The sequence below is a fragment of the Staurois parvus genome, unplaced genomic scaffold, assembly GCF_062004578.1.
Source record: "Staurois parvus isolate SC_StPar_1 unplaced genomic scaffold, SC_StPar_1.0 ptg000129l, whole genome shotgun sequence".
Lineage (NCBI taxonomy): Eukaryota > Metazoa > Chordata > Amphibia > Anura > Ranidae > Staurois > Staurois parvus.
Genome location: NW_028317925.1, coordinates 5,625,398 through 5,769,576, shown reverse-complemented (window position 1 = coordinate 5,769,576; position 144,179 = coordinate 5,625,398). Strand labels below are relative to the sequence as shown.

The 144,179-nt window shown below is 38.2% G+C and overlaps 1 protein-coding gene across 3 annotated transcripts; it reads left to right on the top strand.

The window, feature by feature from the left end:
• The first annotated feature begins 67,261 nt into the window (after positions 1 to 67,261).
• Positions 67,262 to 124,458, top strand: TBX1 (T-box transcription factor 1). 3 transcript variants are annotated; one of them, XM_089672481.1, is made up of 9 exons: positions 67,262 to 67,614; positions 77,906 to 78,016; positions 82,248 to 82,611; positions 89,352 to 89,453; positions 94,084 to 94,255; positions 96,377 to 96,532; positions 108,862 to 108,929; positions 110,523 to 110,620; positions 123,357 to 124,458. In XM_089672481.1, the coding sequence occupies exons 2-9, from the start codon at positions 77,977 to 77,979 to the stop codon at positions 123,740 to 123,742; spliced, it is 1,386 nt and encodes a 461-aa protein (XP_089528607.1). In that variant the 5' UTR covers positions 67,262 to 67,614; positions 77,906 to 77,976; the 3' UTR covers positions 123,743 to 124,458. The 3 variants fall into 3 exon arrangements, with proteins under 3 accessions (XP_089528607.1, XP_089528608.1, XP_089528606.1); XM_089672482.1 differs by lacking the exon at positions 67,262 to 67,614 and having other exon boundaries at positions 77,790 to 78,016; positions 82,197 to 82,611; XM_089672480.1 differs by lacking the exon at positions 67,262 to 67,614 and having other exon boundaries at positions 77,793 to 78,016.
• The last annotated feature ends 19,721 nt before the right edge of the window (positions 124,459 to 144,179 follow it).

Genomic DNA, 144,179 nt, shown 5'->3' with positions numbered 1-144,179 from the left:
CCCACTGACACCAACGATGGGGCACTGTTCCTCCCCCCACTGACACCAACGATGGGGCACTATCCCCCCCCACTGACACCAATGATGGGGCACAATTCCCCCCCACACTAGTATCAATGATGGGGAACTATTCCCCCCCCCCACTGACACCAATGATGGGGCACTATTCCTCCCACACTGACACCAATGATGGGGCACTATTCCTCCCACTGACACCAAAAATGTGGCACTATTCCTCCCACTTATACCAATGATGGGACACTATTCCTCCCACTGATGCCAATGATGGAACACTATTCCTCCCACTGATACCAACGATGGGACACGATTCCTCTTACTGACATCAGTGATGAGGCACTACTCCTCTCACTGACACCAATGATGTGGCACTACTCCTCCCACTGCAGAATAACAGTTATGAAGTAGCAACGAAAATAATTTTATGGTTGGGGGTCACCGCAACATGAGGAACTGTATTAAAGGGTCACGGCATTAGGAAGGTTGAGAACCACTGATCTACAGGCATCATAGTGGGCATAAGGTAACATAAGGATAAGGTGCTCTGTAGCCTGTAGCCTGGTATGGTTCAGGACGGAGTAGGCTGCATGCTAATTCCACCCCCTCTCCCCTTCCCTGGCCTGTCAGGTTGCATGTTCAGATAAGGGACTGGTATGAATTTTTGGGGGGACCTCACACTTTTTGCCTACATTTTTGCAAAATCCATACCAGACCCAACTTTTTTGTTTGTTTTTTTTGTTACCCAAAACAATCTCTGGCGTCTTTGGTTACATGGCTGGGGATTCCAGGCCAAGTAAGCTATTGGGGTCTGAACCACAAAACATCTTTTTTTGCATATATAGAGTACACTTCATAGCAAATCAGTTCTTTAGTGTCTAAACAAAATTGTTGGCTCTTCTTTTTATCTTAACTACTGCTGCTCTCCTTTTTTTCCCTTGCGTAGCTTGTCATCCTAGAATATATGTATTTTTATTAGTATAACACCATCCACAGTATTGTCACACGTGTGTCTGTGGACCAGTCTTCACATCACAGGCTCTTCTCAGTAAGTAAGAATAAATATCTCACTTCCCCTTGATCGGGTTAGATATTACTTCCAGTAGTCAGCTTTTGGCTTTGGGTGATATGACACCCTGTCAGTTTAGGCAAAATAACTATTTTGACACCTTTGTCATAGAGGATAAAATATTTTCCTACCATGCCAGGCGGCCAATTCCTAATGTGCTAGGCTGCTGTGTTTCTGTGTAGTAAAGCTAATGAGCTTTAAAATGGCCACGCTTGGAAACGTTTAGCTTTTATGTCACTCACCCCCTAAGCAACTGTTTGGTAACGTCCTGCCAGTGTTAAACCCAGATTAATACACAGCAACAGGCCCTGGCAGAAATATAGATGCAACAGCTGGTATTCAGCTGCCTGGCACAGAGACAGGCATCCAAGGTCCATTTCAGAGGTGGCTGAGCATACTGTAAGACATAAGTTGTTTCTGTATATGAACCAAAGAAAGATGTCATTTATGTCCTACAAGACATACAACAGAAAACTGTTTATACTATTGACAAGTCGTTAGCCCTATTATTGGATCTCAGCATTGACGTGGTTATACATAAAGGTTTATAATTATTTAGCTTTTTTCTAATAAACGAGCTACTTCATCGCTTTGATAATATCTGTATAGCCAAATTCCTTTTTTTCAGCTTGTATTCAGCTTGTGCAGTCAAATATATGAGCTCTTCCACAATTCTCTTTTCTAGGCCAGCCTTCTTGGATGTGTTGTTCAATCAGCACTCAGAAACACAGTGTGTGATGGCAGCAGGACTACAGGTCCCAAGATCCTCTGTTATCTCTCCAAAAATTAGCTTTCTCTCTGCAGACAAGAAGTGATGTAACTATCTGAATACTGTGCACTAGAGGAAAAAGGCTTAATCCATAGTTCCACTTTTCAGTGTCCCTTGGTTTCCACTATAACATAGCCAACACCCGGCTATACATGGTTTTAGATAGAAAAAGTAAGGGAATCTTTAAGAAAAAAAGTGACATGAGAACTGAGATGTGGTATGAGGAGTCCCTTCCTTTTCCAAAGGTGCAAAATGTTTGCATACTGGCAACTTTTTATTTCAGCCATGTGCCGAAAAAAAAAACATTTATGGGAAAATTAATCTGGAAAAACTCCAAAAGATTTATAAAGGTTGGGCTTCATCACATACTAGTGAAACATATTATCCTCAATAAAGGAAATATGGTACTTCTACCTTTTCTTAAATTGGATATCCTACTACGATCATGGCAAGAGCACAGATTGCAGTGCTGAAGGGGGTGAAAGAAAAACACAAGGATAATGCCTAACAAGAATGGTGTTCATTGGAAAATACTGATCTTAAACTAAAAATGATTATATTGCAGCTTACCAGTTCTTTAGATAAGGTGGCAATCGTTGTCAGCCAGGCTGGACTTAAAACATTTCCTCCCCTATTCATCTACATTGATGGGAAGATCAGTAGTTTAAAGAAGGCAGATAGCATTGTTTGTGCTTTCAAGTCAGATCAACTGAATTAAGAAGGACATTTATTTATAAATTTATTTAAAATGAACAAGTATTTTCCAACATCCTGAAAATGTTCTTAGCCTGAAAAATAAAAACTAATGCAGCCACTATCTCTAAGAACTGGTAAGTAGGGGAGAGCTTGGGTTTGTCCAAACCTGGAAGTTAGCTGTCCCTTCTGGGCCAATGAGCTGCGGGCGGGAGATTCCCTGCTGCACAGCTTCACATACACAAATGGACAAAATGCTCCTGAAATCATTCACCTAATATGGCCACATGGCCATATTAGATCAACAATATTTACCAAATAGGACTATTTGCCCATATTAGGCCCATATTAGGTCAATGATATCACAAACATACCTGCCCCTTTATGTATGTCAGCCCCTTTGGCCCAGCAATGACTGCCAACTTCCAGGTTTGGACAAAATAGGGTTTGGACCAAACTCAAACTCATCACTACTAGTAAGCTGCAATAGATTACATTTTTGTGTTTAGGTTTAGATATCTTTTTACTGTTGTGAATCAGCAGCCACAGAAGGTTGTGGAGTTTATTGCTGTTAAATCAGGTTGTACCATTTACTAAACACAAGGGTTCACATATTTTCCAACTGTTTACACAAAGTTATCAATAAAGGCATATAAGAGTTTATGTGTTCATAGATAAAGTCAGTTGTATTCACCAATTACTGTGTTTTGAAGATGAGATCATATCTTAGCTCCTTTCATCTTGAAATCCATGTTACTCCAAGGAGTTGACAAACTTTTTCTTAGATCTATGTAATTTTAACCTTTCTACTTTTTTTATATCTATTTTCATTTTTTCTGTGCAGGCAGTCCTTGACTCTATCAATGTTCACTATAAAATCCTTAAGTAAAAGAGTTTTAAGCTCACAATTATACCTGTAGGGAAAATTAGCTTTTCGTCATGACATATTCCTAGATTAATTAACGTATTTGCATAGGCAGAGATACACCTTTGCACTCTATCACCTTCTCCTCAAGCCTGGAGACAGGTCACTAAGGCACCGATCACAGCATTGTGGAAAGTCAGAATTTACATTAGTGGTTCTAAAGGAGCTGTAAGGAGGATGACTATGTGGAGAAACAAAAAAAAATGGTACCTGATGATGCCTACTTTAGCTTAAAGGTTAGGAATGGTGAGTCAGTACTTTTATTATTATGTTTAGCCAAGTAACTATTGCATATTATCACTTTGTTGTTGTTTTTTTAACAAGCATTAGGACCTTTAAATTCCTTTTAATATAACATCTTATCATTAGTTGAAAAATGGTTGTTTTTTACAGCTCCACAACTATCCACAACTGAAGCAGAAGTTAACACACAACCGTTAGTCTATCCCCGTCCCCTTTGTCTATGTTTCCTGTGGCTTTCTCTAAAAGAAGAGAACTTTTTCTGTAATCCATCTCCTTAGATAACCCACAGTTTTCCAAAATCCTTTGTCTTGTAATACATTTTTATTTAAAATTAAAATTGTATCTAAAATAAAAATAGGAACACTGATAGTAATAGTAACCTAAAAGAGGTTAAACACTTTCCTGTTTAGCTGAAAAATAAGATAAATAGATAGATAGATAGATAGATAGATAGATAGATAGATAGATAGATAGATAGATAGCATTTAAATCTATATTTAGTATTAAATAACATTATAATAGTCTTTGTGGGGGTTATTTACTAAAATTGGACAGTGCAAAATCTTGTGCAGCTCTGCAAAGAAATCAGTCAACTTCCAGGTTTTATTGCCAAAGCTTGATTGAACTAGCTGAAATTAGAAGCTAATTGGCTACCATGCACAGATGCACCAGATTCTGAGTGCTCACGTTTTAGTAAATCTACCCCTGTGTGACATCTGTAGACAAATGCTGTAAAGACATGGGATTGGATGACTAAAGCAAATACACCTCTACTTTTTTTGCCAAGCTTGGTGAACATTTTCTACTTGATTTAGTAAATCAGTCTCACTGAGATTTAACTACTTGTTTCCTTTAAAGAATGCCACGCTACTTTTTAGTTAGTTTGAACTATAATGGCTTAGACAGAAACACTGTGGTTGCACATTAGTAACATTTAGCTAGTGCTCTCTACTTACTTTATACAGTTTCAAAGAACTACGGAGCCACTGTGGCCTTATTTGCACTGTTTTTCCATAAAAATAATTTTTATTTCTAGCTTACTGTACTGTGGATTGGGGTACCAACACCTAATTATATAATGCAGAGACACATACATTAGACTTGTGTGATAAATAAAGTACACCACAGTAATGTCATAGAAAACAATAACTAATTTAAATGTTACATTCTAGGACAAGTTTTTTATGGTGGCATTCATTTTTGCACTCCGGAACAGAAATTACTTGGTAATATCTCCAAGCTGGGAGGACGTGTTAGTTTGTGACTGGGCAACTCCATTTATATTTATGCTCTATCAACAAAACTTATAGTTCAGATGAGCACTGTGCCCAGGTGGCAAATGTGGTTCATCATATAACTATTAATACTATGATTGCCTTCCTGAGTGAAGTCTGGACAGGATTGATGGCTGTGACTTACTATCCATGTAACTCTGCCCCTGGGAGCTCATGCTGTTCCAGTGGCCTTGCAATGCTAGACATCCCAACACTAACAATTCTTCACACCCTCTTTTGCCCAACACCGTCACTCTGTAGTTGGAAGAACTCAGCATTAACACCACCTTTCAGCAGTGTATTTCAATCTTCATTTTAAATACTGAAAGATGGGTACCATGAGCTGGGTTCAGATGTTTTCTGGTTGGCTGCCTTCCAGCTTTTCTTGCTGATAGGTTATTAATGACTGGAGATAGGACCACTATGTTCAGGGGAGGAGCGATGCAGCTGTAAAGCATCCTTGATGAAAGTTTAAGTTTTAAGACCTTTTATGGTGATTTGCACATGCTTACTAACTCAGACAAAGAATTAATGGCAATAAAAGTAGAAATGAAGCACAGTTATTTGCGCAACAATAGACCAGTTTTTAAAATATGTTGCTAAAGCCTGGCATGAAAAAGCAATATGGCAGCAGAGCTTATTCTTCATTCCTCAAATAATTGCAGAGAACAACACAGACACAGCTGCAAAATTTTATTCCTACCAACACAAAGTATTTTTCATGAGAAGATTTTCCAGATAATCAAATTTCAGATCTCTCAGAAATTGGAGGATTTTCTAGCAATACAACAGATTTTTGCCAACCAGCATTTGCGATTCAATATCACATTGGGTGAAACATTTTTCCATTTAGGGCCAGCATGAAATTTTTCAACAATTAGTCCTTTTTGCACAGATTTTTTTTGGGTGGGCTGGCATTCTGTACTATCAGCCAATCCTGAAAATCTTTAGCTCAAGAACTAACTCACAGTTGATGAAAACAAATCACATTCAGTTTGGAGGGTTATTTCTTGATAGATGTCTTGTTGGCATTTTAAAGTAGGAGGCTTTAATAAATGACCTTCAGTGCATAGCATGGTTGAAAGAAAACATCCCTTTGCTATTTGCTCTGTCCTTGTTATTTTCTTTCAGTGGTTAAAGGGAAATTCATTAGGACCAGCTGACTAGTAGAGATATCTCTGGAGTGGTCCCAGCAATCCAATTCAATAACCTTTTAAGGTAAGTATACAAAATCAGCATGTACGTGACAATGTATGAAAACACGTGTGGATTGAAGTTTATGAACTTAATGATGATGTCAACGATTGTCAAGGATTATGTAAGTTCTTTTAGAAAGATATTGATAGCAGATCCATTATTAAGATTATTCACCATGGTTCATGGTTATTGAAAGGAGATAGAAAACATATAACATAAAATTCCCAGACAGATGTAAAGGTTCATTTATTTCTTTAAAAACCAATTAGACATTTAAAGATAACAGGCATTTACCAGCAGACTATATTTTTTTTTTTTTGTTGCATTCCTCACTAACTGAAGGAATCTGAAGAGTGCAAAAATAATCACTAAGATAGTGAGGCTAATTTTCTTAAGGAGTTCAATAGCTTAACTCAAAAAATTGTGTGAATATTCACTTCAATTATCCAATCATGTGAAAAGCATCTGTACATTATTGGGCTTTCAAAGTGAACAAGAAATTGCTTTTCACATTACTGGATAATAAGTAGAGATTCTCAGTTCCTTTAGCAAATCAGCTTCAGTGAGTAAAAAATAATAGTAATGTAGAATGATTGTACAAATTATACATCAATGTTCTAGATGTTCTAGATGTTGGTTCTGATAATGATAGTTATTTTGACACCAGAATATTGACAACAGAATAACTCAGTAGTCAATAAAACATGACATTCAGTACATGGTTTTCCATTTCCCTTTTTTATTAAACAACTTCTTCAATGAACATGCCCACAGCTAAACGCTCTTTAAATGATCTACTAAAGCAGCAACTTTCCAAATCAGTTCTTCAGACCTTTTTATTCTAATACTTTGTTATATGAACATCATTAAAAATAGCATCTTTATCTAAATGGTTTTCCATGGCACTGGTTCTTCCCAGGATTGTTGGTGTCATTTATGTTTTTCATTTGATGGAGTTTTTTTATGCTTATAATTTGTCTGTATAACATGTTAAAAACAAATTTGCTGTTTGGAGCACTCTGTGTCCTGTGGAGTATTACATTTTAGGTACACATGACAACTGCAGTTCATTACCATCCAAGGTCAACTGAATATCTTATTATGGGAATAACAAAACAATCCAAACAAGACAGAAGTCTACCTGTTGAGATTTGGAAAGTGTAGGCTACAGTTTCTTCCTTTTCAATTACAATTTTGGTGGTACTGTAATATGCTATTTTCAGGTCTCGGAGGATAAGAATAACTCTACAGGAATTGCCCACCACTCTTACTATACAGAGTGAGTGAAGATCTCTCTATCTTCTCTATGTAGTATAGGTAAAATATACATTTATGTTGGCTATATGCATTTTTGGTGTCAAAACATAGAATTTTTACTTTATAAATACGATATGTTGTTTGGTTTCCTGAATGTCAATGATGCCCTAGACTCCAACCACAGAAGAATCAAATTTGTAAACAGAATCCACATAATTTATTTAACACACCAAATCCACTAACACCAAAAATCAAAACATGTCATTATGTTTTTCATCTATAGTTCAATCAAGCAGTATATCATAATATAGACACCTTTACTTGCATCTTATACAAAGGACACTTACCCTCGGTTCACATCTGTGTGGGTGGTACCACTGTGGGACCCACACACATGCCTGCAGCCACACGACCCACACAGAGGAATGCGGGACCCACGGGCAGTTGCCATTAATTCTAATGGCATGCTGCCTGCACTGGAAATCGCAACCGTACTGGGAACCTCAATTCCCGTGCGGGCTGCAATTTCCAAAGTAGTGCAGGGACTTCTTCCCTGCGTGTCCCAGGACACGGGAGTCCATTCAAATGAATGGGCTCTCATGCTCGTGAAAATTGCACCCCGCACAGCCGAACAGATATGAACCAGGGCTAAGACTGTTGGAAAGGTGGAAAGTAATCTTTTATTTTAATGGCCCCAGATCCACTTCATGCAAGCAAAATAGGTAGCAGTATCTCTCACCTCCAGCTTTTAAATCATGGCAGAACTTTCACTTTATTTTTCCATGTCTCATATACAGTATGACTGCCAGAACATCTCATGAAGCCAGCCAAGCCACCAGAATATGCAGAAAATGTGAACCAATGTCAACGCAGATCCATTCAGGTAACATTCTTTATGCTAATGCCAGACCCCAAACACTACAGGATTCATCTTCCTTTGCCCTCAGTCTTTTTACAACAAAGGATTATTGTCATGGATTACAAAACATTATTTCTGTTTGTTCTTTAATGTGAAAGCTATTTAATGCACCTCATTGACTAATCAATATACTATTCAATCCATGCACATCCTTGATATTTGTTTACCATGCTTAATGTTTTGCATACACAGAAACTGTTGAAAAATGTTTTTTTTTCTTTTTTTTTTCATTTAATCGCTTGCCACCTGCCCACAGTAGTTGTACTGCAAGCAGGTAGAAGCTGCAGGTTGGGAGACGTACTGGTACGTTGCGGACTTTCTTCCAGGTTTGGGGCACACATGCTCGCACCCTCTGCCGACCCATGCTGTGTCCAATCAGATTTTGTCTGAAGTCAGCTGATTAGCTGTGTTCAATCACACATTGAGTTTTGTGTTTATAAAACACAGAACTCTGTGTACTGGGAACAGCAATCTGTTTATTCTCCCAGCAAAGCAGGAAGAATAAACAACCATGCAGTAAAGTAAATACAGCACACATAACACACATTACACATAGTTAGGCACACAGTTAACCCTTTGATTGCCCCTAGATGTTCATCCCTTCCCAGAAAGTGTCATTAGTACAGTGTACAGTATTAGCACTGATCACTGTAGTAGTCTCACTATTGATGTCAGTGTCAGTTAGTGTACCTCCCAGATAACTCCAGATTGCCCGCCACACTATCACATTCCCACTATAAGTCGCTGATCACCAACATTACTAGTATAGTGTCGTAGCTGTGTAAAGTCCAGTATATATATATATTCTATAGTTTGTAGATGCTATAACTTGCAGACAAACCTATTAATATACATTTATTTGGATTTTTTTGTACTAAAAACATGTAGCAGAATACTTTGGCCTAAATTTATAAAGAAATTAGATTTTTTTTATTGGATATGTTCTACACCAGAAATGTTTATATCATAAAAAATACAAAACCCAGTGGTGATCAAATACTACCAAAATAAATCTCTATTTGTGTGGAACAATTATACAAATTTCATTTGGGTACAGTTCTGCATGACCGAACAATTGCCAGTTAAAGTTGAGCAGGGCTGAACAGCAAAAAACGTTCTGGTCATGAAGGGGGTAAAACCGTCCAGAGCTCAAGTGGTTAAGATAAATTAGGAAAAGGTTAACCCCCCCCCCCTGTTATTTTTATTTGCCATCTGTGTCTCAATGGAGACATTTTCCTTTAGTTAGTGTTTTGTAGACACAAAGCGAGGGAACTCCCCTCTTAGACAGTTGTCACCAAAAGTCTCCCCATTTAAGACATTCTGGTAGCAACACACTTGAAATTTCTATCAGCCTATGATCAACAGTACTAATAGGGAGTCTGAATCTTACCAGTGGGGACAAGGACAGCAATAACAGCCTGATATGGATTTTGATCCTTTCTCATTCTATCTAAAAACAATTTTAAAAATTGCTTTTATTTACACTTTAAAGGAAAACCTCTCTAAAAATATAAAGGCTGCCATTACTGGCTGAGTTGTTTGTTTTTTTAAAGGGAACACAGGAAAAAATGTCACCCATATCCCCCACCTATTGTGCTGTAGCTACTAGATGGACATATGACCCATTGTCAGTTACTGAAATGTTGTTAACAATATGCAACAGGGGAAAAAAAGAGTGAACATAGTTTCCCTAGCTACGAATGAGTTAACTACTTTCTCTACCTTCCTGTGTTTTCTTTTCCTCCTTCAATCATTAAATCTCTCTTTCTCCTCCAGTGTTTCTTTTTCCCTCTTCCATGTATTCCCTCTGCAGCTCAGTGTGTGTTCTGCTGGAAAGTAAAATCACACTGGATCTCTTTCCAGCCCATACCAGCTGGCTGAAAAAAAGGCCTTGCCTACCTCTCACTGTGCAAATGTATATTTTGCTTACTATATTAACTGCTTGTGCATTATTAGTAGCATTTACATGGGAAACGATGATAACCTCTGTTTATTTGTTGAAAAAACTCCAGAGGAATAACATTTGGTCTGTCTGACTGTGCTTGTCATGCTGTCCAGCTTGATTCTTGAACAAAATATATAGCCATTTGGTGCATATATAGGAAGGGAAAATGGTTATTTAGGGCAATTCTAAAAGCTCTGAAGACATAGCACAAAAATATATAAAATATATGTATATAAGTGCAAATTATATATAAGTGCAAATATTATATATATATATATATATATAGGTCACATTCATTAAAATTTGCACATCTGTTCTACTGAAATGAGAAGAAGAAATGCAGAACAGAAGTTATTCTGTCTCACTATTCATTAATTTTTTTTTTAATTGACTTTTGGTAGGTAATATTTCTTTAAAAGAAAAGAAAAGTTTACTTTTTTCTTTATTAAGGGAGTTTGCTTTTTTTTTTATAGCTGGTGTATTTAGAATAGTTCAGTTTATTACATATAATGTTCTTAGTTTTTTTTTTTCCTTTTTTAAGTGTGTGTATGTGTGTGTTTAATTGTTAATGATGTATCTTATGTATGTCACAACATGTAAAAAAAAAATGTAAAATAGTGAAGCCAATAAGAGTCTGTTTTTTGGCAGAAATGCAGATCCAGGACAGTTGAAAGGAGCTTATGTAACCCTCAAGAGCCATTTCTAACCATTAAAAGCCACCAAAACCCCTTAATTTTCCATTCACTATCTACTCCAATGCGTTTTGGCAAAATGGTGAAATTTTATCAAAATCCTTTGAGAACTTAAAACTTTCAATTTAATTTATCCATAATTTTTTTACTCATACTTATTAAGCTTGGTTTTGTTATTAGTTGTGTGGCTATTCAAAAAAGTGTTGCACCTTTAAAGACATAGATATAATATTTTTTGGTTCTGTTAATTTGAAGATTCACTGTTAACTTTAAGATTCAAGCTGAAATTTTCACAAAATTGGTAATAAAAATGTCATTTTCTAGGACTTTTATTCTCATTTTCAGAATGCTACAGCTAAGGCTGGCCATACATTATACAATTTTCTTGAGATTTTTGGTTTAGATTTACCAAAAACCATATAATAGGAGGTCAAACCTAAACAACACTTTCAGTTGTATCCAATTAGGCAGGCTCTTGCACTACATAGTTGAAGGTAAATCTAAAGGAAATTGGGCAGAAATTGGATAAAAAATTGTATAGTGTATGGCCAGCCTAAGTTGACACCCTGGACAGCTGGAGCTCTGTGTCTGGGTGTTAAAATTGTTATTCAACATGGCTGAAAGACACATGTATAATAAATAATTACATTGTGTTTCTAATATTTCTTATTTACTTTTTCATATGCTTTCACATAAAGTACATAATTTTGAAATTCATTAAATAAAGTGTACAAATTTGTTAATTTGTTCTTTTTAAAAAGTGTTTGCCTGTTAAGTGATTATCTTTTTTGTCTTTCTGTTGTGTGTCTCTGAGTATGTATCCATACATATCATAATACTGAATATATAAATAAAAAATCTTCATGGCTAAACTCCAGGAGCTTTTGAGATTCTTTCAATGGCGTCTCAGCTCCAACTCTAGATCCTTCAGAGATTGACATCTAAACAAGGTAATAAATTAATGTACATTACTAATGGATTGTTGCACTTTTTTACCAGAACTCCAGAACTGTAGAGGAAGGGGTGCTTCTGTTATCCCCCCCCCCTTCTGAAGTTGGCCTTTAACATTGGCTAGCCATAGAGGGGCATATGTCACCCCAAAACCACATCTGCCCATCTGCCAAGATGAGTTCTGTCAGTCTGGTAATGTGACTAAGCCGATGGACTGAAGCTGCCGTTAACAGTTAACACTTCAGGTTGGACTGAAATTATCTAACAAACTGCAAAGTCTCTGTGTAGTATAATTAGTGATTCTAACTCAGATTAGACTCCCATGTGTACAAGCCAATCTCACGAGTCCACGAGGTCAAGATAGAACTGGGTCATATGTAACGTATCAATATTTCATCCAGTATAATGAAAGATCTGACCATTTGTTTGAGATGACCATACATACGTTGAGCTTTTATAACATATTATTTTGTCCCCAATTTTCCTGATAGATGGACCTCAGATTTTATCTGCATTACTAGTAAATACCTTTGTGTTGAAGGTATGGCTTCAGTGAATGGGCCAGTTGCCATTACAAGCATACATTTAGTGCCACTCACTGTTAAATGAATGCAATTTCCAGGGATGCTGATAGATTTTTTAACCTGTTCAGTGAGATGTAATGTTTATATATTATGATCTGTTGTAAATTTTCACATTTACTTTTAACTTTCCGTAGTTAAATTAGCCATAACAAAGGACAACATTCACAATTAATGTGACCTATTCAATTATTTATTTATTTATCGAGTTTATATAGCGCCAAAGGGTTTGCTCAGCGCTGTACAATAGAGGGGGGGACAATACATGAAACAGTACAGTAACATCAAACAGCACACAAGGGGTAAGAGGGCCCTACTCTTTCGAGCTTACAATCTAGGAGGGAGGGGGTAGAGGTACAGGAGGAAATGGCTGTGGGGGATGGAGTGGTAGGAGGAGGGAAGGGCAGCGGCTGTTAGGTGAGGGTGGGGTAGGCTTCCCTGAAGAGGTGGGTTTTCAGGGAGCGCCTGAAGGTGAGGAGGGAAGGTGACAGTCTGATGGATTGGGGTAGTGAGTTCCAGAGGATGGGGGAGGACCTGGAGAAGTCTTGCAGTCGTGCGTGGGAGGAGGAGACCAGGGAGCAAGATAGAAGGAGGTCCTGTGAAGAGCGAAGGGTACGGGTAGGGTGGTACCTGGGAATCAGGTCGGTGAGGTAGTTAGGGGCAGTGTTGTGAATGGCCTTATAGGTCAGAGTGAGCAGTTTGAATTTAATGCGTTGGGCAATGGGGAGCCAGTGGAGGGAGAGGCAGAGGGGGGTGGCAGAGGTGGAGCGGCTGGTGAGGTGGATGAGTCTGGCAGCTGAGTTCAGGATGGTCTGAAGCGGGGAGAGTTTGCACTGGGGTAGGCCGGTGAGGAGGGAGTTGCAGTAGTCAAGGCGTGAGATAATCAGGGAGTGTACGAGTAGTTTAGTAGTGTCTGGGGTAAGGAAGGGGCGTATCTTGGCGATGTTCCGGAGGTGGAGCCTGCATGTATTTGTAAGTGATTTGACATAAGGTTGAAAGGAAAGGTTTGAGTCCAGAATGACGCCAAGGACCTTGGCTTGCTGGGCGAGATTGATGGTGGTGTTTTTGGTAGTGATGGAAAGGATGGGGGGGGGGGCACGGGAAGGGGGAAAGACGAGAAGCTCGGTTTTGGAGAGGTTGAGCTTGAGGAAATGGAGCGACATCCAGTCAGAGATGTCGTTTAGGAGGTGAGTGATGCGGGCGGAGAATGTGGGGGTGAGGTGAGGGGTGGATAGGTAGATTTGAGTATCATCAGCGTAGAGGTGGTAGTTGAAGCCATGGGAGTGTATGAGTTTGCCAAGGGAGGAGGTGTATATGGAGAAGAGAAGGGGTCCAAGGACAGAGCCCTGGGGGACCCCAACAGAGAGGGGGAGGGAAGAGGAGGTGGCGCCGTTGTAGGAAACGCTGAAGGAGCGTTGGGATAGATAGGACGAGAACCAGGAGAGAGCGGTGTCTCTGATGCCAAGGGAGAGTAGTTTATTAAGGAGGAGGGGGTGGTCGACTGTGTCAAAGGCCGCGGAGAGGTCTAGGAGAAGGAGGACAGAGTAGTCGCCTTTGGCTTTGGCGGTTAGTAGATCGTTGGTGATTTTGAGGAGGGCAGTTTCGGTGGAGTGTAGGGGACGGAAGCCGGACTGTAGTGGGTCAAGGAGGTTGTTGTCAGTTAGGTGGGCACTTAGGCGATCGTAGACCAAGCGCTCAAGGAGCTTGGACGTGAGTGGCAGCAGGGAAATTGGTCTAAGGTTGTTGAGGTCAGTGGGGTCCAGGGAGGGCTTTTTGAGTATGGGGGTGATGTGTGCATGTTTTAGGGGGGAGGGGAAGACGCCAGTAGAGAGGGAGAGATTGAAGATGTGGGTAAGGGAGCGGATGAGCGAAGAGGGGGGTGACCGGAGGAGTCGAGAGGGGATAGGGTCCAGGGGGCAGGTAGTGAGGCGGGCTTCTGAGAAGACTCTGGTGACTTCCTCAGTGGTAGTAGGGCTGAAGGAGTGCAGTGATGGGGGGGTTACGGTAGGCAGGGCCTTGGGTGTGGTGGGGGGCAGTGCCGTTGCAAGGTCAGAGGAGGGGAGAGATGAGGGGGTGATGGAAGGGGGGAGGCTAGATGGGGAGGTAGATTGCAAGTTGACTATGTCCTTGCGGATTGCGTCAATCTTGTTGTGGAGATGAGTGGCAATCTCGTGGGCGGTAAGTGAGGCACTGAGTGGAGGAGGGGGGGGAGAGAGCAGGGAGTTGAAGGTGGAGAAGAGTCGGCGAGGGCAGGTGGAGAGGGTGTTGATCAGGTCAACGAAGTAGGCCTGCTTGGCGGCGTGGAGGGAGGAGGTGTAGGTGAGGAAGGCAGATTTGTAGAGGGAGAATGCATGAGGGGACCTGGTTTTGCGCCATAGTCTCTCCAGCGCACGACTGCGACATTTGAGGCATTTAGTATGGTCGTTCTGCCATGGTTGGAGCGGTCTGGGTTTGATGTTGCGTGTGGTTAGGGGTGCCAGAAAGTGTAGGGTAGCTGATAGTGAGTCGTTGTACGCGGTGGTGGCTAGGTCAGGACATGACAGTGGAAGGGTGCTGTCGTGTAAGCGGTCGGCAGTCGAGTGGAGGGGGGCCGGGTGCAGGTTGCGGAGGTTGTGGCTGGTGATGGTTTGGCGCACTGGGGGGGGGGAGTTAGGGGAAGGGGAGATGGAGAACGTGAGGAGGTTGTGGTCGGAGAGAGGGAAGGGGGTGTTAGTGAAGTGGTTAAGGGTACAGAGGTGGGAGAAGACGAGGTCCAGGGTGTTCCCATTGATGTGGGTGGAGGATTGAGTGTATTGTGTGAGCGCGAAGGAGGTGGTTAGGTGGAGGAGTTGGGAGGTAGCTGGGGTGTTGTCGTTGATGGGGATGTTGAAGTCCCCGAGGATGATGGTCGGTAGCTCAGAGGAGAGAAAGCAGGGAAGCCAGGCGGCGAAGTCATCCAGGAAGCGGGCTATGGATCCGGGGGGCCTGTAGATCACTGCGATCCTTAGGGGGGTGGGTGAGAAGAGCCGGATGCAGTGAGCCTCGAAGGAGGAGAAGGTTAGGGAGGGGGGGTTAGGGAGGACCTGGAAGGTGCTCAGCGGTGATAGGAGCAGGCCGACACCACCACCTTTGTGACCGCCCAGTCTTGGTGAATGGAACCAGATGAGACCTCCATGGGAGAGTGCCGCAGGGGAGGTAGAGTCGGTAGCCTGTACCCAGGTTTCGGTGATGGCTAGGAGGTTGAGGGAGCGGGAGATAAAGAGGTCATGGATGGCAGTTAGTTTGTTGCAAACCGAACTGGCGTTCAGAAGTGCAACCGAGAGAGGGGGGATGGATAGTCATTAAGCAATGCATGGCTTAAATCATTGATGATGAAGTAAACACAGTGAAATTTCAGTTTTTTTTGTATCCTTGTCACAAATTTTAGTGTTGGAAATTCTGAAAGCAGTCTGTGATTGCTCTCTTACTCCACAGGAAAGGTAACAGTCACTTAAAAATAGCTAGAGCAAAACCTTTTTTTTTCATTTGAATTAGGCAGAGAATGTTTAGGGATTTTTTTTTCTGTCACCCGTGACCCATTCTGAAGATTATTTTTTTACTTTCTGTCCTGCGGATGGAACAGAAAGCAAGGGAAATCGTCTCTAATGCAGCTGGCACTAAATCAAGTATCCCCATAGGAAGATTTACCCTATATGTCTGTTCTTGTGACAGCTCAATTGGTCACCATAGGGGCCACACAGCAGGATTGAAGGGGTGCCTAACAAATAGAGGGCTAAAGGAACAAAAAATTAAAAAGGTCCCATTACCTGATAGGTGTATGGGGTCTCAGCAAGGAGGGTCCTCTGAGCTTCTGAGGAGAAGGCCACAAGCATGCCTAAGCTGACCAGCCTCTAAAGAGCTTCCAACCCACCTGCCCTTCATTTTTCTTAATGTCACTTACTTTGTTTAGACTATCATCAAAGCTGGTTTGTGGTTTTGAGGGTCTTTAAGGTTGTTTATTTGTGTAAAAAGTTGGTGAGGACCTGTGTAAAATATGGCATCCATCTTTAGTGTAGTCCAGTTGTTGTGACTCAGGATCAATGTAGAGATGGGTATTCTGTGGCAGATTTCTATTATCATCCCCAAAACAATATAGCGTGGCTGGGGACCTACAATTAACAGATTATGGGCAGCAGATCCATGCTCTGGTTGTATTTTTTCTTCCTGGTGTTGCCAAGGACCATCAACCCAATCTTTGTTTTTATTGTTAATTACTGTTTTGTATTTGACTGGAATTTTGTAAAAAAAAAAAAAAAAAAAGAAGGCTTCTATGGCCAATAAACTCCACTCCTGTGTGGTCTAAGTTTGTTTTTAGGGAATACAACTGATATGAGCATATATTGGTCTAGTGGTAATAGTGGTGGGCTCCCTCTGAAATATCCTAATAAAGATTCACAGCGGTACCTGTTTGTTGGCACTCTACACACTAAGGCAGGGGTCTCCAAACTATGGCCCTCCAGGTGTTGAGGAACTGCAAGTCCCATGAGGCCTTGCAAGACTCTGACAGCCATAGGCAAGACTCTCAGAGGCAGAGGCATGATGGGACTTGCAGTACTTCAACAGTTGGAGGGCCATAGTATGGAGACCCCTGCACTAAGGGCTCATTTACACTTCCTTCAAAATGTGCCATTGGACACTCTTTTTTAAAGCACTCTGAATGCCATTCAAAGCACCTGTCACTAAATATAACGGTTACCTTACAGTCCTGTTTGCATGTTGTACTTGCTTTGCTTTGCTTCAAAAATTATACCCCATGTTACTTTCTTGGTGCTTCAAAGCATCTCCAAAGCCTCCATAGAAGTCTATGACAAAGCTTGCTAACAGCACCTACAGTTTTTGAGGGGCTTTTATTCAGCAATAGCTTTGCTTTTTATGGTAGGTATGAGAAGTCCCAGGATGCAATGGTAAACCAATAAGTAAACTGGAAAGATGTCATAAGCAGCCACTTGTGGTTCATGTTTATATATTCTAGAAGTGTCTGGTGCAGACATCACATCTGCTGTACATCGTGGAGCAGCAGGAAGATGAGCAGGATCTGAACTGGAAAAGAGCAACTAGCAGACAGCACACGTGGTGTGCAACATGGGAATGCTATAGTGGAAGGTGAGTGGGGACCAGAGAAATAGGACTGAGCGGTAGAGGATCAGCAGAGCTGGGGGACCGCTGCAGGAGAAACTAACAATGTCACACAAAGTGCACAGCATTGGAGCAATTTAGCTGGATCAGACAGAATCAGCAAACCAAAGGATCAGCAGAACTGGGGGTTATTACTGAATGGGGAATCAGCAGAACTGGGGGTTATTACTGTATGGGGAATCAGCAGAACTGGGGGTTATTACTGAATGGGGAATCAGCAGAACTGGGGGTTATTACTGAATTGGGAATCAGCAGAACTGGGGGTTATTACTGAATGGGGAATCAGCAGAACTGGGGGTTATTACTGAATGGGGGATCAGCAGAGCTGGGGGTTACTAATGAGCAGGTAATCAGCAAAGCTGGGGGTACTACTGAGTGGGGCACCAGCAGAGCTGGGGGTACTAATAAGCAGGGGATCTGCTGATCGAGGGTACTAGTAAGCTGAGGATCTGCTGAATGAAAGTATCAATGAGCTGGGGATCTGCTGAACAGGGGTACTAATGAGCTGGGGATCTGCTGAGTGGGTGTACTACTGAGCCAGGGTTCTACTGAGCCCCTTTAAAACAAATAGAAAATTAGCACACACACACAGGGCATTTGCCAAGCTTCATTAAAGCATGCTGAAGCAGTAGGCACTTTAATGTGTGGTAAAGTTGAAGCAAGTGTAAATGAGTCCTAAGGGGCATATTTATAAAGCAATAAATATGATATTCACCAAACATGTATTGCTTGTGAATCATTCGCTGTATATATTACAATACATTCACTAGGAAGATTCCCCAAAAGTGAATGTCACATTCACTACTTTATAAATATAATGTACCCCTAAACACTTACATTTTTAATTCAAAAAGTCCCTAGAAAATATTAGAAAGGTGACTGATTGTGTGTACTATTTTTGTTAAGAGAGACAATTATAATTATTTATACAGACAGTTGCCCTAGATAAGACCCAGCGGTCATAAAAAACAGTAATTCTTTGATGTTCCAAGTTAATAAAAAATATAAAGGTCCTTATTTCAATGAAGTTCCATTTCCTAATAATATACGGTATGTGCGGTTCTGAAATGCATACCTTTTACAGCATCTATATATAAGTATGTAATGTACACGCAGCAAGCACTACATGGCGTGTTTATTTGACTTGAGCTAATAATAGAGTTTGTGTGATCTTGGTGATAAACTGGTATGAGCACACAGATATACATATCCTGTCAGGGGAGCGAACCTCTGGTGTCTCTTTTATGAATGAGAGACCTCCGCCAGTGCAAATCACGAATAATAACAGCCTGGAAAATACAAACAGAATTCGACACTGCTGAGGGAAAGTTTCAGAAAAGCGATCCCAGAGGGTCAGCGCCAGCATCCGAAGTGAAGGGAAAGCAGGAAGCAGTCGTTGAATATGCAAGCACTGGGAGCAAAGGCCTGGACTCTGGCATCCGGGCCACACCATTCAGCAAGCCTGTGCCCTGCAGCTGTGAGAGCTGGGAGGAGAGGGAGCTCACTTCTCTACACTAACACTGCAAATATGGTACGGTTTTAGGAACATTAATCAGTACAAGAAGGTGCCTTCATGCCTGGAACACAGTTTCATTTGAGAAAGAACAATAAAATTGGCTTAGTGTACTTAAAGTGTTATATAATTGATGTGTAATGAGTGCTAACTATTGTGCCTAAAGTATATGTAAACCCAATATCTAAAATCTCATACAAGTTATAACAAAATATCAAACATCATTTTCAATATCTTATATATGCAGCTTTTATTCAAATAAAACCTAGCAACTCTAATTGCTTCTCTTGTATCGTCACCTTTTCACATGCTCTCCTAATGGAAACTGCAATGCATACCTCCCAACTGTCCCTGATTTCGAGGGACTGTCCCTGATTTCGAGGGACTGTCCCTGATTTTGAACAAAGTCCCTCATTCCTCCCCATTTGTCCTTTATTTTGGCCTGATCTATATAGTTGTATATAAACTTTATTTATTACAGGTACTTATATAGTGCTGTCAATTTACGCAGCGCTTTACATGTACACAGGTGTACCTCAGTTTCGAATGCCTCGGCCAACGTAACTTTTGGTTTACGAATTAAAATCCATTGAAAAAAATGCCTCGGTTTATGAATTTTTTTCGCAATACGAATGGATTAATTGGTATTCAATGCATTTATAATTTTTTTTTAATCATGTCCCTGTACAGTACTGTGCCTTTAAAGTGCACTTTATAAAGGGTTTTGCACAGATAAGATTTTTTTTTACTTTTTTCTGACCTCCGGAACGGATTAATTGGTTTTCAATGCATCTACAAATTCATTTTTAATCATGTTCCTGTACAGTATTTATGCCTTTAAAGTACACTTTATAAAGAGTTTTGAACAAATAAAATACTTTTTTTTACTTTTTTCTGACCTCTGGAATGGATTAATTGGTTTTCAATGCATTTACAAATTATTTTTTAATCATGTCCCTGTAAAGTATTTATGCCTTTAAAGTGCACTTTATAAAGAGTTTTGAACAGATAAAATACTTTTTTTTTACTTTTTTCTGACCCCCGGAATGGATTAATTGGTTTTCAATGCATTGCTATGGGAAACTACGTTTCAGTTTACGAATTTTTTGCCATACGAAAAGTCCTGCAGAATTAATTAAGTTCATAAACCAAGGTAAGCCTGTATTGTATATTCACATCAGTTGTAATCCTCAAGGGGCGTACAATCTAAGGTCCCTAACTTACATTCATACACACACATACTAGGGCCAATTTAGACAAAATCCAATTAACATACCAGCAGGTCTTTGGAGAGTGGGAGGAAACCGGAGTACCTGGAGGAAACCCACGCAGGCCCAGGGAGAACATTCAAACTCCAGGCAGGTGGTGCCATGGTTGGGATTCTAACCAGTGACCCTAGTACTGCCAGGCAGAAGTGCTAACCATTTAGCCACTGTGCTGCCCTAAAATCCACTATTTCTCTTTCAAAAAGTGTTTCACAGAGCTAAACCTTTCATCCAATTTCCAAATTGTTGCGTTTCTAAATTTCAAAAGCCAGTATAAAAAAATAGCAGTGGTAAAAAAAAAAAAAAAAGCACTTGTGGGTTTTACTACTTTTTTTTGCATAAGTCTCTTTTAAGAGGGCGAGACAGGGGGTGTGTCCTATGCCTACATACATTTGCTATTAGGTGTCCCTCGTTCCCATCTCAAATGCTGGGAGGTATGCCAATGTACAGCTATGGTCCACTGTTGTTATAATCAGGAAGCCCGTCCTGAGGATTGTAGCAGTTGTTGGATTACATACATGCAGGCAGGAATGGGCTGTAAAAAGTCTGTAGGATATCAAAAGCATTAAGATGCAACAAAGGATGCAAACAACATGAAAAATGTTTTTTTAATTTGTTTTAAATGCTAATTGTTCATGATACACAGGATTTAACAATTTAAATAACATCCAATTGGGGTATACATGCCCTTTAAATAAGAGCACTCTGCAGCTTTTGGTTATACACATTGCATGTCTTATAGTTGTCACATTTTTAAAAAAATATATGCTTTATTGGGACATTAATTGCATTGCATCCCTATTTTGATGTCTACCACAACATGAACCAAATTTCGAAAGTTTTCTTGTTTGGTGACTTTTTACCCAAGATGCGCTTCCACCATTGTGTGCATGCAGGGTAACTTATACCTTTATTTTTTAAAAGAATCCAGTTTGGGGGCACTCTTAGGTTCATACTCTTTTATTGCATATTCCAAAGATTAAATCAAGTTGACTACCATCTTGTGTGCTGATCACATGCTTTCTCAAGGAGGAAGAGTAGAAGTAATTATCATTTAACTTTTTGTTCGTAATTTGTAAAAAAAAACAAAACAAACTAAAAGCAAATCTGTACTGAGATTTATGGAGGAATATGGGGCCTACTTCTACAATTTATACTAGTCTTCAGTACTATGAATCAATGGCCTAAAACAATCCTGCAGGTAGCTAAAGGGAAGTCTGAACTGCCTATCTACCTCTGTCAGTGTCTTGGAAGTTCTTGAAACCAAAGAATCAGAGTGACATCCAAGTAAAAAGTATTTTCACAAGAAGTCAGCAGTGACAGTCTCCTGTTATTCATGTACAGGTTTCATTTAAAGTGGTTGTAAACCCTTACCTTCAGTATACCCAGTGAAGTGACTGGCCTCAAGTGATACACAAAGATGAAACAAATCCTCCTACATAAATTGTACCTGCTTATCTGCAGTCTTCTCTTCTCTACAGCCTGCAAAGTGCAGAATTTATATGGCTTGTCTGAGATTTCAGAAACCAGGGGGCGGAGAGCTGAAATTACACTGCTGAGCTCACTGATTGGAGGGAAAGGACACACCCCCTTCACACAGCACACAGGAACAGAGCTGAGACTGTCAATCAGAGGCTGTGTACTGGAGATTCCTTGCCTGTCACCTTTTTTCTCTTGGCGTCAGGAAAACTTGTCAGACGTGACTCATGCAGATAGCAGAGGATTGGGGCAAAAGACAGAAATGATAGTTAGTGCTCTGGATAGAGAGGAGTACACACTATAGAGAGATATGCTTTGTTCACATTTCATCTCTGAGGTTTACAACCACTTTAAGCTCCATTGGGTTCCAAATATTAAAAGACTCATTTGGCCTTTTGTAAGTTTGTAAATTGTTTTGTAAATAGGTCACTTATTGTTTAAGCAACCTTTTGGTAATTTAAACATTTGAGAGGCATGCATATTATTATTGAAATATTTCTAAAGTAACACTAAACTCACATTTATGTAAATGTAAAATAAATTGAATATGTCTAAATATAAGTAGAATGTACCTTCTATCTCTCTCCTCCTTTGTTTCATCCCACAAATGCAAAATTTTTTTTTTTCTGCTATTCTTAGACTTCCTGTTCTAGGGTGGCTACGTTTGTTCTCCATGCTCACCTTTGGTAGGTGCAGGGGCGGACTGACAACTCATGGGGCCCCTGGGCAATAGGGGATCATGGGGCCCCTGTATCCTTGCCCAAACTCAAAAAAGCCTATGAAAATGGTACCAGAGGCATCTCATGGGGCCCCCTACTGACCCCGGGCCCTTGGGCAGTGCCCGAGTTTCCAAATGGTCAGTCCGCCCCTGGGTATGTGCACATACTCACTGTCTCCTGCTCGCCCCACGAGGGACTACACATCTACCTGCAGACACATTCAGCTCTATAGAAATTGTAGTACGCATGGAGTGGACCATGTGACCAGAAATAATGGCACTGCTCAGTGTAAAGTAATAGTGAAGTGCATCCGTGGAGGATAGGGAGAGCACAGGACAAAAAAAGAAGCCTGAAAACAATGACAACAGACTTTAAAAAAACTGTGATATACTTAATATTTTAGTACAAATGATTTAAAAATAATATGAGTTAGTGTCACGTTAAATACCTTATTTTGTATCTAACCTGTATTTAGAATGCCAGAAATAACTACAAGTTTATATCTTTATAACACCTTGTAAATTTATGATGGACGGGCTGGACTCTCTGGAAGATTTTACAAGTAAGGGAGAGAAATTGTAAAAGGGTTGATTTGGGAACAGTAATGTAACTATAGACATAGCAGCCCAGGTGACTGCTATGTGGTCCACCCACTAGGAAGGTTTTCAGATGTCCCCATTACAGAAGAGTTGCTGTCAGATGCAAATTATCAAGCTTTGGGATCATGCTGTTGCTAGTCACAGAGCTCTTTTGCCTCCCCCTATCTGTGATTAGATTAATTGATGTCAGAGCTCTTGGTCATCTTGGCCAGAACTTTGATATTAAACCTGTATGCCTAACACAGTATTCTCATCCTCAAATAGTTGAGGTTTGCTATTCTGCAAAAAGCTGCAGTTTAAAGAAGTTTTTATTAAAGATGAAGTTTAGGTATGAATTTTGTTCCAGTTATAGCGGTCCAACTTGGACCAATGTAAATATGAATATCTCCTACCTTGGTGTACCCCAGGGTTCAGTGTTGGGACCCTTACTTTTTAATATATTTATAAACGATATAGGGTCTGGGATTAAAAATCCCATTTCAGTCTTTGCAGATGACACCAAGCTGTGCAGTGGAATAACGCCCTTACAGGAAGTCTCCAACTTACAAGCCGACCTCAATGCACTGTTTAATTGGGCAACAATGTGGCAAATGGGGTTTAATGTTGATAAATGTAAGGTTATGCACTTGGGGGCTAAGAATATGCATCCATCATACATACTATGGGGGGTACAACTGGGGGGTCAATGGTGGAGAAGGATCTGGGGGTTCTGGTAGATCACAAGCTTAATATTGGCATGCAATGCCAAGCTGCAGCTTCTAAAGCGAGCAAAATCCTCTCTTGTATTAAAAGAGATATAGACTCCAGAGAGAGAGATATCATTTTACCCCTGTACAAATCATTAGTAATACCTCATCTGGGATATGCAGTTCAGTTTTGGGCACCAATTCACAAAAAGAACATTGGGGAACTGGAGAAAGTACAGAGAAGGGCAACTAAACTGATAAGAGGCATGGAGGAGCTCAGCTATGAGGAAAGATTAGAGGAACTGAATTTATTCTCTCCTAAGAAGAGGAGATTAAGGGGAGACATGATCAACATGTATAAATACATCAGTGGTTCATATAGTGAACTTGGTGTAGAGTTATTCACCCTGAGGTCATCACAGTGTATAAGTGGGCACTCTTTACGTCTGGAGGAAAAGAAATGTAATCTCCAAAAGAGGAAAGGTTTCTTCATAGTAAGAGCTGTGAAAATGTGGAATAGACTCTCTCAGGAGTTGGTTCTGACCAGCTCAGTGGATTGCTTTTAAAAAGTCCTGGATTCTTTCTTAGATACACAGAATATAACTGGATACTAACATTTATAGGTAAAGTTGATCCAGGGAATATCTGATTGCCTCTGGGGGGGATCAGGAAGGAATTTTTTCCCCTGCAGGAACAAATTGGATCATGCTTTGCTGGTTTTTTGTCTTCTTCCAGATCAACTGTGGGTGTAGGATCATAACTTTTTTTTTAAATGGTTGAACTGGATGGACTTTTGTTTTTTTTCAGCCAGACTAACTATGTACATACCTGACCAGTCCCTGTGTAAGCTGCAATTCACTGTAGTAGTCTCCACTACTGCAGTGATAGCAGTTGTCTTCTGAGTCCAATGCCAAATAGTTGCAATTTCACTTAGAAACCACAGGGATTTGACTGAGGTGGAGAATATGACATCCTCACCTCACCTCTCCACCTTTTGTATTCATTGAAAAAATACATTCTCTTAATGGCATCAGTGCCAAGGGAGCGAACCTCGCGAGCAAACGGTTACTGTGCAGAATTGCAGCTGTTTGACACTGGACCCAGAAGACAGTGATTTGCAGCTTACTTGGTCCAAGCTGGGATGTACATTAGAGAACTGTATTTACATTACATTTGTCAACTTTTTACATCTGGTGTTTAAATAGGAAATTATTTTTTTTAATGACAGAAAGCCCAGCATTATCAGTAAATTGGTCTTATGTGCAGAGAAAGAGTGGTTTGTTGGAAAACAACCATACCATTAAAAGGTTTTTCTCCCAACCAACACACTGACTGACTGAATTAACCAGGGCATTATGCATGTTAAACATAGTGCAGGACATCATGAATTTGCTAAGGATAGCCATATGGATGTAGATGTCTTGCTAAGAACGCCCAGTATTCAAGGCACAGAGGGCAACAGGGTCCACAACAGTCATCCACATGGTCTTAGTTATATACCTGCAGTGAAAGCTGTGTTCCATCTTTCCATAAAAAAGGAAACGATCAGCTACTAGCCACAAAGATACTTTCAGTTATTCAAAGTGGTCAAGGTCAAACCTCCTTTCTGAGTGTTTGTCATAAGTGATACTCAAGCCAGTCACATAAAATGCTTTTAGCAGGCCAGGTATTTCCCTCTTAGAAACTTCCTTACAGTGGGAAGTGTCTAAAGAGCAGAGACATATCAACCTACCAGATTCACAATGAAATGAGTGAATGCCCTATAAAATATGAAAGGAGGAACAGTCCACTGAATAATTTGAAATTTGTGTATCCTACAGAATTCTGAAACTGAAAAATACAAAGGTTGCTTCCTTGTAAGGATATCAATTGGGGAGCTCTGTATGTTACAAGGGGCAAAGTTTATACATTGCTAAACAAGTATGAATTTAAATACTGACATAAATAGAACAATACTAAAATGATTAACAGATCTTACAACTCAGAACTGTGAATTACACCATTCCACTGCAGCAAAGTGTCCATGAACTTACCATGCTCTGATGGAGGCTCAGAACCAGGGGCAGACTGACCATTTGGGAACTCGGGCACTGCCCGAGGGCCCAGGGTCAGTAGGGGGCCCCATGAGATGCCCCTGGTACCTTTCTTAGGCTTTTTTGAGTGTAGTTTGAGTGTGGGCGAGGACACAGGGCCCCATGATCCCCTATAGCCTGGGGGCCCCATGAGTTGTCAGTCCGCCCCTGCTCGGAACCATTTAATTACTTTTCTCATAACTACCTGTGTTACTGGAAACGCCCAGGGAAAAGAGCTGTTCAAAGATGCTACACCCGGAGTGAGAGGTAACTGGGCAAGTTATCTACAGCCAAATAAGAGGTCCTTCACTGTCACAACTGGCTAGCCATCCAAGGTCCAATAGCACCTAGCTTCTCTGGAAGACCCAGTTACCATGGTTATCCCCTTCCCTATTGCTATCAGAGTACTTCAGTTTTAGTGGTGTGGCACTTTGTTTTTGGGAACTGGATCCCTCCAGCTGTTCATCTGTGTTAACAGAGGTACTGTATCCTTGACTCTGTGAGGGATACTGTCTATGAAGACAATCACATGTAGCTGTGTCCTGAACTGTTTTACTGAAGTAGGGATTCCTAGCTCAACAATATTTTGTTATAGAATCTTATAGATAACCTGTCCAAGTTCTTAAGCCATAGACAATGCTTGCCACCAGAGCAAGGTTCAACAGGGGCTCCCCAATGCGCTTCCTTCATTATTTCCAATACTCCCGGTAGAAGCCATGGATCCTGATTATATTATACAGACCAATTGTCATCCAACTCAGGTCCATGCTCCCACTATACAGTCTTCTGCATGAGCATCTTCTGACATATTTGAAGACATGTCCTGGAAGATTAAACTGAGACTCAACCCCTAGGGCACTTCAAGACCTAACTTCAGGAGACCTCTTGTATGCAGGATGAATTCGAACAGTTTACAACTTACCAAGGACAGCAAGTTCAAGTTGGATGGAATGGAATGGAATGCCTATTTACTCACCAAGCTCATATGCAGGCACAGACCCTTTTAACTCTCACATCTCCCTCAGTTCCTAGACATGCCCAGGGAACATAAGTTTCTATGCCTCCTTCCTCTGCAGTTCAAAGAGGCCATGATGAAACAGAGATAGCTGGACAAGTGTTCTGCAGCCAAGTGAAAGGTACTTTACTGTCTGGTGTGCAACTAGCTGATCCAGAGCCTAATGGCATGCAGCTTCTGCAAAAGACTGAGCAGCTGTATGGAGCCCCTCCCTTATTGCTACTAAAGAAATCAAGTTCCAGTGGGGTGATGTTTCATCCTTGGGCCTGCGGTCCCTCCAGCTGTTCACCTATGTTACCCGAGCTACCCTCAACTTCACTTTAAAGGACTCTGTCAATGAGGGTTCTAGCAAGTAGCTAGGTTCTGAACTGTTCTACTGAAGCATACAAAGAGTTTTCTAGAGACTATGCTATGCAACTATATGTTACACTGATTTACAGAGACAGTGCTATAATGGTTCCATATTTGTGCAGCTTTCATATTTTGTGCAGCTTTCATTATTCTGCAGTGTATGCATGTTTTTTGCCCTCCTGAACCTTTTTGCATTACTGTTTATATCTTTGCACCTGTATAGTAAATTGCAAGTTATAGTTACTCTCTGTCTGGTCACTCGTCTGATTACCCATTTTGTTAAACTCCTATTAGACAAGCTAAAATACAAAGTTATCAAAATTAGATTAAAATGATATAAAAATAAGCCCAAGAGAGGCCTGTCAGCTATTTTTTTTAGCTGAGTATAAAGTAGAGTCATGTTTTATTATTTGGCTAAATTCAATAACTAAAGTTGTATATAATCTTTAAAATGTTTATGTAATGTCAAATGTCCTATACAATGTACCTGATAATCCTGCCTTAAAGCTCTTTTTTCAGGTACTTCCTGCTTTAGGGTAATACACTATTTCTTTGCCCATGTCTACCAACTGATATCTTGAGCTGTCAACCTATCACAGTGAAGACTATAAGTGGCAGTGCCATACTCATGAAGGCATTTTAAACTGTTGTCACCATCAGGATGCACACCCTAAGCAATGGCATGCAGCTGCTGCAAGAGAAAGTGCATACAAACTAGGAGAGGCTGCAAAGAAGTTGCAGGAGATCAGCTGCACTAAGTAAAAAAGATGAAACTCTTGGGAATCTAAAAATATGGCAATTTTGTCTTTTTTTTATTTCTAAAACTCGAGATCTGAAAATCTGGTGCAGCTCTGCATAGAAACCAATCAGCTTCCAATCTGTTTTGTCAAAGGTTAAAGTGTCACTAAACCCAGGACTTGCATTCACTATATTGGGTCTCCCACAGTACACAGAACATGGAAGTGCAATTATTTTTGTAAATATAAACTGTTAAATACCTTTTCTCATCAGCAGTTAGAGCAGTCTTGTGGCTTCTATCAGTGTCTGGCAGAGCACATGTTAATGCTCGTAGGAGAAGTTTTCATTCTGCTCTAGGTGGATGCAGAACCCCTGACCTCTGTCTGGACAGTGCTGATTGGCCCTGTGCTGATCCCATGCACTCTCCCAAGAAAAAAAAAACCTCTCTAGCAATACGCACAAAACTGTGTATGTGCAGAGTGACTCCACACAATGTGTCTTATCAGGAGATAAGATGGGGGCACTGGTAGAAGGGCAGGATCAGAGAAGTCAGGAGTCAGAAGTCAAGCTGCATTTTTTTTACACAATGCAGAGGATTAACCCCTTAGGTTCCACAGTGAGTATAACAAGCATGCTTTACTGCATATACAGACTGATTTTATTGTTGTGGGTTTAGTAACACTTTAAATGAACAAGCTAGAAGTTAGAAGCTGATTGGCTACCATGCACAGCTGTACCAGGTTTTGCACTCTCCAATTTTAGTAAATGAACACCTAAGTATCACGCTGTTTGGGTTTACATCCACTTTAACTGACTTTTACCTGGAAGATCTGGATCTCAGTTTCATTCAAGTTTGACATTCCTACTTTAGAGCAAGTTGGGAGAAGACCTAAACACAGAGATAACTGGATGAGGTAACCATTTCCTTTTCTAAAGTGCTATGAGTGCAGATTTATTCCCTGACACTGTCACCATCACGATCTCCATTCTTAATGTAAACTACATCTAGGAGCATGGGGCTGGATCACACTCCATTAATGTTCTATTATCAGGGCTCTTGATCTATTAGCATGTGCACAGCATGGTGTCATAAAAGTGCAACTTCGAAAATATGTTGACAGGATATTTTTTCTCAACACTGACATGTCAAAGGGACCTTTCAATGTGTTAGAGGATCTAAATGAAATGCAGAGCAAGATAAGCACTGGAGCAGAGGGCTTCATTCTCCCTCAGGCCCTGTTGGTGGCAGCAAGAGGAAGGTATTGACAAGTTTCCTCCTTTACAGTAGAGCAAACTCTCCAGATAAGACCTAGTAAAGATAACACTGCTGTCAGTGGAGATTTAAATCAGATTAGTGCTTTCTTTAACCCATCTCAGAAATGCATTCTCTTCTTTACCACAACATACAGTGTAAAGGAATAGAAAAACAATTCACTGAATACTAATTAGGCAGTGAAAATAACTCGCTTTCACAAAATATTTTATTGTACCTTTTATATTATGTTTTTACAAATAATGATATTAGAAAATAAACGCATTTATGCCAGAATTTATGGAAATCAATAAACTCTTTCAGGAACCTATGAATATTAGGCATCCATCACAAATTATTAAAATCCCGAAGAATGTAAAAAATGTAATCTGGTCTTTTTTTTAAAAAGAAGTAGTTTCCTCAAATGACTTCTGTGGTAAACCGCATCGAATAATCTTGTCCACTGTTGCAGGATTCTGCTGCCATGTTAAATTTGATGTTGGAAATGACATAGTGATCAGACATGTAAACATGATGCAACCACCCTAAAATTATTATTATTATTATTATAATACAGGATTTATATAGCGCCAACAGTTTGCTCAGCATTTTACAATAGAACGGGAGACAATACAGCAACAATACAGTTCAATACAAGAGGGTTAGGAGGGTCCTGCTCCTTGGAGCTTGCAATCTAAAATATAAATGAAAAGGTTAATAAACAAGTCTATCAATAAACATGTGCCCATGGGTTTTCCAATTTTGCATGTTTATATTTCAGAGATGGGGTTCAAGATAAACTATACCAGCTGACTACAATTATGCAATTTTTCTGATCATTAGTTCTCCCCTAAGAATAAAACTCTGGTGCCTATTGGACTGCACAGTGTTCATTTTTTACCCTGTGCAATTGCTGTAGCAGTAACATTCAAGTTAAGCCACCCATACAAGACCGGTCGACTTTCGATCCATGTATGGCCACTGTGGTTGAATAGAAGTCAATCTACCAATCTACTTCTGTTCAACTGCCTGGTTAGAAAAAAGCAGCTCGATCAATACTGCAGGCTATAGACTGCAGCACTGATCTGTGCATTCTACCATGGGGAAGTCTCCCTGCTGTCAGAATACAATGACACAGCAGGGAGGACTCCCCATCCACATCAAATGTTTGGATAAGGGAATCAGGTCAGTTTTTTTTCATTCAACCTGCTTGTTAAACAAAAAAAAAAACACTCATCTATGACCAACCTAAGACTACAAAATTAGAAGCTTTTAGTACAATGTTTAACCGAATATCTAACTCTGTGACTACAAATGAGCTTAACATAGAACTAATAGCAAAATTTTTTTTTTTTGATAGAGTAAGGGAGGGTTATAACCCCTGTCATTGTTTATTTGTTTTGGGGGGGGTTTTGCCTTCACATTGGGGAAATTTCCCTTAATTTATATTGTAAAGTGTTGGTGCTATATAAATCCTGAATAATAATAATAGTTTCTTGTCCCATAGCCAAAACATGAAGAGAGAGGAAATCCCTCCAAAGTGAGGGAACTCCTGGTTTTCACTTAGGTCACCAAAAATACTGTCCCCATTGGAAGATTTCCCCTCTATTACTGGTCTCAGGACTACCCAAAATTTGGGATTTTATTTCACTGTCACTAACAATGGTAAACATGACAAATAGGGGGAATCTCCCTAATGAGGACATAGACAGCAATAAAAACTGACAGGTATTCTTATCGATTTCCACTCTATCCAAAACTAAAATAAAAAGTTTTGCCTTTAGTTAGAACAACATCTCTGACTACCTTTGATGAAGTGATTATTAAACAAGGTTTACCTAGGCATTGCTACACCCGTGCCTGTAGTCTAGTAGGACCTTACAGTGAAATTAATTTGACTTATTCTGTTCTATGCAGGTAAAGCCAGGCTGAAGAACAAAAGGGAGACAATGCCACATTGTGCACCATTGGGGGCACTCTGACCATCAGTGGAAGTACATTATTCAGCAATTAGGGAGAACACTCCACCAGTGGAGGCACACTGACCACCCAATACGGGACACACTAACCACTGATAAGGGCACATTGTGCACCAAATAATGGGGACACTGATCACCAAGAAGGTAGCACACTAACCACATGCTGAACACTGAAAACCAAGACACACACTAATGTAAGAGGATGGGGGAACACTAACCACTAAACAACAACAGTTAAAGGGGAATTTACCACTGACTGACAATCTGAGGGGCACTTTTCATTGCCACTCTGCTGTGAAATTACCACTGCATTACACTGTACAATACATAGTTCTGATTACTGTCCTACATGGTGCTGACCGCTGCACTCTCTATGCTGTGTTGTACATCACATAGACCTAACTCCACCACTCTATACACTTCGTTGTACATTTCACAGTCCTGATCTATGTACACTATTTTCTGTGCTGTACATTACTTAGTCCTGTCCCCAGCATTCTATACACTATGTGGTTCATTTCATAGGTCTGACCTCTGTGCGCTATTCTCTATGTTGTATGTTACATAGTCCTGACCCCAGAATTCTATACACTATGTTGTATATTTCTGAACTTTATATGCTATGTTGTATATACAATCCTGATCAAAGTGTTCATTGTCTCAACAGACAAGACCGTTCACAATTGTATGGGAAGGTAGAAAGGTGAAGGGAGCCCATCCAGACAACCATTCACTAATTCCAAAGGAAACAATAGGGGTTGGAAAGGAAAATTCAATCCAGACAAACTTAGGTCCCTCTATACAAGAAAGAATGAGATGAGGTTGTTTTCAACTGAACCCTGTAGGCAGGGAGACCATCCAGTCATCTCATGTTTATAGGTACCTGAAGACTATGAAGAAAAATAGGAGTCTAACTGTATAACACCCATGGGGCACTACTTTGCCTGCTCTATGTAGGTTGCATCTTTTTTGAATTTTTTAATCACTTCCTGCAATTTTTAGTGTAATGATCTCAATTCCATTATTAATAAAAGTATATTTATACACAGTATATAAATGCATTATACTTAGCTCTTTGTGACCATGTTAGGATTAAAAGTCTAACAACCAACTTCTCTTATTTGGTCGCTTTTGATCTGCTAAATATACCATTAAAGTGTTTTGTTATATCTGTCATTAAGTGCAAAAAATTATTTTACTAGAAATCTAGTGAGCTGATAACTTCCAGTGCTCATGGAGGTGTTATGGAGATGAGGAAGAGATGAGCAGAGGTTTTTGTCCTTTGTAATCTAATGGTAATCTACCTATAACTGTGTACAAGTGATCATAGGAAGGGGAACCTTGAAGCGAAAATCTGAGAGACATAGAAAAATCTATCATTGCAGTGGAGCCCCTGCCCTGAATGGGTTACATGTTTGTGAAGTCTAGGGGTAGAGGAATAAGGTGTAATACTTATCTTACTCTTTGGTCCAGTAGGCTCCGGTACTCACCCTCTCTCGGATGTTTTGGGTTTTGGGTGGGCTCTCACTGTCTTCACGTACAATGCAGAACATTTGGTCCTGCATTGTAGTTGGTTATGTCAGAATGTGACTGTATTATACTTTATTTCCCCACCTCTAGACTTAGAATGCATTTATTCCTTGCAGTGTGGGGCCCACTGGAAGAGTAATTTTTGTTCTCACCTGGAGTGAAGTGGAGTCATCTATCTATAGTATTTCTGTCTATCTATCCATCTATCTATCTATCTATCTTCATATTTTCATATTTATATAACCCTTTTTTTATTCTTAAATTGTCCATTGATTATATTTAGTATAATCAATGGAAAAAAAGAATAAAAAAAAAACATACAAAGGAATGGTACAGGACATGTCATTCTGGAATACATGTAGTATATGTCAAATCTGCTTTTTTTATATTTTATTGCTTTTAAGTGGTTGTAAACCTCTGACATGAAATATAAACTATGCATAACCCTCTATAGTGTGTCTCAATTAAGAGCACTAAGTGTCATTTCTGTCTGCTGATTCGTTCTTCAGCTATCAGCATCAATCACTTCTGAGGAGTTTTCCTGACACCAAGAGAAAAATGGTGACAGGGAAGAGACTTCCAACAGAGTGACAGCTTCAGCTCTGTTCCTGTGATCTGTGTGAAGGTGGGCTTGTCTCTTCCCTCCAATCAGCTCTCAGAGGTTTCCTCACTGAGCTCTGCAGAGTGTAACTTTAGCTCTCCTCCTCCTTTTGACAGCTCAGATAAGCTTTATAAATTCAGCAGTTTGAATGCATGTAGAGAAGAGACAACAGCAGATAAATTGGGACAACATATGTAAGAGGATTTGTTTAATCTCTGTGTATCACCTGAGGCCAGTCACTTTACAGGTATATGTAAGAATTTACAACCACTTTAATTCTTTATTTAAGAATGGTTACAGGTTTGTACAATAGGACCATAAAAGATCCGCTTGAGTTAGAGTTCTGTTACAGTCAACTGAGATCAAAAAACAAAACATAAGAAAAAGAGTGTAGGCCTTCCCTAACTATAGGGAATCATGAACACATGAGCCAAGGATCATAGTACACTGAGTGCTGATTTTTATTACCCCTATTCCGTTACCATTTTTTGCTCACGAAGAACTGCATTTATATGTCAATAAGAAGAGAGTCAATAAAAAAATACTCCATCGGTATTAAAAACATTACTTCCAATCAGAATGTCTGTTGCAGTTTCTGTTTGTGTTGCAGACATCTAAAGCTTCAGCAGGAGCTTGTTTCATATTTGGATTAAGGTTTTACCCTTCCATAATCGCCTTATGCGAGTAGCACAATTGTTTGCTGTTAGATTGGGGACTGCCAATGTTCCTTGTGCTCTACTAGAGGTCATAACTTTATATGGAATCCGTGGGAGTTTAAGTGCCCATATAAATACCATGATATCTCTTTGAAGAAATCTGAGTTGGGAGAGTGGTACAGGTCTTAAGATAGTATATTACCCTTTTTATATGCTTTTTATGAAGGGTCTGTTACATTTCATATATATCATACAGCAAACTGTGTTGTCTGTAAAGTCAGATGACCTTGATTACTTTAGGCAATTTATGTCCACCAGTAGCCAATGTACGCCTCAAGGGTGGAGTATAGTTTTACCTGGGAATTTATCCAGTCTTTCTGTCTCTGTCCACCACTCCCATTTTGTCAAAGTTCAGACATAAATATGTATTATCATGTAATGCTACCTCCTACTGTAACTTTATGTGAACTTGATTGTAGAGGTCTGTGACCAGCAGAATAGCTTTTGACTTGCAGTTGTTTATATGTAATACCTTTAAAACAGCTATAGGGGTTACATTGCAGTATTTTTATTGTCACGTGCCCTTGCATCTTATCATCAATTATATTCCCGTACTTACTATTTTATGCTTAATATGCTCTTGGTTATCATGTTTTATCATGAAGAATTGTGTGCACACATAGAAATGTTGTTCATGAAGTTGTCTTTGTGTGATACAAGTAATATGTCTGTCATAGTGTGGAATGGGTGGCAGCTGGGACATGGGGCAGCTGTCTACTCATTCCTGTATTCATTATTTCAGACAAACTCACAGGAAACCCGCCCATCCATGCACTTTAATCTGTCATTGCCTTGGGAGTGTGTAGATAGTCTGAAGACATTTACGGAATCATCCAGTGTTGATGCTTTGTAGAGGTTATTATTACCCTCTACCTAGATGTCTCATTGCTGTCGATATTTCACAAGTCTGAGTAATCTGAGACTCTGGGGAAAATTTTAGACAAACTAAAGAGAGGCTAGCTAATGATACTAAAGAAGAGCAATCGTCACTGGAAGAAAAGTACTTTAGCTTATGCAATGATGGCGTAGCTTACTTTACACATCGCAAAATATATGGGGCAAAATAAAAAGCACTAGTAGGGCCATTTGTTCTTTATAAGAAACCAAATCCCTGTCTCCATCTAGTTTAACCATATGACAAAGGGCCCTGACAACATCTCAAGAGCCAGTCAACACAAATTACAAATTGATTTACATAATATAGCTGTTGCTCAACATTGATATTAATTGCCAGAGAAGTTATAGTGTGTGTTTGTGTGTGAGCTCCATGATCCATTAAGAAGAATTCAAAGACCAATATCAAGGTTGTTCCTCCATGAAGTAAGGCCAACCAAAACACAAAAACATATAGACTAATACATGTACAATGCCAATCGGAATGCTTGACATGTTTAGACATGCAAAATTAACTTTTCAACTTGTCTTTTTTAATTTACAGTAGAATGCAGAAAAATTAACCTATACTGTCAATGTTAATTAATGTGGTCAATGTTTACAAGTTTATAAATTGGTATTTTATACAATGTATTTGTTCTTTGTTTAAATTCTCTTAAAAAGAAACCTTTAATATAGGGTTCTCCCATTATACAGTGTTTGCAGAGAATCCAGGGCTTCCGAATAAGAAAGATCAGTAGTGGCTTGTCATTTCCAAACTGTCTCAGATAAATTTAAACTTCCCAGGGCCCTAGAAGCTTAAGAGGGAATGGGGTAACCTGACTCAGCTGGGTGTGTGTTCAGAATAGTAGATTAAATTGCAGCTCATGTATAGCAATGTGATAAATTGACTCAATTACACCACCTGTTGGCAGCATGTAGTATATATGATATTAATACACCGTATTTAAAATTTTGGATATATGTTTCCTATTTTAAATACAAAAGCAACATACATTCACTTTAATCTATAAACATTTGAAGTCTCCTGGGCAACGTTTACTAACCTGCCTTTTGAAGATGCTTCTGTAATTCCTTCTACAGCCCTTTATGATCAGGCAGAACTGTCTACCCTTAATGCTGTGAGAAAAGTGAATAGAATTCTAGGATGCATCACTACATGGGTCACCAGGAGAGAAAGAAGGTCCTGATTGCCTCATTTAGATCTTTAGTTAGGCCTCATTTAGAATACTGTGTCCAGTTCTGGAGACCTCACTTACAAAAGATATTGATAAGATAGAATGAGTTCAGAGATGGACAACAAAAATGGTGAAAGATCTGAGGGACAAAACATATGAGGAGAGACTTCAGGAACTTAATATGTACAGTCTGGAGGAAAGAAGGGAAAGGGGAGACATGACTGAAACTTTTAAATACATCATGGGTGTGAATAAGGTTCTGGAGGGCAATATTTTCAATATGAAGCCAAGATCAAGAACACAGGGACATGATCTCAAACTAGTAAGAGGAAAGTTCAAAAATAATCTTAGAAAGTATTATTTTACTGGAAAAGTAATTTACGCTTGGCAGTGAGTCAGACAACAGTAAGGATCTAAACACGCTTGCGACAAACATAGATCTATACTCGAACAAAAAAAAATTTACAAAAACATATAAATAAAAAATGGGACAGACTCGGTGGACCATTTGGTCATTTTTCTGCCACCACTCTTCTATGTTTCTATGTTTCCATGGGAGATATTACAAACTGCTGTGTTGTCTAATAGGCTCCTATAATATCCAGACAACATTTCTCTTGGTTTTATCCCAGGGAAATGGTGCTAAACACCACTACTTATTAATTCAAATACATTTTTAAAAAGCACACAAAGGGGCATGATTTACTGAATTAGTATATATTTCACATAGCCTAGTGAACCTGTGTTCATGCAGAGTACCCAATAATATGATAAGGGATTTTAAAATAGGAATATCTTTATACACCATTGAAGAGAATGCTTTACTCCACTAAGTAAAAACTGTACTCTTTTAGCAAATGAACCTTATGGAATCTAGAGCGAAAAGGCAATTAATTTTTTTTCATTATGATTGTCCAAATAAATTAGTCTACGGTGTCTGAAATATTGAGAAATACATGCAGGAGGTTATATGGCACAAAACATTAGAGGTCGGGCACTACTTTCATGATGTGCTTTAAAGTCAAGGTTTGCTTATGGAAATCCTGTCCTTGCCCTTCCTTGCCTCACACATAAAGATGTGACAGGGAATTCTACATATTGTCTGGAAATTAAGAAATCCAGAGGAAGATATCCGGGAATAAACAGGCTTCAAAAAATGTTTTATTTTCTAATAAGGCCTAATTAAGAGTCTTAGGCAAAATAATTAGTGAAAGCTGACTCCCCCTTCCTGTCTCCAGATAGCAATTAACCAGCAGGAGGGGTTGCTCGCGCGTTCTTTGCCTCACTAGCCTGAAAGCATTGAATCAGGTTGTAGGACAAACAGTTTACTCCGACTAGGTACATTATGTAAAAAACAAAGCTATAAGAATTCAAAGTACTGGGCACTGACTCAACAAGCTGCGGAGAGAAATTATACATTTCATTTTACATTTAGGATTACATATTTGATAGCATATATATTAGTGGCTGATAAATAGTCAGTTCCCAATGTGTTTTGATTATTCCTACATTATCTGTTTTAGAGAAGAGGGATAGTCATCTTTTGTTCTATATAACTAATCATTTTAAAATACAGTAACTGGAGCAAATGTGGGAATCATTTTAAAATATAGTAACTGGAGCAAATGTGGGAATCATTTTAAAATATAGTAACTGGAGCAAATGTGGGAATGAGAATAATGAAGTCATTTCATGAGAGTACACACAGGATGTGAATGCACAAGGGCACGTAGCTTCCATGTTGTAACAGTGGTTGCTCAAACACCCCTTATAACAGGGGCCCTGTGTGGGGAAATACACTAATGAACTGGACTACAGCGTCAAATGCAGCCAGATGAAACAGCTTGCGTTCATTTAGAGAGGACAACGTTTAAAATGAGCTTCTGCAAATGCTCATCTGGCTTGAGCTATTCAATTCAGCACAATTCTCATACTTAGTGATACAAGGGGGTTGGTTTACTAAAGGAATGGAAATTGTTACTTTACCAAAATGAATGCTCACTCAACTTGGTGAAAAAGGTGAAGCTGTGTTTACTTTAATTACCAAATACACGCAAGCAAAAATCCTGTTATTTTAATATCCCTTGCATATGGTTGGGTGTTTAAAGCAAACATAGCTTTACCCTATTTACTAAGTGAACATTCATTCGACTAAGTGAATTAGTCTCCTTTAGTAAATCAACCCCACAGAGTGCTCACTATTGACACTCGTGTGAATGAAACCAAAGGTAACCTTGTGGTATTTATGTGCATTTTCAGAAAATGCTAACAATAAATGCGTGCAATTTTAGGAATTATTTTGTTTTCATTGCAATATATATAACAAAAATGTTGAGAATTTAATTTTTTTTAGGAATTGTTGTTAGAATTATCTATTCTGAGCATTTTATCACTATATAGATTTCAGTTTACATTTTGTTCATCTTTTCTTATATTGATTTTTTTTTTTTGTGAAAGATAAAGATACAGATAATTTATAAGAATGTTTTAAAAATTCCCTATTGCTTATCTCAAAACTGTTGTTATCCTTAAAAACGTACATAAAACCTTAGGTTTAAACAGATTGTTATACCAAGTTAAAAAGATTGCTTGTTAAAGTGAATTAGTCACACATGAATTAAAATGAGAGCAGTAATCAGCAGTGAAATAATGACATCTTTTATGTAACATCAAACTTCATACCAAAAAAACTGCTTTTAGTTGGTAGTTTTCAGTGTTGCTCTGGTCAATGATATTGAAGACAATTATTTTATAAAGTTTTATTTAAATCTTTTTTTATTACATTGGAGTATTAATTTGAGCACGCGTAGACTCAGAGAACACTTTACTTATTTAATTAGTAGGAGCATTGAAGAATTTGTATTCTTGTACCTAATTACTTTGCAAATTTAAAATATTCTAACTGACTGGCTCAGCCACAGGCTAGCTTTTTGGGACAAAATGTATATCCTTTAGTAATGTATCCCTCAAGCATGCTGAGTTTATATTCTGTATAAATTGTGTAAGACATGTTTCTCCTTATCCTATTTATAAAATACGTGTGTTTTGGCTAAAAAATATGACCTGTATTATTGTTGTTGTTATTATTAATATTATTATATAACAGAGAAATGCAATTTCTTACCAACCACACTTTAGAAGCATTAACCCTAAAATACTTAAAATAATAAACATATAACATTAATATAGGTTAAAATTGTTGATTTAAAGTAGTTTATATCTGGCCCAGAAAACCTCTGTTAATTTAAACATTTTATCAATTTAAGAGAAATTTTAAAATGTTAGAAATGATCATTAAGTTTTGTTGGACTGCCTGGCCACCATAATAATTATTTAAATTGTAAAACATGTACAACGTGGAAATTAACATAACTAAATATGATGTGTGACTACTTGTGGAAAATTCCTTTTTATTAAAAAATGTAGATATTGGCAATTATTTAAAAAGTATCACGTTTGTATTTTCCTGTGATTCTACACACTATAATTTTGGATTCTCATTATTGTAATTGGAGAGTGCTTTATTGAAATTGTGAAACTTTTTTTTACTAAAGCTATAAACCAGCCAAACTATTAATGTCAAGTTATACTGCTGGGTTACCGTACTCTTATTTACTAAATTTGAATGCAATGCATGTGCATTTTCATCTTGGACAACATACAACTGAATTACCTACCCACATACCTCTTCACCTTTCAGGAGCAGGCGAGCAGGAATTTTAAAATTGAATGAAATTGGTTTTTACTGACTTGTTGTTGTATATTTACGACAGTTATAATAACTATTGTAATAAAAAAAATGTTTTAAGTAGCTTATGATTCTCAAAGTATGACACAGAATTAGAGCTATGCAACGATTGGCAACTAAAAAAGTAAAAAGAAAATGAGGAATTAATACACGCAAATAATAATATATAAATAGTTCTTAATTTTAAATATTATGTAACACAATAAAAACACTAAATATTAATTAATTTTTGATAGAACACCTATTAATATATATGTTATGTCACTCTGCCCTCATACATGCTCATATCTATATACCCAGCAGTGCTTGTACTTCGCTGACTTGTATAATTCATGTGCCTGGGTTTCCAATGTGTTGCACATAAACACATGGTCACTCCCAAAACATGTTCTTTGAACATTACTAATAGCCATTTATTTTGTCAGTCAGTAAAAATGCATTTGTGTACAAAGTGTAAAAGAGCATATATGAAACATACACATGAGCGATTTGAAAGGTCTTCTACTTTAATCATGTGTGCCCAGCTACCGCTGCAATAGTAAGCTTTCCCTGTTTTTAACAATCTACTTCGGGCACTTTACCAGCATTTTCCCATAAACTGAATCTTAGTTAGCTAGACCAAATTCCCATACTATAATAAACGTTCCCTATAGTATACTAGTGCTGCTCACCATTAAAAAGAAAACATTTATACTACAACCGAGTATATATTCCTTTTTATCAAAAGTCAGAAAACAAAACATATATTTAACATTATAATTTGGATTCTGCCAGCTCTAAAATATAGAAAAAATATGCAAAGTTAGCTTCAGAATAACTAAAAAAATGTAAATGTTTAAAGTCACAGAGGTTGATTTACTAATAGAGTAGAGGCTGTTCACTTTGAAAAATGAACAAGGTAAACCTGTGTTCATGCTTTATACCCAGCCATGTGCAATGGAAATAAAAAAAACCTGGATTTGTTGGTGCCCATTGACAGCTATTCAGTGTAAATACATAATAATATTCAACCCCAATAGGAGTAAGAATACAAACAGGCCTAGCCCAGCCTCCTCAACCTTTCCATATTAATAAGTCATTCATTATAAGGTATCCACAGAATATTATTAATAGTGAGGTAAAGAACAAAGATATCATGTATTTGCACATTTTTTGCACCATCTCCTCCAGAATTGACAGAATCAAATTATATTGAAGACAAAATCAAACATTTTACATTTAATTTTAAGGTCATGCTCATAAAAAACAGAGGTCATATCTATAGCTAGGCCACCAATCCCAGTGTTCACATAATATCAAAGGTTTGGAGGATGCTGATGTACAAAAAAAAACTTTTTTAAGAGGATTATATTTATAAACATAAAAATGATGCTTTTGAATTCACTTGGAGTACTTATCTTACCTGATATGGGACTCCAATTTTCATCAAAACATTTATCTTCTACGTATAGCTTTCTAGTTTGCTAAATACCTTTGGTTGCTGGCTTACTTATTTTACTAACAATTCTAATTTCATGGCTTCAGAAATGAAGGCCAAAGCATTTCATTGTTTAGGCACTACCCTCTGCACAGTTCTTAGAGAGGAAAGTTACTTAGCACAGACTCATGTGACAAGAGACTGCAACCCACCGGGAAGCTCTGTTTGTACAGACTTACATTTAAATGTTTTCCATAGCAGTTTACTAATTGGCTGGATTTGCTGCTAATAACTTTCAACAAAAAAAGTTGAAGGAGGTTTCCAGGTCTCGGTATATGTTTCTATTCTATGTTATGTGCTTAGATTTGTCTTTTCACTTTAAGCTTTTAAGAAAGGGGGCAGAACTGAATATAAACACAAAACAAGCTGTAGAGAAAATAAAATGTCTACAAGGTTTCCATTACAGCGAATAGTGTCTTTCTTCAATGTATTTTATTGCCTATAGATTGATAAAATCTGTCCTGTGTGCCAACACCAATCTCTTTAACATATACATCAACCTCTATAACATATATACAGAGCTCATATTTTTATAACAACCTGTCACGTATCAAGTTGGATCACACATCAGTAGAAGTACAAGTTTTTCAACAATTAACTGTCTATTTTATTTTTATTTAGGATGCGATTGTTAAGTAGTCTTCAGTTTAAAAGCTAGCAGAAAGCAGAATAGAGTTAAGAGCTTTTTAATTGAATGTTGGAGATCTTTATCCAAAACTGTGGTGCTCTTTCTTAATTAAGCATGTTATTGAAGGATAGATGTGGATACAACTGTAGTTTCTAAGGAAACATATTTAACCCCATATTAAAGTTTTGCTGCTTTGAAAACAATTATGATTGTATTTTTCTCTCAATAAATTGTTGCTGGGTTATCTCTGAATACCCAATCCTGGACAGACAATTTATGGAGAGGATTCCCAACTGCTTTAGTAAATCAACCTCAATGTGTCTGTTAAAAATATTAATCCTATACAAACTGCCTGGCACACAGGTAAACTTGCAAGGGTCAAGGTTACCTATACCTCTCTCTGCACAGGAGGAATCTTTGGAGATCTTTTGTATAGTACACAACGTTAGGATTCAGAAGTTAAGTACTTATAATATGTAGTAGTTTATGATGCATAACATGCTACTCTGTGTTTAAACTTAGAGCTATGGAATTAATTTAGCTAATATGTTGTTACGTGCTATAATGTGGAAGCCAATACTTAATTTGGTGTAGGGTTGTAAACCCAATGTTTTTCAGTGAACATGAAAGATTGAATCATAGGGATGCCACATGAGTGATAAACACCCTTTATAGACTCTGTACAGGCCTTTAAATGATCTCCGTAGGTACAATCTGCAGTCCATTTCACTCCATGTTCAGCACAGGAGACGTGAGAAAACCTTTGCTTTTGGTAGATTACCCAATGTAGATGATACAAGAAAAAAAATGTAATTGCATCAAATAAATTGTTTAATAAGTTAATTTAGGCCATAAAGAAAGACTTAGTTCAGTTAAATTTTCACCACCTTTCTCTTTCTGATTTTGCCTGTTAACTTAGAAGGCTGATATATTGTGTTGGCATTAGGTAGACCTGTGAAGGTGCCCAGTTACAACTTGACAGAGAATAATTACCATTGGCATCAAACAGTTTTTCCTATGAATCCTTCACTTCATTTGCCAAAAATAGAATAGTGAACAGCAATCAAGAAGAGGAAACTAGTAGAATATTCCAAGAGTACATGGTTGGTCATTTAAACCTGAAATATGAAGGTTGCTACTGTTTACCACCTTCTGAAATTCTAGGTTCCTGGCTGTCTCTCGTTGTACTCATTTTGGAGTTACTGACCCATTTAGAAAACAAAGCCAGAAGGCACTCATAAAACACAGGAGACATTGGATTAGCATGGCAGCTTTGAAGGCAGCATTTTCAGGTGGAGAGGTTAATAATGACAACCTACATATTTCCTCAGTATAAGTTTCTTTTACATACACTGTTCACCAGCTTCCTGCTGGTAACATGGATAAAAAGCACCTCTTGGAAAGAATGTGTATCTACGATATTGCATACTAATATAATATTACCTAAAATAGATCACTCATCATGCATATCCTATCATAGCCCTAGTATCCAATTGCTCTGTAGGCATGTGTGTACAACTACAAATGTGGATCTTAAGAGTTCCAGTTCTGTTTGTTTGTGTGAGGGGCCCAAATCTTTTCTCACTAGAAATGAACTTTTCTTTTAAGTCATCATAAAGCAGAGGTAGTTGTGTGCGGCTTTGATTTCCCAGTGCATACCAGGCCCTGGAACGTCTGCTCTTCTCCAAGAGTCATAAGTCTATCATTACTGTGCTCCATATTAAACACAGCGATTAAAACTCAGAAAGCCACCCTGGAACATTATGTATTAAATCTGCTTGTAAATTATAGTCCTAATGGTGTGGCAGTACCCCCATCGTTAGAATGAATCATGATGGCTGTATACATCATCATAGTTCTGAGCTATCTGGTTACCTGATTTTCCACTGAGTCTCGATGGATGGTTATTTCATGGTTAATTCTTCATCTGGTCTTTGGCTTCCATCATTCTGGGGATTCCCATACACACTAAATTCAACTGGATAGAAATCCATGCAAAATAGCTCACCTACAGAGATTACTTCTCGTACATTGCTGTATACTGACAGGTCCCCTTGTGAGACTATGGATATGTAAGAACCCCTTAGCTTCATTCAGCCTGGGTCCTTGAACCTTGACAGCTTGGAGAACATTATTGCTTCTTAATCGAGAAAGCTTCAAACAGCAGTGGGATGTTATCTCTGGCTGTGTTTAAACTGAGCCACTGCTGGGGCCAGGGGTGAGGAGGTTAATGTAATTCTTCCAATTTCTGCAGAGGTGTTTGCTAGATGTGGATTCATTGTGACACCTGGGGCAGTCACAGATCACAGGGACTTCAGAGTCCCTACACAATGTGATTACAGGTCTCTGCTCTAATTATCATCAGATACAGTCTAACATCATGTGTAGTGATGATAGCCGACATTATTCAATTACTAACACGGTTTATAGTCAGATCGAGCCTGCTATGCGACTGAACGCAAATATATCCCGTGACAGGGTAATAGCACCTACAATTAGTGGCTCACTATTACAACACATTGGTGTTTTTTTACTACATCAGATACAAGTACTTTTTCTAAGAGCAACAATTTGCTGTATTCCCTAGTGTGTTAACAGCATCTTCTATATCTACGTTTTTTTTTCTTAAATCCATTTTTTTTAGCTGAACTCTAGGCAGATTTAAAAGACACAAATGAAAGTAATAATTTTAATATTTGTCTTCATATGATTACATTTAATGCCACCCTGGATATGGTGATAGCAGTGTAGTATTTACCTTCTCAATACCCCTTGAGATGTGCAGCTAGACAGGAGGGATATTCATAACCATTGGAATTTTTTTTCACAACTAGCTTCTTGTGGTATATACAGTGACTGAATTGAGTTACATTCTATACCCCCTTGGTGCTTATGGGTTCGTGAGGCATGTCTGGCATGGGTGGCCACTGTGGGGGCCTCTCCAAAATCTTCAGAGCAAAATAAGCTTTTATATGGCGGACACAAAGTAAGGCCACTTCTGATGTGTAAGTGAAATACATGCTTCAATCCTCAGGATATATATGATTCTGTATGATACAATATTGTAACCTTTTATATAATTTTTTTATGTAGATATAAACAACCTCTCTCCCCTGAAGCATTTGAAATGCGTCAGTATATCCAACACCCCATTTGTGAATGTTGATTGGAATGTTATACTATGTTATAGGGTTTCTGGGATAATAGAAATGTACTATGAAGCGACAGGATTGGATGTACATCTGATAAGTCCTTTTAAAACATTGTTCTTAAAAACAATTTGTAAAGAATAAATATCCTGATTTTATTTATGTGTACATATATTTTGGAATGCAATTAAAGTCTCATAGATAGTATTTCTTTTAGTTTTTTTAGCTGCAATAATCATTAATACATCAACACATGTATTTCATTGAATGCAAGCAGTGCAAGTACCAACCTTTTGTAGTACCTAGGCAGCAGGAATGGTGTGTGAGAAGAAAAAGCAGCACAAAGAGCCAATCAGTTGATGTGCTGACCAGAAATATACTGATAGCATGGGTGACAGAGAGATGGGCTCATTACTGGGCTGCTTCCTCTTTCACTGTCCAGTAACTAGATGAAAGGGGGGGAAGGGTGGTCCAGGATGAGCAGGGTTCAGAGGAATTGTGTTGAATGATGCTGGCCATTAGATTGAGCACATCCTGCGATGGATAAAAGTACTGCAGGGAAATCAATGGATTAAATGAAGGTGAATAAAAGCTGGTTTTGTTGTTCGCACTTTTAATAGGCTATTCACTTTTATTATTTTTAGTTTTTGCTTAAAAGAAAGTAACCAGGAGCACTTTTTTATGAATAATAATTTGTTAAAAGTTTGATTTGGACGTGGTGAAGTATCTTCTGAGTCCCACAAAAGCACCCCTAGGGAGAATGCTGTACAACATCACACCTAAACTTTTAAGTATCTATAAACCCCATGCATTTGTAGTCCCACTAAAGGGTTCAGTACCAGTGCATTCTCTGGCTGTCCATAGTAAATATGATTATTAAAAAGAACATTATCTTATTATAATAACTATTATCATTGTCACAATCATTAAAATGAATAACTTTTAACATTTGAAGGAAAAAAAAATCTTTAAACAGCTTGTGTTGGTTCCCTATAAATCACTTTAGTACTATTTATGATGTTATTCTATGGAAGTGACTTTGTCCCTAGGCATTGTTTTAAAGGAAAGGCATGCAAAAACCAGAACCCAAAGTACAAGTAGAATAAATGGCTAAAATAAACGCCTCCCTCTTGGCTTTATGGCGATATTTTCCTGTCAAGCCTACTAAATAAACACGGTATATATTTTACCAAGGTATATTATACACAGAAGAAAATTCCACAGCACTGACTTTATTTACTTTTCTGGAATTGATTGCTGCCTACAAGGTGACACATTGGCAGATCGGGATGTGTTAGCCCATGAAATGATTCCGTTGTATATCAAAGGGTAAATCAGTCAGCTGAGACTGGCTGTCAGCAGTATGGCCCCATTCCTGCAATAAGATGTCTTATTATAGAGGGAAGAGACTGCCAGGTCTAAATAGTTATTGGTATTCTGGGACTTCTTGTGCCGCAACAGCTGGAAAGCCAAGGAACAGACTGCATCTAATAACCAGCAATGGAGAGAACACCAAGTAAATTCTGAAGCAGGAAAATGACTTTTTTGCTGATACAGCACTACTTCAGAGTCTACTCGGTCTACTAGTTTTCTCTTCAGTACTGGACTCTGTACAGTGCCACCGTAAAGCCATGGATCCACCTTCACAAGGGTTATCTATGGATCTCTGTGTGGTATGGTTAGATGTTATGAATCTAATAAACAGTCACATAATGAATATGACTTAATTAGGGAGATTTCCAAAAACTGAAGCACTCAGAATCTGATGCATCTGTGCTTGGTAGCCAATCAGCTTCTTACTTTGGCTTGTTCAGTTAAGCTTTGACAAAAAAACCTTGAAGCTGATTGGTTTCTATGCAGAGCAGCACCAGATTTTGCATGCTGCAGTTTATTAAATTGTCCCCAATTAATATATTATTATTATACAGGATTTATATTGCCAACAGTTTATGCAGCACTTTACAACAGGAGGGCAGGCAGTACAATTACAATACAAATGAATACAGGAAGATTCAGAGTACCCTTGTTAGAGCTTACAATCTAAGATATGAAAGTAACATTTTTTCTTAATGTGAACATGTTGTATTGCTGGTTGACGGTGGCACCCTAAATATCCCTTATATTTTTTATATACTGTGGTGTTTGCAGTGGAATTTCACTCTCTCAGTCAACATTGACTATTTTTAATCCTTATGCTGCTAGTATTACCCTAGGTTCAGACCTAAGCGTTTTCTGCAGCATTTTGCATAAACACAGTACAGTACATTTATTTATTTCAGGTACTTATATAGTGCTGTCAATTTACACAGCACTTTACATATATATTGTACATTCACGTCAGTCCCTAACCCTCAAGGAGTGTACAATCTAAGGTCCCTAACTCACACATACACATACTAGGGCCAATTTAGACAGGAGCCAATTAACCTACCAGCATGTCTTTGGATTGTGGGAGGAAACCAGTGTACCTGGAGGAAATCCACGCAGGCACAGGAAGAACATGCAACCTCCAGGCGGGTGGTGCCGTGGCTGGGATTCGAACCAACAACCCGAGTACTGCCAGGTAGAAGTGCTAACCATTTAGCCACTGTGCTGCCATTTAACATGATTCCCCATGGGACATGTCCACATCCCTTCGTTTTCACCCGGTGTGTTTTTTGGAAAGGGTCATGGACTTTTTTAAAGCAAAAAGTTGCATTTTTGGTTCTATGGATTTCAATGGAAAAGCTGCAGAAAAGCATGTAGTGCATTTTTTATGCATTTTGTGTTTTAAATCTGCCTAGCAACAAGAAAAATGTAAAAAAATTAAAAAAGAAAAAAAATGCAAAACGCATAAAAAATGTGGCAAAAACGCAGTGCAAAACGCATTGCAGAAACATGTCAAACACAACATGCATTGGTGTAAACCTAGCCTTAGTAAATAGATAGGAAAGTATATTACATTTACTTGTTTTAAACTTTTTTTTTAATTTCTTCAGGTTCTTCCTGGTTTCTGGCCTAGATAAATGATGTCATACATCCCAAGAGTCTTCATGGGACCAGGGGCTTTCTCAGCTTGCATGCCTGCATGCCTGAGTTAAGGGCAGATGGGTTCCTGGAAGTAATTGCTACATGAATCCTCTGCCCTTACTCAAGATGTCCATGGCAAGAAATGCTTGGGGGTGTTTTTCAAAGTGATTTCTCAACAAAAGAATGGAGAAATGAATGAGTTTGCCTTGAATTGTAAAAATGAATTAAATAGTGTTTTCATTTTGTGGTGTTCAGGTACTATTTAGTTTTGATTTAAGTGCAGGGACATAAAAAAATTCAAAACAAATAAATAACTAAGTGCAGGGACGTGGTGCTGCCAATCATTCTTCAGTTTACCCAACTAACCACTTACTAATAACCAGTCACATAAAATGTTGCCTAGCACATTCTCCCTCTTTGCATGGGAACACCATATAATTAAGCACAAAAAAATATATAACTGTTCTCACTTGGACGCACAAGCAAAGAAAGTGCCCATGATTGCCTGAGCAAGGTGATGAATGAACTGAGCCTTGGTTCACACTGGATCAACTTTGAAATTGTGGGACTTCACTTGAACTCACACAATTTCAAAGATGGATGGCAGTGCGACTTCAGGTGTGACTTCATAGACATCTGTGCGAATTCATGCACAGATGTCTATGCAAGTCACACCTCAGATCGGAAAAAGCAGTGTAGGAACTACTTTTCTAATCGTCGCGAGTCACACTGATTGGAACAGTTCCAATGACGATCATTGCATGCGATCTGTCACGTGATTTGAACTTTCAAACCGCATGACAATTCGCATCAGTGTGAACCAGGGCTAAATACAACATTTAGATTTAATTTAGTATAGTCACTACAATACAATGAGTAAGGGTTTTACGGAAAGACATAGCTGGCACCCCCTTGCCCAAAAGGCCTAGCTTGATATTGTTTGCTGCAAAGAAAGAGTTAAGAGACAGCTAGGAATACTTTCACAATTACCAGGGTACTCTAACAAATCAAATAGTAAATATATCCTGTAATTATTCATAGTCAGTTGTGAGGCCCTCAGCTGGGTGAATTTATCACAGTGTTTTTAATGCTTGTCTGTGTATCAGAAATGATTGATTCTAGGGAAATACAATCCTGTGATATGTATTCTGCCGCAAGCAGAAATGTCATTTATAATATGTATATACGAAGAGACACGGGGGATGCTGTAGATCATTCAAAGTCTAATAACCATTTGCCCAATAAAATGTTATAGCTGCTGGTGTGTTTAGCTTGTGTTTAACATGTAGTAAACCGGCAGTATTTATGGTTTGTAAGGCCAGTGCTGAATAGCTTGTGTTTTGTTGTGAAATGAAACAAGGGGGTTCCTTCCCTGAGACCAGGAGAAGCACCCCTATAAACTGACACTCCACTTGGATATGAGAAGGGAGGCCCAGCATTGTGTAGCCGTGTACATAAGAATTCAGTGTGTTGCATGTAAGAAGGCCACCTATCCAGGCAGCAGGGCATGTGCTCGTGTTTGGAGAGCAGGCTCTCCCAGCTCCCACAGGATCAGCTTTCAGTGTTCCTCGTTTCTTTTGGCTCCTGGTGCTGTCTGGCCATGGAGACAGGGCCTGAACACTGAGCCACGAACTGACTTGTGTGTATTAGACTTTAGCTGCGAGGCAGTAAATACTCCTCACAGGGTATAATCTGACAGGACTTTATATGAATAACATCACTGCTCCTGGAGAATGAGAAGGTGCTTAAATAATATGTAGCATATTTATATTATATTTATATATCTCATGCAAGTTATTTTTAGTGGAAAACTACAGGCCCTTGACAATACTACCATTACACATTCATCTAACCCAGGCTTTCTCAACCTTTTTACTCCAGAAGAACCCTTAAGATAGTTTTCAGGAATGATCCAGCCTTTTTCCTTCTCCATGCCTCCACCATACCGGGCAAAGTTTATAAATAGTCCATTCTTAGACATTTGCTTACCACCACTAAATCTTTTATTCCTCTTACATGGAAAATTACACAACCTCCACCCATCAGACAATGGCTCATAAAAGTAGAAGATTTGAATCAGATGGAGGACTTAGTCCTGACTTCTCAACATAAACGAGAAGTATATTCCAAAATGTGGAGTCTATGAAATATGTTTATAAATTCTGAGGAGGGCAAAGCTCTTTTTAAGTTTAGTCCTACTGAGTAGGTGGGCATTCTCTACCCACCTTTGGAATGAACCAGGCTTTCTACCGTTCTTATACCTCGCCCCCCAACCCACCCTCATTTTTTTTCTTCTCTCTCTTCGCTCCTATATCTCTTCTTTGCTTCCTTTTCTCCCCTCCTGTTCTCTTTTGTCATCTGGTTTTATGTAATTCATAATAAAAACTGTTTGGGGCAGTACCCTTCTCCCCATAGGGGAGCTATGGTCAGCCACTCTCTAGATTTGGAGCTACGATAACTCAGGGTACACATGTTGATTTTCCTTAGTGATATATAATTTTCTTATGTTTCCAATGTGGGAATTTTGGATGTGAATATTTGACCTGATTGTCCCTGCTTCTTCTTCTGCTTGTACTCGGTCGTAGTACTGAACCCTGTCTTTTTATTTGGAATTCTACATATTGTCTGTAACAAATACTGCCTTCTGGTAATAAAAGTAAATTTGAAAACAAAAAGATAGTTTTCAGACCTCGGGGAACCCCTACTAATTTTTATTATACAGGACTTATATAGTGCTAACCGTTTGCTCAGCGCTTTACAATATAAAGGGAGACAATACAGCAATGATACCGTTCAATACAAGAGGGTTAGGAGGGCCCTGCTCCTTGGAGCTTAGAAATACCAATTCATCAGAGATCAGTGCGAAAAATGCCTTATATATTGGTGGCTAGTGACAAGAAACCAACCCTTACAATGTTGCCGTGCCACTGGATCTGCCAAGTGGCATTTGCCCAAGAACTATGCAGGCACAATCAAATGGGAGGTCAATAAGCCACAGCTCAAGGAACCCCTGGACATCTATGGAGGAACCCTAGTTGAGAATGACTGATCTAACCCAAAATAAGAAACAGTGGAGCATCAGTGTTTCAAGTGTCAAACACATGTTTTGACACCTATTTTCTTAGCAAATTTCATTATGTATCTAAAATCACTTAGGCAATGAAATTTTTTGACTGGTTGGCATGGGCAATGTCAACCTTATTAATGTGTCCTGATGTTTTAAAAGTAGCAGCAGACTGTTATGAGCTTTATTATGAACTGTTATTAAGAAGAGTACATATGCATTTAGGCTCCATTCACATCTAGGCGCCTTGTACCGCGGCCAGAATTGCCACTAATCTGCCCACAATCCCAAAACGCTCTGCAAAACTGACAAATCGCACCATACTTGCTCAGGTGCGATTTCATTTTTCAATGGCACCTAAATGCAGGTGAGATTTTGCCATGATTGTCAGCAAACCACATCTTGCGGAGCTTGTCGTCCAAAAAAAGAGCAGGCGTGTGTTAAAATGCAGTCTGTTTTTTTGCAATTCGTGTCTCATTACGGAAATTTCCTTTCACTTCCTGTCCTGTAAACTCAATAGAAGACAAGAAATTATCTCTCCAATTTAAGGAAAATTTGTCACAGGAACAGGTTTCCCCATTGGAATATCTGCGCTCTATTCCTGTTCTGGTGGTGACTCAAAATTTTTGATCTATTCTCACTTTCATTCCCTATGACATTTGGAGATCAGGGCAATTGAAATGAGTGAATCTCCCCAATGGGGTCACAGGCAACAATATGGCTCTGTTCTCACTTGTGCAACCCCAAAGTTGCACAATTTTTAGTGCAACTTTGGAGTGTGACTTTTAACGTGACTTTGAAGCAACTTTGATGCAACTTTACACTCTGACACTCAAGTCGCATCAAAGTTGCTGTGACTTTAAAGTGATAATAAAGTCTTGTTTTGTTTTAATAATAAACATGTTATACTTACCTCATCCTGACATCTCCCTCCTGTCAAGCAGGCATGCTCCCGAGCCACAGCTCTGCATGTCCATTCACTTTCAGAGCCATGGCTCAGCCCTGCCCTCTCTCTCTCCTGATTGGCTCAGTGGCTGTGATTGAACAGCCTTAGTCAATCAGGAGTGAGAGTCCCCGGAGAGCCAAGGCTCCCGTGAACATTGCTGGATCAAGAGGGGGCTCAGGTAAGTATTGGGGGGGGGGGATGCTGCACCCAGAATTTTTTTATCTTCATGCATAGAATGCATGAAAGTAAAAAACATTGAGCCTTTACAACCACTTAGATCTGAATGGGTGCCATTGAAAACAATGGGCTGCAACCCAATACCCTCTTTGCCCTCCTGCATATCCCTCCATATGGCACAGTGGACATGGAGAGATGTAGTTTGAAAACAGTCACATGGGTTGTACATTGCAGGTTGACCTCTACTGTTGGACTATGTGCATATGATGACCAGAGAGGTATGTTGGCAATTTTAAACAATTAAATAACAGTTATAGAGAGTCATAGAGTTATATTTTTAAATTAGTTGATATTTAGAGTCAACCCCATTTGGGGTATTTTCTGCTTTATTTTATTCTGAGAGTAATGCTTTAAGCAGTACACTCATACAGATCTGTACATCCGACCTGTGCATATTTTGAAGAGGATAGATAGATAGATAGATAGATAGATAGATAGATAGATAGATAGATAGATAGACTGATAGATAGACTGATAGATAGACAGATGTGTGGATTAGAACAAGATAAATGGAACTGTTTCTTTCCAGAATCAACAACTTGCTTCCTGAAGGTAAAAGGGCTCCAGGCATGTGCACACCTTCCTGTTAGGGCTTCCTCCAACATGACACGAGAAATAGAATATGGACAATTTATCTGGTGGCTCAACGAATGCTGAAGAGTCCAGCACCGATTTAACCCATTGTGTCTTCCATCATATGTTTCAGTGCTGAAAGCTGTTAAAGTCCCTGCTATGTACACTGATGCTCACAAAAAAAAAAGTTTTACAAACAAAAAAAAAGTTTTACAAATAGATATACCATCCACTGAAAAAAACAAACCTTGAACTCTGCTAATCTGTGAATTTGAGACAATCTGTCACTTTCCAGAAAGTCAGAATTCATATAATCTTTTATCTATGATCAGGTAGATTTGTCTAATCTTCAGACAGTTAATTACTCAGTCATAACCCCGGGTATCAGCATTCATGACTTGCTTCTTTCTCAGACTTACATACACATTTCCAAGAAAAGTACAAATCTAAATTCATCAGGCAGGGTAAAAAATAAGATTCACTAAATATTATGCTAGCCCAAATTAAAAAAACAAATGTTCAGTTAAAATTTCTCTGGAAAGTGACAAGAACATTTTAACAACTGACTGAAAGATTCTTACAACTTAATTCCAATAATAATATTTATTATTATTACAGGTATTTATATAGCGCCATCAATTTACACAGTGCTTTACATATATATTGTACACTCCCATCAGTCCCTAACCCTCAAGGGGCGTACAATCTAAAGTCCCTAACTCACATTCATACATATACTAGGGCCAATTTAGACAGGATCCAATTAACCTACCAGCATGTCTTTGGAGTGTGGGAGGAAACCAGAGTACCCGGAGGAAACCCATGCAGGCACAGGGAGAACATGCAAACTCCAAGCAGGTGCTGCCGTGGTTGGGATTCAATCTAACGAACCTAGTACTGCCAGGCGGAAATGCTAACCATTTAGCCACTGTGCTGCCCTATATTTACTTTAATTATTATTTTTGTGAGATTAAACAATGTTAACTTTGCAAATTAAATGTTCACTTAGTCTAATGAATAAGATGCAGTTGTATTTTCTTCAATCATCCAGTCATGTGTATACAATTTTTTTTGTCTTTATATAATTTATGCATGGCTGGGTATTCAAACTGAATATTATTATTATTATTATTATTATACAGGATTTATATATCGCCAACAGTTTGCTCAGCGCTTTACAGTATAATGGGAGACAATACAGCAACAATACAGTTCAATACAAGAGGGTTAGGAGGGCCCTTTGAATATAGTGTTGTCCTTATCCTCTAAGCTAAATGAGCATCCACTTTGCAAAATAATCAACCCATTTATTTTAGCATCTAATAAATTGTAAAAAAAAAGAAGGTTATGCATTGTAAACAGTAGTAATATCCATTGGAACAACACTTTTGTAATAATTTTTAATACTCATTGGAAAAAGAATGTAGCAACACTTCTAGTCAATGTTGTATATGTAGGCAACGTAACATCCTTTGTTATTACTATTATGTATTTTTCAAGTGAGAAACATAACATGTGGGGTTTTTTTTTTTTTTTTTTTTGCACAGCGTCTAGCATTCAGCATAAATTCAAAGCTTCTGTGTCAGTTTATAATATTACCATTACAAATCTATTTGGCTTCAGGATTCTACAAGAAACTTTGTGATCCCCTTGGGAGAAATATATACAGAAACCATGTGGACTAATTTTAAATAGGCTGCACCCAGTTTTGTAATGTGCTATTATATCCTATAAAAGATCGGTTTCACTCACATATAGGATATAGGCTGTTTTGGAAACATATAAGAAAAATAGCTGTTTATGTAAAAGTAAAGACCAACAGTTATGTGAAATTATGCAATTCTTTAGTCTTAAGGTGCCTACAGGCATAGGACAAGTATTTACCACACACACCTTATGATCCATAGATATTTATTCCAAGGGTAGGATGACCACCAGCTGGTTCCATCTGCAGGCACCAGCATGCATGAGATTGTGGCTCCCTATACACATATGGGCAGAAAAGTATTTATTACAACAGGGAGGAGGAGGTTGACAACACATGTAGGTTTTCAAGGTTGAGTTGTACTATTATTATACAGGATTTACTAAACCCTAGACCCTAGAGTGGCAAGTTGGTGGCCATCACTCTAGGCTCTCTTGACCCACATATTTGCCATGAATGGCAAAACCAAAAAATGCTGAAAACAGACAGATAAGGTGACTGTTATTTTATGTCTCTGGTAGCTTAACAGTGAGATTAAAGAAGAACACAACACAAAAATGTACCAAGCAGAAAATTTTTTTTGAAAAACAAACAAATATATAGGGTTTATTTGCTAAAGGTATAAAAATGAAGTTGTGGTTACTCACATCAACCAATCGTGTGCCAACAAAAAGACTGTCCATTTTTACCTTTCCTCAGACAAGATTGTGCATTCAATGTGTAATGATGGGTTCACTCAATTAACAAAATGAACATAAACTTTCAATGTGTGTAAATGAAGTTACCTACCTCCAGTATTTTTAATAAGAATTCCTGAAGCTATTTTCCATTATTATTATTATTATTATACAGGATTTATATAACATCAACAGTTTGCGCAGTGTTTTACATAATGAAGGTAGACATTACAGTTACAATACAATTTGGTACAAGAGGAAACAGAGGGCCCTGCGCGTTAGAGCTTACAATCAAGGAGGAAGGGTTGATTTATACAAAAGGTAATAGCTGTGGGGGGATGAGCTTATGGAGGAAATAAATGGCGGTTTACTAGGTAGAAGCAGGATAGACTTCTTTAAAGAGAGAGGTTTTCAGGGATCGTCATTACCCTCTGCAGCCTACTCTTCCTGATGTTGCAACCACCACTTCCCGCCACCACCACCAGTTTCAATGTTTTGGATCGACTATTATCTGCTGTGTATGAAATCTTTTCAAAAACATAATTTCAGGTCTTAGTTCAGATGCATATACAAACAAAACAATCCAGCCTCATCAATTTTCTTCAGGCTACCATCCATTCATATTTTTTGCACTACAGTTAGAGGCCCCAACTGCTGATCAGTAGGATGAACAGATTAATTTCTGCAAAATTACCAATTTTGCCATCAGAGAAATTTCACTGAAGTGACAAACTCTCCTTTTTTATAATTATAATTTTTATTGATTCTTGTAACTGTACACAAATTATATGAAAAACAGATACAAAGGCTTTTAAATTTAGCACCAGCAGTAACAGATGTAAGTAGAGATGACCTGGTGCACATAGTCTGCAATACAGTAGGAAAATAAAGCATTTAAGTTGTGCTCTGTAGCTCAAAAAGGCAATGGCTCTGTGTTGAGGTCAAGGAGAAAAAGTCTCTTAGCTTTTCCAGCCTATAGTTGAGTTATAAGGCAAGCATTGGGCTGTGATTCCAAAAAAGACCATCACTGTATCTTGGCTCTTATTCTTGACGTGCGTCTGAAAAACAATGGGTATTCGTAGAGAAACATAGTACATGAGGGGTAAGAGGGGAATGTAGGTAAAGCTGTGAAAGAGAGGAAAAATAAGGGGTGGGAATAGAAACTCAAAATTTTAATCATTGAGCCACTTGCTTGAAAAAAGTGTACTTTTATTCTTAATTTATGAGGGTTTTTTTTTTTAGTTTTTTAGGTTTCTATGTACTTTTTTTTCCTTTGTGTAACTGAATTTTATATTTGTGCTGTCACTTTCCATTTTTTTATTTTTACTTTTTTTGCTGGTTTTTTTTCCTGTACCTGGACATTCTTTAAAACCATCAAAACCAACCTTAATTTTGCCTTACCTATTAATGGTTTTAAAGGATGCACTGGGCTTTAAATATATTTTTGACAACATGGTCAAATTTTACTGTACTCTCCTGATTTTTGCAAAAATTTCAGGGAAATTACCCTTTCCCCTACTGATCAGCCATTATTTCTAAAGACTCTTCAATAAATATATATGCTCGTAAAATTCAGTATATATGTTTCTTCACTAAGCAGAAAAACCTGATCCTGCCTAACTCCGAAAGAACTATAACAATCAGCTGAGAAATGTTTATACAGCCTTTTACCAATCTTTAATACTGTGGGTACAGTGTTGGCCAGCGGTATAGAAGAAAAAGACTTAAGCTGGCCATAGACAAGTCAAATACCTAACATTCTGTCGTTCGGGAAAACAAAAGTGGCACATATAAACCTTACCATCAAAAAAATATTGAATAACAGAGGTGGTCCAGAGACAGGGAACAAAAATGGTGCAAGGTCTGAGGTATCAATAGAGATTGGAGAAACCAAATGTTTACAACCTCCAGGAAAGAAGGAAAACATGAATGAAACCTGTAAATAAATTAAAGTGTTACTAAACCCAGGACCTTGCATTCACTTTACAGTATATGATCTCCCACAGTACACAGAACATGAAAGTGCAATTATTTTAGTAAATATAAACTGCTAAATACCTTTTCTCATCAGCAGTTAGAGCAGTCTTGTGACTTCAGCAGAGCACTGGTTAAAGCTTGTAGGAGGAGTTTTCATTCTGCTCTAGGAGAATGCAGAACCCCTGACCTCTGTCTGGACAGTGCTGATTGGCCCTGTGCTGATCACATGCACTCTCCCAAGAAACAAAAAACCTCTCTAGCAATACACACTAAACTGAGCATGTGCAGAGTGACTTCACACGTTATGTCTTATCAGGAGATAAGAGGGGGACACTGGAAAAAGGGGAGGATCAGAGAAGTTAGGATCAAACAGCCTTTTTACACAATGCAGAGGATTAACCCCTTAGCTTCCACAGTGAGTATAACAAGCATGCTATACTGCATATACAGACTGATTTTACATTTGTGGATTTAGTAACACTTTAAGAGTGTGATTAAGGATTAGGAGGGCAGTATTTTCAGATTTCATAAAGAAGTAAAGACTACTTGTTTTTTTCTTCTATCACTCTTTTACATTTCTTTTTTTTTCATGATCATCCCATGTCTATAGACACTTTTGAAATAACAGTTTGAACAACTTTCATCTAATGGCCTTGATACCTATTTTGTTAGCGCTTTTCTGAAATACAGATGTGGATGGGTCTAAAGCTGCTCATAGCCTTGAATTGTAAATTGTTGTGCAAAGACAATTGGCCACCCCCAGAGCTAGCTGCCTCCATAGAGCTGCAAAGAGCCCTATTGCTTTCCCTGACAGTAGCCAGCTGGTCCAATCTTTAGGTAGATGACAACATACATGAGATTGATCCCTAAACTGGACAAAAGTGACTAATGACTCCTGTCTATGGTTACCTCTCATAACTTACAGTATAATAATGAAAGAAGGGGAAATCTGAAGGTGAGAGAGAATTGTCTGTAACAATTATTTTCTGGTCATTGTTATTTTTTTTGTACTCAGTGCTATACAGTAAAAATATGTGTTTAGTTATCCACATTTTGTTCTGCAACGTAGTTAAGTGACAGGGGTGGGCGATCCAGTAGATGACCTTTCCATGCTAGGACTTGAAGTTCCACCACAACTGCATTATTACAAAGGGGCGATCTTGTTCATTTTGTAAAGAGCTGCACAAACTGTTGGCGCTATATAAATCCTGTATAATAATAATAATACTGTGTCATGGCAAAAGTGCCTTCACCTGGCCCGCTTAACCATTAGGCAGATATGATCATGAAGTCACCAGGGTGTTTGTTTTCAGTATTAATGTGCAGTGTACTTGAAATACTTTCCTATGTAGTGTGTTATTGTTGCTGTTATTATAATATGTCAATATTTGGCCCACGGTACAGCAAGGAATTCCCCCCCTGTCCCTAAAGACCTTCGCTTTCCAACTCCTATTTTTGTTTCTTTTCTTGACTGCTGGAAGGGAAAGGCTAATTTCTGTCCTGATAGTTAATAAAAGTTTCTTAGAGCGCAGGATAGTTTTCTTTCTGAAAGCTGAGAAATATGCAAACAGCCAGAGCTCAAGCCTTTCAAGTCCCTTTCATTAGCTGCAGGAATTCGGTCCTGTGTATTGTGCTGGCTCCTCCAATTAATGAGTTACTGATGGAGAAAGCATTAACTGGAAAGGGAGGCCTTTTCCCTTGCTTTCAGAAATATGCAAATAGTGGTCTGATGAGAGGAGTTCCGAAAATATACAATGTTATGGGACATTTGATGAGTGAAATTCAGCTTTAATGTGTCATCACAACACCTTTTTTCTAGAGCACCAGCCTTACACATTACAGCAACACAGCCCTGTTCACACGATCTCTAAAGAGAAGGGTTAAAGCCACCCAGGACACAACACATAATACATATTATTTGTTGTGTCATACACAAAGTATACATCTAACCCTGCTTATAGCGGATTTCCATGTTAAACGAGCAATCAGTCTCATTTCAAGCCCCAAAGAAAATTACATTAAAAGTGACCACACATGTATCAATATTTCAGCGCAGAAAGGATCATAACGGTAAGAATCCTAGTCTTGCACTGACGGTATTAAGTATTTTCATTTAACACATGAGAGGGCATATTGGTGTAATTATTACGTGTAATGGCTGAGTGTTTCCATTATTTGATCCCCTGCCTGAGATTGCCTGGACTGTTGTGGTTTCATGTGCCACTAAATGCCACACAAGTGGCATTTTTAGCATTCTCTTCCCATCAAGCCCCAGGTGTGAGCTGTGTTTTCAACACAGTATAGATAACAAGCGTGTATGGAGAGCTGCTTTCCCCATGGAGCCGAGAGCTATGTGCCATAGGAACTGGGCTTTGTCCAGCCAACCTCACAATTTACCAAACACGCTGTAGGTTTGTGTTTTACAATAAAAACTGCACAACCGGTGTTGAATTTCTGCTTCAAACAGTGTGTTCAGTCTGAAATCCAGCTTGTAGATCTACTTAATGTCTAAGGGGGAGGAAGGCAAACAGTACACAGTGAGATAGATAGATAGATAGATAGATAGATAGATAGATAGATAGATAGATAGATAGACGTTATCTAGATATAGATAGATATGTTTTAGGCAATAAACGACAGATATTTTCAAAGGACAAAAAAGACCTGGATGAAAAAGTTCCTTTTAAAAATGAGGACCTCTTTGGACTCCACACCAATGGTTCTTAAAGCCCAACTCCACCCAAAACTGTTTTTTTTCATTCTCCCCTCCTGCCTCCTTCAAGCCCATCCTGCCTGGTGTAAAGTTTTCCTTACCTGATGAAGACAGTTATACTCATCTAGGTCCCTCACTGATGCCATATGCTGCTTTGGAGACCACTAATCCAGTGCCGCATGTTAAAACTCTCTGTCCGGTCCTCTTCACTCCCATCAGTCTAACATTAGATCTCTTCTGGATTCTAAAAAAACCCCTCCACAATCCAGTCAATAGGAACTACTTGTGTGTTGTGGATACCCCAGAGAAAGACCCATGCAGAAAGTAAACAGTGAGAAGAAGGACCCAGCCTGGATGATCCTGTGACCCATGGTAAGTGTGAAAATGGGGATTTAGAAAAGGTTTTTTTTGTGAAAGGAAGGCTAGTTTTATTTTGAAGTTGAGCTTTAAAGCTGAACTCTAGTCAGATATAAAAGATGCAAATTAATGTAGCTAAGTAATCAATCAAAATGTATTTTTTAAATGTAAGAAGTGTAACTATCTGAATTTGGCTTGGTATCTGCTTCTAACAGTCCCTGTACAGTAGATTTCAGACTGGAAGGGGAGGGGCAACACAATGAGTCAATCAGATGTCCTGCAGTGTAAGGAACTTGTTGAGAGGAGGAAAAAGCAGAGTAACGGGGAGATGAGCATATCAGTGGGCTGCTTCTCCTTTCACTGTCCAGTCACAGACTGGAGGAGGGACAATACCTGTAAGTGTTAATGAAATGCAGCAGAGAAATATTAGATCTCCTGTCCTGCCAGAGCTGTAACAATGTAAAGACTGGTGGTATAGAAATACAAATACTTTGTTGTTGTTGCTATTACTATTATTATTATACAGAACTTAAATAGTGCCAGCAGATTACACTGGTTTACTGGTTTCTATTCACAGCTGCACCAGATTTTGCACGCTCCAGTTTTAGTAAATCTTCCCCAATTAATATGTAATGTATTATTATTATACAGGAGTTATATAGTGCCAACAGTTTATACAGCGCTTTACAAGATAAGGGCAGACAATAAAATTATGATACAATTTAATACATTAGGAATCGGAGGGCTCCTGCTTGTTAGAGCTTACTATCTAAGAGGGAAGGGTAAGCGATGAAAAAGGTAATAACTATGGGGGATTATCTGATGGAGAAAGTAAAAGTATTGTTGTTAGGTGGGGGCAGGTTTGGGCTTTCTGAAGAGAAGGGTTTCTGACCATTTGGAAACTCTGGCACTGCTCGAGGGCCCGGGGTCAGTAGGGGGCCCCATGAGATGCCCCTGGTACCTTTTTCATAGGCTTTTTTCAGTTTGGGCAAGGACACAGGGGCCCCATGATCCCCTATTGCCCGGGGGCCCCATGAGATGTCAGTCCGCCCCTGTCCTGGGGTGCACTGCTTTACTAATCTACTCATGGTATATTTACACCATACAGGACAGTTGTAATGTGGTGCTTATGTGGTGATTATATTATTTATTCCTTGGAAAAGTACATTTTGCTGGAATTCACACACAAAATGCAAGAAGCTGGGTTTTCTTAAACTTATTGCATGGAAGTACATTATTATAAAAGGTTTTAAGTAGGAAAAAACCCTTACAATTTTTAATTTGATCAGGTTTTAATCTTGCTTTGCCTTCCAATTGCTGTCTGATTCCACATGTGAGACTTGATGCAGAATTATTAAAAATAAAGATTTTTTTCTGCAGATTTAGCACAAACTTCATAATGTGAATGAAGCATTTTGTCTTTTGCCATTTTCATGATTGTGCGCAGTAAGGCATTGAACCTCAGTGATGTCACTCAGGTAACCCTAAGGAATCTCCTTCTAGAGTTCCTGCACCCTAACACATTTGCCCAGTTGGGATCCCATTCAGAGGTTGGGAAGGTGTTTAATTTGTGTTCCTAGTTGTGTACCTGGTCAGTGAAAAGAACCCAAACCTTGGATAATGGCTATATAAAAGCAACATTGATTATTATTACTATTTTCACTCATAAAGGAGCTCTGTTTGTACTCATTGCTTTATTGATTACTCAGATTAAAAATGAAATAGCCTTTTTATAGGAAGCAGGGTCATTAACAGGTACACACTCAGCATTTGGTTTCACTGTGGTCACATGAAGTATACTGGGGTCACTGGGGAAAGACCTGGACAGTCGTAATCACTTTGCTTATGGACTTACCCATTCCTAGCAGGCAGAGCTAATAGGTGTTTGTTAGCCATTTGGGAAGTGAACAGTGATTGTGATTATGCTTTATGGACAACACTTCACTGATTTATAACCTCCATACACATAAGTGACAATGGTATTGCTGTGATAACCATTCTCAGTGCAAATACTTCAGATTGTAGGGTGTACCACAATGGTGTATAATATGTTTTGGGATTGTATGGAGTGTTGTGGAAGTATATGGCGTGTGTTGTGGGGGTGCATATATGCTATGGGTGGAAATGTTGTGCAGGGCTGTATAGTGTGCCATGTGGATGTATTGTATGTTGTGCCATGGGGAGTATATGGTATATCATGAGGATATATGTTGAGCCATGGGGATGTATGATAAGCCATGGGAGTGTGTGGTGCGCCATGGCAAAGTTTTGTATACCATGGGGGTGTTTGGTGTGCCATGGGAGTGTATGCTGTACCATAATAATGTATGGTATGCCAAGGGAATGTATGGTATGGAATAGGGTTTTATGGTGTGCCATGAGGGTATATGGTGTGCTGAAGGGATTTATGATGTGCCACTGAGGTGTATAGTGTGCCAAAAGGGAGTGATTGAGGATGTCTAAGAGGTGTATGGTGTGGCATAGAGGTGTACAGTGTGTCTTGGGGTGTATGGTGCATTTTGGGGTTATATGTTGTGTCTTAGAAGCATATGGTTTATAATGGGGATATATAATATAATGTTGATGTGTCATGGATATGTATGGTGGTGTCACAGCCACTAATGAGTATGCAGAGCCAATCAGCCTCCCTTCCCCTGGTAATATGGACATACTTTACAGTTTGCTTTTGTTTCAGCAGCTGAACAAAAGTACCAGTACTTCTCTGCAGCATCAGTGGCTATTACTATTTTTAATGACATTTATGAACTGGCGCATATCGTGCAATGATTTAAACTGTGCTGGAAATGTGTACATATACGGATATCAAATGACAGGCTTATTGATGGTGACCAGGATGACCAGCTATATATGTAAATGTATACATTTACAGCTGATGACAGATAGGTGGACAGTTATATAAATACAATACACATGTCCACTTTATTTTTTATCCAGCATTTGTTTTGCCTATGGAGTGGAGCCATTTGATTTTTGACAGTATATAACGCAAAAATTAAACATTGTTTATATTTTTATATATGTGTTGCACAGCTATTTGAGCTGATTGTCCATTGATTATTATTCTTATTAAAATTATTATTATTATTATTATTATTATTTTAGTTAATTATGGAAGAAAGCTGTCTTGATGGTCTTGAATAATTGAAAAGTGATTTTAGTGGCTCGGGTGTTCCAGGAACATTGTGTGGGTGCAATAACACAGCAGCTCCTGTAAGTCCTCAACAGATCACATCCCAGGATAAACCGGACAGCTCTAACCACTACAGGGGATCAGAGCAACCGGGCGATGCGGCGTCGATACGGCCAGGTCAGGGCACAGGCAATGTCACCCAGCTGGTCTTCCATCATGAACTTTAATCTTGTTTCATGGCTTGGGAAGATATTCGGAGCATTTATCAAGAAATAACAAATTCGAATGCACAGAGTATAGTTATGAATTATTTATTCTGAACTCACAATATGTCATTTCGGCTGTATTCCTTGTGTATTCCGTTTTTTAACACATTCATGTAACGATTCTGCTAAATTAGCAATGTTCTGAAGAAAAAATCCGTTATATGTTTTTTCTTATTATTTTGAATAGAAAATAGCTCGAAAATATAAGTCGACAACTAAAGCATGAAGTATATATATATATGTATATATATATATATATATATATATATATATATATATATATATATATATATTCTAACATTATTTTTTCCAATAATATAGAGGTATATTCTATTATACCTAAGCTATAGCATGTACTTCATATACTGATATACTGTATATTCAATACGTTTGTATGTATAAATTTTATATTTGTAATATATATATATACATACATTATATATATATATATATATATATATATATATATATATATACATATATACACATATATATACACACCACACACAACTAGATCGATATAGCTAGCTAGCTAGCTAGATAAATAGATAGATAGATAGATAGATAGATAGATAGATAGATAGATAGATAGATAGATAGATAGACATGTTTTTGGGTTTTTTTTTTAAAAAATCAGACTTTTTTTATTCTAAGTGAAATTCCGAGGATTGACATATATATGTTCTGTTCTGGTTTGTTGAATAGCTCCACATTTATAAGGAGGATAACATTGGCAGCACTCAATTTAATAGATATCAGGCTCACCAGAATATTTATATCAGTGAAACAAACTAGGCTGCATTTTTGGTAATATACTATACTATACATATTTAATAAAGTTGTATCTGAAAATGATTTTAGTTAATAGATATACACTTCTATGACACTGAATATTTCTCATATTGGACGATTATTGAGTATTCATGTATTCTGTGGGTGAGATATGCTTGTAGTTCAAACATGTCACACTCATAGATACATAAATTACACATTGCAGTCATGGTTCGTTTGTCTATTGATAATTATCTATATTCATGGTTCACCTGAGCTGCTGCATCACTTGGATAGTGGATTCCCTAAACATTATCATGGAAAGAAAGAGAGAAAGAAAGAAAGAGAGAAATAAAGAATGAGAGAAAGAAAGAAAGAAAGAAAGAAAGAAAGAAAGAAAGAAAGAAAGAAAGAAAGAAAGAAAGAGAGAGAAAGAGAGAAAGAAAGAAAGAGAGAGAGAAAGAGAAAAAGAGAAAGAAAGAAAGAAAGAAAGAAAGAAAGAAAGAAAGAAAGAAAGAAAGAAAGAAAGAAAGAAAAAGAAAGAAAGAAAAAGAAAGGAAGAAAATAGGCTTTTTAGTTGTCAGATGGAACAGCTATGGGTTGATTTATTGATTTGCCAAATGATTCACTATAAGGAGTAATTACTATTCACCAAAGAGAAATGGTCACTGAACCTTGGAAATAATCTGAAAACGAGCTCAAGGTAAACAAATCACACGCGAGATAAACAAGAAAAGTGATTTCTTTTCTAGGCCATGATTGGATACTCAAAGTGATCACAGCTTCATCTTATGTACGTTGAAGTGAACACTTTGTACCTTTTTTGGTAAATCATCATCAATAAATTCAACATTCTAACATAAATACATATGTGTGAAAAAAAGAACAAATTGATGTAGATTTCAGAACTCAGCTGTAATGGATTCCCAATACAGGGCAGTATCTATGTTTACTGGGAGGACTCCCATAAATGTGATACCCAAGCAAATGAAAGGATAATGACATGTAATCACCGGAGACAGGACCGGCAGTAATGTAGATCCAGAGGCGCCCCACACATACATACATATATATATACACCGATCACCGGTATAAATCAGGTCTGCACCGCTTCACCCAAATGTCACACACAACATAAATTCACCCATCATCTACACAGCTGTGCATTTCATGAGGGGCCCGCAGGGATGGACACAAGTCTTCATCACACCTAGGTGAGAAAAGGTGTCACACCAGTACACAATGACAGCACTAGATTTTATATAGACAGGTGTTTGTGCAGCTCCCCTAATAGGTGTGTGCATAGATAATATACGTGTGTGCTTCTATAGAGAGAGATCGATAGATAGATAGATAGATAGATAGATAGATAGATAGATAGATAGATAGATAGATAGATCAGAGTATATATATTAGAGTGATATTATATTGTGTGTGTAATATGTATGCGTAGATAGAATGATATATATATATATATATATATATATATATATACCCCAAGTATATGTGTGTGTGCTAGATAAATTTATATGTATATACATATAAATCTAGCTATCTATATACACACACACACACACATGTATATATATATATATATATATATGCTAGATAAATTCATATATATATAGAAATCTAGCTATCTACACACACACACAAACATATATATATATATATATATATATATATATACATATAAAATCCCTTTAGGATTTAATAATTTCCCTTTGGGATTAATAAAGTATTCCGATTCTTATATATATTACATAACATTATTATTATATTATACTATATATACATAAAAGCACTCTAAAATATATATATATATATATATATATATATATATATATATATATATATATACTGTCTGGATGTGCTTGTCTGCGTGTAGTTGTGGGTCAGCTGAGGCTCCCCAAGTGTGACCGCTCAGTGATAGATTGATCATGAGCCTGGAAAAGCTAGAAGTGGAATAACCGGCCACTGAGCCCCATGTATCCCTGAGCGATAAATGAGTTAGTACATACCAATGCAGGTTGATGACTATTTGTGAGTACATCACAAACAAGCCCCAGTAATATGACTTCCTAATAAGGGTTTGTCCAGCTAGTGAACGTGTTTTCACTACAAACATCCAGTCTGATCCAGCATTAATAAAGCAACTCAGCTAAAATGAGCTGTTTAATTTATTAAATAGCCCCCCTCCCCCATCCAGTTCCATGAGCACACATGTATGTATGTATTTATATATTTATCTGTTGATTTCTTATCGGCAGCAAAGTTGCTGTGGCATGGTACGCTGGAGCCCTAAAGAGCTGTGCTTGCCCTTGTGAGCTGTGATGGGGCTCGCAGTGCAGTGGCGCAGTGGATGGTGCGGAGTCTATGGAGTCTACACCTGCATCCAGACAGAAGAGGCGCTAGAGCAGTGAGAAACCAGAGCCCCCTGACCAGCCAAGGTTAACAAGTACTGCTCACAGATACTACCAACTGGTCTTCTCATCCCTGGAGGAGCTCTGCCTATACTTCCCCATACACACCTCCATTAATTAAGCTGCCATCCGAGGCATTTTAAGGGACACTACATCCATCCAGTAGGAGTCATGAGCTGAACTCTTGAAAGCACTTGAGTCATTCTCTGGATTCACATGTTCTACACCACTGCCTAATCAATTTCTACACGAAAAAAAAAAAAAAGCTGAAAGGACATGCCAGCCTTAGTGGTTGGTCCACGGAGGCTGCCTTAAGAAATCCTGTGTTGGATTTATAGGGCAAGAGAAAAAGGAGCCAGGACTGCATGCTGTGATGGAAGCAGTATAAATAAATCCGAGGCTACTGCTGTCTGATCCAAGCGCCAAGGTCTGCTCTGAGGACAAGTCAAGGGATCACCCTGGGACTTAGCAAGTAAGTAGACAGGGAAGGACACTGCTCAGCCAGGAGCCTTCAGGGACTACACTGTGTATGTGGCATGACACTGATGACACGATACTCCATGGGCTCAGAATACTGACATATCTACACAGGGATATAAAGATATATATACAGAGAGAGATCAATACATATATACTGTATGCATATATATGTAGATAGAGATAGACAAAGATATTTAAAGAAGAAGAACAAGAGAAAGATAGATCGATAGATAGATAGATAGATAGATAGATAGATAGATAGATAGATAGATTTCTTGATTAGAAAGATATGATATATATATATATATATATATATATATAAAGTATACATATAACTATATATATCTAGAGAGAATTGTAATATGGTAATTACTAGTCAGGTATAATTCTTCATGTTCTCCTATTAACCACTGTTTAAATTGTCATTTTTCTAAACATTTATATATTTTAGTTATTTAACATATTGCATATTATTATTATTATTATTGTTATAAATATTATTATTATTATTATTATTATGCAAGTAAATACATTTCTCAGTCAGTTCTATAACCAAATTGCTATATTATCAGCCAGCGCATGTTCAGTACACTGTCCATTAATTTATTAATGTTGAAACAGCTGTATTATAGGTTTAGTAAATTGCATGCAACACTTGGGTAAACACTATCCAAAATGTCTGATTTACTAAAGGCGTAGAGGAGCTAAATAAAAAAAAGTGAAGCTGTATTCTCTTCAATCATCTGTTTATGAGCTGCAAAAATTTGTTTTATATGTTTAGTTTGTTTTTGTTAACTTTCTCCGCACAGATTGGTGAATACGCCTTTACTTTAACATAAGAACATCACTTTATGCTAGATGAGTGTTCACTACTCCTTTAGTAAATCGATCCCCTAGTCAGGTTGATTTATGTTTATTTCATTTCTAGAGAATGTGTAATTTTTAAGCAGGGAAATGTGATAACTCCCCCCCCTCATATGAAGAAGTTTTGTTGGGGTTCGCCCCCCCCCAGAGTAGTCAGTGAGATGACAGGTAGGGAGTACATAGAAGAATGGACAGCACTCTATAGAGCTGTCAGTGTTCTCCTTCTGTCTGCAGCTGGGTGACCTTGGCATTTGTTATGTGTTTTCTTCTTTCTTTCTTTTTTTTGTTTTTTTCTTTCATTTTTTTTTTCTGCGTGGCGGGGGCGGGGGGGGGGGGTTTCTACATGACATTTTATAACACCATTGTTAAGAGGAACTTTGTTTGTGGAGGCTATGTAATCATAATATTTTAAGATGTTTTTTAGCCCTCCATGCCGATCTCTTGTTACATGTAATGTATAATTGTCAGTAAATATGTTAATATGTCTGCTTTCCATCTAGGGGGAAAATAAGGCTTACATTGAGAAAAATGGAGAGTTGTAGCAAATAAGTCATTCGATATGTTGATATGAGGATTAAGTGATGGTTAAACACATATCTTAACTGGGACTGTTCAGGAAATTTGCTTAGTGCTCAGGATCTCATTACTGCAGAATAATAAACAAACGGATTGATGTCTCCGGAAAATGTGCACGGATTGTATTGTGTGCAGGGACAGCTACACTCACCATGGACACCCACTGTTTATTATCCTTGCAGTACATGTACACCGGGCACTACTGGCATCATAACCATCCACGGATGATCATACCCATCTGATCATACCCATAGCTGATCATACCCATCTGATCATATCCATAGCTGATCACACCCATCTGATCATACCCATAGCTGATCACACCCATCTGATCTTATCCATAGCTGATCATACCTATCTGATCATACCCATAGCTGATCATATCCATCTGATCATACCCATAGCTGATCATACCCATAGCTGATCATACCCATAGCTGATCATATCCATAGCTGATCATACCCATCTGATCATACCCATAGCTGATCACACCCATCTGATCATACCCATAGCTTATCATACCCAGCTGATCATACTTATCTGATCATACCCATAGCTGATCATACCCATCAGATCCTACCCATAGCTGATCATACCCATCTGATCATATCCATAGCTGATCATACCCATCTGATCATATCCATCTGATCATACCCATAGCTGATCATACCCATCTGATCATATCCATAGCTGATCATACCCATCTGATCATATCCATAGCTGATCATACCCATCTGATCATATCCATAGCTGATCATACCCATCTGATCATATCCATAGCTGATCATACCCATCTGATCATATCCATACCTGATCATACCCATCTGATCATACCCATCTGATCATAGCCATCTGATCATAGCCATCTGATCATAGCCATAGCTGATCATACCCATATGATCTTATCCATAGCTGATCCTACCCATAGCTGATTATACCCATCTGATCATACCCATCTCCAGCTGACCATATCTATCTAATCATACCTAACCCTAGGTGGTCATACCCATCTGATCATACCCATCTCCAGCTGATCATGCCCATCCCTAGCTGATCATACCCATCTGATTATACCCATCTCCAGCTGACCATATCCATCTGATCATGCCCATCACTACCTGACCATACCCATCTGATCTTACTCTTCCCACCCATCCCTAGCTGGTCATACCCATCTGATCATACCCATCTCCAGCTGACCATATCCATCTGATCATGCCCATCCCTAGCTGACCATACCCATCTTATCATACTCTTCCCACCCATCCCTAGCTGATCATACCCATCCTCGGTTCCAGCATGGGCGTTTCATCAACAGGCTGAAACAAAGGCAAAAAAAAAAAAAAAACAGTTTACCGAGCTGACTTGATAGAATGGTATCACTGGATCTGAGTTGAATTTCCTGCAATGGTTGGCCATTTCAGTATAAAAGCAACAGGAAAAAATAACAAAAGGCTCAGAGTTGGGTGTTGACGTGTCTAAGAGTGATAAATTAAGTGCCCTTTAACCCTTTTACAGCCGGGGGAACGGACCGTTGTCTGTTGTGAGAAGAGGATGTACATGATGATGTAGGATAGGAAGAACGGGGAGATTTTCCTGACTTTTTATTTCAGTCAGAACAACAGAGGTTTGAGTGATGAGCTATGTATGTCATCCAGGTAGATGCATGCCAAGAGCTACAAACTCAGCCATCTAGATTCCAGCATCTCATAACATCATAATAGTAATAATAGTGATGATATTAAAAAATAAATTGTAATACAATTAATTATTAGGCAGTACTAACCATTATTAATAGTAGTGGCAGTGTTTTATTATTATAATAATAATTATTATTATTATTGTTGTTGTTGTTGTTGTTTTGGTATTCATTTGTGAAATTGTCGATTACCGTCTTGCTGTTTGTAAAATCTCAAGGAATCGTTTCCAGCAGTCCAAAGGGTATGATATGGATGGGGCTGTAAATATAGCTAGTTTTGTGCATTGTATACTATGGCTGCTTTTTTACATTGTATACTATGGCTGAATTTGTACATTGTATACTATGGCTGAATTCGTACATTGTATACTATGGCTGAGTTTGTACATTGTATACTATGGCTGAGTTTGTACATTGTATACTATGGCTGAATTTGTACATTGTTTACTAGGGCTGAATTCGTACATTGTATACTATGGCTGGGTTTGTATATTGTATACTATGGCTGGGTTTGTATATTGTATACGATGGCTGGGTTTGTATATTGTATACTAGGGCTGAATTCGTACATTGTATACTATGGCTGGGTTTGTATATTGTATACTATGGCTGGGTTTGTATATTGTATACGATGGCTGGGTTTGTATATTGTATACTAGGGCTGAATTCGTACATTGTATACTATGGCTGGGTTTGTATATTGTATAGGATAGCTGGGTTTGTATATTGTATACTATGGCTGGGTTTGTATATTGTATACGATGGCTGGGTTTGTATATTGTATAGGATAGCTGGGTTTGTATATTGTATAGGATAGCTGGGTTTGTACATTGTATACTATGGCTGAATTCGTACATTGTATAATATGGCTGGGTTTGTATATTGTATACGATGGCTGGGTTTGTATATTGTATACTAGGGCTGAATTCGTACATTGTATACGATAGCTGGGTTTGTATATTGTATATGATGGCTGGGTTTGTACATTGTATACGATGTGGGTTTGTATATTGTATACGATGGCTGGATTGATACATTGTATACCTTGGTTTGATTTGTACATTATATAATATGGCTGTGGTTGTACATAATTTTGATTATATAAAATACAGCTGGTATGTACAATAGAGTATAATATGGCTGGGGTAACATATGGCTGGGTTTGTACACTGGAGTATAATATGGCTCTCTTTTCAGATAGTAGGGTTGGATTTGTACCCTAGTCAGGGGCGGACTGACAACTCATGGGGTCCCCGGGCAATAGGGAATCATGGGGCCCCTGTGTCCTTGCCCAAACTCAAAAAAGCCTATGAAAAAGGTACCAGGGGCATCTCATGGGGCCCCCTACGGACCCTGGGCTCTCGGGAAGTGCCCGAGTTTCCAAATGGTCAGTCCGCCCCTGGTTGCCATGAACAGTCATACTGGGGCAGGTGCGGACTGACCATTTGGAAACTCTGGCACTGCTCGAGGGCCCGGGGTCAGTAGGGGGCCCCATGAGATGCCCCTGGTACCTTTTTCATAGGTTTTTTTTTTCAGTTTGGGCAAAGACACAGGGGCCCCATGATCCCCTATTGCCCAGGGGCCCCATGAGATGTCAGTCCGCCCCTGTCCTGGGGTGCACTGCTTTACTAATCTACTCATGGTATATTTACACCATACAGGACAGTTGTAATGTGGTGCTTATGTGGTGTTTATATTATTTATTCCTTGGAAAAGTACATTTTGCTGGAATTCACACACAAAATGCAAGAAGCTGGGTTTTCTTAAACTTATTGCATGGAAGTACATTATTATAAAAGGTTTTAAGTAGGAAAAAAACCCTTACAATTTTTAATTTGATCAGGTTTTAATCTTGCTTTGCCTTCCAATTGCTGTCTGATTCCACCAGGGGCATCTCATGGGGCCCCCTACTGACCCCGGGCCCTCGGGCAGTGCCCTAGTTTCCAAATGGTCAGTCCGCCCCTGACCCTAGTATATAGTCCTTAAGGACTAGTATGGGTGGGTGTGTCCTTAGGGTGTATATTAGGTTGGGTGAGTGCACAGGTGTATAAGGTGACTGGGTTGTCACTTAAGTGTTTAATATGGATGGGGATGGTTTGTACATGTGTATTTTATAGATATAATATAGCTAGATTAGTACACATGGCCGGAGTTATACATTTTTGGACTATATATATTTAATAAAAATCACCATATTATCTATTGACGTCAAATACCCAATAAAAGTTGGGATATATTTCTATTTTTTTAATTGCAGAAAAGCAAGGATGGCAATGACTTCTATAGTGATCAGGTCCAGTATATCTAGAGATCCCAAAGGCCAGCATGGACATGGAGCAATGAGTGTACAATAAAAACTGTCTGACAGCCCCAACCCCACCAGTCATATTTAAAAATTCCTTGTTACTGCCCAGTGCAGCTCTGGATCTGATTGGTCGCTGAGTATCAGCACAATCTTTATTTGAAGCACACTGATCAGTCCCAGAGTGTTTTGAAGGAGCAGTGAGCAGTAAATGTTAACTTACCCTTGCTTGTCTGTCTGCTTCCCAGACTGCGGAAATCACAAATGTCAAAACAGAGAACAATTACAACTGATACCACCAGGTACAAGCACCAGTGCATCTCCCCATTGACACCGCTAAAGGAGTGGACAATCTGCACACTATAGATGTGTAAATGTTCACTTCGATTATCCTATCATGTGCAAATGATAGATAATATATTTGGTCTATACATAGATTTCCTTTATGTGTGCAACTGAAGTGAATATTCACACAATTTATTGTGTGAAGACTCCCAACTCCTTTAGCAAATCGGTCCCCCGATGGCTACTCTGCAGGTCCCAGTGCTGGCCAGGGGTACAGAGCAACTGTGTGCTGCAATATGCACAGCATCAATAAAATGCACTTATTACTAAACAATCTTCACAGTTCCCGAATGATGGCACTATAATCCCTGATCATGCCAAAGAAAATGGGATACAAATTGGTGGTGGTGCAGACTGCAAAATAGCTATATATATATTTTTTTATTATTATTATTATTAATATTAATTTTTGTTAATTTATTTTTTATCCGACGTTCCAGTCGTGCAAGTGATTGATTTTGGCGTATTAGACAGTTCTACTCCTGTAATAAATCATCCCCAATAAAGATGAATATGCTGTAAACGTTGGATGAACCCTGGCTTCTGTGCTATGGAATATACACATATAAAAGACATGTAATAGAGGAATGAGTGTCTTATTGGGCTAGGCTGTATCTGTGAAGGTGAGTGGAAATGTCCCCCAGTGATGTGACACTTCTGTGCATTGCTGATAGACGATCAGTGCAGAGCTGGGGCATAAGGTTCTCAATCCTGCCTTCATGTCCATGGTGGTCACATGGCTATCACTGCAAATTCATCCACATTACACCCTACTTCAGCTGACACCCCTAAAATATCGCCTGTGTGAGATAGTAAATGAAACCATTATATATATATATATATATATATATATATATATATATATATATATATATATAATTATTTCATTTACTATCTCACACAGGCGATATTTTAGGGGTGTCAGCTAAAGTAGGGTGTAATGTGGATGATTATATATATATATATATAATATATATATATATATATATATATATATATATATATAATTAGATTTATATATAATTAGATTTCCTTCAATGCATTAGTATTATTGCCAGAAAAGCTGGCAAGTAAAATAAAAATAATACTACCATGGAAGATCTTTGCAGCAAATTGTGCCATATATGTATGAATATATATAGAAAAGAAAGAAAAATGGATTGCCGCGCATAAAATAACTTTTCATGTAGAAAAATCACCATACAAAAGAGTGATCAAAAATGGACAAAGCCAAACATAATAGTGCTTAACATGAAAAAAAAATTATATATATATATATATATATATATATATATATATATATATATATATATATATATATATATACACACCATTCCCAGCATCCAATCAGGTCTCAGTGCGGAGTTGCCCATGTCAGAATCCACAGGCTGTCAGAGTGTGGCTGGAGTTTGCTGATCGCTGAGTGACATTTCTGGTGTGGAAATCAATCTCCAGTGTTCTCCCCCCTGTGTCCTCCCCCCAGTGTTTGATGGGAACTTATTACACGCTTTTGCTGCCTTATAATGGGGATTTTTCATTGCGATGAATCCGATCCCAGCCCTGCTGCTAATTCGATCATTTGGAGAGATGGCAAAGCCCTGGTCCTCTTCATTTTGCTCAATGAGCTCCTTTCTGTTTTCCTGGACCCAGAAGAATTCTCCAGTGAGTGATATTAATATGTGACTTTAATTAGGGCTGCAGATCCCCTATTAGTGGCTCGCTGGTGTCCGCACTGGGCTCTGGCCATGACTGTCCCAGAACAAAGGTGTCCATTCTTCTGCTGGGCTCCGCACACAGCACTGCACAATCCGCTTCAATATGAAAGACAAAGAATTTCAGTGTCACCGCTGACGACCAATCAAATCCGATTTCGTGTTCTAAACAGGTAGCAGGGTAAAGAATGGAAGGATGTGATTGGCTGCCCCGCACAGCGCAGAGTTCCCCCACTTGTTAGGCCCTGTTGTTACTATCAGTAGCCCCCTGTATGTTGTGAGGATCAGCAGAGGAAAGAAAATGCATTTCTTATTGTGCCATTTCCAGATCAGCCAGGAGAGCATCCCTTGTGTCAGAGTCCTTGTGAAAGGAACGTTTCAGCAGGTAATGTGAGCAGGATACAGCACACTTTAATCCCCTGATAATAAGATCTGCCACTATTTCTGCACAAAGGCCTCTTTTCCCACAGTAATATCTGATGGACATTTCATCCACAACCCACCCTATGATATCCCCATCAAATCAGCTACAAAGCACCCTGACTCCAGCCGATGTTTACTTTTCATGTCCAAACCTTCAGTTACGGAGTATACAGAGCATGGTGTATGGAGGGAACACCATCAACTCCTGTACAGGGATCTGTGTACAATGTACAATGCATGTGTATAGATGGGTTCAACCTGTGTGTGCGATAATCACAAGGATTCCGCCTATTTCATGTATCAACCAGTCGGTCAAAGGAGAGCTAGGATCTCAATTATCTGCTATATATAAATATATGTTTAATACATATATACTATATAATATCAGATCAACACTTCGCACGACTTGGAATAGGTGGTGATGATGACATCCAAAAGCTTGTAACATATATGGGGCACACAACCCATCATTACACCTTCAGAAATACTCAAATATATATATATATATATATATATATATATATATATATATATATATAATACATTAATTAAATATATAAAATGTTTTTTTTCATATATATATAATTTATTTATTTTTTCTCCTGTATTTTCATCATACCAGCAAAAATTCCAGACTGCGCCCATCCAAACCCCCAACCGATAACCTATAGGGGGAAAGTGTTATATTTCCGATGTGGCAACTCCTTAGCAAGTTAGCAAGTAAATTTATATATATTGCATCATTGTATGTTTCGTTTCCTCTTATCTTCAGTCTCATTAAGGAGTCCGTTTATGACACAGAGAATAGCTGAGATTCAGAGGATCGCAGCTATTTTCTGGTCATTCACAGTTTATAACACTCAGGAGAACATCTTCAGCTCTTCACTGGAGATCTGTGTTCTCCCTCCAGATTCTCCATCCCAGAGCTGGAGAATCGGAGGGACCGCAAAGCAGCGATAATTTACCTCTGTTTAGTAAACTGATCTTTTACTGTAATCTCAGCCGTTTTCCAGCATTTGTAGACCGTTCTCCTTTCGTTTGGAGAACTGATCTACATATGCTTCATAAACGGCATTCACAGGAGAACTGTGTTCTCCGAGAATTCAGGAGAACTGAGTAGCGATCTATTACTGCTGGTTCATAAACGGACACCTAAATATTTTAAATTGTAGGGTCTATTCAGTACTCTGTTGTATATATATTATATATATATATATACTCTGTATATAAAATGTATGTATGTGTAAATAAAATAAGTAAATGTATATATAATGCCTGTGTTTTGTGTGTGTGTGTTTATCTATCTATGGTTCCGTTTATGACACACAGAATAGCTGAGATTCAGAGGATCGCAGCTATTCTCTGGTCATTCACAGTTTATGACACTCAGGAGATCAGCGGAGAACATGTTCAGCTCTTCACTGGAGATCTGTGATCTGTGTTCTCCCTCCAGAATCTCTGTTCACAAACGGACACCTATATATTTATACAGTATACACAGGAGAGAGAGAGAGAGAGAGAGAGAGGGGGAGGGAGAGAGAGAGGGAGAGGGAGAGAGAGATTATATATAGTCATGAATAAAACCTCCCAATATATATATATATACACATATATACACCATACGCATATATATGAATGTATTTGTGATAGATAGATAGATAGATAGATAGATAGATAGACCATACGCATATATGAATGTATTTGTGATATATATATACATATACAGATATATACATATATATATATCTCAGGCAAGGCAGCATGCAACAGTGTGGAGATCCATATCCTGGTCCGGTAGGTAGGCAGGTAGGTAGGTGGGTAGGTATGCGGTGCAGTGTTGGGCAGTCCTGCTGATTGACAGGGCTCTTTTTCCATCAGCCATCCAGCAGAAGAACGTGCAGGCCAGGAGGGAGGGAGGCGGGGGCTCGGTGACACCCAGGGCTGCAGGATAAACGGTGACATCAGGCAGCTCTGCCTTCAGGAGAGAGACTGGGGACAGATAAGACTCATCCGATCACTGATAGTCCAGGAAATCCCAGGGCCGAGCTATTTGCACATGACAGCAGACAATAGAGTTGGCAGGATCAAACTTGTTGCAGCTGATATGAAAGCTGTCTTGCTGTAGTCTTTTCTGTCTCTTTCTTTCTTTCTTTCTTTCTTTCTTTCTTTCTTTCTTTCTTTCTTTCTTTCTTTCTTTCTTTCTTTCTTTCTTTCTTTCTTTCTTTCTTCTTCTTGTGTAGTAATAGTTTCCTTTGGCCTTGAATGGTGTTTTCCGGGGACAGTGTTTAGGGGTCCCTTATGGAAGAGTGCAGTCCTCTGTCCCCCAAAGCCAATGCTTTCAGTATCGCCTCTCTGATTTCAGCTTCAGAAGAAGTGACCACAGAGGAGCCCAGCGCTGCCCTGGACAAGCTCTGCAGATTCCAGTGTCACCCTATGAGAATGCACTTCAGTGCTGTGACCAGGGACATGGAGGGTAAGTGTCCTCATCAACACCCTATAGTGTCCCTGTCATCATGGCAGGGTTAGACCCATGACAGTGCCCGTGGTCTGGCAGCATATGGGCATTTCCAGAAGAGTGCACAATGACATCCTGACAGCTCTGGAACAACACTGATAATAAAATCGTGGAAGACTTCCATGTCCTTATGTCACCCAGTGCTGCTCACTAGGGCCGTAGCGATGTATGAAGCACCAGGTAAAACAAAACATATTCCAGTCCATCGAATCAATAAATACATAAAACAGCCCATACAAAGTCAGCTGCCTCCAGCACACACAGTGATTAGTATTTGATTCGTCTGACATTTCCCATTGACTATAAATATATTGTGGGCTGTATACCTCCTCTGTAATCCAACACAACATCTACATATGGAGAGATTCTAGACATATGAATGGCAGATTCATCTAAAGACCCTCATATGCCATATCAGCCTTGCCCTGCCTGTGACGTCACGCCTTATGTCATTGTTCTCTAATGGCATACCCAGTCATTTTAATTATATAGCAGTGCCTTTTATTACAGGCGGCAATTATAACAATTGGCATTTGATGACACCTCGTCAAATAAAAATTCCGGTAACTTCGTTTATATCGCTGAATCCTCTGCAGTGTCACAGTGGATCACAGACAGTACAGATTTCAGATCATCAGCAACAGGCATAGTCACCTAATGTGAAGGTAGAAAAGATGTGTTGCTGACCTCTAGAACCCTCCTCTAGAACTCACAGTGTGGAATACAAGCACTACATCAATGTACTTCACATACACATGTCACCAATGAGGACTAGTGTAAGATATAGACGGTTAACCCATACACTGCCATCTAACACTCATCTCTCACAACAAGAAGTGCCTAATATCGTATGTCCTGGATAAAAGACCTACCATTGCTGGCTCTCAGCATTCTCCTGATCACTCTTAGCATGGACTACATACACTGTGGGGGAGATTTACTAAAACTGGTTTCTACGTAGAGCTGCACCAGATTTTGAACTCTCCAGGTTTAATAAATCACTCCCTGTATTATGTACTTTAGATACATACGTCATCAGTTATGACTAAAGTTACATATAGACAGTTTAACATATACATTTGATCAATGCATTTTAGATATATATGTCACCAATCATGACTAGTGTCATATTTAGACAGTTACAGTTAAATATTTTACTTTATATACATATGTCATGTCATATATATATATATATATATATATATATATATATATATATATATATATAGATAGATAGATATATATAGATATATATAGATATTTAGATATATCTATCACCAATCATGACTAGTGTTTTATCAGTTTAATACATACACGTGATCAATGCAATAAATATATCTCCAATCATGACTAGTGCTATATGTAGACAGCTTAACCCATCTACTGCCAGCTCAGCCCAAAACTCCCACAACTTATGTGCCTATTATCATATGTCTTTGGTAAAAGACCTGCTATATTCCTGGCCAATGCAGTGTGAAATACATATGTAGTTTAAATACATATGTCCCCAGCCATGACAGTAGTTAGATATAGACAGAATAATACAGTGTAATTCAATCAATGCACTTGATATACATGAATCACTAATCATGACTTTGTAACAATACATACAATTGATCAATGTACTTTAGATACATGCTGTATATCACTAGTTGTGACTAGTGTTATATGTATACAATGTAATGTACGTATTTGAGCAACGTACTTTAGAGACATATATCACCAATAATGACTAGTGTTATATGTATACAGTGTGATGTATGTATTTGAGCAATATACTTTAGACACATATATCACCAATTGTGACTAGAGTTAAATGTAGACAGATTAATGCATACACTTGATCAATGTACTTTAGATACATATATCACCAATCGTGACTAGTGTTATATGTAGACAGATTAATACACACACTTGATCAATGTACTTTAAATTCATATATCACCAATCGTGACTAGTGTTATATGTAGACAGATTAATACATACACTTGATCAATGTACTTTAGATACATATATCACCAATCGTGACTAGTGTTATATGTAGACAGATTAATACATACACTTGATCAATGTACTTTAGATACATATATCACCAATCGTGACTACTGTTATATGTAGACAGATTAATACATACAATGATCAATGTACTTTAGATACATATATCACCAATCGTGACTAGTAGACAGATTAATACATATACTTGATCATTGCACTTTAGATACATATGTCACCAATTTCTGTGGACAGAATAATACATACACTTGATCAATGTACTTTAGATACATATATCACCAATCGCGACTGTGTTATATGTAAACAGATTAATACATAACACTTGTTGCACTTTAAATACATATATCACCAATCGTGACTTGTGTCATATAGACAGTTTATTGTATGCATTTGACCAATGCACCTTAGATACATACATCACCAATCGTGACTAGTGTTGTATGACATATGTGACAGATTCATACATACACTTGATCAATGTGCTTTAGATACATATATCACCAATCGTGACTAGTGTCATGTGCAAACAGTTTAATGTATGCATTTGATCAATGTATCTTAGATACACATATCCCCAATTTCTGTAGACAGATTAATACATACACTTGATCAATGTACTTTAGATACATATATCACCAATCGTGACTAGTGTTATATGTAGACAAATGAATGTATGTATTTGATCTATGTACTTTAGATAAATATATCACCCATCGTGACTATGTACAGACAGTTTAATGTATGCATTTGATCAATGCACCTTAGACACATATATCCCCAATCGTGACTAGTGTTATATGACATATGATATGTGACATTTTCATACATACACTTGATCAATGTACTGTAGATACATATATCACCAATCGTGACTAGTAAACAGACTAATGCATACACTTGATTATTGCACTTTAGATACATATATCGCCAATTTCTGCAAACAGATTCATACACTTGATCAATGTACTTTAGATACATCTCACCAATCGTGACTAGTAGGCAGATGAATTCATACACTTGATCAATGCACTTTAGATACATATGTCACTAGTCGTTTCTAGTAGACAGACTAATACATACACTTGATCAGTGCACTTTAGATACATATATCACCAATCGTGACTAGTAGACAGACGAATGCATACACTTGATCAATGCACTTTAGATACATATGTTACCAATTTCTGTAGACAGATTGATTCATACACTTGATCAATACACTTTAGATACATATGTCACCAATTTCTGTAGACAGATTCATTCATACACTTGATCAGTGCACTTTAGCCATCTATGTCATCAATCGTGACTAGTGTAAGATGTAGACACCTTAACCCATTCGCTGCCAGCTCATCCCTCAACTCCCACAACCAGAAGTGCCCAGTATCACATATCTTGGGGTAAAAGACCTACCATTGCAGCTTCCATCTCAATGTGCTTACCATTGTGATTAGCAGCAATATGTCACCTAGGAGTAGGAGATAGGCAGGGAGGAGCAGCTCAGTGACCTGTCCTTCATGGTCTACTAGGGAAGGTATGGAGCCAAGGTGGAGGGATGGGGGAGGGGTGGGGTGACACCTCATTGGTGATTGCTGTTTGCTTTTAGCGGAAGAAAATGCCCAGTTTGTTTAGTTGTGGATGGAGCTGCACACAAGTGTGTATATCTATTGTTTAAACAATAGGAAGGGGAGGTCTGAAGGCAGAGAGAGGAGGGGGTGTACCAAGGGGAAGGCCTTATATAACTGCCCTGAAAAGTGGGTGTCAGGAGGAGGAAGCTCTGTTAAGAAGAGGCACTTGTGTGTCAATCATCCCATCAGGGTCCCAGAGGCGAGGACAAGGCGCATTACCTGCAAGCTTCCACCGTGTACTTATCTCCCTAGAAGTAGGAAGCGGTTTGGTGTCGGGAGGAGGGGAGGCCCAGCCTCCAGATAAGAGGCAGCCAGCTCTGGGCTCCTGCAGTGCACAGCTCGGGCCCCAGCAGGAAGACATGCCCCCAGACTTCCCGGGACTGTAGGTGACCCCGGTGTGTATGCTCGGAGAGCCCAGGACGACTCGGCACCCCTTGCATTGATTTCTTGTGACACTTTGATGCGCTCCCCCTATTGATTCTTTGGAATGATTTCAGCCATCTCCAGCCCCTGGCTCACCCAGCTCTCTCACTTTTGCGATGTTGCAGCTTTTACAGCGAACAGCCTGAGCAGCCTGAACGCATCGGGGGGCTACCACCTCTCCCCGTCCCCGGGGGACCCCTACAGCCAGCATGAAGCCCACTATGAGCCGTGCTCCGCCGCCCAGCACTCCTACAGCTTCGGCCCGGCCTCCAGCCACCCGTGTCCCGAGCCCGAGAGCGGAGCCTCGTCCTCCAGCTGCTCGTCCTCCTCCACCCCGGGCGCCGGCGGCGGCAGCAGCACCGGCAACGGCAAGGCTCCGGTCAAGAAGAACCCCAAGGTGGCCAACATCACCGTCCAGCTGGAGATGAAGGCGCTGTGGGATGAGTTCAACCAGCTGGGCACCGAGATGATCGTCACCAAGGCTGGAAGGTAAGCCCATCGCCATCTCATTGATTGTACCTGTGCCATTGGAATCTAGAGCTAGGGGATCGTACGATCAGCTTGGAGCGTGTATGGCCAACTCAGCCTTGTGCGGTGGCCTCTACCTGGATTCTGTCACTGGCCCTGGTCTTCCTCTGCAACCTGCTCCCTGATCAGTCCAGGACAGGACTTCCAGGGCCTGAGAAGGACATGGGGGTGGAAGGCTGGGAGCTAGCTATGGAAAATCTGACCAGTTTAGAAAGATGATTTCATAGAGACGACATTTCACGCTGGAAGGACCACCATTAGCTTGCAGATCGCTAAAGCAAAAAATCAATATATTGAATTTATAAATACATATATTTATTTAAACATAGGAGCTTCCTCACCTGCTAGATCGGCCAGTGACTTTCACTGCTGGGATACAGTAGACACGTCCATAGACTGAGCCTGACTTACTAAAGTCACAACTGGAAATTCAATCAGCAGCTAGCCAATTATCAATCATCAATTAGACAATTATCAATGATCAGACAGCCAATTATCAATCAAACAATTATCAATGATCAGATAGCCAATTATCAATTAGACAATTATCAATGATCAGATAGCCCATTATCAACGATCAGTAAGACAATTATCAATGATCAGATAGACAATTATCAATGATCAGATAGACAATTATCAATGATCAGTTAGACAATTATCAATGATCAGTTAGACAATTATCAATGATCAGATAGACAATTATCAATGATCAGATAGCCCATTATCAATGATCAGTTAGACAATTATCAATGATCAGATAGACAATTATCAATTAGACAATTATCAATGATCAGATAGACAATTATCAATGATCAGATAGCCCATTATCAATGTTCAGTTAATAATTATCAATGATCAGATAGACAATTATCAATCAGACAAGTATCAATGATCAATTAGAAAATTATCAATGATCAGATAGACAATTATCAATTATCAATTAGACAATTATCATTGATCAGATAGACAATTATCAATGGTCAATTAGCAATAATTAGCGAATTGTCAATGAACAGTTAGCCAATTATAAATGATCACGTATCAATGATCAGATAGCCAATTATCAATGATCAATTAGACAATCATACAAAAAAAAAAACACCCCAAAAAAACAAATTCCATTTTCCTAATTTCAGATTATATAATGAATTGGACTGATTAATTAAAATAAATCTATGATGTGAACATCCCCAACCCATTGTCAGTATTAGGGGGCGTGTTAGTACAGGGTGTCCCTAAAGTCTGGACACAGGCAACATGCATATTGAGAAAAAATAACATATTTCTTATGTGTCCAGAGTAGATCCATAAAGTGAAAGGTTGACCCAACAGCTTGTTTACTAACAGAGATGTTTTCATTTCATTGCTGGAATAAACTAAGCACAGATACATAGACAAAGGAGTTGGCAATTAAACCATCAATTACCCAGTTATCAATGATCAATTAGCCAATTATGCAAAAAAAAGCAAAAAAAAAATAATTTTCCTCATTTCATCTGCACATTAGATTAGATTAGAATAAAATTATTAGATTTAAATACATTTATGTATGTAATATATTAAAATACATTTAAAATACATTTATGTGTGGAGATCCTCAGCTCCTTTAGTAAGCCATCCTCTCCATTAGGGCTTGTACTAACAGATCCATAAAGTGAAAGGCTGACCCAGTCCCTTGTTTGCTAAGGCCGGGCATACATTATACAATTTTCTTGTACACTTTTCCTTTAGATTTACCACAAACCATATAATATGTGGTCAAACCTAAACACTTTCAATGTGTATACAGTCAGGCAGGTCATTCTACTACATAGTTGAAGGTAAATCTAAAAGAAAACGAATAAGAAAATTATATAATGTATGGCCAGCTTAACAGAGATGCTTTCATTTAATTGCTGGAATAAACTAAGCACACATTCATAGTGAGCCGAATTTAGAAAAGGAGTTGGCACTGAAACCACCAATTAGCCAGTTATCAATGATCAATTAGCCAATCATGCAAAAAAAAAAAACAACAATAAAACAAAAACAAATTCCTGTTTGCTCATATAAAATGTGATTAGATAAGTACAGTGAATTTCTTGTGTGAAGTTCCTCTACTCCTTTAGTAAATCATCCCCAGTATTAGGACTTGTATTGGAAGATCCCTAAAGTGAAAGGTTGATCCAGCACCGTGTTTACTAACAGAGATTCTTTCATTTCTTTAATTCCTGGTGAAATCTCCGCCACCACCCAGGCACACCAGTATAAAGACCCCTGGGATTATTGCAGAAAATGGGAGATCTCTGCTTTGTGGAGTGTGGGCTGCACAGGACAGGACTGGATAAGCTGGTGTTAAAACACAGCCACAGTTCCCACGTCAAGGAGGCTTTCAGGACAATGGCAGAGATCAAGACACGCTGTGGATTCCTTACTTCAATGATAGACTTCTTTCCCCTGTATTACTCCAAATCCTACTGGGTGTTCATCAGGTTTATAGCTCCCTCGATTCACAAAGTCACAGATCTAGTGGTAATGGATAGAACATGCTTCCAAGACTATTGTCCCTATCACAGTGTGGCGAGCCCATTTCAGATCTACAAAAAAAATATTATTTTACATTCATTATTTGAAAATAAATTTTAATTGGAACCCAGCTATGATCCTCCCCGAAATTTAAACCACACATGGGGAACAAGATTTATAGGTGACAGCTATACACTCCAAAAACTAGATATACTGTTCCCCATGTCTAGTGGCAATGGAATCTTTGCCGTGACATATATTGGGGGCAACTGGTGCAGACTCCAAGTGTGATCATAAAAATATATAAAAAATAAAATAAATACAATTTTTAAAAAATAAATAGAGAGAGAACTATGTAGAGTGAGAGACTGATAAAGGAGTATTTCCATATTTCCACATATCTATCTATCTATCTATCTATCTATCTATCTATCTATAGAGAGAGAAGTATATGTAGAGTGAGAGAGTGACTACTTACTAAAGGAGTACTTCCATACGTCCATATATATGTAAGTTACTCCTTTAGCAAAACAGTCTTTCGCTCTACATATACATCTTTCTTTCTATTTCTTTCTTTCTCTTTCTTTCTTTCTTTCTTTCTTTCTTTCTTTCTTTCTTTCTTTCTTTCTTTCTTCTACCTGTGTGTGTGTACGTATATATTAAAATATGAGAAAAATAGATAAGTATTTATTTTAAAGATACAGCACATATCATGAATGGATAGATAAATAAATTAATAGATAAACGTGTGTGTGTGTGTGTGTGTGTTTGTGTGTGTGTGTAAAACACATGTATTTTAGGCAATTATATTTTTTCCATAAATCCACGTTCATGAAAATAATAATAATAGTAATAATACATTTTCATTGTTATAAATGCCATCTCCGAGCCATTTCCCATCACCAGTTACTGGTGTTTATGGGTGCTAAAATAATAAACAGTATAAAATGATAATACAAATATATGTTATATCATTTCCTACTATACTAACCTAATATATATTACCCCACTTAGCATACCTAAGCTTGTTCTTCGGTGTTGCCCAAGTACAAATAAATGCTGTTTAATTCACATATAAATATTTTGCAACCAATTATGCAGTATATAAATATTTTATCTTTGTAAAATTGATTATCACATTTATAAAGAGACATACAAAGATTATTGCATATGCTAGTTTAAAATGTAGATCTTGCTTGTGCTTAAAATAAAATAAAATGTTCAGTACTGGTAGTCAGAGATCTCACTATTATAATAACTATGGGGTCACAGACCCTGAAATGTGATGTCTCTTGTCCGGGATTAGCTCGTTACATTTTTGTAGAAGAGAAGGCTAGAACTTCCCAGCACCTGGCCCAGTTCCGAGGCTGCAGAGTCACTTCTGTCCCCTGCACAAGCCTGGCTGGAGATGTGACCTGAGCCTGGCTTGGCATTCAGTTCCTCTGTTTGCTCATTTTCCCCCCTCGAAGCTCAGAGTAAATATTATTCCAAGTTACTGAATCCAATTAGTTCACAACAGGTGATTGAGCAGAATGGGTCACTTTAGGAGAGGGAGATAGGAAAGGCAAAAAAAATGCATGACATGGGGGTTGAAAAATGTTCTTTTAATTTCACACCACAGCCATGTACAGTTGGGGCTCCTAGCCGGCACTCAGGATTAACCCTTCCAGCCCCTGCTGTAAAAATGAGCTCCATCTGACGAAACAACAGGGACACCCTAAATACACACACATAGGAGGGGGGCCATTCAGCTAAAAGTGCCGGCATGGGCCTGAACACTGCAACTCTCAGTCTAAGGAAATCTAATCAGGGTCACACCTAGCAAGGACCGATCTACTTATTACATTGATAAGGACTTGGCACATCTGTAACCCTTTCCTGCTTTTGGATCACCCTGGGAGCCCCTTCCCAGCTGTTTTCAGAGCTGCCTTTTGTTACTATTTGGGGATATCTGCAGGAGGCGAAATATATAAATAATCGACAATTCAGCACAGGGTTTCTATTGTTTGTTAACACACAGGGATATTAATTGTGGCCTAATAAGCCTTAATCAAATATTACCTAAAAAAATACCACTGCTTCCCAAAGTAATTATACTACATATAGCTAAACAAAATACACCAATGATTTTGCAGGCAACCTAAAATATAGAATACACACAATACAAATTAGTATGGAAAATATATATATATATATATATATATATATATATATATATATATATACTTCTCAAGCTAAATGATTAAATAAATACAAAACAAATAAACAAAGCACAGAATATAGTATATAACATGACAAATTAGCAAAGAATAGAATATATAATATATCGTGACTATAAACAACCTCTCTCTCTCTCTCTCTCTCTCTCTCTCTCTCTCTCTCTCTCTCTCTCTCTCTCTCTCTCTCTCTCTCTCTCTCTTTATATATATATAATTTATATATTAGGTATAAGATAAAAATCTGCCTGTTAACTGGCCATAAACTATGTATTACAAGTTGCAATTTAAACATAAAGAAACAATGTAGTATATGAAAGACACCATAACCTTTTTTATACTGTACATATACTGTATATGGTACATCTTTGCAACTACTCACTAATAGCATTTTTTTTTTCTTATTATATATATATATATAACAATAAGAAATATATATATATATATATATATATATATATATATATATATATATAAATAAAATGCTATTAGTGAGTAGTTGCGTAGTTGCAAAGATGTACCATATACAGTATATGTACAGTATAAAAAAGGTTATGGTGTCTTTCATATACATTGTTTCTTTATATTTTAATTACAACTTGTAATACATAGTTTATGGCCAGTTTACAGGCTGATTTGTATCGTATACCTAATATATAAATTAAATATATAATAGAGAGAGAGAGAGAGTTTTTTTCTTATTGCAATATATATATATGTGTGTGTGTGAGAGAGAGAAAAAGAGAGATTCAATTTTGCATTAAACATACAATGATAAACGTACACTGCAGAAATGTGTATATATAAATATATAATATATATATATATATATATATATATATATATATATATATATATATATACTTTTTTGGTAGTATGATAATTTCCATTAAAATAACAAATTATATTTTCCTTGGTAAGAAAGATAAAAATCATGTCAAGTGTCAATTTTTTTTATAACAAATCAACACATACAGAATAATAAAAAAGAAAGCATAAACAAAAAAATCTATATGGTATACATATGCATTTGATTTGTTTTTTCCTCTGAAGGTATCTCTAGGCTCTCCCCATGCAGTAAAAGAGGCCAGGTAGACAGATCGGGTCGAGTAGTAGGGTAATGAAATAAGTCCTTGAATAATTCACAGAGGGACCGGGTCAGCAGCCCTGCCATCTCCAATTACCAGGCAGTAAATCCAGGGAGAAAAAGGGGGACCTGGCCATGGGGACTGCTGCCATTGTTTAGGGCCAGTCTTCCAGGAATGTGTGACATGACATCTTGTTACATTCGGAGCTCATGGAAACTTGTTTGAGAGGTAAATTAGTTAAAAGCGCCATTGAGAAATGGAAATGAGCAGGAAAATGTGTGTTGTGTGCAGCAGGTCTGTCCTTCCCTGCATTGTTCTGCTGACACTCCAGTCTGAGCAATGGCCTCCATGAGAAGTCATTCATAGGCTGGAGAAGGACACCTCCACATTCCTGCAGTGTCTCCACTTCTCATCCATTCAACCTGAGAGCATCCCCTCCACATCCCCAGTCATCAGCACATATGGACACTTCTAGGGCACACCATTCACTATTGCACACATTTTTCCAGATCTGGAAAACTCCGATCTCAATAAGGCATGCCATGGCAGTCAAAATAAAAACAGCACTTGAGAGATAAGGCAGATTGCTGTTATCAGGGAGGATACACTCAGTTTAGCCTGGAGTAAGTTAGTGGCTGCTCTGCACACGCTTTGAAATGGATACCAATCCTCGTACAAGTTACAATTAGAGGCTTTTCAGCGACACTCATCAATCTAGAGCCATGTCAGGGAGCGGAGATGAACGATAGAAATACGATTGCCTTTACAAATAAAAAAAGAATTGTCCAAAACCCAATGGCAGCTGTACTGATGAGCACATTGTAGTGGGCCTGACAGGCGCTGTCTGGGTGACTTGTACACTGCTGACTGGTCCTTCTTTTCTCCCTGACAGGCGGATGTTTCCCACCTTCCAGGTGAAGATCTTCGGGATGGATCCCATGGCCGATTACATGTTGTTGATGGATTTTGTACCGGTGGACGACAAACGTTACCGGTGGGTGCAATAAACATTTTTATTTCCTAATGAAACCTTTCAGATACACACAAATACAGACTACTAATGGGTGCAATTATTAATATGATTATAGATACATACAAATGCAGATCACTGTACGGTGCAATTATTAGTATGATTATAGATATATGCAAACGCAGATCACTGTAGGGTGCAATTATTAATAGGATTATAGATACATACAAACGCAGATCACTGTAGGGTGCAATTATTAATAGGATTATAGACACATGCTAATGCAGATCACTATAAGGTGCAATTATTAATATGATTATATATACATACAAATGCAGATCACTATAGGGTGCAATTATTATTAAGATTATAGACATATGCTAATACAGATCACTATAGGATCCAGTTATTAATATGATTATAGATACATGAAAATGCCTATAGGATGCAATTATTAATATGATTATAGATACATGCTAAAGCACATCAATGTACGGTGCAATTATTAACATGATCATAGATACATACATATGCAGATCACCGTAGGGTGCAGTTTTTAATATAATTATAGATACATGCAAATGCAGATCACTATAGGGTGCAATTATTAATAGGTCCATAGATACATACAAATGCAGATCATTATAAGGTGCAATTATTAATATGATTATAAATACATACAAATGCAGATTACTATAGGGTGCAATTATTATTAGAATTATAGACACATGCTAATACAGATCACTATAGGGTCCAGTTATTAATATGAATATAAATACCTGGAAATGCAGATCACTATAAGGTGCAAATATTAATAGGTCCATAGATACATACAAATGCAGATCACTATAAGGTGCAATTATTAGTATGATTATAGATACAGTATATTCAAATGCAGATCACTATAAGGTGCAATTCTTAATATGATTATAAATACAAACAAATGCAGATTACTATAGGGTGCAATTATTGTTAGAATTATAGACACATGCTAATACAGATCACTATAGGGTCTAGTTATTAATATGATTATAAATACATGGAAATGCATATCGCTATAGGGTGCAATTATTAATATGATTATAGATACATGCTAAAGAAGATCAATGTAGGGTGCAGTTATTATTATGATCATAGATACATGCAAATGCAGATCACTGTAGGGTGCAATTATTAACAGGATGACAGATTCAGACAAATGCAGATCACTCTAGGGTGCAATTATTAGTATGATTATAGATACTTGCAAACACAGATCACTATAGGGTGCAAATATTAATAGGTCTATAGATACATACAAATGCAGATCACTATAGGGTGCAATTTTTAATAGGATTATAGACACGCTAATACAGATCACTATAGGGTCCAGATCACTATAGGGTGATTACATGCTAAAGCAGATCAATGCAGGGTGCAGTTATTAATATGATCATAGATACATGCAAATGCAGATCACTATAGGGTGCAATTATTAATATGATTATTGATACATGCAAATGCAGATCACTGTAGGGTGCAATTATTAACAGGATGACAGATTCAGACAAATGCAGATCACTCTAGGGTGCAATTATTAGTATGATTACAGATACTTGCAAACACAGATCACTATAGGGTGCAAATATTAATAGGTCTATAGATACATACAAATGCAGATCACTATAGGGTGCAATTTTTAATAGGATTATAGACACGCTAATACAGATCACTATAGGGTCCAGATCACTATAGGGTGATTACATGCTAAAGCAGATCAATGCAGGGTGCAATTATTAATATGATCATAGATACATACAAATGCAGATCACTATAGGGTGCAATTATTAATATAATTATTGATACATGGAAATGCAGAAAACTATAGGGTGCAATTATTAATAGGTCTATAGATACATACAAATGCAGGTCACTATAGGGTGCAATTATTAATAGGATATAGACACATGCTAAAGCAGATCAATGTAGGTTCCAATTGCAATTATTAATAAGATCATAGATACATACAAATGCAGATCACTATAGGGTGCAATTATTAATATGATTATTGATACATACAAATGCAGATCACTGTAGGGTGCAATTAATAATGTGATCATAGATACATACAAATGCAGATCACTGTAGGGTGCAATTACATGTGCTTTAATTGAGACTGTTTGCTTTTTTTACTCATTGGAATTCTGTTACTTACTAAGAATATTATTGTCAGGACAGTGTACATGTATGGTAAATAGAATTTGTTGTGATTTCTAATAAGAGACATTTTCCTCCTATCATTCCCCTTAATTAAATATATATACACTGCTCACATGTCTTATATCATATATACTATATCATTTATTATATGATGCTCTATTAATTACTCTCTAGGTAGGTGCAATTTATTTTATACTAGGTTCACTTTAGGGCAAGGATACTTATTAAAAAATGGCTGAAATAAAGATCATAATTGTACCCTTCAGTTAATGCTTTGTACATTTAGCATTTTATACCAAAAATAATTAGGAACAAGTATAAGTATTTGTAGTGTATTCCCTAAAATGGAATTTTTAGAAAAAAAAAATACTGTTAAAACCCAATATGGGATATTTCAGGTAACCTGGTCCCTATCAGGGGGTACTTTCATATTTTCTTACAGATATATATTATATACAGCCTCTATATATTATTAAACGGTAAAGGAGTCATTTTTTTTTTTATCTAGGCCAGGATCACATTTTATACAGGAGAAATATAAATTCATTTTCTGTTTTCAGTCTGAATTTATTAAAGATTTTCATATAAACAAGGTAAAATAAATTCCTATTCTGCATTCTGGTTGGGGGAAATGGCTTTATTAGTCAATCATCCCTTTGTGATTTATTGCCCTCAGCAGAGACAAGATATATTATGCTGTGTGGTCTTATGAATGTAAAATTCTCTATATGATCAGTGTGTGTTACCGACAACCCTTTTATTTCACAGGCAGAATTCTGTTACTTTAAATGACAGTTTGATATATGAATTGTAGTTTTTTTGTCGCTGCTTCAGCCAACATATGTTAGTTTTAAATAATTTCCCATAAACTGGCTGATTGTTTGAAACCAACCTGGGCAGAAAAAAAAGAGGACCATATGATAATAGTAGCAGCAGCAGTTATTATTAAAATAATAATATAAAGACACGGGGAGATTTACTAAAACTGGAGCACTCAGAATCTGGGGCAGCTGTGCATGGCAACCAATCGGCTTCTTACTTCAGCTTGTTCAATTAAGTTTTGGCAATAAAACCAGGAAGCTGATTGGTTTCTATGCAGAGCTGCTCCAGATTTTGCACTCTCCGGTTTTAGTAAATAACCCCAGCTGTGTAGCAATCAGATTGTCAGATCAAAAGTCTGCAATCTGGAAAAATAAATGGAAGGCTAAAATCGGCTGATGATTTTACTGTGGAAGTTGATGATGTAATTAAAGATAAGACAAGGATAATGTCATATATTAGGATTGGAATAAACATTTTGGGATCTCCACATTCCTGTATTTGAGACATCATTTTTGGAAACCGTAACTATTGAATATATAGGTGTCCTTTTATGACACAGAGAATAGCTGCGATTCAACGGATCTCAGCTATTCTCTGGTCATTCACAGTTTATAACACTCAGGAGATCCTGTCAGCCCTTCTCTGGAGATCTGTGTTCTCCGTCCAGATTCTCCAGCCCAGAGCTGGAGAATCAGAGGGACCGAAAACTAAGCAGAGATAATTTACCTCTGCTTAGTAAACTGGTCTTTTACTATAATCTGGAGAGATTATAGTAAAATGAGCCGTTTTTCAGAGTTTGTAGACCGTTATCCAGCGTTTGGAGACCGTTCTCCCTTCGTTCGGAGAACTGCTTCATAAACTGCATTCACAGGAGAACTTTGTTCTCCGAGAATGCCGGAGAACTGAGCAGCGATCTATTACCTCTGGTTCACAAACGGACACCATAATCCATAAAAGTACTGATCTGTTATTTCTTTGGAAGAAGCTTCTCCAGGAACATTATTATGTCATGTCCCTGGGTGGCTGGAGAAGGCCAACAAGTTATTTCACTGAAAACACATGTTTATGGAAAGTGAGCAAAAAAAAACGAGGATACAAGAATACATTGCATTCATTAATAGTATAGCAATAATGTGAATATATTAACACATTCTATACTAAAATAACTTGCAGCAAGACACAAAACACACTCACACATTCCGCTGATGAAGATTATTACTATTATTATTGTTGTTGTTGCTATTATATTATTATTATTATTATTTTGTTGCTGTTATATTATTATTATTTATTTTTGTTGTTGTTGCTGTTATATTATTATTTATTTATTGTTGTTGTTGTTACTTTCTCCTTTACTAAAGAATTTGGGAATCTTTGCACAAAAGAAATTGTGTGAATTTTCACTTTAAGATGAAATGAACTGATAGTGGAAGTGACTGTTCAGAGATTCTCCATTCCTTTAGTAAAATCATCCTGAAAACCTTGAAACCCCCCCCCCCCCCTGGACACACACACACACACACACACACACACACACACACACACACACACACACACACACACACTGGGGGATGACATGCAATGTAATATGTTGCTGTGGAGTGATGACATGGCCTTGCTCTGTACATTGTAGGTATGCCTTCCACAGCTCCTCTTGGTTGGTAGCAGGCAAAGCTGACCCGGCCACCCCCGGGAGGGTACACTATCACCCGGACTCCCCAGCCAAAGGCGCCCAGTGGATGAAGCAAATCGTGTCCTTTGACAAACTGAAACTGACAAATAATTTGCTGGACGACAATGGCCATGTGAGTGTGACTTGGGGAATTGGGGGAACAAGGCTGAGACTCTCATCTCTCTATTAATCTGATATATTCATCTGGGCACCCGACACCACTGGAGCTGGGGGCTGATAACTGAAAACATATGTAGGGTTACAATTGCTGGAGCTTTGTACATTTTCATATATATATATATGTGTGTGTGTGTGTATATATAAACACACACAGACACACATATTATATATATATATATATATATATATATATATATATATATATATATATATATGTATGTATATATATATATATATATATTCTGTTGGCTTGAGGTTAATAAACGACCAGCCCAGACTTAGCATTAGGATCCTAAATCTGATAGGCTGATATATGAAAGGAGTTGGGAATCTTCAATCAAAAAAAAAATGAAGGAAAGAAATGTAAAATTAATTAATTAATTAATTAATTTACAAAAAAAAAAAAAAAAAATTATATATATATATATATATATATATATATATATATATATATATTATAATCATGTAGCACGCATCTGCACATGATTGGACCTTCAACCGGAATTTGCTTTTCACCTATTTGGATAGTTGAAGTGAATGACAATATCATTTTTAGAGTGAAGAGTCTTAACGCCTTTAGTAAATCAGCATTATTTTGTCATAGAGATGGTTAGTTGAATACAGAGGTGATTTCTAAATAAAGAATTTCAGTAAATAAAGAAACAAAAAAGATATGGGCAGCACACTTCTCAGAATCAGGCAGTTCCCATTGCAGGGATCCCTCAAAAAAATATTCTATGATTTGGAAACAAAAAGGTCCATGTTGTAAGATCGTTTGGTTAACACGGGCAGCAGTTTCTGGTTGTGCACTGCACTTCCAGCCAACAAATCACACATCCGAATAGCAATTTCGCAATGACAGTTTAAATGACACGACAATCAAGGAAACAATGCTGTTACTAAGAGAAAATAGAAGTCAGATCAAAACATGTGTAGCAAGTGTAATAAATGAGTTATTAGAAGACAGTGCAAATACTGTGTGTACACATAAATAAGCAATCGGTATACAGCACCTGCTTATTGCTACCACTACTACTGATTATGATTATTTTATTGTTGTTATTATTATTACTATTACTAATATTAATACTACTACTAATAACAACATTATTATTATTATTATTATTATTCCATTAACGAAAATGAAGTTTCCTTATTCTTCCTATTATTATTATTAGTAGTAGCATTGTTTTGCTGTTACTGTTATGATGATGAGTGTTGTTGTTATTATTATTATTATTGTTATTATTATTGATGGTAATAATATTAATAACAACAAAAATAATAATAATATGGATTTCAGTTAGTAGCATTTTCTTTTTCTTCTTTATTATTATTATTTATATGGATTACTATTATATTGTAGATAGTTTGTTTTCCTGAATAGAATGATGTATTACACTTGCTTCCAATGTTTCCATTTGTCTTTTCTCTTTGGTAACAAATAATCATAGAGGTTTATATACTAAAACTGGAGAGTGCAGAATCTGGTGCAGCTGTGCATGGTAGCCAATCAGCTTCAGACTTCAACTTTGTTTTGACACAAAAAATAACCTGGAAGGTGATTGGCTACTATGCAGAGCTGCATCAGATTTTGCACTCTCCAGTTAGTAAATCCGACTCTCCAGTTAAGTAAAACTTAGTAAACCATCTTCATATTATTTCAACTTGAACATTCTCATTTTTGTTTGCATACTAAATAAGTGCCACAACCAGTAAATGTGTGGATTATGTGCATATGTACGTGATCATTAAATATTATATCTTGATAAGGAAACGTAAAGATGGGCAGAAGGATACAAAGGTGACCAGGGCAGAGTCTAGAGTAGGGTACGGCAGTGAGGCAGTTGTCCAGGGCGCACAGAAGATGGGTGCAAAGTAAATATTTGGAACAAAAGTGAAGAGAATGCTTTTGAGTTCTAGTCGATAAGCAGCCAAGTAAATCAGATGTTACAATTATTGCATCTTGCCACAATCACTGTCGTTTTGGGAAATCTAGCCTAGAAGAATGCTTCGTTCCCCTTGTGTGTAGTCCTGGAGATTGAGGGCTAATGATAGCCGTGTATTCCTGCAGATCATTCTGAACTCCATGCACAGATACCAGCCCCGATTTCATGTGGTGTATGTGGACCCCAGGAAGGACAGCGAGAAATATGCAGAAGAGAACTTTAAGACGTTTGTGTTTGAGGAAACCCGATTCACCGCAGTGACTGCCTATCAGAACCACAGAGTGAGTATTTCTGGAGTTTATTACCGCTTCCAATGCATCATTTATCAGAGCCTTCCCAATGATGGATGATGGCCTGGAAAAGGAGAGGGAGGGGGATCCCTCCTAACTATAATGCCGAGCAGCCACTAGCAGCAGTACACAGCTCGGAGGCTGGAAGAAAGGAGAGCCAGGCGTTTACAAATAAATAGACTTTTCCTTTTACTGTTCTCATTTTCCAGCGATCAATAAGGACATTGAAATGTGTCAAATTCACTTAGGAAAACGTTTCTTTGGAGAAAGCAAGGGGAAGTCTGGGCTTTTCTCAGATTGATGAAAAAGGCAGAAAAAAGTCAGGTACAGAAGGCAGGAACATGTCTATGTATTCTCAGGTATAGAAGGCAGGACAATGTCTATGTTTTCTCAGGTACAGAAGGCAGGTCAATGTCTATGTTTTCTCAGGTACAGAAGGCAGGACAATGTCTATGTTTTCTCAGGTATAGAAGGCAGGAACATGTCTATGTATTCTCAGGTACAGAAGGCAGGACAATGTCTGTTTTCTCAGGTACAGAAGGCAGGACAATGTCTATGTTTTTCTCAGGTATAGAAGGCAGGAACATGTCTATGTATTCTCAGGGACAGAAGGCAGGAACATGTCTATGTTTTCTCAGGTACAGAAGGCAGGACAATGTCTATGTTTTTCTCAGGTACAAAAGGCAGGAACATGTCTATGTTTTCTCAGGTACAGAAGGCAGGACAATGTCTATGTGTTTCTCAGGTATAGAAGGCAGGACAATGTCTATGTGTTCTCAGGTATAGAAGGCAGGACAATGTCTATGTATTCTCAGGTATAGAAGGCAGGACAATGTCTATGTATTCTCAGGTATAGAAGGCAGGACAATGTCTATGTATTCTCAGGTATAGAAGGCAGGACAATGTCTATGTATTCTCAGGTATAGAAGGCAGGACAATGTCTATGTATTCTCAGGTATAGAAGGCAGGACAATGTCTATGTATTCTCAGGTATAGAAGGCAGGAACATGTCTATGTTTTCTCAGGTACAGAAGGCAGGACAATGTCTATGTGTTTCTCAGGTATAGAAGGCAGGACAATGTCTATGTTTTTCTCAGGTATAGAAGGCAGGACAATGTCTATGTTTTCTCAGGTATAGAAGGCAGGACAATGTCTATGTATTCTCAGGTATATAAGGCAGGACAATGTCTATGTGTTTCTCAGGTACAGAAGGCAGGAACATGTCTATGTTTTCTCAGGTACAGAAGGCAGGACAATGTCTATGTTTTCTCAGGTATAGAAGGCAGGACAATGTCTATATTTTCTCAGCTACAGAAGGCAGGACAATGTCTATGTATTCTCAGGTATAGAAGGCAGGACAATGTCTATGTGTTTCTCAGGTATAGAAGGCAGGACAATGTCTATATTTTCTCAGGTACAGAAGGCAGGACAATGTCTATGTATTCTCAGGTATAGAAGGCAGGACAATGTCTATGTGTTTCTCAGGTATAGAAGGCAGGAACATGTCTATGTTTTCTCAGGTACAGAAGGCAGGAACATGTCTATGTATTCTCAGGTATAGAAGGCAGCAACATGTCTATGTGTTTCTCAGGTACAGAAGGCAGGACAATGTCTATGTTTTCTCAGGTATAGAAGGTAGGACAATGTATATGTGTTTCTCAGATATAGAAGGCAGGACAATGTCTATGTTTGTCTCAGGTACAGAAGGCAGGAAAATGTCTATGTTTTCTCAGGTATTGAAGGCAGGAACATGTCTATGTTTTCTCAGGTACAGAAGGCAGGAACATGTCTATGTTTTCTCATTTATAGAAGGCAGGACAATGTCTATGTGTTTCTCAGGTACAGAAGGCAGGACAATGTCTATGTTTTCTCATGTATAGAAGGCAGGACAATGTCTATGTGTTTCTCAGGTACAGAAGGCAGGACAATGTCTATGTTTTCTCAGGTATAGAAGGCAGGAACATGTCTATGTTTTTCTCAGGTACAGAAGGCAGGACAATGTCTATGTTTTCTCAGGTATAGAAGGCAGGACAATGTCTATGTATTTCTCAGGTATAGAACGCAGGAACATGTCTATGTGTTTCTCAGGTACAGAAGGCAGGACAATGTCTATGTTTTCTCAGGTATAGAAGGCAGGACAATGTCTATGTATTTCTCAGGTATAGAAGGCAGGACAATGTCTATGTTTTTCTCAGGTACAGAAGGCAGGACAATATCAATGTTTTTTTCAGGTACAGAAGGCAGGAACATGTCTAAGTTCTTCTCAGGTAAAGAAGGCAGGACAATGTCTATGTTTTCTCAGGTACAGAAGGCAGGACAATGTCTATGTTTTTCTCAAGTATAGAAGGCAGGACAATGTCTATGTGTTTCTCAGGTACAGAAGGGAGGATAATGTCTATGTGTTTCTCAGGTACAGAAGGCAGGACAATGTCTATGTTTTCTAAGGTATAGAAGGCAGGAACATGTCTATGTGTTTTTCAGGTATAGAAGGCAGGACAATGTCTATGTGCTCTCAGGTATAGAAGGCAGGACAATGTCTATGTTTTTCTCAGGTACAGAAGGCTAGACAATGTCTATGTTTTCTCAGGTACAGAAGGCAGGACAATGTCTATGTTTTCTCAGGTATATAAGGCAGGACAATGTCTATCTGTTCTCAGGTATAGAAGGCAGGACAATGTCTATGTTTTCTCAGGTATAGAAGGCAGGACAATGTTTATGTTTCTCAGGTATAGAAGACGGGCAATGTCTATGCGTTTCTCAGGTATAGAAGGCAGGACAATGTCTATGTTTTTCTCAGGTACAGAAGGCATTAACATGTCTAAGTTCTTCTCAGGTACAGAAAGCATGACAATGTCTGTTTTTCTCGGGTACAGAAGGCAGGAAAATGTCTATGTTTTTCTTAGATATAGAAGGGAGGACAATGTCTATGTTTTTCTCAGGTATAGAAGGCAGGACAATGTCTATGTGTTTCTCAGGTATAGAAGGCAGGACAATGTCTATGTTTTTCCCAGGTATAGAAGGCAGGACAATGTCTATGTTTTCTCAGGTACAGAAGGCAGGACAATGTCTATGTGTTCTCAAGTATAGAAGGCAGGACAATGTCTATGTTTTTTCTCAGGTATAGAAGGCAGGACAATGTCTATGGTTTTTCCCAGGTATAGAAGGCAGGACAATGTCTATGTTTTTCTCAAGTACAGAAGGCAGGAAAGTGTCTAGGTTTTTGTCAGATATAGAAGGCAAGACAATGTCTATGTTTTCTCAGGTACAGAAAGCAGTAAAATGTCTCTGTTTTTCTCAGGTATACAAGGCAGGAATATGTCTATGTTTTTCTCAGGTGCAGAAGAATGGGATAATACTGGCTACACACTAGTAGATTTTCAGATGAAAATAATGATACGTACATTTGTACAAACATTCTTTGTTCATTCGATGAATGGACAAATATCTTTCTAAAATGTTACTTGCTTTTAACATTTGATTTTAAAATTAATGTAATTCTCAAACTAAAACCACATGCACTGTCTGAAAATGTGTTAATTCAAGAAAAATTTTTCTTACAGCTTCTTTGAATTTTCTCCTCACTGGTCAAAAATTAATGCCGATTTGACCCCAAAAATGATTAGAAAATCAAACAAACCTTCTTAAAACAAAAAATTTTGAATGAAAATCTACACATGTATGGCCAGCATAAATCTGTTCTTCTCAGTTAGCCGATGAAGGTAGGGAGCAGTTTGTGGTTTTTCTCAGATAGGTGAGGAAGGCAGAGAGAAGTCTGCATTTTTTTCTCTGTTTGGCCTCATGCACATGGGTGTAAAAAAACCCTGCTTTCACAGTGTTTGGCATTTCTTTTTACACCTCTGAACACAGCTGCATGTTAGCTAATGTGCCTATGGACATGCAGGTGTTCATGTAGGTATGTGCGTATAGTGTTCAGGGGTGTAAAAACAAAGTCCCAAACTTGCTTTCGCAGAGAAGCACTTTTTATGCCTAAGCATGCGTAAACACCTATAAATGTGCACAAATGCATGTAAACAAGCATTAACTCATTCTATTGGCTAGAAAAAAACTGAATATTCTAGGCAATAAAAATTAGTTTCTCTGCATACGCCTCTAAACGCTATGCACATATAAACACACATAAATGCAAATAAATAAGCACCAAAACAGCTTTTTGTAAGCTGGATTTTTCTGCCAGTTCCAGATCCAGTGTTTCGAGGAGTTTTTCAATAAGCCTGTGTGCATGAGGCCTTAGGTATAGAAGGCTGGGAGAGGTCTGTGTTTTTTTTACTGTTGAATGAAGACGGCAGGGAGAATTCTGGGTTTTTCTCAGATAGGATGAAGCCTGTGTATTTTCACAGTTCTATGTAGAAGGCTGAGAGATGGTTGTGTTTTTCTCAGCTAGGTAAACTTTAGTTTAGTTTTATATTTGTATATGCAAAAATGGAGTTTTGCACTGTTGTATTGTGGAATGGCTAAATCCAAATTGATGGGAAGGATTGTATGGTAATACATTATAACAAATGCCCTCTACTGCAGTTTTAATTAGTTTTAAACTTTCTCATCTATACTTTATTGCTATATTTAGCCCCATTTGTAAATTCCTTGCAAGCCACTGATGAAAAATATGAGAAAAAGAAAATAAAAAACAAAAAGAGATTAGAGAGGTTCTTATGTAAATCAACTTGTATATGAGGGATTTGAGCACTCCTCCTCTCTGTCCTAGTAGCAGTAGTATAGATGCAGCAATCTATGCTGTTAACAGGGTGCCTAGAGATGCTGATTGTCCATCTGCTAAATCACTTGGCCATGTAGAGCAGGAAGTGGGGAGCAGAGGGCTCTGTCACTGATGGACATCAGGAGCCAAAAACTGCAGAAATTCAGTCACTAGGAAATAAAAACAACTCTGAAGCCCAGAGGGATACCATTACCTATGTAAACCCTAGACCCACTCTACTTTGACTTCTATGGCTTCCCCACTGCGAAATGTCAATCAAATTGTGTTTGGACAAATCTGCTTTTCTGTTTACCTAGATGTGCCAATCCCCATGTACAAACCTAGCACAAAGGAAGTGCCCATCACTGGTCAATTTCCACTAATATAATCAGGTAAACAACTGCAAATAAAGCAGCAGGAGCCTGTCTTTTCATCTGAATGGGTGCAGGTTTTTGGTAGCACTGTAAAATATTAAATAAGCAAGTTAGATCCTAATTAGACTATTCTTTTATTAATTTTTTTTTTAAATAATATTATTATTTCTTATTTTTGTAATTTTTCCTTTATTTTTTATCATTTATATTATTTTTTTATACTATTTTATGATACTTTTTATTTTTTATTTCTTTTATTAACCCTAAATAGGTTATTTTTGGTTATCACATTCATAATATTATTATTTCTTATTTTTGTTATTTTTTATTTATTTTCTTCATTCATATTATTTTTTATACTATTTTATTATACTTTTTATTTTTTATTTCTTTTATTAACCCTAAATAGGTTAATTTTGGTTATCACATTCATACTGGAAGGTTGCAGAGGGTATAAAAATATTAGCAATAGGAGGCTTATAGCACATACATAAGCACACAGCTCCCCAAAGCCAAGAGATTCAATAAACAAGTGAACTGAGGCTCATTGAGATCAAGGCTAGGCATCTGCGCAGTCAGGAGCAGCAGGGACTGCTCCCATCTATGAATGCTGTGTGCAGATTTTCTTAGCACAATCTTACAGGTTTGCAGGGAAAGAAGTGGTGTCTGCAGAGCTCATGTGAGGTTGGCATTTTCCTGATGACCTGGGACAGCTGCTCTCTTTCTCTCTCCCCCTCTCACTGCCTCTCTCCTGGTTTCTATCACTTTGACCTCTAAGTCTGAAACTGTCACTGAAAGGACTTAAAGTTTGTTTTTCAACCCATTCCGGAAACTCACAATCACATACTTTATCCACGGATTTACTTAAATATAGAAAATGCCCTGCCTTGTCCCAGATGAATTAAATAAATACACACGTATGATTTAGCCAGCGATTTGTCTTAGCTGTTCTGCTGGTGACCCATCGATGTAATGTGGCGTATTCTTACAAGTGCATAACACACCCTCCTATTCTCCCAGCAGCTTGCCTGCTTTCTCCTCCAGCTAGCGTTACAAACATTTTTTTTTTAACTTAAAGAGAAGAACCATATGTTCCTCTGCAGATCACCAAAACTGCTTATTCAGACCATGGGCCACTAGCGGTTAAGCTGTATGTAAATTGTCAGGTTATGGCAATATAGACTGCTTCAGCTTCTGTATTTATTGGGTCATGGGTTTGTCCACATAGATCAGACGATTTCTCAATTTTTACCAATTTCAAGGGTTTGATGATGCAGTTGAAATTTACAAGTCTGCAAAAAAACAAAAACCATTATGCTTAAAAAATGATTGCTTTGTGACATTTGAGCGATTTTCCACGCTGTCCTTCTTTGCTCTGATTTTGTTTTTTAAATCAAAATCACAGTGACTATGCTGTTTTCTTCGATCGACAACATCTCTTGTTAACAAACGGTTGCCACAAATGAGTTTCCACCCTGTCGGTTTGCTCGATATTTGCTAGAGTACCAGTTGATCAAAACAAAATATAATTCTGTCTAGGGCCAGGCTAAGTCTCAGGAGAGTTTAGAGGAAGTTTGGCAAAGACTTAGTAACCTTTATTGAAATAAACCTAAGTGAACACAAGGTCCTAACCCTAAATTGTGTGATTGTTTTATGAGCTGTATTCAGTTTGGGTAGTTTGTGTCTGATTTTTGGCACTTTGAACAGTACCTGTTATCTTATAGATTGTAAGGGTCCTGGTTTTTAATGGGCAGATTTATCAAGCTCAGTCATTTGTTTCCTTACATAAATGTGCATTTTTCTGAATTTATGAAGAGTATCTTGGCAATATATTCAATGTTCAGAGGCTGGAGTTTACTGCGGTGCTAGATGTTTTGCTTTCTTGCATAATCAATAGGTTTTGAATATTTAATAATGTGTAGGGCAGTAATACAAAATTCAGAATTTTACCTTGCACATGAATGGATGATTGAAGTGAATATGGCTTCCTTTTATCCTTTTTTCTAAGTGAATATTCTTAATTCTTTTAATTCTTTTAGTAAATTAATGTCATCATTTTTTGTTGATATCTATATTTAATACAGTTCTAAAGGAAAATTTTGCGGGGACTTTGACATTTTTTCTATTACATAAATCTGCCAGATTGTCTGCATTTATGAGGTCTGAGTGGGAAAAAAAATACACACAACTGTGCCCATACTATCATGAGATTTGAATTACGTTAAACTCAAAATTAACCTAAATTTTCAGAATTCTAATTGAAATTGTCAAATTTTGATAGGATTTATGGTTGTCAATTTTTAGCCCGACCCATACTGCCTAGCACCCTATTTAATCTTTAAAACACACTTGCTGCTGCTAAAACTACCAGAAAAAGTTGTGACTAAAATGAATACAATAAGAATAGGTTGGAGTGATTCCCATTGTCTGTAAGCAAAGCTAATTATAAAAAGACAAAAACTTAAATTCCACTGCCAAATATTTACATGGTCACTGATTCTGTCCCTGAAAACATTGGTGGTTCTGTAATACTGCATAAAACTTTAAGGCATCCACCAAACATGTAATTTAAGGGGTTTTTGCATTTTCAATGTGGCCCTCGAAGATTTAAAAAATGCCTTTATTTTTAAATTTCTTCTTTTGCATTGCCAAAGATCTCCTTACAGCTTTTCAAAGAGACAAACGTGGCTTTAAAAACAGTCCCCCATTGACTTTAATGCAATTCAAACCTGAAATCTGAATATGACAAATTATTATTTATTAGACAAATTGATCCAATTTAGCACAATTATTCATCAATAGCACCCAAGGTAAACTAACATGACTCATGCTATGTGTAATAAAGCCTAATGAAGAGAAAACTGAATTTTTGGTCCTATTTTTCAACCATTAAAAATATATCTGCTTTGATAATAAAATCGAGTCAGATTTTGACATTTAAATTCCAAGTTACTTTGCTGTCACTGTTCCCAGGCACATAAATATCTGGTAAATACTGGGTCTGAGTTGGCAAACCATTGATAAATAACCCCCTTAATGTTTGTTCTCAAAATTTATAGTCAGCAGGGAATGATTTTCTAACAAACTTTTTTTCTGGCAGCTCACTTTTATTAGTCATCAGTTAGTTAGTTTTGTACCCTGACTGCTGTGATCAGTTTGGTTCACCTAATTTTGTGGCATTTCCAACCAGCCTTCTAAAATATCAGAAGGTGTGTGAAAAGCCTTGCACCAGTTGACCTGTTTTATCACAGATCCTAGTGGTTTTCAGAAATTTTAGCAGAAAGGAATTCTAGTCAAGTCCCACAATCTGTGTCCTGAAAACTTCTAATTAAATAAAGCTAGAAAATAGTAACCCGCTTAATGTTTTATTCCTTCTCTTTATATTTCTCTTTATTTTGATATATTCACATTGAATATTTTAAATAGGCCTTAGCAATTACAATTTTAAAATACACTTTTAATACAAACAAACAAAAAAAAATGAATCCTTCCTTTGTAGGACACAAAAATGAACACTGGGGTGATACAAAAAATTTAAATTTTTTATATCTTTTTTTCCTTACCTAAATGGGTTTAAGAATATATTTTCCCTATAAACGGATAGGCCTTGAAAGTGAATACGGTTTTCGTTTTTAGTAAACAACCCCTCTCCCCCTCAAGGAGAGGAAACAGCTGGTCATTTTTTATATGACGTTAATATAAATGCATTGAAAGAGATTTACTAAAAGTGTAACCTTTACAGCTAACCCAGTGAATCTATGTTCCATTCAGCTATCCAGGCAAGTGCAACGGAAATTCTTATTTTTACATTCTCCTGGAAACAAGTGGGTGTTTAACGTGGTGGAAAAAGACCTGTTTAGTAAATCAACACAGCTGAGTCTTAAAAATTATAGTAATAACTAACTTTCACCTCAGCTTGAGCTGTAGTATTTATTCTCTGAGATTGATGTACTAAGAGAGTTCAAAAAGCATTTGGAATAGTGAAGCTCCTATACCCAGCTATGTACAGGGGAAATTAAATAAACAGTACTTAACCCTACATATGACTGGATAATTCAAATAAATTCACTTAGCGTCACATTGCTAAATTACCATTCTCTACTTCTTTTAATTCTTATTATTATGTTCGGGATACAAAATTAAAATATGTTTGCTGTCCTTTTAGTTAGGTAATTATAAAAAATTACATAGAAAGATTTAATGTTTCTATTTCCAGCCAAGTCTTAATAAACTATATCATAGTAGCAATCCTGCTGCTGGCACGAACTCACTAGTGAATGGATCTGTAGAGAGAGCATAAGTGGAACTTACCTGTATCTACAACATGGCTATCTTGCTGTGTTGTTCCCTCACTGGTTGGAATACTGCAGCATCTCCCTCAACAGGGAATCAGCAGTGAGCAGTGAGTGCCTCGCTGCACCAGTCAGTGGGGAAATGATGTTGTAGAAACAAGTGAATGGTTTTTAGTGTTTTTGTGGGCCTCTCTAGCCATCCGGTCACTAGTAAGTTGTTACCAGTAACAGGTTTGCTAGTGTCCTTAGACTTCAATCTGCAACTTTCCACAACACTTGTAAGTAACTGCTTGTCACTGATCCTGCAGTCCAGCCTTGGTAATGTGAAATGCATAGAAATGTTTGTCCAGCAGGTGGTGCCCATTTATCAGTCTGTCATTAACTGAATTGCTAAAAAAAAGCTTGCACTGTATAGAGATCAATAACTTAAGCTGAAATCCACACATACAAATGAATAAGTCAGATGAGAGAATTTGTCCCCTCCCTGCTTCATATTGAAATTCATCTCCTCAGAAAATTAGTGCAGGGGTGTCCCTAGGGTTGGTGTCCCCGGTGTGATAACACTTGGTGACACCCCCTCCGACGATCCCGGTAGAATGGATCGGATCCACGGATTGAGCATAATGGATTGGACTCCGATCCATTATGCTCTCCAATTTGCAGATCCAATCCATCCTGCGGGGAACGTCATCATGCAACCTATCCGGGGTGACACCGGACCCGCTCCACGAAAAGGTAAGTTGTAAAGAAAGTCGACGATCCCCGCAGGATGGATACATCCTGGGGTTATTGTCAGCTTGCTTTACAACTTACCTTTTCGTGGAGCAGGTCCGGTATCACCCTGTGCAGTAGGTGTCACCCGGTGCGGAGCGCACCCCCCCTGCACGTGCCTCGGGACGCTACTGCATCAGTGTCATCGGTATACCCTGTGCTGAATATTCGTTTATGAAATAATTGCAAGAAATGTAAATATTAAAAAAGATAAAAGATCAGTTAAAAAAATAATAATGTAAAATAAAGTCAACCAAAACCGCTATATATTGAAGGCACTTTAATAAATAAAATTGCAATAAACAAAACAGAGCCAGAGTCTGAGCCTTTACCAGCTAGTTATACACTTATTAGCTTAGGAAAAATAAAACATGAAAAAGTATTACTATGGACAGGTGCTTTGCTTTTGTTTTTCCATATCTGCTCCAACAACACTTTAAAAAGAGGTTAAAGTGTTACTAAACCCACAACAGTAAAATCAGCCTGTATATACAGTAAAACATGCTTGTTATATTCACTGTGGAACCTAAGGGGTTAATCCTCCGCATTGTATAAATACACTGTTTGATCCTGACTTCTCTGATCCTGCCCTTCTTAGAGTGTCCCCCTCCTGTCTCCTGATAAGACATATCGTGTGGAGTCACTCTGCACATGCTCAGTTTGGTGTGTATTGCTAGAGAGGTGCATGTGATCAGCATAGGGTCAATCAGCACTGTCCAGACAGAGGTCAGGTGTCCTGCATCTTTCTAGAGCAGAATGAAAACTCCTCCTATAAGCTTTAACATGTGTTCTGCTGGACACTGATAGAAGTCACAAGACTGCTCTAACTGATGATGAGAAAAGGTATTTAACAGTTTAAATTTATTAAAATAATTGTACTTCCATGTAGTGTGTACTGTGGGAGACCAGATAGAGTCAATGCAGGGTCCTGGGTTTAGTAACACTTTAACCCCAATTTTAGTCAGTTTATGTCAACAGCACATCACAGAAGAACACAAATAGGAACTGAACTGTTTTACTCACAATTCAAATATATGCAGACAGGCGTTCTGCGTTCAAAAAGTCATGAATTGAGTTCACATACATGTTTCATTTAAATGGCATCATCAATGGCTCTGCATATCAAAACACATAAAAATGCATTTTAGAAAGGTGTGTATGGATAGATAGATAGATAGATAGATAGATAGCGTATATACGAACAAGGCCTCAGTAAACCATCCTTTAACTTTTTAAATAATGTAATTATTTTAATAGATGAGAACAAAAAAGGCTTAAATGTCTCTGTTTTAAAGCTCACAATAAATAGATAAGTGTGAATCACTTTGCAAAACTTTTGTAAATCACATACTGAGGGTGATTTGCTAAAGCTGGAGCAAAATCTGGTGAAGATGCCCATGGTAGCCATTCAGCTTCTAACTTCAGCTTCTTCAATTAGGCTTTGACATTAAAACCTAGAAGTTGATTGGTTTCCATGAAGAGCTTCACAAGATTTTGCATGCTCCAGTTTTAGTAAATCTACCCCAAAATGTGTGATCTGTTAGAGAATAATATATCTCATAAACCCAGGCACCTGGAATTTGTAAACTGAAGCAAATGCTCATAGAATCTGAAAACTGCCACTGTACATAGGACTTACTTAATTTAGCCATATAATTTCCAAATCGCATTTGTGTCTATTTAAATGTTATTTATGTACAGACTTTACATTTTTATTATACTTTTTTCCCACTCTCTTTTTCTTTCTGTTAAAAATATGTAAAATAATGAGGCTAACGAGAGGCCATTTTGGCACAAGAACAGGTGGGGGGTAGTTGAAATGAGCTTCCATAACCCTCAGACACCATCTAAGGCCCACTGCATCTTTAAAAACCACCTTAATTTCCCCTTCCCCATTGACTCCAATGCATTTAATCCAAAAGACAAAATCTGAGAGAGATTAAAGACCGCAATTTATGTAACTTCAGTCAATTCAGCTAAATAATCAGTAAATGTTGACTGTTGAATCTACACCTAAACTAATTGCAGTCCTCAAATGAAAATTCTTTATTACCAGACTTTGAATGAATGAATGAATTTTGTTTTTGATATTTAGTTGATAATTTACAGAATACTTCTATATATAATATTCTTTTTTTGTTTTTTAATTTCTTTTTTGCTTCCTCCTAGATCACTCAACTTAAAATTGCTAGCAATCCCTTTGCCAAGGGCTTCCGGGACTGTGACCCAGAAGACTGGTGAGTATTGTCTACTGAGAGACATTCTTGTGAAAAATAGTTGCAGAGCTGAAAAAATCCCTCTCTCAGTACACTTTATATAAAATATAAAAAAAAAGTGTTTTGACTATTTCCATTTTAACAGATGGGCATATACAAGCTTCATTTCTAGAAGAGAACAAACACTATGCAGTTAAATAACCTTATATTTGCAATTTTATGAACAAGGTTACTTGCAAAAACAAAATCTTCACTAGCACTTGCACTGTATTGACTTTAGTTTAAGTGCAAGTGGCTGCATGCCTCAGACCTCAGTGCAAATTGTTTGCACAGGGATATCAAGAATTTGTTAAACCGGTATATGCAAAGCAGAAATGAGGATGAATAGTTACTAAAATGAATATATAAAACAGCTACTGTTTTATTTGAGCATTTTTTAGTAAAGCCACTTGTGTTTGTATTTAAATATACATCGGGAGTCAATTAGTAAATATATAATGTTTTACATGAGGCAAATTGCGTTCATGTTTATAATTACAGATAGCCAAGCATGACTATGGGAAAACTTATTTGATTTTTTTTTTCTTTTAACTTTGATGAATATTTGAAGTAGACAAAGACTAATGGTGACATAGTCTGGTAAAAGAAGCTATAAAACATTTATTTGATTGATTGAGTCTGATTTTTTTTTTTTACCAATGGTGGTGCCAAAAAATCATCCTCCTCCATCCCATCATGGACCCTTGGTCGGCTAGGTTGATGACGAGGGTCAGATCATGCATCTATATCATACTGCCTTTGTAGGTCTTCAGGTGTTCAACTCCCTTTAGTAAACAGGCCGAATATGAAAATATTGGGAATATTTGAAATAAAATGTAAGAAGCAATTGTATGGGCTTGTTCACGCAGTTTCCTAAAGGACCACCTCTCCCTTATCAGGCTTCTGTAAACAAACAGGTGAGCGATGGGAGAGAGGCAGAGGGCAGAGCAGGATAGCACAGAGATCTGAAAAAACAGCACTTTTGCTTGACCTTCTTCTGACATCCATTTTTGGCAGACAGTGTGTATGTTACTAATACATCTCTGCCTGGAGAACAATAGTTCTCTAAGCTGCCCTACTCTGCTATCTCCTATTCTCCTGTGTCTAATCCACTTCATTTTACAAAAACGTGAAGGAAAAAGACAGTCCTTTCAACCTCGTGATCCTAGCTTAAAACAGTACATGCATTGAACACATTTATAAAAGTGGATATTCTATAATGAAAGTATATTTTGTTCGCTCTTCTGCAGTTTGCTTGGTATCAGCATTAGAGCTAGTATAGCACTGGAACTTATTTGCCATATCAGACCCATCTGTAAGTTCCATTGTCTGTCATAGAATGTTTCTGGTTGCTTTAGAAGTCCTAAGCTTGTTGCTTATTTTATCATTGGGGCATTTTTTTAGTAGTGTTATGTAGACCCAGCTAGGCCATTGTACTTTTCTTTTTAAATAGATACACAGATTTTGAAAAAGCATATTTATTTTGATCTTCCCTTGGTGTGCCCTAATGTGTCTCAGTATTTAGATTATGGTCATCTACAAATTTGGGATTGACTTATTTCTGTTATTTGACAGGCCTAGGAATCATCGGCCAGGATCTCTTCCTCTTATGAGTGCATTTGCAAGGTCTAGGAATCCTGTTTCATCACCTCCACAGAATGGAAGTGACAAAGGTCAGTGAAATATTTCCAGCCTTGATGCTTATCAATATGCTGGCTCACATCATGTCTATGCTAGCAGAATGTATAGTACCCATGTTCTATTAAAAGAGATGACCCCTTGAAAGCCAATGGTGATAAAATGACATGTGTAAGTAATCATAGAATATACTGTATTGATCTTTAGTAAACTAGATTCAGATCTCTCAACAAGTGTACCCCCATGGAGTTCCTCTGCTTGCTAAGGTACAGTTATCCTAACAGAGTTAGTTTTTGTTTATTAAAAAACACAAGGGGTTGCATTTATGCAGAATTAGGGGGCTACTGGTAATAAATCTAGCAACATCAAGGAGTACTTATCAACTTTGGCTTCTATACAGGGATGCATACTTGACTTATCACTTGACTTAATGACTTAACAACATGACCTATATTATGACACATGAAAAGGTAATGAACAGTGTATTGAAAATTGTTTATTGGCCGCAAAATTTCCAGACAAATGGTAACTTCAATGTCTAAGTAAAATATTTGGAAACTTCTTCAAGTTAATTTATTCACCTTTTACAAGTCAGTAGGAATTTAGTTTAGCAGCAGCAGCAGCAAACAACATGTAGCTCCTACACTTTAGTTAACTTACTGCATATCCAAGCACCAACACCAAACTATGCGATTTCTGCTGTGCTTGGACAGGTCATTGGAAATGAGGGGGTGTACTTATTTTAGCTTTTTTTGTTTTTTTTTACTTTCTGCATCGCCCTGCCATGTTCCTGCCTGGCCCCTTGAGCTTGGAAATGCTGAAGGCAGCATACAGAAACGTTGTCAGCATTTTCAAAGCAGCTCTTAAAGAGGAAACCTTGATTCTGCATCTGGTTTCTTTCTTATAGGGTGCTTACATTGCTTGGGTCAGTTCCTGGGCTTAGTGTTAGGATCTAGTCATCAGGATCTTTGCCAGCTCACTTTATCTCCCTATGCAGACCTGAGAGCTCTTAACAGTGCTGTTTTCATATGTTATGCAGTCTTGATCGTATTTTGGCCTATTCAGCATTGTGTAGCCTTAACACTATATTATCATGGGTGGTCAGAGATAGGCATATCTCCCACCCAGAATGACAGGTGGTGTCTATGTACCAGTACTTGGAGAAAGATATCACTGTGGAGGGAAATTAACTTTTTCCGATATGTTTGAAAGTACTGTGTATCATAAGAAACACTTCACCTGAACTATTTTGCAGTATACTATGATCCGAAATGATTGTCGCGTATGTTGTATATGTACCATATGTATATTCATTTTCTTTCAAATATAAGCCACACAAAGCCAATCCATATTACTATTAAAAGTAATAAAGGAATAGTACAAAATATGTAGTCTAGAGATACTACATGGATTTTATATATGTGTTTGTGTGTTTTCTACATATAATATATATATATATATATATATATATATATATATATATATATAAATATTGTGAAAACTGACATCACAGCTCAGTCTTTTTGGCTTATCCTTGCCACAGACTTAGGAATATCAGAACCAGAATTCCAAGTAGAGAAATAGGCTAACTATGTATAATACAAAGAATTATTTTTAACGCCATGTAGCTAAAACAGTTAAACAGCAGTTTAAAAGCAATAAGTATATATATATATAATTAAATATTCTGCATTAAAGATTAATTTAAAAAGTTCATATCAAACTACATTTAATGTACTAATACACCTATTTTCCATTATGCAGATAATATTGTATATTGTCACTTTTCTAGTTTTGAAAGAAATAAAACTATCCCCTCAGGGAGCAATTTAATATCACTTTACCTGACAATTTGAAAAAATAAAAATAAAAAATAGCATTTTTTACCAGATTTGCTAATCCCTTTTTTGTGATCAATTTAATGAAAATAATATTAGTAAAGTCTACTAAATCTACTAAAACAATCCACTCTTATGTGGCTTACCCTTTTACCCCAGATGTCATCTAACAACTGATTTGCTAATAGCCACTAGAGGGAGAACCTTTAGAAGAATATATGCAACACTTAGTAATTCAATAAGTAAAAGCAGTAATTCAATAGTAAAAATAATTTCCAACCAGCAAGAAAAATATGAAAGTCATCAAAAATGACTTTTAATTGAATTTTACAAAATAACGCAAATGTGCATTTACTGATAATACAATTTTCCAGTCAAGGTCATAACAAATATTTTATTATGCTACAAGTACACATCGCGCCCACATCATCATCTTTGCACCCAAGACCAGTCGGTTTACACCCAAAGCCAAATGCAGATTGAGGAGTGTCTAAGTAAAGCAAGTTACACTCTTCTCCTTTGTTGGCCTATTGATGTATACATATATGAGCTATTGATTATACAATATATACCAGGGGTGTCCAACCTGTGGCCCACAGGCCAAGATGGCTATGAATGTGGCTCAACACAAATCATAAACTTACTTAAACATTTTGATTTTTGGGGGGGAATTTTTTGTAAAATTTTGTTCACACCTAGTGAACACATGTGTCCGAAGAAAAATGTGACAGTGTATTTTTACTGAACTGGACTTATAGTTTTATCTTCCCAAAGAAAAATATCCCACTCTTCAAAATCACACCTTATTCATGTCTTCAGTTTCCAGCAGCACTATATTTGTGAGCAACTATTTTCAAGGATGAAGCACACAAAGGGCAAAATTAGAACCAAAATATCTGATGAGCACCTAGAGAATTGCTACTACATTCATCGAACCAGATATTGGTATGTTAGTTTATCAAAAACAGTGTCAAATACTGTATCACATTTGGTTTATGTTGTTTATAAGCAAAAATATTACAGAAAAGTGAAGTTTTATTACTCAGATAGGTACATTATCTACATCAGTGATAGTTAAGTGTGATCTGCCCGATTTTTTTTCTGCTCATCAGCTATCCTTATTGTTAGTGTACTTTATGTGTGGCCCAGAACAATCCTCTTATTTCAAAGTGGCCCAGGAAAGTCAAAAGTTTGGACACCCCGATATATATATTGAGAAAGATGGGCCAAGACTTGTGGATATGTCAGCATAATAAAACTTTAACACTTTGTTATTTTTCTACTATTTTTCAATTAGAAATCTGTGTAAGTGTGTGTGTGTGTATATATATATATATATATATATATATATATATATATATATATATACTGTATGTGTATATATATATATATATATATATATATATATAAATATATATATATATCAGGGGCGGACTGACAACTCATGGGGCCCCCGGGCAATAGGGGATCATGGGGCCCCTGTGTCCTTGCCCAAACTCAAAAAAGCCTATGAAAAAGGTACCAAGGGCATCTCATGGGGCCCCCTACTGACCCCGGGCCCTTGGGCAGTGCCCTAGTTTTCAAATGGTCAGTCCGCCCCTTATATACATATATATATATATATATATATATATATATATATACTGTATGTGTGTATATATATATATATATATGTATATATATATGTATAAAATCTATCATGGTACAAGGAAGAGAGAGATTCTGTCACAGCCCAATTATATTGGTTACAGAGCACCACTCCTCTGCGGAAAAAAGTAATAAAAAAATTGGTCACCCACCAAAAGTAACGTTTTCTAAACTTGCCTTCTTTTATTATGAAACAATTCCATTTAACAATGCCTAATCTATTCGCAGGTTAGACTACCCCAAAGGAACAGAACAGGCAGAATTACTCAGCCGCGTACCTTTCACGAGCCCCTGCCACTATATGTGTCAAAATAAAAGTACATTTGCCTAAATGACCTTAGCACGGCAGGGTCTCCACTTGTATGCTTTCGTAAATGAGCTTAGCTGCAGGAGTTTTGCCTGCTACTTACACTTCAGACTTGAAGTGTCACACAGTGGTACATTTTATATGTATTTATTTTCCATTATGCAGAGCAAATAGTTCTAGAGACAACAAGGGGCCTATCCTGTATAGCACACTTTGGATCTGGTCAAATAAACGCAGTCTGTGTTTGTTTAGGGTTACACAACTTTAAGAAATTTCAAGCGTGCACATACTTGTCAGTCATTTCTTTCAGATTTCATCCCTATAAGAATGTCTTGTCAGGAGGACACAGGTTTGACTTATTCGCAATCATGTGGATTGGAGGCTTTTTGCTTACAACGGTTGTGTTGCCTTTTCCTCCCCTGTGCATTCTGACTACAGAGTGCTGGAAAATGTGTGCTTTACTATTCACACAGGCTTCTCTGCATTGTTGGCAGCTTCTGTTTAGAACAATCACAAAGCCCCTTGTTTATTTTACTAACAGAGTGAAAGAACATCTGACCCATTGAATTCAGGATAGCAATAATAACAAATGAGATTTATTTTTTTTTTACCCTTCTACCTCCACCTTGGTCTTTGTATTTCCCTAATCTGTGCCCAGTATCAGCTTGTTGGTATTATAACAGATACGTATTACGTTTGAACTAAAGATGGAACAATATTAAAAAATGTGGTTACTCCCTTCCCGAAATATTACCACTTGTAGGATGCTTTTCCCCAATATGTGCTAAATATACCAAAAACAAAGACAATATTACGGGCAGCACAGTGGCTAAATGGTTAGCACTTCTGCCTGGCAGTACTACGGTCATTGGTTCAAATCCCAACCACAGCACCACCTGCCTGGAGTTTGCATGTTCTCTCTGTGCCTGCGTGGGTTTCCTCTGGGTACTCCAGTTTCCTCCCACACTCCAAAAACATGCTGGTAGGTTAATTGGCTCCTGTCTAAATTGGTCCTAGTATGTGAGTTAGGGACCTTAGATTGTACACCCCTTGAGGGTTAGGAACTGATGTGAAAGTACAATATATATGTACAGCATTGTGTAAATTGATAGCGCTATATAAGTACCTGAAATAAATAAAATTCAGAAAATGAACCACACACAAATATAATCAAAAGGCTTAATTTAAATGACCTTTTGTCCCTATTTATATAACTCCACTACGACACACAATATTAAACAAGACAACATAAGACAACATTCATATTTCAGTAATAAAAGTCTGTTGGTGTGCAAAACATTAAAATTTGTTCCATTGCTTTCCCTTACTATTTAACTGCTTCCGCGCCACCATATAGCAGAAACACTGCTACAGGGTGTGCAAACTCATGAAAATATACGTCATTTTGCAGTTCCGGGTAGGGGATGCACACCTCAGCTGTCAATTATTAGGTCCTGGCCGGTGATTCTCCGCTGGAACCTGGCAATCTCTGAGGATTTCTGACAGGGGAGAGACCTGTACAGTGGGGATCGAAAGTTTGGGCACCCCAGCTAAAAATTTGTATTAATGTGCATAAAGAAGCCAAGGAAAGATGGAAAAATCTCCAAAAGGCATCAAATTACAGATTAGACATTCTTATAATATGTCAACAAAAGTTAGATTTTATTTCCATCATTTACACTTTCAAAATAACAGAAAACAAAAAAATGGCGTCTGCAAAAGTTTGGGCACCCTGCAGAATTTATAGCATGCACTGCCCCCTTTGCAAAGCTGAGACCTGCCAGTGTCATGGAGTGTTCTCAATCATCATCTGGGAAGACCAGGTGATGTCATTCTCAAAGGTTTTAAATGCCCAGACTCATCTGACCTTGCCCCAACAATCAGCACCATGGGTTCTTCTAAGCAGTTGTCTAGAAAACTGAAACTGAAAATAGTTGACGCTCACAAAGCTGGAGAAGGCTATAAGAAGATAGCAAAGCGTTTTCAGATGTCAATATCCTCTCTTCGGAATGTAATTAAGAAATGGCAGTCATCAGGAACAGTGGAAGTTAGAGCAAGATCTGGAAGACCAAGAAAAATATCAGACAGAACAGCACGCAGGATTGTGAGAAAAACAATTCAAAACCCACGTTTGACTGCACGATCCATCCAGAAAGATCTGGCAGACGCTGGAGTTGTGGTACACTATTCCACTATAAAGAGATACTTGTACAAATATGGTCTTCATGGAAGAGTCATCAGAAGAAAACCTCTTCTATGTCCTCACCACAAAAATCATCGTTTGAACTTTGCAAATGAACATATAGACAAGCCTGATGCATTTTGGAAACAAGTTCTGTGGACCGATGAGGTTAAAATTGAACTTTTTGACCGGAATGAGCAAAGGTACGTTTGGAGAAGAAGGGGCCCAGAATTGAATGAAAAGAACCTCTGTCCAACTGTTAAGCATGGGGTTGGATCAATCATGCTTTGGGGTTGTGTTGCAGCCAGTGGCACAGGGAACATCTCACGAGTAGAAGGAAAAATGGATTCAATAAAATTTCAGCAAATTTTGGATGGTAACTTGATGCCATCTGTGAAAAAGCTGAAGTTAAAGAGAGGATGGCTTCTACAAATGGATAATGATCCTAAACACACCTCGAAATCCACGGGGGATTACATCAAGAGGTGTAAACTGAAGGTTTTGCCATGGCCTTCACAATCTCCTTACCTCAACATAATTGAAAATCTATGGATAGACCTTAAGAGAGCAGTGCGTGACAGACAGCCCAGAAATCTCAAAGAACTGGAAGACTTTTGTAAGGAAGAATGGGCAAAGATACCTCAAACAAGAATTGAAAGACTCTTGGCTGGCTACAAAAAGCGTTTACAAGCTGTGATACTTGCCAAAGGGGGCAGTACAACATATTAACTCTGCAGGGTGCCCAAACTTTTGCAGACGCCATTTTTTTGTTTTCTGTTATTTTGAAAGTGTAAATAATGGAAATAAAATCTAACTTTTGTTGACATATTATAAGAATGTCTAATCTGTAATTTGATGCCTTTTGGAGATTTTTCCATCTTTCTTTGGCTTCATTATGCACATTAATACAAATTTTTAGCTGGGGTGCCCAAACTTTCGATCCCCACTGTATGTAAACAATACAGATCTCTCCCCTGTCAGCTCCTGCATACTGCTTTATATGGCTCTGCTATGCAGAGCCATACAAAGCAGTGTGCTTACAGTGAAACACACACACACAGCCCCCCATAGTAAAACAGCACACAGTTAACCCTTTGATCACCCCACATGTTACCCCTTCCTGCCGAGTGCCATAAGTACAGTGTTTAGTGCCCCGTATTGCAAAAAATGGCCTGGTCAGGAAGGGGGGTAAATCCCAAGTGGTTAACAATTAAAATGTAATAAATAGACTGAACTCCATGCAGATATGAACATTTAAAGCAGACAGGTGTTCATTAAAAATCATTACATTTATTTTTTTAATACCACAACTGCAAGTGTGTAAATCTGTTTTTATATCAACCTCTTGTAATTCCTTATACAATACAATGCATCTTGTGAGGGGAACGGGCAGCACTGATGACCTGTCAGGCTATGCTACATGCACATGAGCTGACAAGGAACAAGCTGACAAAAGGAGAGAGATTATGTTTTTAGTCTGATGCTCCTTCTTCATTGTCCAATCACAGGCTGCAGACAGGCAGGTGACCAAGTTGTATTGTTTGATTGTGAAAAAAAAAATGTTAGGTCATCGACCTGGCTGGGCTGCCGGGCTGGAATGTGTGAATTTCAGCACTGACTTGACAAAAATACAAATACTTTGGCAAGTAACAAAACTTCTATATATGTATTTCTACCATGTAAACTGTGTCAAGGGAAGTTAGTTTAAATTACAAATGTGTTATTGAACATTTAGAGCAAAAAGGCATCAATGATCCATTAACCGTTTCAATACCGGGCAATTTTACACCTTCCTGCCCAGGCCAGTTTTCAGGTTTCAGCGCTCTCACACTTTGAATGACAATTGCGCGGTCATACAACATTGTACCCAAACTAAAATTTTATCATTTTCTTCACACAACTAGAGCTTTCTTTTGGTGGTATTTAATCACCGCTGGGGTTTTTATTTTTTGCTAAATTAACAAAAAAAGCCCAAAAATTTTTAAAAAAACCCACGTTTTTCTTTGTTTCTGTTATAAAAGTTTACAAATAAATAATTGTTCTTCATAAATTTAGGCCGAGATGTATTCTGCTACATGTCTTTGGTGAAAATAACCCAAATTAGGATGTATTTTGTAGTTTGTAGGAAAGTTATAGAGTTCACAAACTATAGTATAGATCTGAATATTGATCAATCCTGAAGTACTGACAGCCAATCTAATTTCTTGAGGTCCAAGAATGTCAGAATAGTACAGATATCCCCAAATGACCCCTTTTTGCAGAGTAGACAGTCCGATGTACTTCATAAGAGGAATGGCGAGTTTTTTGAAGCTGTATTTTTTTTGTCATAATTTTTCGGAAAATTAAAAAATTAAAAAAATTATTTTCACTATTTTTTTTTTTTTACATACTGTCACCAGTGCAGTACAGCGTCATCATATAACTGGCATGGCGGTGAACAGGGACACTGACTGGTGACAGTATGAAAAAAAATATACATATATTTTTTTTAATTTTTTTTTATTATTTTCTAATTTTTAAAAAAGTTTTTTTTTTTTAACATTTTTCTTTTAAGATTTTACTATGACCAAAGTAGTACCGAGGTACACGGCCGGTGGCAGATCGCACCGCTGCGCGGCTCTGCAACCGCGCAAACTGTGCATGTGCAGGAGGACGCCAAATGGCGTGCACCCGGAAAGCTAAAGCATTTTTGCGGCCGGAAAACGGCTATAGGCCGGGCGGCTAATGGTTAAGTGTGAGACCCATAAAGTTTACAGAGACCAAGGCACCAGGTCAAGTACTAATGATTGTTGTTTACCTGGTCCACTGGTGAAATCTACACTAGTTCACATCTATCATTATCTTCATTTATACCGAGCTTTCTCTCCAATGTTTAGTGTAGACTAGTGATGTCATCAAATTATTTTAATATATATCTTAATTTATTTGTAATGAGGTTTAGTGAAACTAAACAATGGTCAATATTAGAAACTATTCTTATATAAAATATATATTGGTATTACATAAAGAAAGGGGGTGAAAAAGTGGAAACACTGAGATTTAATAAAAGACAGCTTTGAGACTAAAGTTTTAATTACCTTAAAGGATAAGTTCACCTTTGGGAACATGTTACATGTGGAAGAGGTACAACCTGAAAACGCGTCAGCCACCAGCTATTCAGAGGTCTACAGTCCCCCACCAGACCACCTTCAGGGGTTTTGGACCACATTGCATCCCTTGTGACATGCTTTCCATTTGATTTTATTTTTCTTGTGAGTATTTTATATTTTATAAATAAATCTCATTTTTAAAGGTAATGCACTAGGCCCATGCGCACTCTTTTTGTCTCTTTATATACAATGCTACACCTGCTGCCCACTGCCCCTACTACACCCCCATCCCCTACACCCCGTATGAGCAAGCAGATATACTGACAGGTCTGCAGGAGGCTTGCATGGCACTGGTGCAATGCTTTACAGGTTCCTGCACCCAAAAAAATAAATGCACATTTTTTTTACCTGAAAAAAAAATGTGTATTTATTATTTTTGGTGAAAAGGTGAACTTATGCTTTAAAACCATTTGCCCTCCAGAGTATTTATCCCCCCTTCCTGACCAGGCCATTTTTTTGCGATACGGCGCTGCATTACTTTAACTGACAATTGCGCAGTCATGCAATGGTGCACCCAAATGAAATTTATCTTTTTTCCCACAAATAGAGCCTTCTTTTGGTGGTATTTTTTTGCCTGTGCGGTTTTCATTTTTTGCGCTATAAAAAAAAAGAGACAATTTTGAGAAATAAAACTATATTTTTGCCTTTTTGCTAATAAACATGTCCAGTAAAAAAAAATCTAATTTCGTGAGAAATGTAGGCCAAAATGTATTCTGCTACATGTTTTTGCTAAAAAAAATCCCAATACAAGTTACAGCATTTACAAATGGTGGTATATATACTGGGATTTTTTAAAAAGTTTTTATTTTTACTAGTAATGGCGATCAGAGACTTATAGCAGGACTGTGGCGGGCAGTCTGACACTGGGGGGAACTGATTTGGCGTCACTGACATCCTCAGCGATACCACTACAGTGATCAGTGCTAATAAAAAGCACTGACACTGTACTAATGGCATTGGGCAGGAAGGGATTAACATGTGGGTCGATCAAAGGGTTAACTGTGTGCTGTTTTATTGTAATCTGTGTGTGTGTGCTTCACTGTAAGCACACTGCAATGCATGCTCTGCTATGCAAAACCATGCATAGCAGTGTGCAGGAGCTGACGGGAGAAAACTGTATTGTTTACTTACAATGCTCTCCCTCCATGGCTTGCGCATGCCCCCTACCTGGAAATGCGAAATCACGTATATATACTTGATTTTGCGCACCCCTGCCGTCCTGTAGCAGTATATCTGCTATAGGGCGTCGGAAAAGCGGTTAAAGATGCACTTGCAAATACATAGGGGGTGATTTACTAAAGGCAAATAGACTGTGTACTTTGCAAGTGAAGGTACATTCATTTTTCCCAGAGCTTAGTTAATGAGGTGAAGTTTCACTTTGTACAGAATACCCAATCAGGTGCAAGGAAAAAAAACAGCATTTTTGCTTGCCCTTGATTGGATCAACAGAGCTTCACCACATTCACTAAGCTCTGGGGAAAATGAGGGCAAAGTGCACAGCCTGTTTGCCTTTAGGCTAGGTTCACACTAGTACAGCTGTGATTTGATCTGACCATTTTGCTTGCATTTTTTAATGCGTTTTAGATACCACTGTGTTTTTGATGGGGGAAGGAGACTGAATGCTGGTTGTTAGTAAGCCTTATCAATCTGCAAAAGCCCAGTAAATAAATATGTATATGTGTTCTTGGTGCATTTCCATTAAAGTCTATGAGGCTAAAATAGAACCACGGTCACACCAAAGTAGCACAGGACCCATTTTCAAAAATGCGCCAAGCTGTGCTGCATTGATGTGAACAGGCACCATAAACCGTAATGTGATTTCCATTGCCGTGCAATTCAAGCCGCATTTGAAATCGCACTAGTGTGAACCAGGTCTTTGGAAATCAACTCCATAGTGTTGTATACAGTCTTTTCCAGGACAGATTTAGTGCAGTTGATTTACTAAAGAAGCAGAGAATGTTCATTTAGCTTGTTAAATAAAATTAAGCTTTGCTCACTTTGATCAACCAATCCTCTGCAAGCAAATTCTATTTTTTAAAAATGTCCCTGCAAATTTGGGTAGAGAAAGTGAATAAACACTTTGCTATGTGAACAATTTTTTACCTCTCCATGAACAAAGCACACAGGCTCACATTTGGATTCCAAACCACAAGTTGCAGTCGTATGTGTTAGGCTTCGTGTACACGGGACGTTTGGAAAACACTTCTGAACGATGGAAACTGACTGCTGGAAAACGTAGGTCAAAAAACATCTGTTTAGCCGCATTTGCATACCGCGTTTATGTGCGTTTGCGTTTAGAAGTGTTTTTTTAAAGATAACATCAGGAGACTTTCAAAAATGCCCAGAATGCACTGAAAAAGAGTAAAAAATTAACTATTGCAGACATTTTGAGAGAAATAGAGAGAGCAGAAGCAGAGAGAGCAGTAAGTGTTGAGATGACCTGTCTTTTCTGGTTGTATTCACTATGGATCCCATCATGGGCATATGCAGCACGTTCTACCATTTTTTCCTTCACGTGAAACTTGGAACTTACTGCGCTGGTGTACCAGGTCCATTTGAGTACATGAAAAACACTTTGCATGCATTTCTGATGATGAAAAAAGGACAGCATTTGGATATGGAACAGTTAAAAAATGCTTCTAAACGCAAATGCTTATAAACGCGGTTAGCCGCATTTACAAGCGTTTGAAACGCTGATAAATTCTACTCCTGAATGCAACTTTGGTGTGTTAAAAAAAACGACTGTAAACTCAACTGCCTGTAAACGACTGTAAATGACATAGTGTACATGGACACATAGGAAAACAATAGGGAGAGGGGCTGCTGAAAAAAACTCAGAAAAAAACTCAGAAAAGCTCCTAAATGTGAGTTTATCAGCTGCAGTTTACGTGAACCCTTAGTGTGTTGTTGACTACCTGAGCTTTGAGCAGGAATGAAGACACCAAGACAGAGGGGTTTATTTACTAAAGCTGGAAAGTGCAAAATTAGGCTCACTTCTGCATCAGCTTCTAACCTCAATTTGTTCAATTAAGCTTTGGCAATAAAACCTGAAAGCTGATTGGTTTCTATGCAAAAGTGAAGCCTAATTTTGCACTCCCCAGGTTTAGTAAATAGTAAAGTCTGCCATCTAAACTGGTGTCTAAAAGCTTATGGAAGAGGAAATGGTCTGTTAATGGCTTATGAAAATGATTAGCTAAATGTATATTTTCTGCTCAAATCATATGTACTTTATATGTATAGTGGATAGTTTCATGCTAACATATGTAGGGCTTAAAACAACGAGTACATTCTACTGTCAGCTACAATATGAGAAGCGTCTTATGCTCCTGTTGTTCAGTAATGCACTGATCTGTATGCTGCTGTTAAAGTTATATTTGTGATTAGGACTTATGATACCAGTCGTGAGGAAGGTCACGCAGGGCTAGGCCCAGCGATTATATCTCTGTGCCCATAATGGTTTTTTTCCATAACTTTGATTTTGTTTTAACAAGACTTTCTTTTGTTAACACTTCCTAGGGCAGGCTGCACACATTTATTTTTTTTTCTCTCTTTATAGTATGAGTATTTTTTTTTTTACTTGAACAATCAGGAAACTTGTTTCCCTGTTAATGAGAAATTATGGAATCTTATTTTCCTTTCTTTTTTTAGATGGAGACAGCAGAAGGGAGTATGAAAGGGATACCAGTGGCACGCCATTACATGGGGATGCAGCCCACCAGCAACTTATGTCCAGAGTTCTTAGCCCTTCACTTCCTGTACCAGGAGGACTTGTGCCCCTTAGCACTGGCAGACCCAGTCCCCCCCATGAACTGCGTCTGGACCCACACTCTCAAGGTTCAGAACCTCTTCATCACCACCCATACAAGTACCCCACAAGCTACGATCACTATTTAGGAGCAAAAACCAGACCGACCCCCTATCCCTTGCCAAGCATTAGAGGACATGGCTACCATCATCACCATATGAACCCAGCAGCAGCTAACATGTATTCCACAGCTGGTGCACCAAGCAGTTATGAATATGGGCCAAGATAACAACCAATGGAACAAAACCATCTTACTGACAACTATTTAAAGTTATTAGACAATGGATGTTTTATGCATGATTTTAATTGTTCAGTAGTGTATGCTTTGGATATTACATTACTGTTGAAATTAAACTTGCCCTCTCCCTAAACTCATTAGGGCAGACCTTCAGTTTCCATTGTGATTGTGACAGCAGCCATCAAACAAGCCGGGTCTTCCACCTAATCCTGCTGGGGCTGTTATGACAATATGTCAGGAGGAAGGACAAGCTCTACCAACAAAGGCACTTGGGAGGTGTCATTGACTTGCTGTGATGCTGTGCAGTGGGGGCACACAGTGACAAGCTAGGAATAATAACGTGGAAGTCTGCACATGTTCAGTTCTACCAATGCTACTGGATGGGAAAAAAGCAGCTTCAGCCATCTCATCTGCACTGTTGGATGACTGTATCTTTCATACTTACTTACAAAAGGGCATTGACTTCTGCAAGGTCAGCTGCACTATTCTTGCATAAATGAAGCCATATGCTTTCGTTGCTGTGCTCTTTGATTGTATTTTGTGAAAATAAATGTACAGTATGGTTCTGTTTATGCTCAGTGGCAAAGGAACTGTGAGGTATTAAGATACTTTTTTTATTTTCACTATTTTGGAGAGTGAAGTGTTGGCTGCACTATTGTAAATGAAATTGCACATTCTGTGCTATTAAACTACAACCATGCAAATGATTTCTGTATATCTTATGTTCCTTCGACGAACTACCAATCCTATGAGATAAAACACGAGGTGCACGTATTGGTGTACATTTCCAGTTCTGCCGCAGACACGCAATTTGGTTCATCCAACAACCTAATTCATAATTCAAAGGGTCAATGGGAAAATTGTGTTTTATCAAGCCAAATGTTTTGTATTTGCAGTGTATTTTTTAAATCAGAGTTTTGTTTACCTGCAAAGTAATACTTTTAGTGTTGCCGTAAAGACTTTGCCAGGTTTGATCGAATATTTCCACATCGGTTATCTGCAGAAATTACATTCTTCATGTACGTTTGTCCCAATTCATCTGATGAAGCCAAATCTGTATGTTAAAGCCAAACCAACAGTGTTGTACGGCAGACTGGAAGTGTCCCTGCTTTTTTATTTATTTACCTGAACAGAATTAAGCAACTCTTTTATTTATTTCCTTCTGGAGACTTACTGAAAATGTAGTAGTAATTTACAATGAAAATGGGACTTCCTTTTCTAAAGCTCTGTAGATAGAAATGGAGATACATTTGTAGATATGTATGTAGAGAAACGAAACCTGTTGAGAAATGAAAAAAAAAAAAAATGAATGGTTGCTTGCATAAATATTATTTTTTTTTGTTGGATCTAGCCTTGCATTCTTTATTCTGTGTAATTTGAGGAAACTGGTTAGTCACATAAGAAAATGCAACAGCATGCCCATTCCCAAGAAAACGTCCATCACAGCATGAAGCAACATGGCTGATATAGATGAGGGAAAATAGATAAAAAGAACAAATGAATTCTTCGGACAATGCAATCATCTAAAATGGATCACTTTTCACTTTGGAATTGCAAGACTGAAGGAATCTCACTTTTCAGGATTAGTAAAATCAGGTGCTCTGTTTATAGTGGAAAGTGTCTGTAGCAGGGGTGGACTGACCATTTGGAAACTCGGGCACTGCCCGAGGGCCCAGGGTCAGTAGTGGGCCCCATGAGATGCCCCTGGTACCTTTTTCATAGGCTTTTTTGAGTTTGGGCAAGGACACAAGGGCCCCATGATCCCCTATTGCCCTGGGGCCCCATGAGTTGTCAGTCCGCCCCTGGTCTGTAGTATTTGCCCTGTACCCTGCTTAGCGTGCTACTTTCCTTAGGGTGATAGATAAGGGTTGATTTATTAAAAGTGGAGAGTGCTGAATCTGGTGCAGCTCTGCATAGAAACCAATCAGCTTTTTTTGTCAAAGCTTAATTGAACAAGCAGACGTTAGAAGCTGATTGGCTACCATTGTACAGATGCACCAGATTTTGCAGTTTTAGTAAATTAACACCATATTGTTCACTTTGCAAAGCAAAAGCAAGTCTTTAGGCTCCTTAGCTTAAAAAAAATGGCAGTTCCCCTGGCAGAAAAGAACGCTCATATAGAGCGTTTTTGTACACGTTTAGGTGCATTTAGGAGTGTTTAGGGAATATCACACTTCAGGAAATAACACACTTCACACAGAATATAACTGGATACTAACATTTTTAGGTAAAGTTGATCCAGGGAATATCCAATTGCCTCTCAAAGGATCAGGAAATAATTTTTTCCCTGCAGGAGCAAATTGGATCATGCTTTGATTTTTTTTTGCCTTCCTCTGGATCAACTGTGGGTGTAGGATTATAACTTTTGCTTTTTTGCTTTTTTTTATGGTTGAACTGGATGGACTTTTGTCTTTTTTCAACCAGACTATGTAACTATGTAACTTCCAGTCCCTAGATGACTTGACTAACTCCACTGTATCTATGAAAGGAGCCATGGTTGGTTGGTACCTTGGCTGAATTCAAACAGTTTCATTTCCATCACATCAAAGAGGAAGATGAGACGTTTACAAAGAAAATATACATTAGTTTTATTCTTCCAGTTCAGCTCCCAGAAACTGACAAGGACAATGCAATTCTGGCAGATATTTTACTTACTTTCAGCATATGTTCTACAGCTTGACAAATGAAAACAAATGCAGCCACCACATCTAAGGACTGGTGAGCTGCAATATACAGTATTACATCATGTTTTTCGTGGGTTTAATTATCCTTTACTGAGGTTCTGTATTTATTAATACACCATTAACTGTACATTTTCAAGTGCAAGCAATGTATGTACCTACATTTTACTTGGTATCAGCCTCTTGCAGGTCCTGTACAGCAAAGCTCACTGGGAGAATGAGAAACCGTGGGGTGCCTAGATGCTACATGGGACAGAGCTTGCTGACTGGAGGAAAGAGCAGAGTTACAGAGAGAGAAGCTATCAGTCTTCTGCCTATTATTTTACTATCTTTACTTTTTCACTTAGCTAAGCAAACATTTACTGTGCAAATATTCTCTGTTCCTTCAATATACTCTGCTATGTCTGTTGCTCTTTTTGAGCTCCGGAACAAGATTAGAATTTAACTTTCATTTTGGGTCTGTAAGGGCCCATGCACACTGGGCTAAAGAAATGCCGCTTTTATGGGCGTTTGGCTTTTTTTCAGCCTGTAGAAGCACCTCTATGTATGTCTATGGGGGGATTTACTAAAACTGGAGCATTCAGAATCTGGTGCAGCGGTGCATAGGAGCCAATCAGCTTCTATCTTCATTTTTTTTTAATTAGACCTTGACAATAAAACCTAGAAGCTGATTGTTTTCTATGCAGAGCTATATCAGATTTTGCACCTTTAGTAAATCTCCCCCTATATGTCCATGTACACATAGGTGCTTACAGGAATATTAAAAGAGGAGTGTTTACAAGCTGAAAAAAACAAAACAAAACACCAAAGGCACATTCAGGAGAGGAGATGAACAGCAGAAAAAGTGCAGAATGTTCCTACATGCGTCTAAACACACCTAAACGCTTAGAGGCATATATGTGCGTTTGAGCATTTGAGCAATAATGCGTTCCAATGGTCAGAACAAATTAATATTCTGGCCAATGAAATCCATTAATGCTCAACGTATTATGTGCCTAAATGCTCTTAAATGTGGCTATATGCATGTGCAATATTTGGCTTTTACCGCATTTTTTAGCAGCTTTTTTCCTGCCAGGAGTTCAGAAGATCTAAACAGACACTCTGTGCACATGAGGACTTATAACACCAAATCATCTAAACCCTTACTGGGTAATGTGGGTAACACTGGCCCCTAGTTATATTGGAGCACACAATTTATAACCATCTGTTTAGATGATATTTCAATAGCAGAATTCTGAAGCAAAATTTTTGTTGTCTATAAAAAAAAAAAAAAAAATCACTCTCATAAGTCATGAAGACCTGTAAGAGAATAATTCTTAAATATTGTGACTTTGCTGCACAGATAGAGGGGTAGTTAAAAACTATCACCTGTAAAATGTTTGTTTGATGAAAATTAATGAACCTGTGTACTTTAGCTAAGTAACATTTTAGACAACGTTCTTACATGGAGTCAATTTTAAATTTTATTTAAAACACATATCTGCCAATATAAGAAAAAATAGAAAACGACAGGCAATAATATAAATAATACAGTTTTAATTATAAAGGACCTTGTATCAAAATGTAAACATTACAATCATTCACATATTAAATCAAATATTAGCCACTTCTGCTCCAGAAAGTTTTACCCCTTTCTTGACCAGGTCATATTTTGCTATTCAACACTGCGCTGTCTTCATAAATTCAGGCCAAAATGTATTCTGCTACAGGTCTTCAAACAAAAAAAAAACAACAATAAGTGTATATTAATTGGTTTATGTGAAAGTTATAGTATCTACAAACTATGGGATATTTAAAAATCAAATATGAAAAGTGATTAGTCCTGGTGTACTGACTGCCTGCCTCACTTCTTGAGGCCCTAAAATGTCAGGACAGTACAAATATCCCCCCAAATGACCCCTTATTGGAAAGTAGACAGTCTGAGGTATTTAGTAAGAGACATGGCATGTTTTTTGAAGTTGCAATTTTTTCACAATATTTTGAGAAATTAAGAAATTACATTTTGTTTTCACATTTTTTTAACCTACTATCACCAGCAGAATACAGCATCATTATATGACCGGTGTGGCGTTGGTCAGGGATACTGACTGGTGACAGTATGTTAAAAAATAAATACATTGTATTCAATTTTTTAAACTTTTACTTGCATGAAATTGGGGGGACTGAAAACCCTCACACAAATATTGCACAAACTATATTGTTTATTTAAAAAGCCACTGAAGACATGAATACTCTCAACTTAGGGCTCGTTCAAACTTGACTGTTTTACCAACGCTTGCCAAACGCCCCTATAGCGTTTGGCAAGCGTTGGTCCGGCGTTTGTGGAGCGTTTTTTAATGCTCCGCAAACGCTGCATGCGCGGTTTAGCGGCGGTTGCTAGGCGTTTGCCGAGCATTAAAAACGCCTATAATGAAGTTTAAATAGTGTTACCGCTCAGCAAACACTCCGCAACCGCATCGCAAACTCCGGCCGGGCGTTTGCGGAGCGGCACCATAGACTAGAATGGGAGGCTTCAACGCCTCCTGACTCGACAAGAGGCGCCCATTTTGCCGCGACGCGGTGCTAACGCTCCCGTTAGAACAGCACCATGTGCTGCAATGTGCAGAATTGTCAGAGGCGTTTGGGAAGCGGTAAAAACGCTTCCCAAACGCCTCTCTGCCGCCTGCACACAACGCTAGTGTGAACGTAGCCTTAGTGTGCCTTTGAGAGAGTGAGAGGTATGTAGGCATTGCTCAGCTTATACTGCACAAGCTGTTTTGTAAAATAAATGATAATGTTTTGGAAATTAAATTATTTTTGGGTCGTGACTTAATGACCAAAGGACAAATGTGAGTCCTGAGGTTGCACAGGTTTAGAACCACTGCTCTAAAAGACCTGGTTAGCACACTGTACCAGGGGCGCACTGACCATTTGGAAACTCGGGCACTGCCCGAGGGCCCAGGGTCAGTGGGGGGCCCCATGAGATGCCCCTGGTACCTTTTTTCATAGGCTTTTTTGAGTTTGGGCAAGGACACAGGGACCCCATGATCTCCTATTGCCCGGGGGCCCCATGAGTTTTCAGTCCGCCCCTGATCCTGACATTATTGGCTGAAGGCTAAAGTCAGCTATCGGCTGATTTTGGGTCAAAGAAGTACAGAACTAAGTGCACTCCTGCAACCCACAGGAGAAGAATGGCCAAAAGAGTTTTGCCCATACTCCTCCTTTAAAGATACTTTTACTCTAAAGGATTTTCACGCCATCACATTTTAAAATATAAGTCAGCTAACTGGAAATATGCACTTTCCGAATTAAATTTAATCCAAAGGCATTTGCTTGAAGCTTTAAACACATCTCTGATTCTGAACAAGTTAACAAGAATTTTTAAACTTTGACTTCTTTCTTTTGTTATTGTCCTGTGTTTGTCCAGCTACTGCTTAATACCTCAGTCCTCTCCCGTGAGCCTGAAAGGCTGTATTGTCCTCCAGACATGTCATTCTTCTTCTGGTAACAGTTCTCTGCACCTGCTGCAGGATCCCTAAAGGTACACTCAAATCAAAATCAAGCTTTGAAAACCATACAGAGTACATGGTGTTCCTAGCCTAGACATTTTCATTTAGTTATTACTAGAGTGCACCTGGCTGCAGGGGTCCCCTTGTTACTGGTAACCTGGAAACCTTGGATCAACAGCTCCTCATAAACGTGAAAGTAATGGTCAGATATTCCAAGCTTTCCCCATTCTATTTAGCAACTATGTCTGCTGAGCACTGAGACTGCATCATCAGATATGATGTCATAATCCAGATACGCGGTCATCCAACCCACAATTGTCAACCAAGTTTCCATACGATGCCTGCTCCTGCCTACCTAGGCAGATGTATGTTGTGGGTAAAAAAGGTGCAATTCTGTTCAGAAAACGAGTAAAAAAGTAGAGTCTGGAATCTTTAATTCTTAAATTCCCATATTAAGGCATAGTGGCAGGACTGAGTTTATCACAGTTTTAATAGTTCTTCTACAACTGTACACTTCAAGTCCTCTTTTTGAGCCATACAACATACTGTACATGCGTAATTAAGTGAACTTGGCACTCCATTTGAACAGTAGACAGTCCTGACTAATGTGATTAGTTTGAGTTTTCACAGATTTAATGTGGACATTTGATTAACAAATCTGCATGAAATGTATTCCTGACATGTTAAAAGTAACTGCAACAGTATCATTTGAAAAATCCTTCTTTTAAAGTGGAATTCTAGGCTAAACCTAACTAATCTTAAAAATGTTCCCTCATCTCTCCTAACACCTATACTGACTATTTTGTGTAAGAAAGATGTATATACTTCTCTATTTTCAGGCCGCTCAGGTCCGGTCAGGTGATCCGACTTCCCTTTGCCAACCGGTAGCGGCTGCAGAGGAGAGGAGGGGCCGCTAACAACAGACAAGCCATAGTAAGCCAATGGCAGACAATGCCTCTAACAGGTATGCCAGCCACTGTCAAGCCCTCTCTCCTTGTCCCTGGAGTCACCTCTAGATGATACGGGGAGGTCACATGACTGGACCTGAGCGACCCAAAAATAGATACATATATACAAATAGATACATATTCTTACACAGGTTAGTCAGCATAGTTGTTAGGAAGGGGGGGGGGGTATTTTTAAAATTAGTTAGGGTTTAGCCTGGAATTCCACTCAAACACTAAGTTTTATCTAAAAGCAAAAACAATGATGTAGTACACTGCAGCTTACCAGACCTTAAGTGTGACTGCTGCCTTAGTTTCCTTTTTAAGCCTTTTCCCTTTATTTTCAGCTGTTGATCCACCCAGTAAATCTGATATTTTTCAACTTTCTTTAACAGATACAGTGGAGAAGTGAGGGTGGCCACCCTAAGACAGGAAGTGTGTTACTGGCCGGATTACCAGTTGAAAATAAAGGGAAAAAGTCTTAAAAATTAAAACAAAAGCAGTCATCACATCACTTTAAGAATGCAAGAATGACCTTCATAAAACTGACTTTTCCTAGACTGACATGATGTATTTCATCTGCTGCAGACAGGAGGAAACATTTTCTCAGTTTCCTTTTGCCCAGTAACCAGAATGCAACAACATGTTGTTGTAACAGGTTGAGAGGATGCAGCGGTAGCTGATCTGTGCCAGGCCTTTGTAAACTCAACCAAAAACTGCACAGGCACCAGATTTAGATATCTCTGAGCTATCATTTCAGTCCAGGCAGCAGATGCTGGCCTTGAATCATGCCTGAGAGAAGAGTAGAAAGGGGTATTGTTAAAGGAAGTACTGTGATCTCTGTTGGAGGTAATAAATACATGTAAGTGATCACTTGTAGGTTTCGCTCACAGGAGTGTACTATAGCACAGCCTTTCTCAATCAAGGTGTCCAGGCACCCTGGTGTGCCTTCAAGCTTCTTCAGAGGTGCCTTGGCAAGATGCCCCAAAATTGTATACAAGCCAGCAGTGGATCAATCCTGCCTTTTAGTACACAAAGCCACAGGTTTTCACAGGTTTCACTTTTATGACCTTCTAGCTGCCTACATCCTAACAACCAATGGCATCATCAGTTGATAAGGAGGACGTGGGGCGCATGCACATCATCCTTGTCTACCCCTCTCCATCAGCACTGGAGGCACATTAGCAGAGCGAGGGAGAGAAACTGAGAAAGACACACTGGAATACCAGTCAGTACCAGTGTGCAAAGGTATATTTGCTTTGGAAGAATAAATCACCTCTAATGTTGGGTATACTGGATGTGTGTAGAATAGTTTTACATTTTATAATGGGGTGCCTTGAGATTATCCATAATTGTAAAGTGTGCCTTGACTGAAAAAAGGTTGAGAAACACTGCGATAGCGTATGCATGTGCAACAGCAACGGTAACCCACACAGGGATACACAGGTGTTCCATGCGTCTCCATGCAGGAAGTCCCATTCATGTCAACTGGGATGCAGCAACTGCACGGTCCCAGCTGCTGCTCCTGATCTGACATTCATGGAGCAGTCAGCATGAGTTCAGTGACATGCACCTGCAGCCACATGGATATCAAATTGGGAGCATCGACTGTATATGTACAGTCACTGCGTCCCTATTGACATCGTAGATATAATAGATTATGGAAATTGTGTCATCACTCCCCAGAATATGCAGAATACTCTGCTCATTGGGCTAGTGGGATCTAAAAGAGTAAAACTTACCTTACTCCATGCGACTATGACAAACAGGTAACCTGGTCCTTTTTTTCTCCTGTCCCAGAACGGGAAACCTGAATCTGTCATCATCAAATGGCTATTGGGCCTGCATTGTATGATGTCAGGAAGATTGGCATCAAGACTGTTCAGGGATTGACAAAAAGATAGGCTTTGTGAGACAAGTTTTCACTACCAGAACCGGTATGTGGAATCATAGAATAAGGACTATATTATGCATCAGCTGGGGTGGGCACAATTTTTATGATTTGTTAGTTGCTCAGATTTGGGCTTTAAGGGTTTCTTGTTAGGGACAATTTTTTAGCCAGCCAGGTACAGTGAAGGAAATAAGTATTTGATCCCCTGCTGATTTTGAATGTTTGTCCACTTACAAAGAAATGATCAGTCTAAAAATCGAATGTATTGTAACACTGAGAGACAGAATAGCAACCAAAAATTCAAAAGAAATGCATGTCTAACAAATTATGCAGTGATTTGCATGTTCATGAGCGAAATAAGTATTTGATCCCCTTTAGGTGAGAACCTTCTTCCCTCAGCCAGGGCATTGAAAATGGGTCGTGGATGGGTGCTCCAGCATGACAATAACCCAAAACACACAGACAAGGCAACAAATGAGTGGCTCAAGAAGAAGCACATTAAGGTCCTGGAGTGGCCTAGCCAGTCTCCAGACCTAAATCCGATTGAAAATCTGTGGAGGGAGCTGAAAGTTCAAGTTGCCAAACAGCCACCAAACCTTAATGACTTGGAGAGGATCTGCCAAGAGGAGTGGGCCAAAATCCCTCCTGAGATGTGTGCAAACCTGGTGGCCAACTATAGGGAACATCTTACCTCTGCGATTGCCAGCAAGTGATTTGCCACCAAGTACTAAGTCATGTTTTGTGAAAGGGATCGAATACTTATTTCCCCCATGAACATGCAAATCAGTGCATCATTTGTTAGACATGTATTTCTTTTGGATTTTTTTGTTGCTTATCTGTCTCTCAGTGTTACAATACACCTACCATTCAATTGTTAGATTGATCATTTCTTTGTGAGTGGGCAAACATTCAAAATCAGCAGGAGATCACTTATTTCCTTCACTGTATATAGGTCTAGAGAGGTGAAACTAGAGAGAAATAAAATGCACTTCAAATTGCTTCAGGTCTCTTGGTTACCTAGAATCGATGCAAAAAGATGTCTGCTATTCATTTTTCACCTTTATTAAATATGATAGACTGGGTTTTCTCCTTGGCTCAAGCTTTCTTTGGGTTAAGGGTGTGAAGAGATGATATGCAGAGATGACTGAGGTACTTGGCAGTATCCCATCTAAGTGCATTTTTTTGTTTTATCCACAGCAAATAACAGGTTCAGCAAGACAGAACAATTTACTATTTATTTACTGCAAATCTTTTCTTGGACTAGAGCAAGACAGTGGGAATGTGGTTTTCACACTCATTCCCAGAGATGTGCATCTAAAGTAGAATTCCCTGTTTAAAATGACTGTTTCTAAAATCAAATCCTACCTGTAAAGAACCTAATAGATACATATTTCTCCTAATGCCCATGGTGCTGAACACTGCTCTAATAAAAGGAGTGTCATGTATCTTGGTTGAAGGCCAAGTTGACGAGAGGGCTTCCCTTGTGGCTCTGGTCCAAGCACCCCTGAATGTGGTGACAGAGGTACAAGACTCAAAGAAGCACGGTGCTGGTGGCTTGATAGCAGGTGACTGTCACGGACATAGTCAAGGTGAACCAGGTTCATACACAGTGAGACAGCACTGTGGTCAGGAGGCAGGCTGGGGTCAGTACCAGGGAAGCAGGCAAAGCGAGGTCAAGTAGCAAGCGAAGATCAGCACCAGATCAGGCAGAGAATAGTTAGAGGAAAGTTGAGGTCAGCGCCAGGAGATCAGGCAGAGAATAGTCTAAGTTACGCCGAGGTTAGAATCCAGAATCTACATAGTAAGGTCAGGAACCAGCCGGGTCAGCAACAGAAGATCACTCAGTACAAACAGCAACACAGGAACACGGATCACAGGAATCTGAAGAACATCCAGTGATTAGCACACAGCAGAGTCTCCTTTAAATAGGCAGCTTGGTGCCAATGCGCAAAGATTTGCTCGCTGATGCACCCTAGCGCACAGAAATGCGCAACGTGTCAGTGCACACTGGATATTAGCCTGAGATTGTCTGTGTGCTGGTACACATGTACAAGCATTAGCTGCACAAAAATGAGCATTAGCTGTAGAAGAAATAGAATTAGCTGTGTTGGCTTCCTGACAGGGAGTTTGTAGCCTAAAGACTGTCCAGTAACTAACACTTCCGGGAGTGTTGACGTCCTGATTTCCCATTGTGCTCAGTAGTGATGCAGGGGTCAGTGTGCATGGCAATAAAGTGTGCATCTGACACTCCTGGAAGTGTCAGTTTCTATATAGCAAAAAGTGTATAGGGCAGTGGTTTTAATCATAAGTTTTACCATTTGAGGGCGCCATCCCTATATAACACATAACAATCATCATTTTTATGTATATTGCCCAACTCCGAGCTGTGTAAACTTGATTGCTTATTGGATTTAAGCATATCAGGTTATGTGTATTTGTGTAATGAGAGATGGTGTGGCCTGTGGAGATCAACACCCAATATCAAGGTGTGCATAATTATTAGGAAGCTTCTTTTCCTTAGGAAAAATGGGCCAAAAAAAGATTTAACTGACTTTGAAAAGCAAAAAATTTCAAAAAGTCTTTCAGAGGAATGTAGTACTCTTGAAATTGCTAAGATATTGGGGAGTAATATTTTTTAAAACATGATAACAGAAATCACCCAAATGGCCCTGATCAAAAGTTTACATACCCTGTGATGTTTGGCCTTGGTACAGACACACAAGGTGACACACACGGGTTAAAAATGGCAATTAAAGGTTAATTTTCCACATCTGTGGCTTTTTAAATTGCAATTAGTGTCAGTGTAGAAACAGTCAATGAGTTTGTTTGCTCTCAAGTGGATGCACCGAGCAGGCTAGATACTGAGCCATGGGGAGAAGAAAAGAACTGTCAAAAGACCTGCAAAACAAGGTAATGGAACTTTATAAAGATGGAAAAGGATATACATAGACATCCAAAACCTTGATAATGCCAGTCAGTCACTACTGTTCTATCACTTAATAAGAAGTGGAAAATTCAGGGATCTCTTGATACCAAGACAATGTCAGGTAGACCAAGAAAGATTGCAGCCACAACTGCCAAAAGAATTGTTCAGGATAGAAAGAAAAACCCACAGGTAACTTCTGGAGAAATACAGGCTGCTCTGGAAAAAGATGGTGTGTTTGTTTCAAGGAGCACAATACAACAATACTTGAACATAAAAAGAGCTGCATGGTCGAGTTGCTAGAAAAAACCTTTACTGTGCTAATGCCACAAAAAAGCCAGGTTACAATATGCTGGACAACACATTGACATGCCTCACACCTTGTGGCACACAGTAATCTGGAGTTACGAGACCAAAATAGAACTTTATGGTCACAACCATAAGAGCTACAGTATGTTTGCAGCAACATCAATACAATCCCCACTGTGAAGATTGGTGGTGGCTCACTGATGTTTTGTGTGTGTGTGAGCTCTGAAGGCATGGGGAATCTTGTGAAAATAGATGGCAAGATGAATGCAGCATGGTATCAAAAAATACTGGCAGACCATTTTCATTCTTTTGCATGCAAGATGGGCCTTGGACACACTTGGACTTTCCAGCACAACAATGACCCTAAGCATAAGGCCAAGTTGACCCTATAGTCGTTACAGCAGAAGATGGTCAAGGTTCTGGAGTGGCTGTCACAGTTTTCTGACCTTAATATCATCGAGCCATTATGGGGAGATCTCAAACGTGGAGGCATTTTGCCAAGATGAATCGGTAGCTATATCACCTGCAAGAATTCAGAGGCTCATAGACAGCTATTACAAAAGACTGCACGCTGTCATTGATGCTAAAGGGGGCAATACACAGTGTTAAGAACTAAGGGTAAGCAGAATTTTGAACAGAGATCATTTCATTTGTTTACTTGTTGCCATGTTTTGTTTTATAGGAACCAAGGTCCTCCTGCGCTAACAAGGAAGTGTAACCTTACTAGAAGCTGCCAACACTCAAACTGATACCCAAACAGTATGTAAAATATTCATAAATAGTGCAGCGCTCATAAAAATGTTGATAATAATAATTGCTACTCAACCACTGGGTGTAATACTAAAAAGTGCAAAAATGTTAAAGTGCCAAATTAAATAATGCAAATATATACTTGTAAATATATTGTGCCACTACAAAAGTGACTCATAAACCGTGCCCACACACTATAAATGACGCAAACCCCCTTGAAAGGAAAAGAGGGATAAACAAAAAGTGCTTATGTGCAATAAAGTGTTCGCACTTCAAATACCACTCAAATAATCAAATAAAATGTCCATGAAAGAATCGATAAGTGATGTATAAATTCATACAATGTGCAATGGTGCTTGTAATTCCTCGATCGTGTCAACACTCTTCTTCCATTAAGGCTAGATTGCCTCCTCACCTCCTCCCGGTGACCTCCAGGGGCCAAACAGCTTTCAGGATCACCCTGGATCCTTAATCCCAAAGACAGGTAACCATCCCCATGTTGTGGATCTCCTATGGGGCTCCCGTTGCCCCAAACCGGAAGCTTCTGAAGAACAATAGCTCACCAGCCCAGTGAGCCAAAAAAAGATCCTCTAAGTGCAGTATTACTTTACCAAGACTCCTTTAATATCAGCAAAAAGAATGCCACTCACATGTTCCAGCAGTTCTCCCTCCCCACCGATGTGTGGGTGTACTGCATGTGTAGGAAGTTCCTGGGTATACCAAGATGGCGGCGAACGCGGTGAACCTGAATGAATAGATTTCCTTGAGTTAAATGCTCACTTATAGTAAAGAAATTCTTTGCTATAAGCAATCATAATGTGCAAAAAAACCCAAAAAACTACTGATCACTTCCCCAGAGTAGTACAATGTTACTATGGTATGGTTTTGAGAAAAAAAATCGTAAAAAAAAAGAAAAAAAATGTAATAAAAAAATTTAAAAATTATTATTTTTTTTGTACTGTCACCAGTCAGTGTCCCTGATCACAGCCATAATAGTTATATGATGACGCTGTACTGCACTGGTGACAGCATGTAAAAAAAAAGAAAACATTTTTTTTTTAAATTATGACAAAAAATTACAACTTCAACAAGCTCGCCAAGCCTCTTACTAAATATCTCAGACTGTCAACTTTGCAAAAAGGTTTGGGGATATATGTACTGTCCTGATATTTTTGGGCCTCATTTTCAGATCTATACCATAGTTTGTGGACTAAAGAATACATCTTGGCCTAAATTTATGAAGAACACTTATTTATTTGCAAAATTTTATAACAGAAACAAAGGAATTTTTTTTTTTCAAAATGCTCTGTCTTATTTTTATTAATTTAGTCAAGAATAAAAAACCCAGTGGCAATTAAATACCACCATGTATGAGGCAGGACTTTCGGTTGTTGACTTCCAGTCCTGGTATTTCCTAGTACTAGAACACACACCGATTCCGGGACTGTATGTAACGGCGTTGCCAGCATTGTCTTCATGCTGCAACATGTAGTGCTAATGCATAGGCAAATGATAATGTGAGCATTTTATTTTTGTTTTAACCTGATTATTTTAATAAATATACTACACTATATACGATTTTTATCCATGGGTTCCAATGTGGTTTGTTGTGGAGCAAATACGAAGATTGGAACATCCACCAAAGGAGAGACTAACCATTATCCCAATTAAGCTACCAACAAGCGCAGCAGACCTTCTTTTTAATTAAAGAGGTCATGTCTGGTGAGTCATTTAGTACTACTATATCACTGGGTGATGCACGGACACTTGATGGTGAAGGAGATTTAACATCTAGCAATACTGTGGTCACAGACTTTCACAGTTTGGTCCACCTTAGTGACTTATGGACATTAATTGAATAGTTTTCATGTAAATGTACATAGAGTTTTATACGTTGTATATTTACTATATGAATTGTTTCACCTGCACTTAGCACTTTATTTATTTTTATACATGGGTTGTTTCATATAGCGCCCCCTATATAAAAGAAAGCTAGTTGAGTGAAATGCTTGGGTACAATGTTGCATGACTACGCAATTGTCATTCAAAGTGCGAGAGCGCTGAAGGTTGACAATTGGCCTGGGCAGGAAGGGGGTAAAAGTGCCAGGTACTGAAGTGGTTAAGTATACATACGTAGATTTTGTTTAAACCAGAGTTAGAGTCACTTTAGGTTATATAATGTTATTTTTGTTTAGAAACTAAATGTGATTCATCTTGAAACAAAACACCTTATTTTGCAAATAACTTTTGTTTTTAAATTTTTTTAAACTTTTTCATTTAAATGTTATCCAAGATTTCATAAAATGTAGCTCTTTCCATTTCAACTTCCCCTTTCAAGTAATGGTGCTTCACTTGAACACACTAAAATCTGTTGTATATACTATACAGTATTTCAACAAAATAATCATATATAAATTGAGTAGATACAATGCTAATCTTCATCAGTAGGCAGGTGAAATTCAGCGCCATGGTGCCAAGTTTTGGGTAAATAAGGATACTATAATAAAAGAAAGGGGATGGTGGCACCTCATCAGAACACAAAGCTGGACTAAAGCAGTTGCAGAATTTTAAATGAATGGAATATGCAGTTTAATTTTGGACACCAATTCACAAAAAGAACACTGGGGAACTGGAGAAAGTACAGAGAAGGGCAACCAAACTGATCAGAGGCATGGAGGAGCTCAGCAATGAGGAAAGATTAGAGGAACTGAATGTATTCTCTCTTGAGAAGAGGAAATTAAGGGGGGATATGATCACCATGTATAAATACATCAGTGGGTCATATAGTGAACTCGGTGTAGAGCTATTCTCTTAAAAGAAATGTATTCTCTAAACACGGAAAGGTTTCATCACAGTGAGAGCTGTGAAAATGTGGAAAAGACTTCCTTAAGAGTTGGTTCTGGCCAGCTCAGTGGATTGCTTTAAAAAAGGCCTGGATTCTTTCTTAGATACACAGAATATAACTGGTTACTATTTATAGGTAAAGTTAATCCAGGGAATATCCGATTGCCTCTCAGAGGATCAGGAAGGAATTTTTCCCCTGCAGGAGCAAGTTGGATCATGTTTTGCTGGGTTTTTTTCCTTCCTCTGGATCAACTGTGGGTGTAGGATTATAACTTTTTTTTCTATGGTTGAACTGGATGGACTTTTGACTTTTTTCAGCCAGACTAACTATGTAACTATGTTATGGAAATCCACTTTAACCTGATTAGGTCTGTGAAAATAATCCTGACACTGGCATTCAGCAAGGGGTGAGCTTACACACTAGTCATGGGAAGGTTGCAATATGATATGATGCACATGGACCAGTAACACCCCAGTCACACCGATCCCAACTTTGAAATTGTGCGACTTCACTGTAAGTGAAAGTCTGGTGACATGCCGATTTGAGGTGTGATTTGCAAGACATCTGACACAAATGTCTATGCAAATCGCACCAAAAGTAGTGCATGCACTACTTTACAAATCGGTGCTGCGCCGACCAAGTCGGAACCAAACCGATATGACCGCTGTAATTGCGGACAATAGGGTGCATGCCAAGTCGCACCCGGTGTTACCGGGGTCTAAAGATCCATGAAATTCCCCATACACACTAGCTGTGTATTGCACACAAGTCCGATGCACACTACTCACTGGGGACAAAGGCCAGCCTAGCATTAGTAGACAGAGGTTTGCCAAAACCATTTATTTCTATTGGAGCATATAAGGTAGGTAGAATGAAGAAAGCACATTTAGCAACAGTGCAGTGATAATGTATTTTAGTATTGCCATTATTAAATAAAATATTTACGTCCACGCTGCTGATCTTCCACAGCCTATTTTGTAGTCACTTCCTGTCCACATGCATGTACTCCACCAATGGCTGCCTGCTATTTCTCAGGACTATAGTTAAGATGATGACAACAATGGATCAACACTGCATAATGTGAATCGAAATGGCCATTTCTAGTCTGGAAGCCACTGTGACAAGAGGACAATGTAGGGGGTGCAAATTGGAGACAAGGACAAAACCTTAACTCTCTGTAACAGGAAGTGCTTGAACAAGGACCTTCATGGAAAGATATCCATGTATTATTTAAATAAATAGTACAGATTTATAAATACTGAAATTACAGTAAAATGTAAACAGTGGTAATAAACCCAAAACCAAAATTGTAATATATTGCAGCTTACCAATCATTAGATGTGGTGGCTGCATTGGTTTTCTTTTAGGTTTTTTCCCTCTGTTTTCACCTGGTGATCTGACCAGTAACACACCTACTGTATTAGAGTGCCCCCACTCTGGATGAAGGAGTACAGGGGGCACCTTTGGATAGCAGCATTATCAGTCTGGGGGGTGTTAGATGGACTAGCAGATTTAGATACACTAACAAATTATAGCCAAATTCCATCTCACACAGCAGTTACAGCAGCAGGTACAGCAACAATGTTTTTTTTTTTTGGGATACTAGTTTAACATGAATAAAAAAAAACCAGATCATTGTAAGTACTCCTGTCAGTGGTAAATGGATTGTTACAACATTCTGCTGCATTTGCAGGAAAGCTTGTTCTGTTGAAAAACAAAAGACTTACTGGCTGGATGACCAGGCAAAAATAAAGGAAATAAAGCCTAAAAAAGAAAACTAATGCAGCCACCATGTCTAAAAATTGGTAAGCTGCAATGTAATAAATGTTTTTTGGGGGGTTTAATACCACTTTAAAGCTTAAATGATGTTTTGGTGATACAATATATTTGTTTCTTAAGACTTGTAATCCATTACCCTAGGAAAAGAACTTAAATGTTTCTGTCTTATCTGAGACAAGTTTATTTTAGTTTTAAATGTGTATATCGGTGCCCTTTATTTCACAGCATTGCTTATGGAATAAAATACAAGACAGCAGACAGTAAGTATGCAAGAAAAATACTATAGAATGATTACTGGATCCCAAAGGAGTCATGTTCCTGTAATAATTCTTTGTCCTATAACTAGGCACCACATACATTTTTTATGCCATTGGCTATGCAAATTCAGCAAACTAAATGTTCCATGTCCTGTTTGTGTTGCTTAAAATATTATATATTATATAGAAAAAGGTCTCCCAAGTTTAACCACCTTTTTATTTATTAAGACCCTTAAAGGATAACTAAACCCCCAAAACAAGAATATAATATATTGCAGCTTACCTGGCCTTAGATGTGGTGATTGCATTAGTTTTTTACTGTTTAGGTTATAAACTTTTTCATTAATTACAGAAAATACTTGTTTCTTGCCAGAAATGCAGTGCCTTTGTCACTCCCTGTGAAATGAACTCAAGCAAAAAAAACAATGTTATCTTTGTTGTGTAAACTACTTATCCCAACCCATGGAATGGAAATGAGCAAAGTCAGACAGGCAAGTCCAGCTAGGGTGACAAACATGGCTCCCTTCATAGACCCAGGATCATGAAGTGTGTAAATTACAGGATTACCATTTTCATTTCAGAGATTTAATCTTGCTTTAATGCACTTAAAAAAAAACTGTCCCTAAAGCAGGCCATAGACGGTTTGAATCTTGGCCAGTTCAACAGGGACCGGCCGAGATTTAAACCATGTATGGGCAGGCTGAATGTACCCATGTTGATTGATCAATCCACTTGTGTACAACCAGACTGTCAGATTTTACATGCGATTAGCATGCCACTAGCAGTAATCACTGTGTTCTCCTGGCGGGGATGGCTCCTAGAGCTGCTCTTTAGCTTCAGACACTTTTCAGCATAGAAAACACTGGAAAGAATAGTTTATTGAGTCTATGATCAAACTTCTCAGCAACTGTCATAACAATGTCAGCCTGGTTTTATATATGTGGGAATCAGTAGCTAATCATGTAGGAAGCTGTAAGTCCATTGGTAACTGGAATGGTCTGCACAGTGGGAAAAATGAGATCCATAAAAGCTAGACTTGCAGGAAATATTTAGGATATACAGTTGCAAGAAAAAGTATGTGAACCCCTTAGGATTACGTGGAGTTTTGCATGAATTGGGCATAAAATGTGCTCTGAACGTCATCTAAGTCACAACAATAGAAGAACACAGTCTGCTGAACATAATACTACACAAACATTAGATGTTGCCATGGTTTAATTGCACATAACATGTAAACATTCACAGTGCAGGGAGGAAAAAATATGTGAGGCCCTAACTTAATGACTTCTCCCAGAGCTAATTGGAGCCAGGAGTGAGTCAACCTTGACTCCAATCAGTGTGATGATATTGGATGTGTTGCTGACAGCTGTCCTGCCCTTAAAAAACACACACCTGTTTTGGGTTTACTGGTTTCAAGAAGCACTGTCTGGTGTGAACCATGCCTCGCAGAAAAGAGCTCTCAGAAGACCTACGATCAAGAATTGTTGACTTGCATGAAGCTGGAAAGGGTTACAAAAGTATCTCCAAAAGCCTTGATGTTCATGTGTCCACGGAAAGACAGACTGTCTACAAATGGAGAAAGTTTAGCACTGTTGCTACTCTCCCTAGGCGTGGTCGTCCTGTAAAAATGACTGCAAGAGCACAGCGCAGAATGCTGCATGAGGTAAAGAAGAATCCCAGAGTGTCAGCTAAAGACCTACAGAAATCTCTGGCACATGCTAACATTTTTTGTTGACACATCTACAATAAGGAAAACATGAAACAAGAATGGAGTACATGGGAGGACACCACGGAGGAAGCCATTGCTGTCCAAAAAGAAGATTGCAGCACGTTTGAAGTTTGCAAAAGAGCACCTGGATGTTCCACAGCACTACTGGCAAAATATACTGTGGACAGATGAAACCAAGATTGAGTTGTTTGGGAAGAACACACAACACTATGTGTGGAGAAAAAAAGGCACAGCACACCAACATCAAAACCTCATCCCCACTGTAAAACATGGCGGAGGGAGCATCATGGTTTGGGGCTGCTTTGCTGCCTCGGGGCCTGGACGGATTGTTGTCATTGATGGGAAAATGAATTACAGAGTTTATCAAGACATTTTGCAGGAAAACGTACGACCATCTGTCCACCAACTGAAGCTCCGCAGAGGATGGGTGATGCAACAGGACAATGACCCAAAGCATACAAGTCATTCAACAAAACAATGGCTGCAACAGCACAGAATACACCTTCTGGAGTGGCCCAGTCAGAGTCCTGACCTCAACTCGATTGAAATGCTGTGGCATGACCTTAAGAGAGCGATTCACACCAGACATCCCAAGAATATTGCTACACTGGAACAGTTTTGTGAAGAGGAGTGGTCCAAAATGACTCCAGATCGTTGTGCAGGTCTGATCTGCAACTACAGGAAACGTTTGGTTGAGGTTATTGCTGCCAAAGGAGGGTCAACCAGTTATTAAGTCCAAAGGTTCACATACTTTTTCCTCCCTGCACTGTGAATGTTTACATGTTATGTGCAATTAAACCATGGCAACATCTAATGTTTGTGTAGTATTATG

Coding starts and splice junctions, on each gene's coding strand:
- TBX1 (XM_089672482.1), top strand. CDS start 77,842: ATGGAAGAGTGCAGTCCTCTGTCCCCCAAAGCCAATGCTTTCAGTATC. Junction 82,612..89,351: donor ATCGTCACCAAGGCTGGAAG/GTAAGCCCATCG, acceptor TCTCCCTGACAG/GCGGATGTTTCCCACCTTCC. Junction 89,454..94,083: donor GTGGACGACAAACGTTACCG/GTGGGTGCAATA, acceptor TGTACATTGTAG/GTATGCCTTCCACAGCTCCT.